Source organism: Ursus maritimus, unplaced genomic scaffold, assembly GCF_017311325.1.
Source record: "Ursus maritimus isolate PB19 unplaced genomic scaffold, ASM1731132v1 scaffold_5, whole genome shotgun sequence".
Taxonomy (NCBI): domain Eukaryota; kingdom Metazoa; phylum Chordata; class Mammalia; order Carnivora; family Ursidae; genus Ursus; species Ursus maritimus.
Window position 1 is genome coordinate 60168020 of NW_024426663.1, and position 139384 is coordinate 60307403.

A 139384-nucleotide genomic window follows, 5' to 3' on the forward strand; every position below is an offset into this window, starting at 1 on the left:
TTCTGTCTCTCCTCAAATGCGTACCCCCTCATATTTGCACCCGTCAGTGGATCTTGCCTGGAATAGTTTTTACTGTGGTGTTTGCCTAATGGTGACTTTTTGATTTCCTTCTTTTCTTTCACATCCGTAATTTGAAATTCTGCTATAAACAAAAGTTGCCTTTGTCCCTCTTTAATGTATCTAATTAAGTAGTTGTTTGTATCAGTATGACCTCGCGACCGCAGTTTTTCGGATCTAGACCCTGAAGTGGAACGGTCAGCTCTTGTGGTGATTCCCTTTTGAATTCCTTGAGGAATTGCCGCAGTGGCTCTATCGCACGTTCATGCTAACAGGGCACAAGGGTTTTGGTTTCTCCACATCTTTGTCAACATATTTTCTGGGATTTTTTACAAGCCATCCTACCAGTCGGTGAGGTGGTGTCTTGTTGCGGTTTTGCTTTGTGTTTTCCTAAAGATTACGGATGCTGAACATCTTTTCGTCCGCTTTTTGGTCATTAGGGTATTGTATGGGTCTTTATGGCAGCTCCTTCTGTCGGTACCGCTTTCTGTCTTAGCTGATTTGCACTGCTGTTAAAAGAAGTACCAGAGACTGGTATTTTTATTTATTTTTTTATTTTATTTTATTTATTTTTATTTTTATTTTTTTTTAAAGATTTTTATTTATTTATTCGACAGAGATAGAGACAGCCAGCGAGAGAGGGAACACAAGCAGGGGGAGTGGGAAAGGAAGAAGCAGGCTCATAGCGGAGGAGCCTGATGTGGGGCTCGATCCCATAACGCCGGGATCACGCCCTGAGCCGAAGGCAGACGCTTAACTGCTGTGCCACCCAGGCGCCCCTGGTATTTTTAATATCAGCGAGTGGCTTAAACAACAATTTGTTTCTAAAGGGAGGGAAGTCCATGATTAAGGCATTGACGGGTTCAGTGTGTGCTGAGGGCCGGTTTCCTGATTCACAGATAATCATCTTCTTGCCGTGTCTTTACATGATGGAAGGAGCAAGAGAAGCACTCTGGGGTCTCTTTTTTTTTTTTTTTTTTTTTAAAGATTTAATTTACTTATTCGACAGACATAGAGACAGCCAGCGAGAGAGGGAACACAAGCAGGGGGAGTGGGAGAGGAAGAAGCAGGCTCACAGCAGAGGAGCCTGATGTGGGGCTGGAGCCTGATGTGGGGCTCGATCCCAGATCGCCGGGATCACGCCCTGAGCCGAAGGCAGACGCTCAAGCGCTGTGCCACCCAGGCGCCCCTCTGGGGTCTCTTTTATAAGGGCACTAATCCCACTCAGGAGGACGCCATCCTCATGACCTAATTACCTCCCAGAGGCCCCATGTCGAATCACCGAACTGGTGATTAGATTTCAACACGTGAACTTTGGGGGACACAAACATGCAGTCTGTAGTTGGAAGGTTAAGTTATTGAGATATTGTTTTCTTTTTTCTTTTTAAAGGTAGGCATTTATATCTATGCATTTTCCTCTAAGCATTGCTTCCACTGCATTTCTTAAGTTTTGGGTGTTGTATTCTCATTTTCATTCGTCTCAAAATCTCTTATTTCCATTGTAATTTCTTTTTTGACCCATTACTTACTTAGAAGCTGGTTGGTTTTTTAAAAAATTTCCACAGATATGTGCCTTTCCCAAATGTCTGTCTGTTGTCGATTTCTAATATCACTCCATTGTTGGAAAACATCCTTTTTATTATTTCGATCTTTCAAAATTTATTGAGGCTTGTTTTATGGCATAAAATAGGTCTTTGTTGGGTAATGTTCCATGTCCACTTGAGAAGAGTGTGGAATGTTCTAGAAATGTCTGTTAAGTCTAGTTGGTTTACAGTGTTGTTCAGCTCTTTTACTGCCTTGTTGATCTTCTATTTTATCCATTATGAAAAGTGAGGTATTGAAGTCTCTATTACTGTCAAAATTTTTCTTTTTCATTCTTTCAGTTTTTGCTTCATATATTTTGCATTCATGTATCTGTTGTTAGATGCATGCATGTTTATAATTGTTATGTCTTCCTTATGGATTGACCTTCTCATCATTATAGAATGCCATTCTCTATCTTTGGTAACAGTTTTTATCTTAAAATCTATTTTGTCTGATAGAGTACAACATCCAGATCTTTTGGGTACCATTTGGAAAGTATTTCTTTTTCCATTATTTTATTTTCAACCTGTGTCTTTGAATCTAAAGTGTGTCTGATAAATCACTGACCTCTACCTCTGAAACCAGTAATACATTATATGTTAATTAATTGAATTTATTTATTTTATTTATTTTTTAAAGATTTTTATTTATTTATTTGACAGAGACCCAGCGAGAGAGGGAACACAAGCAGGGGGAGTGGGAGAGGAAGAAGCAGGCTCCTAACGGAGGAGCCTGACGTGGGGCTTGATCCCAGAACGCTGGGATCACGCCCTGAGCCGAAGGCAGACACTTAACGACTGCAACACCCTGGTGCCCCAATTAATTGAATTTAAATAAAAAAATTAAGTGTGTCTTTTGTAGACAATATATAGTAGGGTCATGTCTTTTTTTTTTTTTTAATCTGTTCTTCTAAACTGCTTTCTAATTGGAGCATTTAGTCTGTTTACACTTAGTGCAATTACAGATAATATAGGATATACATCTGCCATTTTCCTATTTGTTTTCTGTCAGTCTCAATTTATTTCTTCATGTGGATTTTAGTTTCCTTTCATTTCAACCTAAAGGGTTCTTTTAGTATTATAGGGCAAGTCTGCTTGATACAAATTATCTCAGTTTTTGTTGATCTGGGAATGCCTTAGTTCCTATTATTTTTGAAGAATAGTCTTTATTGGATATTGAACTCTTGGTTGCAGTCTTTTTCAGCACTTTTAGTTTATTATCCCACTGCCTCTGGCTCCACTGTTTCTAAGGAGAAGTCAGCTATTCATTTTATTGAGGCCATTTTGCTGATTTCTCTTGCCATTTCCAAGATTTTCTTTGTCTTTGATTTTTGACACTTTGTGATGCAAATGTCTTTGGGTTCCTTCCTTCCTTCCTTCCTTCCTTCCTTCCTTCCTTCCTTCCTTCCTTCCTTCCTCCCGCTCAATCTCACAACCCTGAGATCATGACCTGAGCCGAAATCAAGAGTCAGACACTTAACCAACTGAGCCACCCAGGTGTCCCCCTTTGAGTTTTTTAAATATTGAGATATATAATTGACATATGATGTATATTTAGTTTCAGGTGTATGACATATTCATATTTGTATATATTGCAAAATGATCACCATGATTAATCTGGTTAACGTCACTATACATAATTTTTCTTCTTGTGATGAGAAATTTTAAGATCTACTCAGCATCTTTCAAATATGTAACATATTATTATTAACTATAGCTACCATACTATACCTTACATCCCCATGACTTATTTATTTTACAACTGGAGGTTTCTACCCTTTTAAAAAAGATTTTATAATTTTTTTAATTTAATTTTTTTTAAAGTAGGATCTACGCCCAGTGTGGAGCCCAACGCAGGGCTTGAACTCACAACCCTGGGATCAAGACCTGAGTTGAGATCAAGAGGCAGACATTTGGGGTGCCTGGGGGGCTCAGTCAGACTCCTGATTTCGGTTAGCATCTTGAGTTCAAGATCCCAGGGCTCCAGGATCATGACCAGGGCTGAAAGCAGATGCTTAACTGACTGAGGCAGCCAGGCGCCCTCTGTAAACCCCTTTAAATACTTTTTTAGATATAACTGATTTTGCTCTTTTTGCCTTTTAACCTTCATACCAGCCTTTATAAGGGATTGTTGTTCTAAGGGCGCCTGGCTGGCTCAGTCAGTGGAGTGTGTGACTCTTGATTCTTAGGGTTGTGAGTTCAGGCCCCATATTGGGCATGGATCCTACTTAAAGAAAAAATAAAATAAAATAAAATAAAATAAAATAAAATAAAATAAAATAAAATAAAAATAAAAATGCTATTTATAAGTGATTGTTGTACTATCTTTACTGTACATTTGCTTTTACTCATGAAATGTTTCCTTTCTTAGTTTTCTTCTAATTATGGCCTTTTCTTTTCCTTTTAAAGAAGCCTCTTTAACATTTCTCATAGGCCACTTTAGTGGTAATAAATTCCTTTAACTTCTCTTTGGGAACCTCTTTCTCTCTCTTTCAATTCCAAATGATAACTTTGTAAAGTACAGTATTCTTTTTTTTTTTTTTTAATATTTATTTATTTGACAGAGACAGCCAGCGAGAGAGGGAACACAAGCAGGGGGAGTGGGAGAGGAAGAAGCAGGCTCCCAGTGGAGGAGCCCGATGTGGGGCTCGGTCCCAGAACGCCGGGACCACACCCTGAGCCGAAGGCAGACGCTTAGCGACTGAGCCACCCAGGCGCCCCTAAGGTACAGTATTCTTAGTTGTGGGGTTTTTTCCCCCAGCACCTTAAATATATCATGCCATTCCTTCTAGTCTGCAAAGTTTCTGCTAAAAAATCAGCTGATAGCCTTGTGGGGTTTTGCTTGTACATTACTAGTTGCTTCTCTCTTGCTGCTTTTAAAGTTCTCTCTTTATTATCTTTGACATTTTAATTATCAGATGTCATGATGTGGACTTGCGTGGGTTCATTTTGTTTGGAAGTCTCTGAGCTTCCTGAATCTGGATGTCTGTTTTCTTCCCCAGGTTAGGAAAGTTTTCAGATGCTTTTTCTTCAGATAAGTTTTCTGCCCTTTTCTCTCTTCTCCTTCTGGAACCCCTATAATGCAAATGTTTGTTCACTTGATTATCCAAGAGATCCCTTAACCTATCCTCGTTTAAAAACTTTTTTTTTTTTCTTTTTGCTGTTCACCTTGACTACTTTCCATTACCCTGTCTTCCAGATTGCTGGTTCATTCTTCTGCATCCTCTAATATACTGTTGATTCTCTCTAGTGTAATTTTCATTTTGGTTATTGTATTCTTCAACTTTGATTTTCCCCCTCTTTGTTGAAGTTCTAAGTTTATTTACTCCTCACCGCAGTCTGGTGAGCATCTAATGACCATTACTTTGAACTCTTTATCAGGTAGATTCCCATTTCATTTAGTTCTTTTCCTGAGATATTGTCTTTTTCTTTCATTTGGAGCATGTTTGTCTGTCTTCTGATTTGCTTGACTTTTTGTGTTTGTTTCTGTCAGTCCTGGGGAACAGCTGCTTCTCTTATACTTGAAGGAACGGTCTTTTGTACGGTCATCCCCTGTATAGACTGTGTAAGCCTGCTAAGTTTGGCTGGCTGGCTGGAGCTGTGGCTGGCATGGGCTGGGGGTCCCAGGGCACTTCATGGTCCTGAGGGTCTCCACATAGAGGGTATCCTAACAGGACAGCTGAAGCTGAGGTGGGTTTAAGCTGGGGGGTTTCCCTGGGCTCTCCATGCAGAGAGCACCCTGACAGGAGAGCTGAAGCCAACGTGGGTGCAAGCCAGGGTGTCCCGGCGGGGTGGCTGGAGCCGAGGTGGGTGCAGGCTGGGTGGTTGTCTACACGGGGGCTGCCATAGGAGGTCATCTGTAGCCAAAGCAGCGTGGGCTTGGAGTGTTTCTGGGTGCCCTGCAGCTGTGTCACCTTGGCATGATGGCTGGAACTGTAGTGAGTGCTCACCAGGGGTGTCCTGGGGTGTGTCCACACTGGGGCCTCCTTGGTGGGACAGTTTGGGCTGGTGTGGAATAAAGCCCCAGGGCTCAATGAGGAAGTAGACTGGGAACGGTGCCCAGGTGGGTGCAAGGGGGACATAAACCTTGGTGCTTGCCAGGCCCTCTGAGCCAGAGAGTTCCAGCAGCTCCCCTACCATTTGGCAGAGTTCTGGGGCTTGATCTTTTATATTCTAGTTGCTCTTTTAAGCCAAGGTGTTTTTTTGTGTTTTTTTTCTGGACCCCAGGGCAGCTGAATCAGCTCCTGGTCTCTCAATACGGTCCTCCCCCTGCCGCTCCCAGGGTCAGGGGTCAGTTTTGTTCAGTATACATCTGTCTTGTCATTCTCTGGTCTCTCTAACGTGCAGAAGCTGTTCACTCAGCCCTGTTCTTCAGCGGGGGTCGCTCTACAAGTAGGTGTGCATTGCGAGTGTCTGCGGAGGCGGTGACTTCAGGGTCTTCCCGCGTCATCATCTAGGACCCGAAGCTCCTTTCCTGGACTAATCTTGTAAAGCCGTAGTCTTTTTATGTGTGTCACTGAATTCGCAGCTTAGTGCTAAGTCAGCACTAAGTTGGACAGAGATTTCATTTCATGTCTTGAACTAAGTTTCCAAGCGTCTGTTGAAGGGCTGTGTCCGGGCGTGTGTCTGTGTGACGGAATCTGCGCTGTCGTGGCCTCCGCGCTTGGGCAGAGGCAACGGAAGGCTGGGCCTCAGCCCTCACCGGCGGCGCGCAGTTCAAGGTCAGAGCCCAGGGTCTTCCCAGGGCCTTCCTGAGTGTGCACAAACATGCGACACACACATGAACTTCTAGATTCCCAGGAATCTGTGGTAGCTTCTCAAAGCCACCACAGACGTCTTCGCTAATTTTTTTTTTAGGCTTTTTGGTTACCTTGCTGCCGGCTGCAATCAGTAACGCTGCCCCAGGCCCGGCGCTTCTGGCCGCTGATTGCCTCCAGCAGCGATGGCTGTGTGCGGAGTGAGCTGCAATCCGGTCAAATAAAGAGCAGCCGTGAGCGCGGAGATTCTCAGCCGCGAGCCAGCTCCCGGAGCAGCGGGTCTCTGCGGCCGAGGCCTGTGCGGAGCTCCCGTCCGTTCCCGTCCCTCCGGTCACGCTCGCAGGTATGTGGTTGTGGGGCTTCTGGTTTTCAAAGCTACCACCGAGACCGGGAGTGGGGCAAAGCCACTGGCTTTTCAGAGGTTGTTTACCTGGAATAAACACTCCTTGGCTTATTGCAAGTCTTTAATTTCCAAAGTTCTGGAAAAGTTTACCAGCTTTTGCCATTGTTCTCATTGCCTTTACGGAGGAGCTGATTTTTGTCGGTCTCGACTATTCCCTACCTCCTCGCCCACCTCTTATTCCCTTCCTTCACTTCCCTAGAGGAAGTAGAAATTCTTTATATACTAAAGCTGTAAATTTACAGACACTTTGGATTCAATCCAGTACTTCCGTGTTCTTGGAACAGCCTTTCCCCTTTCCTGATAGACGTAATTCTCTAACAGTGAGAAACTCGGTCCTTACTATTTACAGCATACGTAGGTTTTTGATTTTCGTGCGTAAAGTGGTTTCAGAATTGCTAACCCACACCCGTGCGAGGAACGCATGGAGCTGGTTGCCGCGTGCAGATGACTGACAGCTGCGTCGGGAACGGAGGGCTGGCGGCAGGACCCCCCAGTCAGGGTAGGTAGGTGGCTCCTCACGTCACTCAGGTCGGAGATGGTGACTTGGGCCAGAGCAGTGGCGGTTTAGAAGGCAGGACACGGTCAGACGCTGGATGCATTTTGAAAGTTGAACCCATAGTACTGAACTGCTGGGCTGGATGTGGGACAGGAGATGAACAGAATATGAAGGGCGGTGCCAGTTTTTGCCTGAGCCGTTGAAAGAATGGAGTTGCCATTAACCGAAAGCGCCTGGGAGGTGCTGGTTCTGGGGGAAAGAGTGATGATGGTCATTTCAAGTTTCAGATGTCTGTTAGATATTCAAGAGCAACTACATGTCCAGCAGGCAGCTGATTCTGAGTCAGGAGCGTAGACAAGATCTGGGCTGGAGACACATCTGAGCAGTCAGCATCCAGGGGCCTGGGGAAAGCGCCGTCAGCGCCCGCCTCTGTCACAAGAGCTTCCGGCGTGCTCCTGCCCACTGTTGTCTGCTGCTGCTGTGTCTTTGTCAAAAGGCTTTTCTCTCTTAGTTTTTGTTTTTTAACTGTGAAAGGCAGCTCTGCGGGAGGTGCACATGGCATGTCGGTGGCTGACCTGCCCGAATGGCCCTTGGTGACTCTCGAGGGGGGTGTGAAATACCGCAGCCCCCTTGGCCCTTGTGTGGGGCGTCTGTGAGGCACGTACCCTGCCGCATCGCGCGGTGCTCCTGCGGGATGAACGACTCTCGCCGACTGTGGTAACTGGTTAAGAACACACTCTACATTGGCTGTTTTCTCTTCATAAAATTCCCCTCGTCTCCTGTGGCCTTTCCCGGGAATCATTTCAGGTTCTATGGGGAGAACTCAAACTAAGCTAAGTTTAAAGCTGTGCGAGGGGATGACCTCTCCGAACAAGTGAGTCCGGGGAAGCCAAGAGACGCAGACTGAGGCCCGCAGGCCGCCGCTCAGTAGGTCAGGGGACTTGCACCGCAGGGACAAGCGGGTTGTCTGTTAGCAGCGCGGGGGGTTGGCGGGAGCCTGGGGACAGACCCTGGGCGAGAGGCCGAGCGTGCGTGCGGGACAGCGAGACAACGATGGGCCTTGGAATCTAAGCTATAAAAGGAGAGAAAAAGGTGTGAGGGAAGCGAGCAACTGAAATCTTGCTGGACTCTAGGAGTTGCTAGGGTTGGAGTCGGCCAGAGTGGCTGTGAACGGAGCAGGGGTCTGCAGCGTGCGGCGCTCAACGCTGAGAGGGTGGACAGGTGCAATGTTTGTTACTGAAAGGACTGGTCTCTGGAGTGAGGCTCTGGAGTGTCTTTTCGCGGCAGGAAAGAAAAGGTGCTGAGAGGCCAGGGGTTATGTTACGTCATCATGTGAATGCTGAGATCACGGTGATTATGGAATTAGTGTTGGGGAATGACCGCAAACTGGGAGCTGAACTTGTCAGGGAATAAGGGGGAGTGAGCAGGCTGGAGGCTAAAGAGAACAGAAACAGGAGAGTAAAGATAGGTTTTTCTGGAACAGCCACCCGGTACTTCCTTATGTGCCGGCAGTTCTAAGCAGTTTATAGTCATTTAATCCTCATTAAGGACCCTCACTAGAGGAGCTGTTTTACCTACGATAAAGATACGGAAACGGAAGTGAAAGGGAGGAAGTGACTTGCCCAGGGTCCCAGAGCCAGTGAGTGGTGGTGCTGGGATTTAGTTTATGACCTCGCCTCCTATTCATCTCCACACTGATGCCTGTTCATCCCACGTGTGAAGGAAGGGTGCTGAATGAAGAGTGATCTAGAAGCAGCAATGAAAAGAAGGGCACCTGCCCCACTTCCGCAGCACAGATAGAAAGGGAATGGGAAAGGAGCCGCTGAGGCTCCGCCCTCAGGGAATGCGAAGCTGAAATGCGAAACCTCTTAATTTGTAAATGTTTCATTGTACTTGTATTGCCCTTGTCTTTCCATGTTGTAATGACTAGAGCTTTCAGAAACATGTTGCTAGAAGATACCATGTTTTTATTTAATGGGAAATGCTTCCTCTTTTGCTATTAAGATGACTTTAATTTTGATGACAAGGAATGTTAAAATATTTTGGGGGCGCCTGGGTGGCTGAGTTGGTTAAACCTCAGACTCTTGATTTCTGCTCACGTTATGGTCTCAGGGTTGTGAGATCAAACCCCGCATCAGGCTCTGTGCTCGGCGGGGTCTGCTTGAGATTCTCTCCTTCTCCCTCTGCCCTCCCACCACTTGCATGCTCTAAAGAAATAAAATCTTAAGAGATCCTGTGCAAAATTTTTTGTTTTGCTAAAGCTAGGAGATACTGCATTTTATCGAAAAATGGTGTTTGTGGTGTCTTATCAATTAGAATTTTTTCCTCTTTGAATTTATTATTGTGATGTTTGTGAACAGATTTATCACATTTTGAAATATTCTTGCATTCTTGAGAGTGGTTATTATGTATGTTTAATGTATGGCTGGAATTGAAGTGCTTCTAGTTAATTTGCAAATTCCTGGATCTTTACTCTGAGACAGGTGTTTTTTCTCATGGTACCTTTGTGGAGATCATGCTAGTCTGGTAAACAGGGTAACTGTAGTTTTTCAAAGCAAATGCGGATGGCTGAACCGTGTCAGTCAGGCCAGGAAGCAGATGGCTGGAGCTGTGGCTGTGCTGCTTAGCCCTTTAAGGACTGGGTGAGGGTCTGGGCCAGGCTTTCTCAACCAGGGTTCTTCATGTGAAGAAGAGAACACAGAAAAAGATTCAAGGGACTCTTTTTTAAGTTCTCCCCCAGGTAGCTGCCTTTGAACAATGAACCCCGGGAGTTGGGGCACCCACCCCTCAGTGCAGTCAAAAACCCGTGTATAACTTCTGACTACCCGAACACTTAACTACTATCGTACTGCTGACTGGAAGCCTAACTGATGATATCGGCAGTTGATAAAACACATATTCTCTATATTCTATGTATTATGTAATGCATTCTTAGCATTAAGTAAGCTAGAGAAAAGAAAATACGAAGAAAATCATAAGGAAAAGGAAATCCATTTACAGTAGCGTACTTCATCGAGGGGGAGAAAACCCCATGTCTATGTGGACCTGCGCAGCTGAAACCCACTGCAGTTGTTCAGGGGTCAACTGGAAGATCGCGTCAGATGCACAGAAATGGATTACGTACACTGGACACGGCAGGAGTTTCCTGCCGCTGCCGTAACTGTAGTAAATTAGCCCCCACTAGCAGCTTCACACAAACCGATTCTCTTACACAGTTGGGGAGGTCAGAACCCCGAAATCAGGGCTCCTGAGTCAGCTCGGCGGGTTCCTTTTGGAGGCTCTGAGGGGAGAGCACTTCTTTGCTTTTTTCAGCCTCTCCCGGTTGCCCGTATTGCTTGGCTTATAGCCCTTCCTTCTCCTTCGGAGCCCGGCCCCGCAGCGTCGGCCCGGCAGCAGGCGAGCTCTGCGCTAACCAGGCTCTTCGTGCTCACGAGCAGGGCCCGCCGGGGCGATCCCGGCTCACGACCCGCACCTGCCATCGCGTCTGCCGAGGCCGCTTTGCCCCATGAGGGAACATTCACAGGCTCTAGGGACTAGGGCTTTGCTATCTTTGGAGGCGAGCTTAGGCCCTCACGGCTTCTTTCCACACCGTGGCTGAGAATGCCTGCCTGCGCCGGGTCTCAGTAGTTACAGACGGCACAAGACTGGTTGTGCCGCATGACTGAGTCAGAAACCTAGAACTCCACGGTCTCATTCAAAAGTGTGTGACTTGGCAGCACTCTGTAATGCTTGGGAAGAGCTTCCCGGTGTCAGCTGGCAATCCCAGGAACAAGGTGGGACTGGACTTTGGTTAGAAATGACACCTGGAATGAGTGAGTCCTCCTCTGCCAGGTCTGGTTGGACCCCACCGGGAGGAGGCTGGCACTTGGTGGGTCTTGCCTTCCACGCCGGTGTGCACACTGGATGAACAGTCAGGACTGACGGTGAAACAGAGGTGATACACAGGACAGATGCAGAGAGGGACAGACTTCATGACGGCAGATCATGCCCCAAGCCAAGGGTGGCCTGCTCTTGCTCAGAGCTTTCCAAAGGTGGATGTGCACAGTGGAGAACTTTGGCTGTCCGGGCAGAGCCCCAAGTTTGGATGGCTCCCCGGCAGGGATATGTGGGGAGGGAAGATGGTAGGTCCTGAATTACAGGATGATTATTTACGGTTCTTTCAAACCCTGATGCCCCATGTGGCTACTGTGAATTTTACTTGGGGAAACTGAGTCCCAGTGAGGGATGTCACTTCTGGATTTATAAAGTTAGAATGAAATATTAAAACCTCTTCATTTCTGATCATCTTCAGATATGAATGCTCACTAATAACTAACTCAAGACAGTGAGAACCTACTTCTGAAAAGTGGAAGCTGAGTGAAGGAACCTCAGGTACCGGGAAACATTCATTTTGGCTGGGAAGGGAAGCAGGGGAGTGGAGCAGCTGCGTTGCTACTGAGCCCCCAGGCCTGTCAGAGGCTGCCTACGGGGGGGCTGAAGTTCAGGAAACCAGTCCAAATTTCATGTGAAATGACTTTAATGACGGTAGAACCTCTCAGATGTTCAAAATCCTAGACACAAAGCTCCTCTGAGAAGACAGCTTCAGTTGATATCAGAAATAAGCAGTTGCCTCAGGACTTGTGTTTCCAAGGCAAAATCTTGACTATTTTTAATGAACATAAGAACCCAGGGAGCTAACACTACATTTCACAATCTCTGAGCACTGATCAATGTTCTTCTTAATCCTGTAGAATTTCTCCACATATTCAGAACGGCCTAAGAGCTCCACAAAATCTTCATCGTGCGTGATGACCAGAAGCTGGAAGTTACGCTGCTGTGAGCGACTCTTGATTATCCTGAAACAGTGTATTTAGAATGTTTTATTACTAGAGAGCACAGATAATCCTTTCCTTTATATAAAAAGCCACTGAGAACTTTGTCAGACACATGACACAATGTGATGAGCGGGGCCTCTGCCAGCCCTGGAGGAACCTGGAGAGGGGTCGGGGGGGATCTAGGCCTTCAAACCCGCCAAGTAGGAGTCCTGTCTCCTCTCCAGACAGTACAGGTGCCTGAAGTGATTCTTCACCGAGGTCTGGTAAGAATACATGATGTCGGTTCTTACAGAACACCAAGTTCTTCTTACTAAAACAGGTAGAAATGTTTTACTTAATTTTCCTTAATATCTGTGCTGTTCAATTTTAGGAGTCTGACTTATTCCTTTGGGGTTTTTGTGACCTGTTACTAATTCTCTCTGGGAGAAAAAAAGACCAACTACAGGCAAGGGAAATTACATTTGCAAGCCCCGCTGTCTTCTCAGGAGCTGGGGCTACTTAGAATTCTGCCACCGCCAGTCACTAGATGCATCATTAGTATGACACACAGGAGGCCTGAGTGGGTGTACTGGGAACATTTTTGCTCATTATCTATATGCTGAGGTGACTAGCTAGGAGACTGAAATCAGACTATTTCTTTTAATCATTTATTTATCCCTGCTTGCAGCTGGATGCACTTAGGTTTCAAAAGTAGTAGCCCTTACGTGCTGGCCACACAAGACTACTGAGAGATGGCTGAGGAAGGGGTCCCCTCCCTGCTATCCTCTGCCAGAAAGACTATCTGGAGCCAGAGTACCCAAAACAGCTTCTCTAGCTTGGAAAAAGTGCCTTTCCTCTGCCAGCACAGTCTTTCAGCAACGGGTGCCTGTCCCTGGAGCCTGGACCAAGGGCATGTGAATGTGGCGAAGGTGTGTGCAATTTTACTTTCTACTTAATCACTATTACACGTTGTGAGTAAGAGCCGTCATTCCTCACAGTGCTGGGGAGATGGGCCAAAACCCACTGTTAGCACCTACAACTGTCTGAGCAGGGCGCGCTGAGTCCTCTACGTGACATGTGGGCGCCGCTGGGGGTTTACAGAAAAACCAAACCAAGCCAGGAAACCCTTCGGTTTCCCTATGAACACACGCGGGGAGATGCAGGATGTGTCTGGGACTGCGGTGCGGCACCTGGTTCTTTCTCAAGCAGCTGAACAATTACTATCAAAGGTAAAGCCTAAGTCTGCCACCAACCAGCTTCCCCAAGGAAGACACGTGTAGAGAGGGTTTTCACTAGTTTTTAAAGTGAGATAAGGAGTTCTATCGTAACCTGCCCCCAAACTGCAGATACTTACTCAACGAGAGCGTGTGCAAGAGACTCGATGTTTTCTCGGTCAAGATTCGTGGTTGGCTCATCCAAGGCAAGGATGCCACAGTTCAAGCAGAACGTCTCGGCCAAGGCCAGGCGAATGATGAGGGAGGCTAGGACCTGGAACAACGCACAGACCTTTTCCTCATTCACTGTAAGGGAAGCAGGCAGAGCGGCCTAATGTCTGTGTCGGGGAAAGGAAGCAATGTCGTGGGCTCACTGGCCTTAGGTAAATCGTTGCTCCTTTATCTGGGAGAGCCTGGCACTCTCACCAGACTCTTAAACTCTTCCAGAAGGTGAGCCATCAGGTACAGTATCTCCGCCTGTCATTGGCAGTGCAATGAAATGCTAGAAGCAATGGTGATCTCACTATCCCCAAAAATACACACAAATCTTGTCAGCTGTACTGAAACTTGAAGGCACAGGTTTGAATAGGAAATGCATTACCGTTTATCTCTAACTAGTAATTGGAGTAATAGTCTAACAGTGTGAAAAATTCAAGGCCTGGCTATTTTCCTAATAATGAGATAAGAAAATGTGGACACATGACATCTTCCAGAGTTCCATACACTCTTTTTCTGAGAAAAAGTCTCTGACACTTTGAGGCACTTTCTTGGTTCATAGAAACCCAATACTAAAACCCTCAGCTGCAGCTGAAGCCATCTGAAGGCAGAAGGGACACAGAATTAAGAGTGACAGAGCAGTCTAGGAAGTCTGAACTACTTGAGCGCAGCTGTCAATACCCTGTACCCCAAACCCTGTGAGCAAAGGAGCATCAGTGAGAGAGCAGTTGACAGCTTCTCTCGGACGCCGAGGGCAGGCTGGCCCTTTGGGGAAAACCCTTCCTTCCTGTAGCTGAACCCGACTGTGGCTGCCACCTCCCCCAGCACGTACTCAGAGTAGAGTCTACATGAAGTTCCTGGCCTGCCTCTATTAGTCTCTCTTCTTCCCCAACACCAAGGAAGCAATCATGCTAATTTTTATAATTTAGAGTATCTTTGAAAATTATTTTCTGAGCAAAGTAAATTTCCCAAAGTATTCTTAATCCAAAGGGACAGGTTTCAGACTCTATTTTCTTATTCATAATCACCACTGAAAATCACCAAAGCAAGTAGGAATACTGATTATAGATCACAAATTTGTCATTTTTGCAAACTAAGATTAAGATAATCTGTGTGTGCCTTAAATTGGTATCCACTGTCAGGGCTGACAACAAAATACACGCAGGACTGTCTTAGAGCAAAAACTGAAAACTATGAAATACCTCAGACAATGTGAGCAGCCATTTCAAGAATTTTAAGATTTTAAGAAAACTGGGTATCCAGAAATGTTATCAAATATAATCTGCTTCTAATCTGAAAGGAGGAAGCTCAAGAATCCAGACCGTTTTGGTTACAAACCTGCGCACGAAGGACCCCACCTTGTTCCCAAGGATGCAGGTCCAATTTTCCTGACTCTTGAAAGCTTTATTCTTCTTTCTGATTTGCTTTGTGCGCCCTATCCCACACAGCCCATGCTGCCAGAGCCTCATGTGGAGGTAAGTGGCCTGGCCCAGCAGCTGAGGGGCGTGGGGGGGTGTGTAGAGGGGAGAGGCAGCTGCGGGTGTCATGGCTTCTGGTCTAGCGGACCCTTCTTTTAACATTTTTAAGCAATCTCTACACCCAAAATGGGGCTCAAACAACCCCAAGATCAAAGGTGCATGGTCTACCAACTGAGCCAGCCAGATGCCACTAGCAGACCTTTCTTTTAGAGGATCTATAGGCCCAAAGGCTAGGCTGAGGGGGGAGAGGGGCAGGAACTCAGTCCTGTGATGGGACTGCTTTCTCAATGAGAGTTTTATATTTTAATGCCTCATCTGGCTCAACCTCGGATCTGGTTTGGGAATCCTGCATATCATGGTTTCTAACGTCCCTCCCCCACCTTTCATTGCTCTGAAATCTGGATGTACTCTTGCAATTACAGTCGCGTACTTTTTTCTTTCTTGCTGGCACATAAAATAGTGTTATGTCTTATAACTGATGACACACTTTATTCCCATAAGGAATGTTACGAAACAATGATTGTTAGCTGCCTGTTCTGCATAAGGCCTATCACGTGAGAACGTTCCAGACCATCTCCTAAAAGACCATCTAATGGTGCAGGAAATGCTGGTTAGAACTGGAAGAGTGGAACGGGATAGCTGAGTCTGATCAACTCTATGTGGCAACAGAGAGTGCTGTGAGGAGCTTCTCACTATTCCCGGGCAGCCGTGGGGGCTTTCACGGCACCGACAGTAGTTTCTCCCTGTCAATTCTCTGTGCACAGGGGGCTCCCGAGGCTCTCGCGATACCTGCCTTTTGTCCAGCACTGCATCGCCCTCGCATGTCCAAGGCTGTGTCTCCCTTTAGCATCACCACGCGGTAGTTATAATTCCGCCTTTTATCAGAGGCTGATACATTTTCATCGGCATCAGACCGAATTTCTATGTATTCAATATCTGACACAAAAAGAAGATGATTTCAGAGGAACCTACACTCTGTAGCCTTTTGTCACTTGCAAATATTAAGTAAGCCTATGAAGCAACGTGTGAAGCTGACATTACCATTCAAACCGGCTGAGAACGTTCGGGAGGCAAAGCCAACCCAGATGCCCCAACCCTCAGTCGCAGCTCTGCCTTTCTTAGTTCCCCTATTAAAAGTTTCCTCCTGCTGGTTTTCTTCTTATCGCCTTTCAGCTTATCCCTATCTCCATTTCAACAGAATCTATTAGGTCATCAGTTAAATATAATATGCACATAGCCAAATATGTAAGTCCTGTTAGGCTCTGGAATAGAAAACTTTGCATTTTTTTTCTAGCTACAAGATGTTGTCAAGATAAGAATTCTTAGAAAAATCTCAAAGAGATGTTCAGAAAGGGGTCCAAGCGATAATGCTGGCGTGATGAGAGATCCTATGTGGCAAGAGCTAGGGGGACGGGGCTTTGGAAAAAGCATTCACGCACGGCCAACCATGTCAATTACCTTGTCCACGATAGGTACTTCGCCAAAGGTCACGAATAATTTTGTTGATTTCTTCCATTTTCATACTGTGAAATTTCATGATTGCTCTGGAAAAAGAAGCCACTGGTACTTAAAAGGAAAAATAATGTAATGGTAACAATTATATGTAATAGTATATTTTAAAAGTATATGAAATATACAATGTATATCATAATAAAAATAACATCTTAACAATCTCATGAAATTTTGGGTATTTCCAGTGATAAAAGCATCATGCAATAAGAGCTAGAAACAGTACCCGGAACTACAATACTGTTGTGGGGCTATTAATGAATGCAGCCAGGAATGCACCCAGGGCCCCTGAGTCCTGACCCTGCTCCAGTGTCACTGTGACAGGACAGATACCTCCTCAAAGAAGTATTTAAATGCTGTGAAAATCTCAGAAAGTTTGGACAACTTTTTCTCAGGCTTACTGGAAGGACTGTAGCCACTGAGGCCTACCATGGACAGGAGGACCTGCTGAATAATGGATGGCAGTGAGTTAAAGACGGGAGGGGCGGTGCACAGGGTCCCCTGGTCTATGGGGACATAAGCGCAACTCTGAACTTCGGCCTTTTCACTCCTATTACTAGTAAGGTTTACCAAAAGTCAGCCACTTCAGGCACTTTAATTCCTCAGATGTGTGAGCTTTTCACCAACCAGAAGGTACGGTTGAGAGAACAATTTAGAAGCTTCAGCTGAGATGAACCTCAAAACTTGTATTTCCCTTCCTAGTTGAGCTCTAAGAAATCCTAACTCCAAATATATGCATTAATTTCCATTTGGTCTGTGAGCCTCCCTACTCCCGCTCCACAACACACTTAAAAAACTAGTACTTTCTAAATAATAAAAAGAACGAAAGAAACGTTTGTCAAAACAAAAGTAGCCTGTTAAAAACTGACTTCACTCTTACTATAGTCACCTTTCATCAAAAAGCCCTTAAGTTCTTTGGAAATGGGTTTATGAACTAATAAATGTTATATCAGTGATAAAAAGGCAAACATCACTGCCATGACCATACAGAGGATGTGAGGCGGCCCTACTTCCATTTGCAAGCCTCTTATCTGATATATACAAAAAAGAAACTGAACGTAATGCTACTGGCTCTGCAGAATCATTTCATGATCTTCTGGTTCACCAGCAAGAGAGAAAGAAATGACTCAACATAAATACATTTTTTAAATATCAGATGAAGGATTTTGAAGTAATAAGACTGGAAAAAACCATATTGTGCTTGCTGGTGAGACTCCCGCAAGCCTCCATTTTCTAGTTCACACGTCTATCCCGGCCTGACATTTTACACTCCTTCAAAAGGACTGAGACAAATAAACAACAAAACCCCTCGAGAATGCTCTTGGGACCAATCAAGTAATCCATAGCTCTTCACACATTACAAGCCTGATTTTTCAAATATTTTTTTTTTTAAAGGTCATCTTTCCATTCAACTTAAAGATCTTTCATAACGAACCTAAATAATATACCCACGGTGGAGAACAAATTCCATGTGCCCAAGGTGCACACACAGAGCCCCTGCCATGGGTTCCTCTTACAACAGAGGTGGTGCGTCCTCATCTGAGAGAGAGAGTACTGCAAGTAGCTCTTGTCCTGAGGGAGTCCTGAGGGAGATCTGGACTCCCAAAGGGGTGTGTCACACCGAGCTGATGCCTACTGCTGTTGGCCAGACCATAAGCTCATCTTTGTATCATCTCTCTCCAGTATGGAGTTTACCACCCCACCTGCAACAACAGGGGATGATTAAGATAACCAAACTACATCCACTCGAGGAATAATAGTGACATTAGTTGTTACTACTAATGACCATTTACCTGCTGTAAAGTATAATTACTGTAAGCAATTATGTCATTTAATCCTTAAAATACTGGGAGTTAGCTTTAGTTATCCCCATTTTACCATTAAGAGAACTGATACTTTAACAGAATTTTCTGAAAGAGAAACTGATCCCATTTATAATAGCACCAAAACCAATAACATACTTAGATCTAACCAAGGAGGTCAGATATCTCTACTCTGAAAACTAAGACACTGATGAAAGAAATCAAAGACACATATAAATGAAAAAGTATCCCATGTTCATCGACTGGAAGAATTAATATTGTTAAAATACCAAAAGCCATCTACAGATTCAGTGCAATCCCTGTTAAGATCCCACTGGCATTTTTTACAGAATTAGAGAAAACATTCCTAAAATTTATAGGGAACCACAAAATACCCTGAATAGCCAAAGAAATCCCAAGAAAGAAGACCAAAAAGCAGGAGGCATCACACTTTGATTTCAAGGTACAGTCTTGAAAACGTTATGGCACTGGCATAAAAACAGACAAATTGATCGGGAGAACAGAATCTAGACCCAGAAACAAACCCAAATATAAGCAGTCCAACTAAAATTTGCCAAGGGAGCCAATACTCAATGGAGAAAAGGCCATCTTTTCCAATAAATGATGCTGGGATAAATGGATATTCACATGTAAAAGAATGAAACTGGATCCGTATGTTACAGCACTCATAAAAATCAACTCGAAATGGATTAAAGACTTACATATAAGACCTAAAACCATGAAACTCCTGGAAGAAAACATGGGAAATAAGTTCTTTGACATGATTTTTTTGGAAATCATACCTGAAGCAAAAGTAACAACAAACAAAAATAGGGGCGCCTGGGTGGCTCAGTTAAGTGACATCTTGATTTCAGCTCAGATCATGATCTCAGGGTCATAGGCTAGAGCCACACACTGGGCGCTCAGCAGGGAGTCTGCTTGTTATTCTCTCTCTTGCTCTCCCTCTACCCATCTCCCTGTCCTGTTCTCTTTCTCAAATAAATCTTTATTTAAAAAAAAAACAAGTGGGACTACATCAAACTGAAAAGCTTCTGCACGGCAAAAGAAATCATAAATAAAATGAAGACAGTCTACAGAATGGTCAAAAATATTTGCAAACCATGTATCTAATAGAGGGGGATAATACCGAAAATATACAAAAAACTCAGGGGTGCCTGGCTGGCTCAGTCTATGTCTGCCTTCAGCTCAGGTCTTGATCCCAGGGTCCTGGGATAGAGACCCAGGTCAGGCTCCCTGTTCAGAAGTTGGCTACTTTTCACTTTCCCTCTACCCCTCCCCTCTGCTCATGTTCACTTGCTCTCGCTCTCTCAAATAAAGTTTTAAACACACACACACACACACACACACACACACACACACACACACAGAGAACTTCTTTAATTCAATAGCAAAAAAAAGGTGACTCTCGAACAACACAGAGGTTAGGAGTGCCAAGTCGCCAAAATTCATGTGTAACTTTGCCCTAAAACCTAACTACTAATAGCCTATTGTTGACTGGAAGAAGCCTTACCCATAACATAAACAGTCCATTAACATATATTCTATATGTTATACGTATTACATACTAGAGTCTTACAATAAAGTAAGCTAGAGGAAAGAGAATGTTAGGAAAATTACAAGAGAAAATACATTTATGGTACTGGTCTTATTTACTGAAAAAGATACGCACATAAGTGGACCCACACAGTACAAACCCATGTTATTCAAGGGTCACCTGTAATCCAATTAAAAAATGGGCATAGGACCTGAACTGACATTTTCCCAAAGAAGATACATAGATGGCCAATTAAGTACATAAAAAGGCGTGTCACTAGTCATTAGGGAAATAGATATTAAAACCACAATGAGATAACACTTCATACTTGATAGGATAGCCATCATCAGGGGCGCCTGGGTGGCTCTGTCATTAGGTGTCTCCTTTGGCTCAGGTCATGGGTCCCGGGATCGAGGCCCACGTTGGGCTCCCTGCTCGGCAGGGAGCCTGCTTCTCCCTCTCCCACTCCCCCTGCTTCTGTTCCCTGTCAGATAAATAAAATCTTAGAAAAAAAAAGAATAGGGGCACCTGGGTGGCACAGCGGTTAAGCGTCTGCCTTCGGCTCAGGGCGTGATCCCGGCGTTATGGGATCGAGCCCCACATCAGGCTCTTCCGCTATGAGCCTGCTTCTTCCTCTCCCACTCCCCCTGCTTGTGTTCCCTCTCTCGCTGGCTGTCTCTATCTCTGTCGAATAAATAAATAAAATCTTTAAAAAATAATAAAAAAAAAAAAAGAATAGCCATCATCAAAAAGACAAGAGATAATAAAAGTTGGCATGGATATGGAGAAAAGGGAACGCTTGTGCACTGTTAGCGGGACTGTAAACAAGTACAGCCATTATGGACAGCATTACGAAGGTTCCTAAAAAAAAAAATTAAAAATAGAACTACCATATGATCTAGCAATTTCCACTTCTGGGAATATATCCAAAGGAGATGAAAACACTATGACAAAGAGGTATCTGCACCCCCATGTTCATAGCAGCATGAACAATAGCCATGACATGAAACAACCTAAGTGTCCATGGGCAGATAAAGATGTGAATACATTCAATGGATTATCATTCAGCCATTAAAAAAATGAGGAAATCCTACTATTTAGAACAATATGGAAGGACTCTGAAGGCATTACACTACGTGAAATAAGTCAGAGAAAGACAACATTGCATGATCTCACATATACGGGGATTTTAACAAAACAAAAACACCAAACTCACAGAAAAAAGGGATCAGATTTGCGGTCACCAGAGGTGGAGGATGGGAGGAAAGCGAATTGGGAGGAAGGTGGTCAGAGGCACAAATTTCCAGTTATAAGTATGTACTAGGGATGTAACGCACAGCATGATGACTACAGCTAACACTGCCACATGATACACAGGGAAGTTGTTAAGGGAATACATCCTAACAGTTGTCATCACAAGGAGAAATTTCTTTTCCTTTTCTATTTATTGTACCTATATGAGAAAATGGGTGTTAGCCGAGCCCACTGTGCTAATCATTTTGCACTATATGTAAACCAAGCCATCATGCTGTACATCGTAATACAGTGACAGATATCAGTTATTTCTCAGTGACAGTGAAAAGAACAGGTCTCATGAAATTACCAGCCTGGTCACAATTAGAGAAAAGTGGTTAGGATGTTAACAGCTCTTGATTATAATTCAAATTAAAAAGGCAGTCAAAATGCCATTTTGAAAGACACCAGGCTCAGATAGTTTTATGAGTAAATGTTAGCTCTAAAGTATATAAACTATTACACAGCAAGGAGAGATATGAGGGAAAAAAAAAGGAAAAGAGTACAGGCCTAATTATTTTGCTTATGAATACAGATACAAATATTCTAAATAATATCAAATTTAGTGGTAAAGCATTAAAAAGACCAAGTAATATCATGGTATCAGTAGTATCATGACAAGTAGCATTTATCCCAAGGAAGCAAGACTAGTACAACAGGAAAGATAATTAAAGATAACTCACTGCATTAACAGATTAAAGAAGAAAAAGATTACCTCAGTAATTGTCTAAGTATTTGATATAAACACTGAGTTTTGATAAAATATTCAGAAAGTGAAAAACAGAAGAAATTTTTTTAATTTGACAAAATGACTATCAGATATCCACAGCAAGCATCAAATTTAATGTTAAAATAGAAAGGAATACTTCCGAAAAACAAGAGAAAGATGCCTCTTCTCATGGCTACTCTACAATAACGTCCTAGAGTTTCCTAACAATTCAGTAAGACACGAAAAATGAAGAATAAATGAAAGAAAAACAACTTGTCATTGTTTCTAAAGACAGATATAGTTATGCACTTAGTAAATCAAAGAAATCAACTGAAGAACTATTAAGACTAATAAGGTAGTCAGAAATAAACAAAGAATTATTAGTATTATTATGTAGTAAGCAAAATCCAATAGGAAACCTAATAGAAAAGAGGATCCTATTCAGAGTGGTAATAAAAATTATGAAATACCTAGGAAGAAATCTAACAAAATGGTCATGGATCTAGAGGGAAAAGCTATAAAAGCTATAAAACCTTACTAAAGAACAATCCTTATAAAAAAAAAAAAAAGAACTGATTGGGTAGGAGGAACTTACTATTGAGTGCAAAATGGGAGATTTAATATTGCAAAGAAGTCCATTCCCCCCCAAGTAATCCATTAAATTAAATACAATCCAAATAGAACTCCCAGTAAGAGTTAAAAAAAAAAAAAAAGACATCCACAAGGTGACTCTGAAGTTAGTATCTAAGACATAAGGTAAAAGAATAAATCAAAGTACTGGGACAGGAATCAAGATGAAATAAACCCCCCCAAAATAGAGAACTTTTAGCTTATAACTGATATTTACCATCAATGGGAAAAGTTTCAATAGTGTTAGAAAGAAGGGAAAATTACATCTCTATTCTTATTTTACTTTTTTAAAGATTCATTTATATTCGAGAGCTCTCGAGAGCACACGTGTATACACACACACACAAGCATGCACAATCAGGGGGAGGGGCAGAGGGAGAGAAACTCAAGCAGACTCCAGGCTGAGCATGGAGCCCCACACGGGGCTTGATCTCATGACCCTGAGATTATGACCTGAGCTGAAATCAAGAGTCAGACGCTCAACTGACCGAGCCACCCAGGTGCCCCATACATCACCATCTTTATTAAACCTCAAAATCCAATGAATTAAAGGATTAAAAGTTAAATAAAACTCAGAATTATTAATAATTATAAATAAATAATAAATAAATAAATAAATAGAACTATCAGTTTTATAATCTTAGGACTGGAAAGCTTTTCTAAAGGAGAAGCCGTAAATAAGACTTAAATATTTGCCTACCTAAAAATTAAAAGTCACAAAAAATATCATGAAGTTAAAGGTCAAAGGACAAACTGGGAATACTACTTGCAATGTATGAGAAAAGGACTACCACCAAAAATCTATTAAAAAAAAAAAAGTGGTACAACTCACTAAGAAAACAATAACCTAACAGAAAAACTGGTAAAGAGATACGAACAATTCTCAGAGAAGAAATACAAATAGCCAACATATGAAATGACGTTTAACCTCACTAGCAAACAAGGAAATGTAAATTCAAGTGAGAACAGTTTTTGTGCAATGGATTGGCAAAAATTAAAAAGGTTGATAATATGAAATGCAGTCATGGAGAAGTGGGTACTTTCGCACACTACTGGTGGAAACACAAATTTTATGTTTTGGGAAGGCATTTTGGCACTAACAAGTTAAAAATGTACATACCCTCTGTCCCAGTAACTCTGTTTCTAAGAAGCTATCTTTCTGGTCTACCTGCCCAAGTACGCAAAGACTTATGTTGTAGCATTATCTATAGTATCAAACATTTAAAAATTTCCTAATATGTCCACCGGTGGTTAAATCAAGCAGGTAACATCCATTTCATAGAATATTACGCAGCCATTAAAAATAATGACGTACTTACATATATACAAAAGTTCTTCATCACATATTCAGGGACAAAACAGAAAAATACCTACAGTGTGATACTATTTACATAAAACAAAGACCTATTCGTGTGTACATAACATGCAAAAAGCACTGTGAGGGAAATGACAATGTCATCATTGTAATAATATTTAAGTGCTCAATAAATTCTAGTCATTGTCATGGAAATGAACCCAAGTCTAATATGAACTGTGTTCTGTTAGTTTACATAGTAATGGACAACAGGGAAGCATAACTATCTGTAATACAACGCTAACTGGTACAAGCGGTACAAACATCATGGAGTAGAAAGGAAGGAGAAATGACATAATTTGGGAAGGGCTTCAACAAGGTAATATTCCACAGAGAAGAGCGAGCACAGGAAAATGTGAGGTGTCTTAAGGAAACAAAACGGTTCAGTTTGGTTAGAACATAGTGAATAGAGAGAGAAGAAATGGGAAAGACCAGACATGGAAAGTGTTTCTTAATATTACAAGTGAATAGAGACCACCACCTTTAGGAAAATTAACCTGGTAAAACTATTAATGGGTGGGAAGGGACAGTACAGTGCACAGCCCTCTGGGAGCTGACACAGGCCCAAAGATTAACTTCACAACACACCTTGTAGTCCCTGGACTTTACAGGTAATGAACATTAAAGAATAGCCTTGAAAATTCCTGGCGCGTAGTAAAGTATCACTGTGCTCAAAGACATGCATTTCACGGACTGGAAACTGTTGTGGGCAGTGGTCATCTGAGTAGTTGCACCAGCCCCACCATGTGCCTGGAGTGTATATGTCACTCAGTTTCATTTATCTTCACTCTTGTGAAGTAGTATGTTTTGTGAGAAGTGACTCCCAAAAGAAAGTGAAAAGGTCCAAGATCTAAGACAGTAGTGACTTATAAATTAGTCTTCTATTTAGATACTCTTCTGCATGTGAAAGATATCCTTAAAATCTCAGTAATAGGGACGCCTGGGTGGTTCAGCTGGTTAAGGGTCTGCCTTCAGCTCAGGTCATGATCCCAGGGTCCTGGGATCGAGGCCGGCATCGGGCTCCCTGCTCGGCGGGGAACCTGCTTCTCCCTCTGCCTGCCGCTCCCCCTGCTTGTGCTAACTCTCACTCTCTCCGACAAATAAATAAAATCTTAAAAAAATTTTTTTGGTAATAATCAGTTGCATTTTAAGAGGACAAATGATGGCTTTAGTGGTATTTATATTTTGATGCTCATCAAAGTCTTAAAATGTGATCCTCCCACACGATGAGGGCTTAACACATCATCCAAACCCATAGAACGTACGACACCAAGAGTGAACAAAATGTAAGCTACAGATCTGGGGTGATGTGCTGAGGGATGGTGACGGCGGGGGTGGGGAGGAGGCTATGGTTGTGGCACAAGAGATGGGGGGGGTCATGGCAAATCTGTACTTTCTACTTTGTTTTGCTATGGACCTAAAACGGCTCTAAAATAGTGTAATTTAAAAAAAAGAGAGAGATCTGTGCCAGCAGAGCACGTGGGCTGCCTCCATCCACGTCCCTCATCCTTTACATGCCAGGCTGACTGTACTGTCCTTCAGCAATGAGATAATTATCCATTTTGTTCTAAGTTATCCAGCCGCCACCCACACTCCCCCCGCCCCACTCTTGGACCTTTAATAAAAAGCTTCTGCAAGGCTGAGTTGCTGTCTTCCTAAATATACACGGGTTCCAGCTCGATGTCAAAAATGAAGCTTATCAGACCTCCCCAGGACAGTAGTTCAGAGTTTTTGCTGCTTCTCTGAGTCCATTTTTAAAATAATTTTGGGACCCAGCCATTAGCAGAGAACTGAACACCTGAAAAGGAGTCATTCCAGAGCAGGTTTCTAAAGGGTTGGAAAAACATCACCAAAATAGACCAAAACCTTACCTGTCAGCAAAAGACCTTTCCAGTTCTTACCTCTTTCATTATTTAAACCATAACAATCCTGAGAAAGAAAACCACCATTCTGCAAAATTTGAAGCGATGCTCAAATTCCGAAGAGCACACAGAATAGCAAGTGGAAGTGGATTTCCCCCTAGGTCTCAGCTATTTCACTGAATAAAACATTAAATAAAAGGGGCAAATACATGTGTCTTATTAATAAAAAAAAATTAGCTTAGAATTACGATAAAACTCCCAAGTTAGTAAAAATTTACCAAGTTGGAAAAAAGCAGTAAGAAAGATTATACTTGCACAAGACATTTTCCAACATTATTCTCAGTCTTGTAGTAAAAGTATACCAAATTTTGAGGTCTCTAAGTTGCTAAAACAAATGGGCTATGACGACTGCTATTCGAGACCACCCCGCATACTCTTCCCTACCGCTCTAGTACTTACACCGTGAAAACTTCCGGTCTCCCCAGATTTAGGTGGGCGGGAGCATTCTCCTACGAGGAGTGACTGAGTGTCACGTTCTACTGAGCATCATGTCCCAAACTAACGGGGACTTTCACTACTTAGCAAAACTCAAAATCTGTCATACCAAACTGAAGTTGTACATTTCAAAGAAAAATGACCTCTTTTTCTAGATGAAATCCTTAAACACTATTAAACTCATTTTCTAAAACCCTTAAATCTACTGAACTAATTTCCTTTCACCACGCTCTTAAATACCAGTTTTCAAATTCAGGCAGTGGTTCAACTACTGCTGAAAGACAAACAGTTGGTTAAAGAAATCTGCAGGGAGTGAGAAATGCCACCAGCTATGTTCTGGTCTTGTGACCTCCCTGCCCGATGCTAGTGAGGCTGCTCACGCGGCCCTGTATGGTACTCACAGTGAGGGCAAGAATGGTGGCTGTGAGGCGAGCCCTGGAGCAAGCCCTCATCCCTAAGCTCTCCTCCAGCACAAGGAGCCAGGCTCTGAAGACACAGAGCCGGCTGCAAGGGCTGCAAAACAATAAAAGTTACATGTTTTCACCGAGTTTCAGAAGTGTGACTTCACGTGCAACATTCTGTATTTGGGGGGAAACGATAGTGGAAAACTTGGGGCACAGGACAGAACACTGTACTCTAGTATATTCAAAAAATCATGGGCCGCCTGGGTGGCTCAACTGGTTAAGCATCTGCCTTCGGATCAGTCATGGTCCTGGGGTCCTGGGATCGAGCCCAGCATTGGTCATGTCCTTTCTCTCCCTTGCGCTCTCTCAAATAAAATCTTTTAAAAAAATCATTTAATTGATGCCTTCTTTTTAAAGGGGCAAGGGGTAATATATTCTAAATGGTGTAGTTTTCTTCCCTTCTCATCTAGTATGAGTATCTCGGACCACTGGCAAGCTTAAAATTGGTGATGTTTTTAGATGATTACTAATAACAGATGGTAATCGGCTTTTCTTGAAAATGCACTGCTAATTTCCTGTGTTACCCTAAATAGAAAGCTGAATGCAACAATTACACTGATTGCATGCTTCATTCTAAGAGGTGAAACAATGAGGGAAATTTTGGACCTTTCTTCTAGGTGAGAAGGCAAATTTAAGGCTCACAATATGAACCTTAAGGCGGCCACCGTTTGCCAGCACAAGCCCAACAAAGACTCAATTTTGGGGAAATCTGTACCACTTCTTTTCTTCTCATTTAGAAGAATCCATCTGATTACCAGATAACAGAACTCAGTAAACAGCCTGGCTTTGTTCCTTAGGCAAGCCTAAATTGCTGGAAAGCACCTCTGTACCTCCCCGCCCCCACAAGCTCCTCCTGACTGGCCCCATCAAGCCCCCTCACACACCCTCACTCTGCTCAGTGTGATGGCTCTGGCACTGAGGCACTTTCTCTACTGAAGTGCCCTTTGTTCGTTATTCAAGGCCAAGGTCAAATACAGACTGTGGAGTACCTACCATGGGCTCTCCTACTGGACCGTTAGCAGTTTGCAGTATGGATGGGGTATGGTATTTTTGTCTTCCCATAGCCCGGCAAGAAAACACTAACAGGGATTTTTGAATGAACATGTGCCTGAAAGAGGAAATCCCTTCTCTTCCTGCTGTCAAGGCGTCTTGGGGTGTGCAGGGATAGGGGGACGGCTCCTACGTGTAGTTTTCTATGTAGTTAACATATGAAACCCCAAGTCTGCAGGTCAATGTACTATGAGGAGGAGTTACCTTGTAGCAGAATACATACAAGTAAAATTTAAAAGAAGACCAACCTACCTACCTTGGCCCCAGTCCCCTCTGCCTAGCACCCCACTTTTCAGCTCCCCTTCACAGAACTTCTCGTAAGAATTCTCTCTACTCACTGTTTTCACTTCTTACCCCCCGCCCCGTTCTCTCCTCATCCAACTCCAAAGCCTCAGTTCAAACCATGCCACTGAGATTGCTCTTCAAACTCATTAACACCTCCATTTGTTAAATTCAAGGGCCACTCTGAGTCCTCATCTCATCTGACCTCTAAATAACACTAGATTCTTGAAATAGCTTTCTTCACTCAGTTCTCAAGGTATCACACCTTTTACATGTTTCTCCTTACTTCATCAGCTACTTCATCAGATTTGTAAATATCTTGAGTCTTGGGACCCTTCCCTTCTCTGTCTACAGTTGTGTCATGTAATCTCACTCTGTGACTTTAAATACTACATATATTCCCAAATTTATACCTTACTCCTCAATTCTAGATTATACATCCAACTGCTTGAAGTGCCTACAGGTGCCTTAAACTGTCTAAAACAAAACTCTAGCTTTTCCCTTCCCAAATCCTGCCATTTCAGGGAATGCCAATTTGCTCCCCCAACATCCTGTTGCTCAAGTAAAAATATGTAGGAGCAATCTCTGATTCTGTTGTTTCCTTTTCCTCCCCTACATTCAATTCAGAAGCAAGGCCAGTCACCTCCATATTCAAAACAAATCTTGAGTCCGTCCACTTCTCTTCATTTCCACTGCTACCTCCCTAGTCCAGTCCACCATCATTTCTTGGATTATGACAAGTCTCTTCACTGGTCTCCTTGTTTCTACTCTTGCCCCTCTATGATCCATTCTCCAAACAGGAGTCAGTGCAGTTTCTTCAAACTATCAATCAGATTATATTACTTCCTGCTTCAAACCCTCCAGGGACTTCCTATCATACAAAGAATAATATTGAACTGTTTCCTAAGGTTACAAGGGCACCGCATACTCTGGAACCATCTATCTCTGACCTCATTCCCCTGCTCACTATATTCTAGCCGTGCTTCCTTTCTTAGTCCTTGAACCCCTCCTGTTCAAACTGGTCTTAGGGTCTATGCATCGGCTGGTCTCTCCACCTGGAAGGCTTGCATCTCTCCTTTCTGTATGTTGCTCCCTGTCATCAATCAGGTCCCAGCTTAAATGCCACATGCTCAGAGAAGATCCTGCCTCAGAAAAGGCTTAAAACAGCCCCTCAATTACTCTCATCACCGAAGTTAACTTTGACCAGGTAATCCTGGACACTCTTCTTAATCTTTTTGATAAATACTTGACCTTTACAGGGTAGATGAAAGAATTCAATTAGATTATGGCTAACAAACAGGAGGTATTCAATCAATATTAATACCTCCTCTGTACAGCTCCCACCCTTGAAAAATTTAGTCTCAAATAATGTTTAAATAGAAACAGAAACCTATATTTTATCAGTAAAATTTCCTTAGTACTAGTAAGGAATAGAGAGCTTAAGAATTTATATTAGGGGCACCTGGATGGCACAGCGGTTAAGCGTCTGCCTTCGGCTCAGGGCGTGATCCCGGCGTTACGGGATCGAGCCCCACATCAGGCTCCTCTGCTATGAGCCTGCTTCTTCCTCTCCCACTCCCCCTGCTTGTGTTCCCTCTCTCGCTGGCTGTCTCTATCTCTGTCAAATAAATAAGTAAATAAATAAAATCTTTAAAAAAAAAAAAAAAGAATTTATATTAAAGAATGGAACATGACAAAGAAAGCTGGACTACATGGCCTCTGAGTTTCCCTTGTAACTTTGACTCTATAGTGACGACTATAATTGACCTAAAAAAAAAAAGAAAAAGAAAAAGAAAAAAGAAATAAGATTTCCATCTTATAGATAAGGAAACTGAACCCCAGGGCATTTAAACAATTTGTTAAATGTCAATAGTGAGAATTTCAATTCAAGTAATCTCCAGAGAAAATACTTTTAACCATGTATTACGGATTTTTGAGGCTTCAAAAAGGTAGAACTTATCAACTTTTACAAAAACATTTCCCACTTTGTAAGAACTCATTTTTATTTTTTCATGACAACCAATATAAATTATCCTACTCTATACAGTAAGTTTTTAATGACAGAATCTCTTTTGATTCTTGTCTCTTGAAATAAACTTGCCTTACTAGGACTGGGTCTCCTACTCCTTGCTGCTCAAAATATGTTTGCCAAGTTTATTGGGTACACAGCATCTATTGCAGAAGAACTAAAAAAAAAATAAAAAGCCTCCTAGAGGCATATATGAGATAGCTGGAAGGACTAAAAAGAATTATGAAAGGCAAAAAGGGGGGGGGGGAAAGACAGTATCTGTATGTATAGTCTACTGGGTAAGGATTCTTTAATAATGTCTCGCTAATGCTCTTGTTTCAAAACCTTATATTTCAACACTTTCAACTCCTCGGTCTAAGAACTAGGAGAGTTTTCAACCTTCACAAAGGTTAAAAAACAAGAGCTTCTCACTTGGTGCACACACAGATTTCCATGAGCCAGGAAGCTCTGTAATGTTAACTTATTCACTATGAACTAGGACAGAAGAAGTGTCCGTGGAATAACCCCGTAAGAGTAATTTTGGAACTCTAACTTATTCCAAAATCTTGGTAGTATTAATTTTACAAAATTAATTACAAAAATCGTAGTAGTATTGATTTTTAAAAAATGACTAACATAATGGGCTCATTCAGTTTTCACAGTAAATGGAACAAACTTGTCTTAAAATATTATGAGCTTCCCCAAACTTGTATATTCCAAAGTTATGGCTAGGTGATTCTGGGGCCACCTTTATTTTCATCATTGACTAAAATAATCCTCATAGTAAAAGCAGGGTCCCTCCTGCCCTCCTGAGCCCTGTGGTCTGAATGCCACTGCCGAGGCTGGTCTGCTGAGTATGCACCTCCTGACTGGAAGAAAACTTAAAAGTAAGAACCTGCCTATCTAGTTCTCTTAGCACCGAGGAGGAGATTTTCCTTTTCAGAAAACAACAAACGAAACCTAAGGTAACTGGTAATTCTGACACAAATGCCTAGAAACATGATAGAGATTTTTAACAAAAAGTATTTTAGATTCATAGTTGAGTTAATAAGAAATAAAGGAAAATCCCTGTGTGATGGGAAAGAAGGACTGAAAACCAGCATGATCAGGGTGTGATCTGATACTGCAGCTAAATTTGCTTATTATTTTTGTGAACTTAGGGTTGGGTACTATCAACCACGACAGAACACGAGGCACAGGGCCCACGAGAGGCACGGAGTTAGAACTGACTCCCAACATAAGGGGGAGACTCCTGAAGAGCCGTATCATCAACCTTCAATGAGAAAATGGAAAAGTAGTTAAGATGACTATTCAAAGTCCTGGGCAAATGGCTCACATGGATGGGTTTAAGGTTCAGTGTTTTATTACCAATGTAGCTCAGGAACTCCCAAACGGAAAAATTAAAAACTAGACCCAGGGCACTGGAGCTCCGAGCAGATCAAAACCAAAATAGCTACGTGGAAGGACACTCACACAGAAAGGTTACAAGGGAGTCTCACAGAAAACCAAAAAGCATCACAAAAGATAAAGTCAGAATTAAGCATTGCATAAAACAAAAAATAATTCAGCAGGGGTTAGAACTAGCACAAACAATAGCAAGAAACGGACTCCTATGAAATACAAAAATGATAACGTAAGAGCATAAAATATGAATATTTAAAATGAGTACAGACATGTGAGAAATTAAAATACTAAGGACAAAATATGAAAAAACAATTTATGAAAAAACAAAACTAAAATAGAACTTACAGAAATGAGAAGTTTTTAAAAAAGGCAACTGTTAATAGGCAGGATGAACAGCTGCTAAAGACCTAGAAAATATTTATGAGGAAGCTGACTAGTTTATTACCAGTACATGCATTCCTATGGAGGAAGGAATGAGAAGGTTTATTTATGTCTAATGAGAAATGAAGGAAAGAGAATAAAGAGAATTGAGGAAAGGATAATATCTAAAGAGATAATACATGAGAATTTTCCAAAAGTGATGAAAGCTATCAATCCTCAGATCAATAAATAGTACTTACACAGAAGAACTGAAAACAGACCTAACTCTAGACGCACCCACAAAAACTGCAGAATAATAAGGACAAAGAAAAATCTTAGGAGAACCAGAGAACAAAGGCATAGTATTACCTCCAAAGGGATACTTAGAATGATTTCTCGACAACAGTAGAGGCCAGGAAAAAAATGGAATGTTTTCAAAGGGCTAAAAGGAAAAAACAAAACCAAACAAAATAAACCCTCTCAATCTAGAATTCTATGCCTAGCTAAACTATCAAAATTGAGAGCAAAGACTCTTCTATGACTGAAAGAGAATTCACTACTAATAATCCTACACTAAAAAAACTAGTAAGGGTTTTACCTTGGGGGGGAGAAAAAAGGGAAACAAAACCTAAAGAAACAAAGAGTAGGATTTTTAAAAAATTGGTAAACACAAGGGTTTATCCAAATAAGCACTGAGGATGAAAGCACTGCAGTAGTAATTATTACTAATTCGAGATGATATAAGAACACCGCGAAACAAAATACTAGACAACAGAAACACAGCAGACAACCTCAGCTGTACTCAGGAAGAAGATCCAACAATTCACAGTAGAGCCATGGTTTTTAAACTTCGATGTGCATTAGAATCACCAAGAAGTTTTGTTAAAACACTGCCTGCTGGGCCTTGTCCCCCAATATTTCTGATCCAACAGTCTAGTAGAATGGAGGCTGAGAATTTGCATTTCTAACAAGTTACAAGGTGATGCGGGTAATGTTACTCCAGGACCACTTTGAGAACACATTTGATTTTAAGTCAAATATACATATTAAATATTTAGGGGGCGTGCACTTGAGTGGCTCAGTTGGTTAAGTGGCCGACTCTTGATTTCAGCTCAGGTCATGGTCTCAGGGCTGTGAAACTAAGCCCCGCGTCTGGCTCTGCGCCTGGTGTGGAGCCTGCTTGAGATTCTCTCTCTCTCCCTCTCCCCACTCCTCCTTTCTCTCTTTCTCAACAACAAAAGTAAATACCCAAATAATTAAAGAAGACTATATCATTTATAACCCAAATAAGGGGAAAAGGAGGAATAAAAAACAATAAATCAATCCCACAGAAGGCAGATAAGTTGGAAAAAAAGGGGACAGAACTAAATAAAACTCTATTATCAATTAAAATGAATTTAGTTAAATGTGGCAGCACATGAAAATGATCACTAAAATGATCAGACTGAATAAAAAAAACAAAATTCTGCTCTTTGTTGAATATATCAGAAAGAGTGACCAGTGACACAGAACAGAAAACCCGAAACCAACCTGCGCACACAGGGAATTCTGATACATAATGGGAATGACGCCGTAGATCGTTAAGAAAAGGATTAGCTACTCGATAGAGTCAGGATGGCTGGTTATCAAGGGAAAAATGAAACTGGATTCCCACCTCACAATGTATATAAAATTCAATTTAGGATTAAATACTTAAATGTAAAAAGCAAAACCAAAACTTTTTTAGAAGAAAAAACAGCAGTAGGAAAGGATTTCTTAAGAAACAAAAAGAGCTAGTTAGGCAAAATTTGTAAATTCAACTACCTTAAAATCAAATCTGTTCATTAAAAGACACTGTAAGAAAGTGGAAAGATAAACATAAAATGCTTGAGAAGATATTTATAACACATGTAACTAAAAAAGAATTAAGATGCAGAAGAGATAAAGAACACAGGCAGATCAGTACTACCACCAGTAAGACATTAAAAATGGGTGAAAGACACAAACGCTTCAAAGAGGAAAAACAAGATTAAATATGAAAAGATGTTTAGCATCATTAGAAATCAGGGGACGGCCAATGAAGGCCACAGTGGTTTACCACTGTACACCCACCAGATTCACAAAAATTAAGAAACTGACAAAATCAGTGTCAGAGGATGCATCAGAGAAAACCCTCACATTTTCCTAGCAGTACAGATTAGTAAAACTACCTTGGAAGACAATTTAACATTATTTTGTGAAATTGAGTGCAAAAAGTTTTACTTGTACATATACCCTAGAGAATCTCTTACACCTTTGCTCCAGAAAACCTCACAAGAATGTTCCTAGCAGCAAAGGTTATATTAGTAAAGACCATATACCATACAGTGTGGTATATTCCCAGGACAGAATTCTGTACATCAGTGAAATGAATGAACTATAGCTCTAAACAACACGAGCATATAAAAACAAAACAAAAAAGGCAATTCCTACAAGAATATACAGAATACTGTTTTTAAGAGCTCAAAAAATAAAACCTTACATATGTACGATACACACGCACATGTGTGTGTGTGTGTGTGTGTGTGTGTGTGTATATATATATATATATTTTTTTTTTTAAAGCACAGAAAGCAAAAATCTAGGTCAGTGGTTGTAGGAGTGGCTGTAGGGGTGACAGAGGCTGAGAGGAGGAGGAGGAGCATCTACGTGGATCCCAGTTAGTGACAATGGAAGAGTTCTTGGAACGGCTCTGTAGGATGGTATCAGGAATACTCCTTAATATGCTGTAAAACTTAACTTCATAACTTAAGCATGCATGTGTGTGTATACACACACATACATATTTTCCCATTCTTTGATATATATTAACTGTATTTAAAAAATAAAAAAAAAATTTTTAAAAAGGAAAATATGACTAAAATAAGCTAGCTGATACTGACTGCAGTGGGAACCAAATCCCCAGTCCAATACTCACTGATCAAGGGTCTTATAATAAATGTCCAGATCCTTGTTCACAAGCTCTGTTGTTCTCATCACAATCATCATTTCTCTGTACTTTTCCTCTGCATCCCGAAACTGAGGTTCTCGAAGTTCTCTCTTAAAATGAATAATTTCTTCCTCATAACCGTTCTGTCGCCCTATTGCCAAGCTGTGATTTCTTTTTATATTGTCTATTTTTTCTTCCAACTTCTGATGTTCACTATAAAAGGTAAACATGACAATTAAGGACCATTTTTAGTTTTTAGCAGCCTGAAGTGGAAAAGCCAGATCTCTCTAGATATATAATAAATCCCTCCTTGCTTTTGATTTAAGGCTTTAATACTAAAGAAAAATTTCTTGCTGCCTAAATCTCTGAAGCATCCAGGTTTCTGAACAGCTGATTTCTGCATGAACAGGAGCTCTCAGGACACATGAACACTGAACAAGGTCCTCACTTTTAGACACGAACCTAAAAAAAGTACTCTTGGCGATTAAATTACAAATTCACAAAATCCTGATTGTGAACTGAGAATGCACAATTACCAATGCTGAGAAGTTACTGGGTATTAGGTATCATCATTCTGTTCACAATACATCAAAGACAAAATACAACTTTATCTCAAACTATGAGTTTCTGTGGTAATACTTAGTAAAGGTTTGTACTCTATGAAAACAAAATTTCACTTGCACAAGTATAAGCATAATAATGACCAAAAAAAGTAAAATACACAAACTTTTCTAGTAACTAGGGAGATAATATAGATTTGTGTGCTTTAAAAATCTTATTCATTTAACAGTTAATTAAGTACTCTCTTATTAAGCACTGCTCCGCAGTGTATGGACATCCTTACAGAACTGGCCTGGTGATCTGTTTTGTTGACATTTCTGTTGCATTCTAGTTGAAGACAGATTTGAAAAAGAGCAGTTGTACTTAGTCTGAATGAATACAAAAATCACTGTTATGTACCAAACATAAAAGAAATTTTTAAAATATATGGTTTTGGTCTTCAGTAGCAAAGAGTAAGTTGTTTGAATTTTAAGTGTCTTTTAAAAGCTTCACTCTCTCAACTTCTCACTGAGAGCACCAACATTACAATGTTGAAGAGCTGGGGCTTGGGAGCTAGGATATCTAGGTCACATTCCAGGCTTTTTGTCCTAACTTCCTTTGGATTTTTTCCTGGATCTCAATGTCCTAATGCTTTAGAAATGAGACTGAAGATGAAGAGCTCTTTCAGTTATAAAGTCTGATTTCTTCAATATATGAAAGCGATTTTAAACAGCTAAACCAAGAGTACTTACAATATAACGTAAGATTAAACCATTTATTAGGTTTTATAAAGTAAATTAAAATTTTATTACAATATCCTTTAGAAAAACTTAAGTATTCTCTGATTCAGATTTAAAGTCAAGTCAAGAAAACAAATGAAAAACCTATAAGGGATGGCTGAATGAATGGCCTCTATTTAGCTAAGGTGGTTCAAAAATCTATTTGGCTAGTACAGGCTTTTTATACCAGTCTAGTGCCTTGGCATCGACCAGTTCCTTAGAGAACTCCTAAGGCACACAAGGCAAGAACAAAATCATTTCTGCTGTAGCAGAAAGGTAGCAACTAAAGTAAGTATCAATAAAACCAGATGAAAGCAGCAGCAGACTAATCTTAAAAAAAAAAAAAAAAGGCAGCTCTGGCTAGCATGCAGTTACAACTGCGACCATCTAGAATGAGTCTCCAATGACAAATCACTTTGGCAGTAAGTCCACTGGCAGTATTAGAGACTGTACAAGACTGTACAGTATAGAGACTGTACAAGTCCCAGGCATGGTCCACAGGCAATACGTGCTCTTTACGTTTGATACCATGATCTCGTGAAACAGGACAACAGAAATCTGGGACTTTGCATATTTAATCCTGCCCATCAGTGCAGGACTACAATTCTATAGCACTTCTTCAGTAATTCAATTTGTAAAGCCATGACATATGGTTATATAAAAACTCTGTCCACTATCCTGTAAGTCTCAAGGGACATTTATGCTAAAATTCTTTTTAAAAAATATGTATTGAATATTCTTCACATTTCAATAAAAAGACCTTTATTTAAACTAAAGACTCCTTTTAAAAACATACTTCTTCATTTGTAAAACCTGCATTTGACCCATTTCCTTCAAATGCTGTTTTCTTTCTTCTTCAACTTCTTTTAGTTCCTCATTTCTTTTTCTTAAAGTAAGGTTATCCTGTAGCCATCTCTCTTGTATCTAAATAATATTAAATTGGTTAACAAAAACAATCATGTTACCAACATGTGACACATAATACACAGTTGCTGACAGGTAGTACTAATTCTGCCCTCACCTAGAATCAGGTTCAACTCAAAAGGGGGAGAAGCCAGGGTGAGGGGATCTTGGGTGACAGCCCATAAATACACAGAACAGATAATTAAATGATGGAATAAAAGAATATACTAAATATTTTAATACTATATACCTATACCGCATTGGATCATCTCGCATGGGAACCCCACAATAAAGCCTACTGATGTAAAAGATCACAAGAGAGCAATATACTATCAAAGTCTCACCTCACTTATTTTTCCAGGTTGTATTTATCTCCTAACATGTGTGAAGGCTGAGATACTGTTAGGAATGTCCGATAAGATCTTTACCTTCAAGCTGACAAGTTGACAAATGATAGTCATAAGGCAGTCAGAAGTTTCATAATGATAGTACATATTGACATACCTGATGAGACTTTCCCTGGGCACTGAACTGAAATGAAAATATAAGAAGCTGACTGGTTCTGAGTAGTTCTGTCCTTAAAAAGAGACCCAATCATGCAGCAGCAGCGACACCAACACAATTACTTCAGTAACCTTCCTGGTGATTATGAACTATGCTGTCAAGAGCCAAACAGGAAACAGTTTATAAGTTGACTCTTTGGAATGTAGGAAAAAAAAATCCCCTGCAGAAATAGATTTGGCTCATAAAAGCCTAAACAAAGAAAACATCCTAAGTTCAGAGTCCAGACTTCTCAAACAGGAAGCTAGGACCCTCCTGTGGTAACCCTCCCAACTGAAATAAACCCAGTGTTGTAGGAAGTGGAAGAGAGGGGCAAATCTTTGGCAGAATCTTGTTGCCAACAGTAATGGCACAGGAATTACTAAGGAATAAGGATTTGGGAGGAGGGCCAGAAGAAGGGAAGCCAAGGACTTCTGTCACATGCTTAACCTTGCCCATCTATGAATCACTATTTTGAGGTGGGTTGTTTTTTTTTTAAACTTACATTAAGGTCACCTTCAGTTTTCCTGCAAATAGTAATACAAATACACACACAGCTATTAAGGGCATTATTATAAGCCGTTAAAAGTAACTAAAATGATATGGTTGTAAATGTCGTTTTGTTGCCAGGCAACCTAACGTACCACCGCAGCTACCGTGACTCTCAAACGTTCTTCCCTAGGAGCCTACACTTGGACTTCTTCCTTACTAGGAACAGAAAACTAGGCATTTCTTTCTTTCTTTCTCTTTCTTTCTTGCTTTTTTTTTTTAAGGTCAGCTTCTAGTTGCTCTTAACGATCAGTTGAAAGACAGTATACAGCACAGTAAACAGTACAAGTTTTTAAGTTAGATACACTTAGGCTCAAATCTCAGCATTATAGCCTTTAGATCTGATGGCTTTGGGCAAATTAGCTTAAATTCTGAGCCTCGGTTTACAAGTAACACAGTGATAAAAAATACCACCTGTCATATAATGCTGATGTGAACTAAATGAGTGAGCATGTATGTAAAGTCATCAGCACAGTGCCTAGCTCAGTAATTGATAGTGAAATGCTTTTTGGGTCAAACCTGTCCTTGTACTTTAAGCAGTGAAAATCCCAATTATAGTCTACAAAATATAAAGTATCAGAGAAAGAAGAAAGCCAAATGCAGCTAAAATACAACAGAAGTTTTTCTGTATACAATGCCAGCAACCTGGCAATGTTAGGTCAAGTTCTGCTTCTGTTACTACTTCTGTGACCTCAGGCAAGGCAGGTCACCTCCAGTTCCTTTCATCTAAAAAACGAGGGAGGCAGATTATTCAACTTCCAAATTTTGTATTTTGTGGACTAAATTTAGTAGAGTTAAGCATGTAATAAGATACGGTTAGGCTCAAAATATTAACCCCAATCATTTAGCTGAGATGATAGTTGATGTATGCAGTAGGGTACCTAAAGCAAACCTAAAAACTAGCTGCATGCTAGGTAACTGTGATGGAGTAACACACTGAATTGATTGCAGCCCAAGCTCTACCAAGTCTGGCTGGGAAAAATGCCATTAATTAGCGAGGATAGCCTGAAAGTTCTACAATGCTCTGGCTCAGTGACTGATACACCAGAACCCCTGGGGAACTTCAACAAGGCATAGTTGCTTCTGCCCATGCCCCAGAGATTTTGACTTACCGGCCTGTAATGGAGACACAGACATGTATATTTTTAATAACCCAGGTGTTTTTTAAAAAATTGAGATGTAATTCATATACCATAAAGTTCACCATTTTAAAGTGTGTAATTCAGAGGTTAGTATATTCACAGGTTGTGCAACCATCCCCACTAATTCCAGAACATTTATCACCCCCAAAAGAAACCAAGTACACATTAGTGGACAATCTATTCCCTTTCTTTCTCCTTCCCCTAACCCCTGGCAACACTAATTTGCTTTTTGTCCCTTTGGATATTCACATTTCATATAAATAGAATCATACAATATGCAGTCTTTTGTGATTGGATTCTTTCATCACATAGCATAATGTTTTCAAGGTTTATCCATGTTGTAGCATATATCACTAGTTCATTCCTTTTCATGGCTGTATAATATTCCCTTTTACAATGTGATGGTTATTGTTACGTGTCAACTCGGCTTGGCCACAGCTGTCGAAACATTTGGCTGAACATTATTCTGAGTGTGTCTTGGAGGGTATTTCTGAATAAAATTAACATCTGAATTGGGAGACCAAAACAGGCTGCCATCCCTAATGTGGGTGAGCCTCATCCTATCAACTGATGACAACCTGAATAGAACAAAAACCAATTAAGAGGTAACCGCTCCTGCCTAAATGTATGAGCTGGAACAGTGGTCTTTTCTTGCCTTTGGACTTGAACTGAAACCTCAGGTCTCCTAGATCTCAGACCTTGAAACTCAGACTAGAACTATACCATCAGCTCCCGAGTCTCTACCCTGCCAACTACAGATCTTGGGAATGCTCAGCCTCCACAATCATGTGAGCCAATTCCTTATAATAAACTTCTTTATATAAATCTGTGTATGTGTATATATCCTGTTGGGTTCTGTTGCTCTGGAGAACCCTAATACATATGGATATACCACACTGATCCATTCATCAGTTGATGACCATTTGGGTTGTTTCCATACTTTAACTAATGTGAATAATGCTGCTACGAATACTCTTGTACAAGTTTTTATGTGAACACGTTTGAAATTTTCTTGGTTGTATACCTAGGAGTGGTAAACCCTAGTGATTCTGATGGGTGCCTCTAGCTAACCTCTGCTCCCTAAAACACTCCATCATTTATTTTAGGCTTCAGTCACACAACCTGCTAAAGAACCTTATTAAAGGAAGATAATAAAAAAAGATGCTGAAACACACTGTGGGGGGGTAGGGAAGGAAAGAAAGAAGAAAAAAAAAAAGCCCCAAGAGGTTTGTTAAAGACATAGTGTTATTAATCTACACCATGTCCTCCTTTCCATGAATGGCCACAGGAAACATTTTTCTCTGGCAACTGGTTTCCTTTCAGCTCTGAGACAAGGTAAATCTTAACTAATTGTGACATTCTATCCTCATGTGACGACTAGAATCTTTAGCAAGCGTATCACATTTCATGGGCTACATTTTATATACTTACCACTCTCCTGGTTTTACCTTCTTGTCCTTATTTCCACATTGTCTCATTTTCCCACTAAATTAAAATGTTATTTGGCATTGCTCTATGTATATAACTTATTCAATAATTTCTAGAACAAGGCAGATTACAAAAGTGAACTAATACAGTCAGATCCACTAATTTTAGACCATCAACTTGAAAAGGGTCACAGGTGGGTAAATCTTAATGATCTCTGTATATGTTTATACATGGAGGGACATTAATGATTATAGACTGATTTTAAATAGGTAACCCACATATAAGTGAAGAATAAAGTATCTCGTTATACAGGTCATCATAAATTTATAGTTACTCAGATTTATTAGATGGCAGTTATTTTTTTTTTTAAGATTATATTTTTGGGGGGCATCTGGCTGGCTCAGTCGGTGGAACAGGTGATTCTTGATCTTGGGATTATGAGTTTGAGCCAAAAAGAAAAACTTGGGGTGCCTGGGTGGCACAGTTAAGCATCTGACTCATGATTTCGGCTCAGGTCGAGCGTGACCTCAGGGTCGTAAGATTGAGCCCTGCAGTGGGCTCTGTGCTCACTGTGGAGTCTGCCTGAGATCCTCTCTTCCTCTGCCCCTTCTACTCATGTGCTCACTCGCTCTCTCTCTCAAATAAATAAACCTTAAAAAAATAAAAAAATAAATGAAAATCTTTTTAAAAAAAGATTTTTTATTTTTAAGTCATCTCTACACCCATCATGGGGCTTGAACTCACCACCCGAGCTCAAGACCTACACACTCCACCAACTGAGCCAGCGAGGCGCCCTAGATGGCAGGAATTTACTTCTAATATTCATATATTTGAAACATCTGGCACAGGGGCCCTACAGACAGCTGATATGGCTAATCTTCAAACAGATTTGAAACCAGCATTTATAACGCAATGATTAAAGCGTTCATACAGCAAATTTTGTTAATAACAGCATATTGGAGAAATGGTGTAAAGACATTAACTATCATGCTTACAAAAAGGAATGCTGAAGATAATTTCTCAAAGTGATTTTAATTATAGTGACCTGAGGCATTTCCTTAATAGGGAATATTATTTCCTTAATAGGGAATATTCCATTTCCTTAATAGGGAAAATGATATAGGAATCAACTGAAAAATGACTGAAAATATATAGATATTTTACTTACAACTTTTAGGATTATTATACCTCCATCCTTGTTTTGTGTGAATTTATCTTACATAAAGAAAAGAAAGTGAGAAAAAACAGAGATATATGTAGGATATTCACTGCCACCATTTGCGGTAAGAAAAAAGTGATCAACTTGTGGCACACCCACAAAATGGAGAATTTCATGATCATTAAAAAGAACACGATGGGGGTGCCTCAGTCGGTTAAGTATCTGCCTTCGGCTCAGGTCATGATCCCAGAGTCCTGGGATCGAGCCCTGGAGTAGGCTCCCTGCTCAGCAGAGAGCCTGCTTCTCCCTCTCCCTCTGCTGTTCCCCCTGCTTGTGCTCTGTCAAATAAATAAATAAAATCTTAAAAAAAAAAAAAGTCATGAACTCTTAATAAGTATACAAAATTATCACAGATATATTATTGATCTATCTACCTGTTGATATGAGTAAGAAACTTCTTTAAGAACAAACTGTTAATAGTAATGACATCTAGGAGCGAGCTGAGAATAGGCAGAAGGGAAGGGAGAATTTTAATTTATAAACTTTTTATGTTTAAATATTTATATTTAAAATTAGCTTTGGGGTGCCTGGGTGGCTCAGTCAGTTAAGTGTCTGACTCCTAGTTTTGCCTCAGGTCATGATCTCAGGCACATGAGCTCAAACCCTGCACTGGGCTCCATGCTGGACATGGAGACTGCTTGAGATTCTCTCTCCCCCTCCTCTCTGGTCCTCCTCCACCCTGCTCACACTCTCTCTGAAGTAAATAAATAAAACCTTTTCTGTTTATACTTTCACCAAATGGGTCTTTTATTAAAAATAAAATTGGAAAGAAGGAAGAAAAGATTATGTTATCAGAATTGCTTTTCTCTACTGTGTGCATTTCTACTCAATGGATCTATTGAAAACAAAAGTAGAAATTAAACATAAACAGAAGAATATTACTGGTGTAAGTGATATCATAAGCCACTAGCAAAAAAGACCTACCTTCTGTGTATCAATATCTTGTCTCATGATTCCCATTTCTGTATTTATATTTTCTTTCTGTTTCTCACATTCACTTAGTTGAGCCATTACTTTATTAAGCTCAGTTTCTTTTTGCTACAAAAAAGAAAATTCTTTAAGCGCAAGAAATAAAAACATAAAATAAATAATTTTAAGTTTTAAATTACCTTCTTATAGTCATCTTTTCCATCTTGAATATAATTCTCAATGTCTTTCATATAACCATGAATATTTTTAACCTTTTCTTTGATATCATTGATCTGTGGAAAAATATTTATTTTAGTTTTTAATTCTAATGTTTATACACTGGTTGGGACCAGGGCATTTAAGATTTATTGCCAAGGAAATACATATTAAGGTAACAAAAACTTAATAGGCAAGCACAATGAACAGTGGTTTGGAAGCTGGAGTCTTGGTTCTACTTTCCATCACCACCAAATTTTATCATCTAGGACAGTTCTCTTTATCATCTATGGGACTGGATTAAATAGTCTCTCTTCTCAACTTCTGTTTTAGATCACGAAGCAAAATGATTTTAATGTTTATTCTAACAAGAATTTTTAATGTCGATTACTTCACCAATCTGAAAATACTATTTACCTTATCATGTTTTTAATTTCATGCGAAATACTAGTGTCCAACATGGTTCTCTGAACATTAATATATGTATTTGAAAATAAAAATATAAATGAAATCTTACTTTATCCTGGGCTATTTTGTTGCTTTTATTTTTCTTGTTGATTAATTCTTCTTTTTCCTGCTGGAACTTTTCCAATGTTGTTTCCAAGGGGCTTAACTGCTCTTTAGCATCCTAAAAATACAAATATAAGACAAAAATTGTCTTATATTCCAGTATCTTATTTCAGGTGTCAGACTTTATAGTCGTAATAAAAGCACTTTCTGCGTGGCAGGTTTTAAAAATCAACTCATCTGCTTTTTCCAACAACCCTATGAGGACCGCTACCATTATTTTCATCCCATATTTCAGATCAGTAAACAGGCACACAAATGATTTGTCTGTGGTCACAACAGCCAGTAAATGTAGGATCTAGTATCCAAATCCTGCCCAACTCCAGAGTCTTTCTCTTAACCATTATACTATACTGTTTCACCACTAACCTGATTCCTAATCCAGGCCATGTGCCCCGAAATTATATGAGCATGTGGCTTCAGGTGTAAGTTTTTATGAGTTTGTAGGGGCACACGTCAGCTCTGTGTGACCAAAAAGACCAAAGGCCTCTCTTTTACAGATGGGGATATGACTATACAGGACACTTTTGTCCTTAAGCTTAGTTTGCTAAGGGCTAAGTAGATACTTTATGGTAATAAGAACATATTGGTACATTGATGTTGTTGTGTCCTCACCTATTTTGGAAGGAAAGGACTTTGAAGTGACAAACTATTTTACTAATCAGGAGTCTACATTGTTCAGCCTTATAACATCTCTATAGCGTAATTACACGATTACCACTGCAGAAAATAATGATACTCAAGCTAAGATAATGAATATCTAATGAACCCATAAAGTAGAAACAATTCCTTAGTATTACTTCAGTGTAGGTATATTTTTGTATTTTATCATATCGAGAAGAGGTATGATGTGGTAGGAAGCCAAATGTAATAAACACTGAAAAGCTACCTGAAAATAAACCCTGCCTCCTACTAGCTGCATGACCTTGGCTAAGACATGAAGCATCTCTAAGTCTCCATCTCTTTTTTATAAAAAAGGGATTTAGTCACATACCGCAACAGGGTTACTGAGACACTGAACTGTTTTAATGTCAAAGGGCTTTATAAAGAGTAAAAAAATTATACAAATGTAAGATATTACTATTTTGTAACATACTCTAAGCCTCTGATAATTTGTAATTCAAAAATACTTCTGAAACATTTACAGTAATTAATGACAGATTCAGTAATGTATTTAGTGCTCAGTGAATGTTTATAATTATGAAAAGCTAAATAAGATTGTTATTTCTAAAACTGGTCAAAAATTTGATTTGGGGGGCGCCTGGGTGGCACAGTGGTTAAGCGTCTGCCTTCGGCTCAGGGCGTGATCCTGGCGTTGTGGGATCGAGCCCCACATCAGGCTCCTCTGCTGGGAGCCTGCTTCTTCCTCTCCCACTCCCCCTGCTTGTGTTCCCTCTCTCGCTGGCTGTCTCTATCTCTGTCGAATAAATAAAATCTTTAAAAAAAAAAAATTTGGATTTGGTCTTAGATGTGATTAATCTAGATGAGGGATGCCAAATGGTTTCCATTCCATGTAGTAACTCAACGCCTGCTCACTACAGTGGGAAGGATTCTGAGACTACACCTGCAATCAAACAGAAAAAGTGCTCTGAGAGGTAGTGTCTGCCATGGATACAGGATCTGTAGGTAAGACAAATATCCCATACAAGCAGGATTCCTTCTACGTAGTTAACTAAGCCGCCTGACCATCCCCAATAACAGGAAGTTCACTAATTAACCAGACAGCCAACTCCTCCTTATTATAGTCAAAATCTTCCCAGACACCTTTACCTATTAGTACAAGTTTTGTCAACACAGGAGCCACAGAAGGGATTATACTATTTTTTATTTAATCCTCACAATAACCATAGCTTTAGGCACTGCACCAATAAAAGAGCATTTCACATATCTGAACTAATTTAAAAAAGATACGTGGGGCACCTGGCTGGCTTAGTCAGTAGACCATGAGACACTTGATCTCCGGATTGTGAGTTTAAGCCCATGTTGGGCATGGAACCAATTTAAAAAAAAAAAAAAAAAAAAAAAAAAAAAAAAAGATAAAAAACAGTTTTTATGAATCTTCTTACCTTTATCTCTCTGAATAAGGACTGAACTTCAGTGGATAATTCCACAGTCTGCTCCTCTAGTTGCTGACGACGTTGTAAATTAGTAGATATCTGAAGTTTCTCTGATTTAAGTTCATTTGTTGTACTTTTTAGGTGTTGAATCTGTTCCTGCTGGTCCTGTATAAGCTTGCGATTCAATTCCATCTTACTGGAAACTACACGAAAACATTCACACAGTGGCTAAAGTACGGATACAGAAAATACTACGAAGAGCTAGCTTCCATTTTTATAGCTCTACGGAATTCGCGAAGGCTCAGCTTCCATGGGTCCCACCCACTGCAAGAAACATGCTACAGAACCCCTCCTGGTCACCCATGAGTGAGGGTCACAGGGTAGGGATGATTAAGAAGAGCTCATCAGATATCCATTATTCAAAATCTCCCATCGTTCCAACTCTGCTGTGCAAAAGCAAGGAAACAAGTGAGACTTTGAGAAAAAAGAGTGAATATACTGTGAACTGGAAGAAAGACAGTTCCTTCTCCACATAACAGATATAAAAATTATGATAAAAAGCTTATGCTGGGATATAAAGTCTTTGTGGGTACATGAAGAAAGACTATATTACCTGTATCTAATTTGTGTTGTTTCTCTTGTTTTTCCTGGTTTACTTGTTGAACAGTTCTATCCAAGTCTAGTCCTTGCAGCTTAGCTGCTTGCTGTGCAATTTTTCTTTCAACATCTTTGAGTTCCATCTTAAGAATAAAACAAAGTTATTTCCTTTAACAAGCTTACTACGTTATCTTTAAAAATTGCTATTATTTTAAAATCTGAATTTGTAACTGATTTCAGATTCAATTTTAACAAAGTTTAATAGGATAAAATGAATTTTAATAATTTAAATATATAAAAAGGAAACCAACTAAAAATGAAAGCAAACAGGACATTTCTTCATTCTCATATTTATGAATAAAGAATCCAAACCCAGGAATGTGAACTAGGCAGTACTCTCCTCAGACTATCTGCAATTCAGGACAGGGAACTCTCAACTCAGCCTATACATACCTGAATACTATCTGTTTGCTCTTACCACTCTCATATTTCACATTCAAACCACCATGAAACAAGTTTTATTTGGCCTTCAACTACGATAAACTGACCTGGAACCTCTCCATAATTGTAACATCTGTCAGGCAGACTTTAGCACTTTCTTCTTCAGGCATTATGGTGCCCAAGAGCGTTTCCTGTTCCTCTATGTCATTCTTTAAGCGCTGTATGTCTCTATTGACATTCTGCAGTTTGTTTCTTAATTCTGGTATTTCCTTCTCCTTCAAATCAATTATGCTTTGCCTAAACAGAGAACACAATTAAAAATATGCTCTCTAATGTTTTCTTATCCTGAAAAGGAGGTTATGTATTTTTGGAAAGAGTATCATAAGAAGTAACTGTATCCTCCTCAGGGCTATTTCATCCGTGGGTACACGATGTCATTATATCTTGTAACTGGAGATGTTAATTTTATTCACTTGGTTAACATGATGTCAGCCAGCTTTATCCACTATGAAGTTACTATTCTTGTCTTTGTAATTAATAACGATCTTAGGAGAAATATATTGGGACTATGTCAGTATCTTGCTTCTCCTCAAACTTTCGCCCACTGATTTCAGTATGCAATGGTAGATCCTGCTCACACCACTTACAATAGTCTCCCTGCTGCCATGCTGATCCACCGGGGATATATTCCAAGCCATCCAGTGGATGCCTAAAATCATGGAGAGTACCAAACATTTATGTAATGTTTTTTTCCTACAGACATATCTGCGATAGCTCATTAATTATTAGTATTGCTAATCTCTGCACCTAATTTAACAATTGTAACATACTGTAATAAAAGTTATGTGAATATGGTCTCTCTCAAAATGTCTTATTGTACAGGGGCACCTGAGTGGCTTAGTTGGTGCAGTGTCCAACTGGTGATTCTGGCTCAGGTCATGATCTCATAGGTCATGGGATCGAACCCCGAGTCAGGATCTGTACCAGTGGGGAGTCTGCTTAAGATTCTCTTCCTCTGCCCCTCCCCCCACTCAAGTGTGCGCTCTCAAATAAATAAAATTTGAAAAAATATCTTATTGTACTGTACCCTCACTCCCTCTTACGGTGATGTTATATGATAAAATGCCTATGTGATGATATGAAGTGAGGAGAATGATGTAGGCCTTGTCACTTCAAGTTGGGCTACTGTTAACATGATGACAGGTCAGGAGGATCATCTGTTAACTGGACCACAGTTAACCCTAGGCAACAGAAACAGTGGAGAGGGAAAACACAGGTAAGAGGGACTACTTTATTACTGTGATGTTAGCCAAACTGAGAGACTGTCTATAAATTAACTGACTATACTGATCAAAAGTGTCAAGACCATGAAAGACAAAGACTAAAGAACTGTTGAGACTGCAGGAGCCTAAGGAGAAATAACAACTAGATGCCATGTGGGATCCAGGTTGGGTCTTGAAACAGACAAACAACATTAATGGAAAGACTGCTGAAATTCTAAAATGCTTTGTAGTTAACAGTGACACAAATATGTTAATTTCTTGATCTGGTAACTAATTTACGGTTACATAAATTGTGAACATCACGAAAAGCAGGGTGAAGGGTACAGGTGAATTCTCTGTACTATTTTTGTCATTTTTCTGTAAGTCTAAAATTATTTCAAAATAGAAAGTTAAAACAAACGATGGAAAGGAAGGAAGGAGACTACTTAGCCAAAAGCTACATGGGTTTATAGCACAAAAGCTGCTAACCAGTTTATTGCTGCTACTATTGGGAATGGATTACTACGCCTGTGGCAGGTACTGGCTTCCTATTTTTATAGACACCTCCGAAACAATAAAACTTGTATTTAATCTTAAAAAAAAAAAAAAAGGGGCGCCTGGGTAGCGCAGTCGTTAAGCGTCTGGCTTCGGCTCAGGGCATGATCCCGGCGTTCGGGGATTGAGTCCCACATCAGGCTCCTCCGCTGGGAGCCTGCTTCTTCCTCTCTCACTCCCCTGCTGTGTTCCCTCTCTCGCTGGCTGGCTGTCACATAAATAAATAAAATCTTAAAAAAAAAAAATAAAGCTATCAACCTTATTTCTGAAAAATTCCAAATTCTTAATTATAGCTTAGTACAACATATTAATTTCTAAAGGAGTCTTATAATAAACTAAAGGAAAAACCAGAAACTCAAGGTTAGCTCTTGCATACCGCTACTACTTACTGATTTTTTAGAAGTTCACGCTATGATCAAGAAATGCCAACCTGAACTGATCTGTGGCAACAGAACACCTAGTTCGGTACGCCACTGAGATGAAAAAATTTCCTGAGTAAATATGAAGGTATGCAGATTATGAACAGTTCCATATCCACATCACTTCCTGAATCTTGTGGTCACAGCCCAGAAGTTTGTCTTAAAGTATGTTCCCAGTGCCTAAAAAGTGGCATAGCTAGGGCAGCCTAATGTTGGTCAAACATTCACTTGAATGGGGACATCTTTGTGGAGAACTACCGGTATCCATTCAATTTTAACCTTATTTTTACATTTTCCTATGCACACTTTAAAAAAAAACTCTTATCGATGTGGTCCAGGGTTTTGGTGCCTTCTTTTCTGATGATTATTACATAAGATGCTAAATGCCAAAGTATTATAAGAAAGAGTAAAGATGTTTCCCAAAAGAATGGGTTATTGAGATCTATTATGATTCTATTTTGTTTTGTAAAATTTTCAAACCCAGTTCATCTATTTTTGTGATAGCACTCCTTTTTCAAGGGGATTTTACGTAAAAGAAGCCAATAGAGATATGGTTGGTTGAAAAATCTGTCAAAGAAATGGAGGAAAATACTGAGTTTTTACTGAACTGAAATGTTATAAATAAATAAACCTGACTCAGTACTAAGCAAAATGATAAACAGGTATATTTTCATCTGGGATTGCATTCACAATGGTGGTCTTACATTAAGTGTTAATGAACTTTGGCCTTTAAATGAAAATTTTTTCCTCAGAGAGGATAAGCAAGACGTGACTCCTCACTAGTTCTTTGAGCTCACCTTCAACCACTTTTCCCTTTGGCCTCAGGTCAAACATGCCTCAGGGGTTTTGTACTGCCTGGAACGCTCTTCTCCTGGACAAATGCATGGCTAGCTCCCTTACTTCTCTCAGGTCGACACTCAAATGCCACCTTCAGTAGCAATTCCCATCTCACCAATCCTCAGTTAATTCTGTACTTCCTTATCCTGCTCTATTTCTTTTCCTAGGCACTGATTTACCTGTCAGACTACGTATTTATTTTTCCATCTTCAGGTTACCTCAGTTTGTGTGTGGTGACCAGAATGGCATACAAGGTGCCACTCCAGATACTGGGGTACTATATGGATTAAAGTTAGCTACAAATACGGTGACACTACTCCCAATGAGAGGTGGAGTCTGTGTCCTCTCATTGAATCTTGGCAAGCTCTGTGACTCCTCTGACCAACAGACAGCAGCAGCAGCAGTTTAACAGTGCCAGTTTCTGGGCCTATACCTTCGGATACTAGCAGCTTCTATTGCCTGTCTCTTGGACTACTTGCTCTTAGGATCCTTCATTTGGTAATCCAACCACTATGCTATCAAAATCCCAAGACACACACGCAGGCCATGCTAAGACACTGTGTTTGACAGCCCCGGCTGAGCTCCCAGCTAATAGTGTCACTGCAAATCATTTCAGTGAGCCATCCTGAGCACTGAGCCTAGTAGAGTCTTGAGATGATGCAGCGAACATCTAACTGCAACTGCATAATCAGTTTCCAAATGGTACTCACTCTTGTGGTTGAAGGCGTCAGTTCCTTGTCAAGCGGGGCCCTTCACAGGTGACTCACATGGCAGCTGGCTTCACCCATATCCTGAAGAAAAGGATAGCAGGCAGCCGTAGTGCCTTACATAACCTAATCTTGGAAGGAATATGCTATCACTTCTGTCATAATGTATCAGTTTCACAGACCAATCCTGGAACATGGGAGAAGACTCTACGGGAGCCATGAATACCAGGAGGCAGGGATCATTGAGGATCATCTTGGAGGCTGCCTATCACAAAGCCTATTTTTGTAGATTCTTCTTAGTTCTTTTCCTGAAATTCTTCTCCAGTTTTCTGGGACAACATATCCTCCTGGCTTTTCTGCTTCCAGAGCTGTTCTCAATCTTACCCATTCAATATATTAACATAAGATTAATTTCTCAAAACATATTTTCCATTAAATTACCCTATCACCTATCAGTGAGAGTTGTAACTAGGCCTGAACATAACATAGCCCTATCTTCTCAACTTATGGGAATCAATCTCCCCAAATGGTTCCTCCAAATTTAGGTCACTCTTCTACTGCAGCACAGGTCAGGGCTCCCCTTTTCTTTACACAAAGTGCTCTCATTTCTCTCTACACTTGCCTTAACTGAGTCAAACCAACTTCCTTATGCTTCACATTCCCCTCCTATTATGTTCTCAAAATCTTATTCTCATTCTCTAGTCCACTGGCTTCTCTTAATATATGTCTTAACCAATTAAGAATTTTATTAAGCCTAGGTTCAATATTCGCAAATCAATCAGCGTGATACATCATATCAACAAGAAAAGACTCAGGAACCATATGATCCTCTCAATCGATGCCAAAAAAGCATTTGACAAAATACAGCATCCTTTCCTGATTAAAACCCTTCAGAGTGTAGGAATAGAAGGTACATTTCTCAATCTCATAAAAGCCATCTATGAAAAGCCTACTGCAAATATTATTCTCAATGGGGAAAAGCTGGAAGCCTTTCCCTTAAGATCAGGAACTCGACAAGGATGCCCACTCTCGCCACTACTATTCAACATAGTACTAGAAGTCCTTGCAACAGCAATCAGACGACAAAAAGGGATCAAAGGTATTCAAATCGGCAAAGAAGAAGTCAAAATGTCTCTCTTCGCAGATGACATGATACTCTATATGGAAAACCCAAAAGAAGCCACTCCCAAACTATTAGAAGTTATAGAGCAATTCAGTAACGTGGCGGGATACAAAATCAATGCTCAGAAATCAGTTGCATTTCTATACACGAATAACGAGACCGAAGAAAGAGAAATTAGGGAATCCATCCCATTTACAATAGCACCAAAAACCATACGTTACCTTGGAATTAACTTAACCAGAGACGTAAAGGACCTATATTCTAGAAACTATAAATCACTCTTGAAAGACATTGAGGAAGACATAAAAAGATGGAAAGATATTCCATGCTCATGGACCGGAAGAATTAACATAGTTAAAATGTCCATGCTACCCAGAGCAATCTACACTTTCAATGCTATCCCGATCAAAATACCGAGGACATTTTTCAAAGAACTGGAACAAATAGTCCTTAAATTTGTATGGAAACAGAAAAGGCCCCGAATCTCCAAGGAACTGTTGAAAAGGAAAGACAAAGCTGGGGGCATCACAATGCCGGATTTCGAGCTGTACTACAAAGCTGTGATCACAAAGACAGCATGGTACTGGCACAAAAACAGACACACAGACCAATGGAACAAAATAGAGAGCCCAGAAATGGACCCTCAGCTCTTTGGGCAACCAATATTTGATAAAGCAGGAAACATCCGGTGGGAAAAAGACAGTCTCTTCAATAAATGGTGCTGGGAAATTGGACAGCTACATGCAAAAGAATGAAACTTGACCACTCTCTCACACCATACACAAAATAAACTCCAAATGGATGAAAGACCTCGATGTGAGACAGGAATCCATCAAAATCCTAGAGGAGAACATAGGCAGCAACCACTACGACATCGGAAAGCAACCTTTTTCAGACACATCCCCAAAGGCAAGAGAAACAAAAGATAAAATGAATTTATGGGACTCATCAAGATTAAAAGTTTCTGCACAGCCAAGGAAACAGTCAGAAAACTAAGAGGCAGTCTCCACTGAATGGGGAGAATATATTTGCAAATGACACTACAGATAAAGGACTGGTATCCAAGATCTACAAAGAACTTCTCAAACTCAATACACAAGAAACAAATAAACAAATCAAAAAATGGGCAGAAGATATGAACAGACACTTTTCCAATAAAGACATACAAATGGCTAACAGACACATGAAAAATGTTCAAAATCATTAGCCATCAAGGAAATTCAAATCAAAACCACCACTGAGATACCACCATACGCCAGTTAGAATGGCAAAAATAGACAAGGAAACAAACAATTGTTGGAGAGGATGTGGAGAAAGGGGATCCCTCCTACACCTGTTGGTGGGAATGCAAGTTGGTACAGCCACTCTGGAAAACAAGGGAGGTCCCTTAAACAGTTAAAAATTGAGCTACCCTATGATCCAGCCATTGCACTACTGGGTGTTTACCCCAAAGATACAGACGTAGCGAAGAGAAGGGCCATATGCACCCCAATGTTCATAGCAGCAATGTCCACAATAGCTAAATCGTGGAAGGAGCCAAGATGCCCTTCAACAGATGACTGGATTAAGAAGTTGTAGTCCATATATACAATGGAATATTACTCAGCTATCAGAAAAGCAATAAGTCATCACTTAGCCCTGCGTTTTCTCATTTCTGCAGCTTTCCTTGTATCAGAACCCAAGGATTTCCTCTTCTCTGCTTATCTAAATCCCACTTCTCAGGGGGGGTAATCAGAAGGGGGAATGAAGCATGAGAGACTATGGACTCTGAGAAACAAACTGAGGGCCTCAGAGGGGAGGGGGGTGGGGGAATGGGATAGACTGGTGATGGGTAGTAAGGAGGGCACGTATTGCATGGTGCACTGGGTGTTATACACAACTAATGAATCATCGAGCCTTACATCGGAAACCGGGGATGTACTGTATGGTGACTAACATAATATAATAAAAAATCATTAAAAAAAAAAAAAGAATTTTATTAAGCCTAGCTTTCTAAATATTCAATTCTGAGAGCTTGTGTCCTTACTTAGACCATCAGCTCTTTGAAGATTATGTCACACCAGTCTTTGGGACCAGCTTTACACTCTAGGTTGTGGGAGACCGCAAGGCATCATCACATACTTTCTGACTTGATTTTATTTATAAACAGGCCATCATTTGAATTTCTTGAATAAGTGAGGAAAAAATAACAGAAATCATGATGATTCATTCTTTTTGAAAGCAGAAAAGACATAAAAATATATTTTAAAATTTGTCTGTTGGGGGAAGTTTTCAGTGCCTTTTTTTTTTTTTTTAAGATTTTTAAAAATTTATTTGACACAGAGAAAGACAGCACAAACGGGGGAGTGGCAGGCAGAGGGAGAGAGAGAAACAGGCTCCCCACCAAGCAGGAAGCCTGATGTGGAGCTCAATCCTAAGACCCTGGGATCATGACCTGAGCCGAAAGCAGATGCTCAACTGACTGAGCCACCCGGGCACCCCACAGTACTTTCTTTTGCTGAATTTAGAAATTTTATCTATCAGAATTTCTGCCCTCAAACCAAGTCTAAGGAATTAAATTAATACACACATGTGGGTGCACGCCACACACAAACAGAAAATTGTAAAGATAACTGCCTTGTGACTAGTTTAAGAAGTTTGTTCACTTTTAAATAATTAAAAAAAATTTTTTTAAAAGATTTTTTAATTTATTTATTCGACAGAGAGAGAGACAGCCAGCAAGAGAGGGAACACAAGTAGGGGGAGAGGGAAAAGAAGAAGCAGGCTCCTAGCAGAGGAGCCTGATGTGGGGCTCGATCCCGTAACGCCGGGATCACACCCTGAGCTGAAGGCAGATGCTTAACCGCTGTGCCACCCAGGCGCCCCTAAAAATATTTTTATTTGAGAGAGAGAGCATGAAAACGAGCAGGGGAAAGCGGCAGAAGAAGGAGAAGCAGATTCCCCGCTGAGCAGGGAGCCCGACACAGGATTCGATCCCAGGACCCTGAGATCAGGACCTGAGCCAAAGGCAGACACCTATCTGACTGAGCCACCCAGGCACCCCAATAATTGCTTTTTCTTATAAATAACCCGAGATGCGCACACTGGCTCCGAATCTTGACTTGAACTTTTATTCATTCAACCCATTACTGGACATGTACCGTATGCCAGGGACTGGATGAGCACCTTTTATATTGTTGCTGTTCATGTACAGTAATGGTAAATCCCTATTCTCACCTCACAGGGACAAGTCCCAGCATTTCGTCACGCCGCTTTTCTTTTTTCTTTAGTTCTGATTCTGTTGATTTCAGTTTATCTGGAGCAAGCCGCAGCTTAGACTGCAAATCACTGATGACTTCCTGTAATTCAGCTTCTGTCTGAAAAACCCTCTGACAGACAGGGCAACATGACTGGTTTTCATCTGTTAGCTGAGTAATGAATTGGGAGTAAACTGCTGTGGCTCCAGCCAGCATGGCTATTTTAAGAAAATAAATATATTACCAGTGAGAAGAGTATAAAATATAGTTTTGTCATTATGGTTCTATCCTTTTCCATATATATAGGATTATTCTTCATTTATAAACATATTATGAAAGAAATAAAAATCCTCTGATATTTACATATTCTTTGAAAGGGCACAATACATTCAGATTTGTATAAATCACTTTTGGGTAACACACAAAAAGTATAACAAAATTTTGGACCATATTGCGTACCAGAAATTGTTCTAAGAGTTTTATACCTATAATCTCATTTATTCTTCTTTAACACCCTAAACGGTAGGTAATTATTTCCTCAGATCAACCTGAAGTAAAGGAATCATTTGATAATTTGCCCAAAGTCACAAAGCCATTAAGTTGTAGAATTGGGACTAAAACTTAAGCCCTTTGGCTCCAGAGCCAAGTTTTTAAATCTCCCATCCTTAATAGCTGCTGGTGAGTGAAAATTCAAGTGTCAAAGCACCTTGATAATATAAAGAAAGTAACTTACCTCGCTGTTTTGAGGATTTTTCAATTTCTTCTTTAAGCCTGTCGAAGTCATTTTCAAAATCCTGGCTACCACAAACATCAAACAGCTTGTCTTCATAACTGGACAACTGCTCTTCTTTCCTTTTTAGTTCATTATTTATATGATTTTTATTTTGCTCAGCTGAAGCTAGTTCTTTGCTAAAATAAGAACAAACATGGATTACAATTTTACAACATGAGAAATGAGTTTGAAAAGTTTGAGTAGGCAGATACAAAACAAATTCTGCCAATAAATATAACAAAGGTTTGCTGTGACTAAATACTTTAGAAGTCAAGGCAACAGTCCACCTCCGCCTGAACTCCACCCTGGACACTGATCACTTTCGAAACCTGGTCATGGGCCTGTTCCCAGACAAATGTGTATAGGCAAAACTGTGTGATTTCTGGGGGTTCATGGTCTTAGAACTCAGGTTAGGAACCTCAGCAAGAATATACTTGCTGGACATACTGGAGAGAGAGAGAGAAGAGAAAAGAAAAGGAGAACATTCTCCTGATTCCCTTTGGACCCTTTCACAGTACCACTTCTCTTCACTCCTGTAAGAACTTCTCGTTTATCCCTTCCTTGTTGATGTCATCTACTTATGTCATCATCCATTCCCTCTCATTCATCAAAGACTTTGCTCACTAACACAATTCATCTCCACCCCAACTCTTAAATATCATCCTAGCCAACCTTCATACCAACCTAGATTAGGGTTTGCAGGTTATGATGCATTGGGCAAGTCATGTAATCAATATAATGGATCATATTCCTCATCTTAAAAATTAAATAATAAAATACATTGGAGTAGACTGAGCATACTTAGGACACATAATGTTTTGAGAAACTTGTTTCAGATAAATGTTTATGAGAACATTTGTGCTACATCTTGATACTTCCCATTTTGATTCACAGTAAAAATAAGGCAAAAAGAAATAACTAATATAGATGATGCTTTGACCACCCTAGCCACTGAGCCATGCTCATCAACATCACTATCTTAGCACCCAACCCTGCTGATCCCTTCCTTGAAGGTCTATTTACTCAAGGTGTCACGAACTACTCCTGTCTGACTCTCACCCCAGCCCCCTGAATTCTAGTTTCCTTCACTTGCTCCTCTTCCTTGGCTTACTAACAGTAAACACTGCTGTTTCCCAGGCATCTCACTCTGACCTTTTCTCTCCTCTTCGCATAACCCCTTTAAGGTGATACAGCCTATACTAATGACTCCAATTATTACTGACAAAGCAACAACTTCCAATCTCTTGAACTTCAAACTCCAATATTCTATTCCCTAAGACACGTTTCCATAAGAAACAAATTCAACATGGCTAAAGCCAAATCCACTATCTTCCTCAAATATCTGTACAGAATTTTTGACTCTCTTATGCAACCACCATTCAAAGTGACATTAGAAAAAAGTGATCACTTCTTTATTGTGGTAAAAAACACACATTATATAAAATTTACCATCTTAACCATTTTTTAAGTGTACAGTGCAGCAGTGTTAACTATATACACATTGTCATGCTACACAGCTCTAAAACTTTTACATCTTGTAAAACTGAAACTCTGAAACCATTGAACAATGATTCCCCTTCCCCCCCTCCCCCGCTTCCTGGCAACCATCATTCTACTTTCTGTTTTCAAGAGCTTGACTACTTTGGGTATCTCATGTAAGTGGAATCACGCAGTATTTGCCCTTTTGTAACTAGCTTATTTCACTTAGCAATAATATCCTCAAGGTTCATCCAAGTTGTAGCATGATAGGATTTCCACCCCTGCCTTGGGTGAACTTTACACTTAATGTGGGGCTTGAACTCACAGCCTGGAGAGCAAGAGTCATATGCTCAACCAACTGAGCCAGCCAGGCACCCCCAGGATTTCCTTCTTTTTAAAAGATGAGTAATATCATTATACACACACTGAATCTTTATCCATTCATCTGGCTACTGAGAATAATGCTGTAATGAACACGGATTTGCAAAAATCTCTTCAAGATCATGCTTTCAATGCTTTTGAATATACACTCAGAAATGGAATTGCTGGATAATTCTAGTTTTAATTTTTTTGAAGACCCTCCATTTTCTCTCTCAGCTGTGCCATTTCATATTCCCACTAACAATGAACAAAAAGGTTCCAATTTCTCAACATCCTCACCAATACTTGTTATTTTCTGGATTTTCTAGTAGTAGCTATCCTAAACTGGTGTGAAGTGATATATCATTGTGGTTTTCATCTGCATTTCCCTGATGATTTGAGCACTTTTTCATATGCTCACTGGAGATTTGTATATGGTCTCTGGAGAAATGACTGTTCAAGTTCTTTGCCCATTTTTAAGTCCAATTATTTGTTTTTGTGTTGTTAGTTACAGGAACTGTTTACATATTCTAGATAATAATCACTTATTAGATAAATGGTTTGAACCCATTCTGTCGGTTGCCTTTTCCTGGTTAATAGTTTCCCTTAAGTCTGATGGGATCCCATTTACCTTTTTTTCCTTTTGCTGCCTGTGCTTTGGGTGTCATAACTAAGAAAATATTTGTCAATTTCAATATAATGAAGCCTTCCCCCTAAATTTTCTTTTACAAGTTTTATAGTGTCAAGGTGTCACTTTTTATAAAGGAGAATTTTAATCCTCTAAGTTCTGCAAACTCTCAAGGAACAAAAGGCCCATACCAATGCCATCATTTTACTTGACTGATAAAATACAGCAGAATCAAAGTCAATTAACATAAGACATACCATTTTATAACAATAAATAATAAAACAATTCAAACAATGAAAAATAAAAGCATGAAATAAGAAATCTGTAGTACATCTCCAAATGTTACAACTTACTTCAATTTGGCAAGTCTGTCCCTGGTCTGATTAATTTCTTTTGATTTACTATGAAGCCAGTCTTCGAGCTGTTTTTTGTTGGGAAAATATCCTAACAATGAAGTTAATTCATCACTGTGTCTAGATTTTATTTTTCTGATTTGTTCATCTTTGTCGGCCTATAGAAAAAAAAATTTTTAAAATAAAGTCCAAGATCTCTACATTGTATCAAGAACAAAAAAAAAAATTCTAATTCACAACTCTGAAATCAAGAGTCACCTGCTTTATGGACTGAGCCAGCTAGGTGGCTCAGAACAAATATGAATTCTAGACTAAAATTCTAGGTTTAAAAGATAAAACAATGAAAATGAAAGAAGAAAATGCAAAATTTCTTAAAGTGTCACAGTGGGAATTGCCTTTCTGTGCCATAAGAGAAAAAAGTAACAAGACTGACAATATAAAAATTAAAACTTCTGTATGATACATGATAAAAATTAACAGCAATGGGCGTATGTATATATACTTCTGTATTGTTATTTTTTGTAATTAGAAAATAGTTTTTAAGCCCCAAAGTCTTGTTTTATACAGCGTTAAGCTCATTTAACTCCTAAAATATAATGCCAATACCACCTAAATACTTTGTAGTGCATCTACTACGAACATAAATTATTTTAAATCCCAGAAAGTATAATTAGAACAAAAAGAAAGGTCATACTTTGTCTTTGGTCAGCATCTCCATCTGGGTGCGTGTTGTTGTATGATGGTTTAACTGTTCCATCTCCTGGTCCAATTTACGCAGGGTCCTGTCTAGGTCTGCCTTCTCATTTTGAAGGCTTATTACTTCTGCTTTTAGAGCTTCTACATTGCTGTTCTTCTCAGCCTTGCTCAGCTCACGTTCCTTATTAATAATTCAAACAAACACACAAGTTTATATGTTTTGTGTTAAAATAATAACAAAATGTATTAGAAATCAACTATTCCTCAGAATGATCAAAATATTACTGTTTTTTTTTATCCAAGGAAAAAAAAGGTGTAAGAAGAAAGATTTTTAAGGATAATCTTATAAAGTTACCTTACCAGGTTATAATGGTAGAGAACTAGTAAACAAATCTGGGAAGGTCAAACAGGAGGGAAAACTGAGAATATAGTGTGAAAGTGAGAAAAATATACCTAAGTATACAGTTTAGTGACTCTTGTTATTTCAGTATTTATCAAGTACCCATGTAAACTCACTACACTGCCTGGCATGTAGAAACCATAAAATAGTGTTATGTGGTCTCTGACCACTGCTTTCCCATCACAAGGCAATATTGTAACAAACGGCTAAACTGACAAAAATGTATGCTAGATGATAAATTACACAGCAAACTGAAATGTTTACTTAAATTATCAAGATAGGTTCTGACAGGGAGATCTGCCAAGCTTTAGGATGCCTACTTTGGTGGCAGAGATGTGAAGAAAGGGGACAGATTAGAAACAAGGAAGAGTATTTGGAAATTCGTGAAAACAGATGGTCTAAGAAAATTTCTACCACACAAAAAATGATAACATGGCAAGAATCATATAAAATCTACAATGTGTGGAACCTAGAGTGAAAATACTTGTTTTTTTTAACCTAGGTAAGTGGTTCTTAACCAAGGTACTCATAACAATCACCTGGTTTTGTTTGGAACACACATTTCTATTCCCCACTCCAGAGATTTTGATTAGGAAGGTCTGAGGTAAGGTCTAATTTTTTTTTTTTTTTTTTTTTTTTGAGAAAGAAAGAGAGAGGGGAAAACATGAATGAGTGAAGTGAGGGTATAGGGAGAAGCAGACTCCCCTCTGAGTAGGGAGCCTGACACGGGGCTTGATCCCAGTACTCCGGGATCATGACCTGAGCTGAAGGCAGACGCTTAACTGACTGAGCCACCCAGATGCCCCCAAGCATAAGTCTTTTTCAAAAGCTTCCTAGGTGATTCTAACTTTCTTTTCTTTTTTTTTTTTTTTTTTAAAGATTTTATTTATTTATTTGACAGAGATAGAGACAGCCAGCGAGAGAGGGAGCACAAGTAGGGGCAGTGGGAGAGGAAGAAGCAGGCTCCCAGGGGAGGAGCCTGATGTGGGGCTCGATCCCATAACGCCGGGATCACGCCCTGAGCCGAAGGCAGACGCTTAACCGCTGCGCCACCCAGGCGCCCCGGTGATTCTAATTTTCAATCCACCCAGTTCCAGAATCAGAATTGATATGATTATAATATTCAGATGTTTTCGTTTTGTATGAGATTCATAGACAAGGTTGACGTTTTTATTGAAATGCCATAATACTAGGATTAGCAAGAGGTATTATAGTTTAGAATGTAAGATTCTAAACGTCTTACACCTTAAAATTATTAGATTACTCAAATAATATCTTACAGCTTTTGAGAGCTCCTGGTCCAGTTCAAGAATCCGGTCTGAAGATCCTTCCAACTGCTGTAATTCATACTTCACATTTCTCAGCTCATTCTGCTTCTTACTTTGGATTTCTGATTTTAGCTCAATTATTCTTCCCAGTCCAATTTTCTTATCTCTTATCTCATCTATCTGTTTTTGTTTCAGAGTCTCTTTTTCTGCAAAGTCATTCTACATATGAGAAGAATGAGCATTAATTTTTTTTCACTGAACAATTTAATAAAGTTTCTTCAATGCACACTAAGGAAAATAAAGGAAAGTACAAAAAAATGCAATGATCATCACCCAGAGATAATCATTATTAACTATGAGCAAACTTTTTATGATTACCTTTAAAAAGAAATTTTGGAAGACGAATACTGTATGATCTCACTTATATGTAGAATCTAAAAACAAAACAAACCCAACAAACAGACAAACTCACAGAAAAAGAGATCAGACTTGTGGTCACCAGAGGTGGACGGTGGGAGGAGGGAGAACTGAAGGAAGGTGGTCAAAATGTTCGAATTTCCAATTATAAGATAAGTACTACAGATATAACATACACCATGATGACTACTGCTAACACTGCTATATGATATATAAGGAAGTACACCCGAATAGAACTCATCACAAGGTAAATATATTTTCTTTTCCTTTATTGTACCTACACGAGGAAATGGGTATTAGCAGAACCTGTGTGGTAATCATTTCACAATATATGTAAATCAGTCCATCACGCCATATGCCTTAAATGCAGAGTGTATTTTCTTCATATTTTTATCCTTAAAAACTTTAGAAAAGTTGCTTCCATAAAGGTTTTTTCTATCTTGTAAAGTAGAATGCTATCCTAACTCTAATCCAAAAATTTGACAATATGAGGTCCACTCAAAGATTAAAACAATATAACAAGAGAATCGGATACAAACAAAAGAATATAGCAGTATTTACCATCAGTTGGCTGGCAATTTCTGCTTCCCTTTCTTGCCTCTCTCTCACAAGTTTGTGAAAATTTTTAATATGTCTTTCACTGAATGGTCCACGCTCAAAGCCATCCAATTCTAGCTGTGTTGCCAAAGACTGAATTAATGAATCTCTAGCTCGGATATGTTCTTGATGGCGATCTGCTTGTAGTTGCAGACGACCTTTAAAAAACACAACCGTAATAATTCAATTTTCAAGTGATTTTTTCAAAAAATTAAAAAAACTGTACATTCACATGCAGCTATTAAAAAAAACAAACCCATAGCAGAATCTCTCATAACCTTTGCCCAGTTCCCCTCATTGGTAACTGTGGTTTCGTGACATAGTAAGAAATAATATATTTGGTCTTTCTCCTTGGTTCCTGGCACAAAGCACCCAAAACTCTTAGAATTTCTGAGTGATACAGGAGAAAGGAGCATCTTTTGTTATTCATTCTAAGTCCTTTTCAGCCATACTTGAGTTTATCCTAATGAGGTGACTCTTAAGAGGATGGGACTCTTAAGAGGGAGGAACCAACTATGTGATTAGAGAGGAGGAACTTTCAGTACCCACCTCCTCAACTCTACAGAGCTGCAGACTGAGTTCAATCACCAATGGCTAATGATTTATTCAACCATGCCTATATAAATGGAACTTCCATAAGAACGATGAACAGCATTCAGAGAGCTTCTAGGTTGGCCAACACATCAAGGTACAGGTTTATGTGTTAGTGAGGCACACAGAAAGGGCGTGGAAGCTGAAGACCCCTTCCCCATACCTTGCACTATGCATCTCTTCCATCTGACTGTTCCTGAGTGGTCTCCTTTATGATAAACTGGTAAAAAGGTACCTAAGTTCTATGAATCAGTATAGCAAATTACTGAACCTCAGAAGAGGGTTTGTGGGAACTCCTGATTTACAGCCAGCCATCAAAAGTGTATGTGACAGACAACTTGGGACTTGCAACTGGAATGTGAACTGGGTAGGCAGTCTTGTGGGACTCCACGGGGAAAGCACTGACTCCAGACAATTAGTGTCAGAACTGAATTCTCTCTGCCAAGAACTGGAGAATTGGTTGGTGTGGAAAAGCCCACACATCTGCTGTCAGAACTGTTGTGAACAGAAAAACAGTGCTTTCTTTAGTAATATCTTGCAATACTATAGTATAATTTCAGTCAGGATACTGACACTGATACAATCCATCAGTTTTATTCAGATTTCCCCAGTGTTCCTTTTATCTATTTGTGTATATTAAGTTCTATATAATATAATCAACTGTGTTAGCTCATATCTCCACCATGACAGTGAACATAATGAACAGCTCAAATACCACAATAAGCTTTTGTAACCGTAAGTTTTTCTAACCGTAACTATACTTGTTATACTTTTTTTGCTCTTGTTGCTTCTATAACCCTAACCATACTGACCCTTCCTCCAGCTCCTCCTCCTACTCAGTAACCCTGGCAACCACTAATCTGTCCTCCACTTCTAAAATTTTGACATTTCAGAAGTGTTATATAAATGGAAGCATACTGTTATATTATCTTTTGAGATTGGCCTTTTTCACTCAGCATACTTTCCTAGAGATTCATCATTCATGCAGAAAATGCATATTATTATACTAGGAAAAAAGACCAAGTTAACATTTTGTCCTACCCTGCTCAACAAGCAGTTCTGATTTTTCCTGATTGAGAAGCCGTGATTCTTTATTTAACTTTTCCACTTCACGTTGACAGTCTACCAGTCTCCTTTCTTTCTCCCTTACTGTTCTCTGGTGATTGTGATATAAATCATTTAGTTGCTCATCAGTCCCTTGAAAAACCTGTGTAGAAAACCAAAATAAAGGGCTTTAATGAATAAATACCAGAAGTTACCACTCTGAGGTACAAAATATGAACCAAAGCTTATTCAATATCCTTCCTTTCAACATATACATGGAAATAACGCAAACATCAAGATTTGTATTTTTTTTGAAATATGAGTGGCAAAATGGATTCAGATGAGGTTCATTATAATAATCTCAAACTTTTGAAGAACAAAATTCTATCACCACAAACCTTTTCCATTTTCTGTTCCAGTTCACTATTATCTTTCTCCATTTGCTTCTTCCGGCTATCTAAGGCTTTAATTTCATTGTCGAGTCTCATTATTTTAGAGAGATTTTGTTCAATTTCTTTTAGACGATTCTGAAAATGTACATAAATTTCACAACAGTTTAAAATACTGCAAATGAATGAAAAGAAGATGTCCTGGGCTAGGTGCTTAGTGAAAGTGATCTCCCTCATTTAATGCTAATGTAATGCTATAAATTATAGCAGGCAGAGAGAAACAGGGGATCAGAGACATTAAATAATTTGCACAACTCCTTAAAGCTACTAAAAAAAAAAAAAAGCAATAATTAAACTCCACTTGTCTGATGTCAAAGCCCATGTCTTACCCTCAGCACCTCCCACAAAAGTTATTCATTCATTGGGTAGAGCCACATTATGTAAAGTATCACATTATAAAAACTTAATCTTTAACAGGCTAATTTATTTTTTAAAAACAGAACTACTGTGAGTCACAAGTGCATTCTTTTTTTTTTTTTTTTTAAAGATTTTATTTATTTATTTGACAGAGAGAGAGAGAGACAGCCAGCGAGAGAGGGAATACAAGCAGGGGCAATGGGAGAGGAAGAAGCAGGCTCCCAGGGGAGGAGCCCAATATGGGGATTGATCTCGCCCTGAGCTGAAGGCAGATGCTTAACAACTGACCCATCCAGGTGCCCCTCACGAGTGCATCCTGAGGCTGAAGGCAAAATTTACACGGAAAACTGTATTTTGATTCAAAGTCTGCTAAAGCACAGAGAACTCTGAACTTGAAGTGTGACAGATGATTTCACTGGCCGACCGCTAGGGACAGCTGGTTGCCTAATCTCCTAGGAATATGTGTAACCAGGCTGAGAGTGTTCTCTCCTAGGAGTGATGCCGAGGATTCTCTTCTAATGTTTGCCTCCACAATTCCAAGGCTGACCAATTCCTCTTCTGAGATATTTTTAGAACCTAATTTATTAAACTACCACACTATTAGAGTGCTTAGATACCAAATGTAAGCTTTCACTGCTACACGAAAACACACCCTTAACTTTAATGTCCTTTAATAAAATTATAGTAGTACCATTTCTTGTGATTTATATATAAAAAGTAGCACGTAGTCACCATAAAAACAGGAACTTTGTTCACTAATGAATCCCCCCCACATGAAACTGGTGTTCACTGTGTTAGCTAAATGGAAGAATGAATAACTTAACCAATAATAATTCATGGCTATCATTGATCGAATGCCTACCATATTGAAGACATTGTGCAAGATGCTGCTATACATTCACTCTAACCTTTATGAGACTACCTGCTAAGCAGGAGACTTGGAGGACTCAATGTGCATAAAGTCACATTCTCAATGATGAAAGGTGAGACCGGAGGCAGGGTGGTGTAATGGTTAACACTGCAGGCTCTGCGTGCTGGAACAAAGTAAACCTCAACCTTACCTTGCACCACAATAAGAAATTAACCTGAAATGAAGCATAGATTTAAATGTAAAAGTGCAAACTGTAAAACTTCAAGAAGAAAACATGGAAGAAAATCTGTGTGATTTGGGGTCAGGCAAAGATTTCCTAGTCAGGAAACCAAACAAACTGTACAGGAAAAAACCCGATAAACTGGATTTCATCAAAATTAAAAACTGCTGCCCTTGGAAATGCAGTTAATAAAATACAGTATTTGCAAAACACTTATATAAGGGCTTGCATCCACAATAAAAAGAAATCTCACAGCCAAATAATAAGACAAAATCCCATTCAAAATAAGCGAATAACTGAATAAAAACTTAGCCAAAGAAGATATGGCAAACACATAAAAAAACACTTACCATCCATAAACATTAGAAAAATGAAAATTAAAACTACAATAAAAAAAAACAAAAACACCTGGAGATACTACCATGCACCTACTACAATGGCTAAAATAAAAAAGACTAACAATACTAAGTAGTGACAGGATGCAGAGCAATTGCACTCTTAGGTGTTGTTGGCAGGACTACAAAATGGTACAGTCACTTTCAAAAGTAGTTTGGCCGCTCATAAGGTTAAACATACACTTACCACACAACCTAGCAACCCACCACTAGGAAGTTACCCAAGAGATTTGAAAAGATATCTCAAAAAGCCTGTACACCAAAGTTTATAGCAGTTTTATTCCTAATAGCTAGAAGCTGGAAAAAGCCTAACATCCATCAACTAGGGAATGAACAGACCATAATATATCCACACAATTTACCTTCAACAGTAAAAATAAATTAACTACTCATACATGCAACAACACAGGTAAGTTAAAAAGATTATGCTAAAAACCAGAAACAAAGTGTTACCTAATATATGATTTCAATTATATGACATTCTGGAAAAGGCAAAGCTATGACGTAACACATCAGTGGTTACCAAGAGCTGGGAGTAGAGGGAGCGGACTACAAACTTGAGAGAACTTTTTGGGGTAATGCAGATGTTTTATGCCTTAACTGTAGTGATGGTTATGCTACTGTATGCATTTGCCCAAACTCATCAGACTACATACTTTACAATGGGTAGATTTTACTATATGTAAATTACACTTCAATAAATCTGACTTAAAAAAAAAAGTATGGATGGGCTTGGGATTCTGAGAAGTCTGGACTAAAATCCTGGTTTCCACACCATACTTGCAATGTGAACACCTGAGCCTCAGTTTTCTTACCTATGAAACCTCACAGGGTTACTACGGGTCTTACATAATGCATTTTAAAGCACTCTTATGCGTCAGAGCCCTGGATATTAACACCTCAGCTATGGTACTACACTCAGAAACTTCTCGGCTACTATCACTGCCTCTTGCCAGTGTTAACTTTATCTGGGCTTGAATCTATGGTGAAACCTCTAGCAGCTTCATTCTGTAAGTCCAGCCAGTCCACCAGATCCTAAATATTCCCTCTCTGAAATCTGTTTTTTAAATTTAACTCCAGTGTACTTCACATATAGTGTTATGACATCTGTTCAGTCCCTGTAGCACAAAACCCAGGTTCTATTCCCGGAGCTCACTACCTAAGTAAAAGAAGCCAGGACAAATAGAAAGGCAACAAAAAATATAGCAGAGTATTTAAAGCTGAAGTGTTAGTGTGAAATGAGACAATGAAGAAGTTGGGTTATCAGGTAAACAAGAACCATGAACTTGTGGGTGGAAGAAATAAGTGTGCCAGAAGGTGTTTTCTGATTTAAAAAACAAGTATCTCAAGCAATTTCCACTGAAGACAAAACAGGGCCAAGGTCAGGATAGAATGTAGTGGGACGAGAATAAAGTAGTTTATGACATAATTCCTAAAGACAGAGGGAATCCATAAAAATGAGAAAGCACGAATGCAGTATTGAAATGAAGTGGTCTTCTAGATGGCTCCTGGGAAGGTGAACTGAATCAAACTTTGTTTGGTTCCATGAAGGGAAGAAACCTAACCTTTTATGTCAGAACTAAAACAAAACCAAACAAATCTTTGAAATCAACCACTTAATAAATATTTACTGAACCACCTGCTATAAATCAGGCACTGAGCTAGGCTATGAGGACACAGAGAATAAAATTAACCCCATGCAGAACTAGTCAAAACTAAACACAAATAAAAACACAATATATACATGTTAATTAACTAGAATTTGAATAAAAACTTAAAAAAAAAAAAGAAACAATACCTCACTATTTGCTACAGCCTTAGTTAGAATCCTTGCATCACTCAATAAATAGCAGTTATCTCTTTGCCATACCTTGACATTCTTCCTTTACAAATGTTCCATTTCAACTCTATGGATTTCCTTGATACTGTTCAAGAACAGCTTGCTTTTCCCTGTCTTTACATCTCTACCTACCCATTTATGGTCAACAAAATCATATCCCCAATTCATTCCAATGTAATCCTCTCTGGCCATCTCAGACACAAATTCTTTTTTTTATTCCTCAGAGCTCTTATGCCTCTTGTCTTTTTCTACCTAATGTGTGCCTGTCATCTTTCTCACCAGGCTGCCCTCAAAGATAAAACGTGTTCCAGTGTCTTGGGAACTACCACACATCTATACACAGTAATCATGATTACAGTCCTAAAATATATCATACTTTATCATTCTTTTGTCTATTGAACTAAATTCTAAACCCACTGGTTCTCTATAATCTGACTGCAATTCTCTCACTGATTTTACCCTGGTTTACTTAACCCAGACTCTTCCTGTATGTGTGAAAACAGACATACAAATGTGGATGTAAATACATTTTTATTGTATTTATACATAAAAAGAAAAACTGACAGGCTGTATCTGGAAGGTCAGAAATGAGGAGGTAGAAGAGTATCTCTTACTTTTCAACTCATATTTTTCTACAATTTTCACTGTGAGCACATATTACTTTTAAAAGAAAAAATTAAAATACGAACATAATATAATGCCTTCTACTCTGTCAGTTTGATTTTCCCCCATTCTTTAAGGCCCAGTTCAGCCATCCCTCTTCCCTTGAAGGTTTTGTGACAGATTTCTCTTCAAGACCATCCCCCCCTTTTTCACGGCTTTACTGAGATAGATTTCACATACCATATAATTCATCTGTTTAAAGTGTATATTCATAGAGTCATGCAACCATTACCATAACCTAATCTTAGTGTATTTCAACTTCCAAAGAGGAAACTATGCCAATTAGCAGTCACTGTTCATTCCTCTCCACCACCTACCTGACACAGTCATTACTCTATGTTCTGTCTCTATAGATTTGCCTGTTTCAGACATTTCAAATAAATGGAATCATATAATACGTGGTCTTTTGTAACTGGCTCCTTTCACTTAATGTGTTTTCAAGGTTCTTGCCTGTTGCAGCATGATCAGAACTTCATTCCTTTTTATGGCTGAATAATACTCCAACGTAAGGTTAAGCCACATTTTATTTAGCAGTTAACGGGCAACTGAGTTGTTTCCATTTTTTGGATATTATGAATAATGCTGCTATGAATGTCCCTATACAAGTTTTTTTGTAGATGTATTTTAAAATTTCTCTTAGGTGCAAGATTCTTTTTTTTTTTTTTTTTAAGATTTTATTTATTTATTTGACAGAGAGAGACAGCCAGTGAGAGAGGGAACACAAGCAGGGGGAGTGGGAGAGGAAGAAGCAGGCTCACAGCGGAGGAGCCTGATGTGGGGCTCAATCCCACAATGCCGGGATCACGCCCTGAGCCGGAGGCAGACGCTTAACCGCTGTGCCACCCAGGCGCCCCTAGGTGCAAGATTCTTAAGGAGTAAAATTGCTGGATCATATGTTTTTTTTAATAATAATTTTTTATTATGTTATCTTAGTCACCATACAGTACATCCTTAGTTTTTGATGTAGTGTTCCATGATTCATTATTTGCGTATAACACCCAGTGCTCCATGCAATATGTGCCCTCCTTACTACCCATCACCAGCCTATCCCAATCCCCCATCCCCCTCCCCTCTGAAGCCCTCAGTTTGTTTCCCAGAGTCCATAGTCTCTCATGGTTCATTCCCCCTTCTGTTTACCCCCCTTCAGCTGGATCATATGTTTAACTCTATGTTTAACATTTCAAGGAATTTCTGAACTGTTTTCCAATGCGGAACCATTTTATGTTTCTACCAGCATATATGAGGGTTCTAATTTCTCCCTATTCTTATTAACACTAATTATATGTCTTTTTGATTTACAGCCACTCTAGTGGGTGTGAAGTGGTATCTCACTGTGATTTTGATTTGTATGTTCCTGATGAATAATGATGTCAAACATTATTTTCATGTGTTTTTGGACACATATATACTTTTTTTAGAGAAATATCTATTTAGATCCTTTGCACATTTTCAAATTGTTATTTTTTTTTATTACTAAGTTATTAGAGTTCCAACTGAGGGTTGCTGGAGTGGAGGGGCTGGGAGGGACATTGGAGAGGGTCTGTGTTGTGGTGAGCGCTATGTATTGTGTAAGACTGATGAATCACAGACCTGTAACCCTGAAACAAATACATTGTATGTTAATAATAATTAAAAAAAAAAATCAGGGCACCTGGGTGGCTCAATCAGTTAAGTGTCTGCCTTCGGTCTCCCTCTGCTTCCTTCCCGCTCCTCATGCTGTCTCTCCCTCTCTCTCAAGTAAATAAATAAAATCTTTAAAAAAAAAAAAAACATTCACCATGATCAAGTAGTATTTATTTCTGGGTTGCAAGGGTGGTTCAATATTCACAAATCAATCAATCACTATAAGGCATCACATCACTAAGATAAAGGGTAAGAACCATATGATCATTTCAATAGACGCAGAAAAAGCATTTGACAAATACTATGTCCATTCATGATGAAAACCCTCAACGAAGTAGGTTTAGAGGAGACATACCTCAACATACTAAAGGCCATCTATGAAAAACGCACAGCTAACACCATCCTCAATGGGGAAAGACTGAGAACTGTTCCCCAAGGTCAGGAACAAAACTACTTTTATTCAACATAGTACAAGTCCTAGCCACAGCAATCAGAGAACTAAAAGAGACAAAAGACATTCAAATTGGTAAAGAAGAAGTAAAACTTTCACTATTTGCAGATGACATGATACTATGTATTATAAATATATAGTATAACATATACATACTATAGTTAACACACTATAGCATATGCACTATATATACGTATATATGTATACTATATTGTATACACATGTACTATATGTATACTATACATAGTATACATACTACATATACAGTACACATATACACACATAGATATATACATATATATATATATATATATCTGGAAAGACCACCGAAAAACTGCTAGAACTGATAAACAAATTCAGTAAAATCGAGGGAGACAAAACCAATTGTATTTCTATATACCGATAACAAGCAGCGGAAAAAGAAATTAAGAAAACAATCCCATTTACAATTGCGCCAAAAATAATAAGACACCTAGGAGTAAACCTAATGAAAGAGGTGAAAGACCTGTACTCTAAAAACCATAGAATACTGATGAAAAAAAATGAAAATGACACAAAGAAGTGGGAAGACATTCCATGCCCATGGAACACACACTGCTGAAATGTCTATACTACCCAAAGCAATCTACAGATTTAATGCATTCCCGATCAAAATACCAAAAGCATTTTTCACAGAACTAGAATAAACAATTCAAAAATTTGTATGGAACCACAATTTGTATGGAAGACCCCGAATAGCCACAGCAATCTTGAAAAAGAAAAGCAAAACTGGAGACATCGCAATTCAAGACTTCAACTTGTATTATAAAGCTGTAGTGATCAAAACAGTATGGTACTGCCACAAAAATAGACACATAGATCAATAGAACAGAAGAGAAAATCCAGAAATAAACCCACAATATGGTCAATTAATCTTCGACAAAGCAGGAAAGAATATCCAAGGGGAAGAAGACTGTTCAACAAATGTTGGGAAAACTGGTCAGCTTCATGTGAAAGAATTAAACTAGACCACTTTCTTAACACCATACACAAAAATAAAATGGATTAAAGACCTAAATGTGAGACTTTAAACCATAAAAATCCTAGAAGAGAGTACAGGCAGTAATTTCTCTGACATAGGCCATAGCAACTTTTTTCTACACAGGTCCCTTCAGGGAAGGGAAACAAAAGCAAAAATAAACTATTGGGATACATCAAATAAAAAGCTTCTGCACAATGAAAGGAGCCATCAAAACTAAAAGGTAACTTACGGAATGGGAGAAGATATTTACAAATGATATATCTGATAAAGGGTTAGTATTCAAAACACATAAAGAACTGATACAACTCAACACCCAAAAAACAAATAATCCAATTTAAAAACGGGCATAAGACACGAACAGACATTTCTCCAAAGAAAACATCGAGATGGCCAACAGATTTATGAAAAGATGCTCAACATCACTGATCATCAGGGAAATGCAAATCAAAACTACAATGAGATATCATCTCACACCTGTGGGAATGCATAAAATCACAGGATGCTGGGGAGGATGTGGAGAAAAAGTAACACTTGTGCACTACTGGTGGGAATGCAAACTGATGCAGTCACTCTGGAAAACAGTATGGAGGTTCCTCAAAAATTTAAAAATAGAACTATCTTATGACCCAGCAATTGTACTACTGGGTATTACCCAGAGAATACAAGAACATGAATTTGAAGGGATACATGCACCCCTATGTTTATAGCAGCATTATTTACAATGCTAAGATAGGGAAGCAGCCCAAGTGTCCATCAACTGATGAATGAATAAAGACGTGATACATACAGACAATGGACTATTACTCAGCCATAAAAAATGAAAACTGGCCATATGCAACAACATGGATAGAACTAGACAGTACAATGCTAAGTGAAATTAAGTCAGAGAAAGACTAATTTGATTTCACTCTTATGTGGAATCTAAGAAACAAAACAAAACAAATAAGCAAAGGCAAAAAAAAAAAAAAAAGGAGACAAGGAGACATAAACTAAGAAACACTTTTTTTTAAGATTTTATTTATTTATTTGACAAAGAGAGCGAGCGAGTAAGCACAAGCAGGGGGAGAGGGAGTGGGAGAAGCAGGCTCCCCACCGAGAAGGGAGCCCGATGCGGGGCTCAATCCCAGGACCCTGGGATCATGACCTGAGTAGAAGGCAGATGCTTAACTGACTGAGCCACCCAGGCACCCCAAGAAACAGACACTTAACTACTGAAAACAAACTGATGGTTACCAGAGGGGAAGTGGGTGGGAGGATAGGTGAAATAGATAATGGTAGGATTAAGGAATACCTTTGTCATGATGACCACCAAATGATTAAAATAAAAACTTCTTAAAATAAATAAGTAAATAAACAATCAATCAATTAAAAAAAATCTATACCAGTATTTAGAGATGAGTTTTAAGAGCCAAATCAGTTAACTTTCAAATAATTTTGTAAAAAATTCTTCTATTTGAAACCTAGATAATAGCCATTTTCAAGAATACTCTTACTTATTTAGACTAGGAACACTTTAAGAGCAAGGACATCACTGTAGTTCTTCTTGTACCTGTAGCCCCAGCACAGTATACCCCGTATATCCCTCGCACACAGGAAATACTTACTAAATGTTTAGGAAATAGACATTTTTATTTATAGTCTTTATGGCCTTTCTTATAAACCACAAGAATTTAGCAAACTACTCATCTGCAAATATATCAACATGTTATGCATCAATTCCAAATTTTGTGCAATGTCAAGAACATCCTGCAAATTATAAAAATTCCCTGGAAAGATGTGTCAATTAAAAAAAAAATCTCCTTAAGAATACAGAAATGTGTAAGGTCGGGTCATTGTTCAACAACTGAAGATCTACATCAGTAACTTAGTATGATGGTATGAATTTGTTTACTCTCAAATCCAAGCTCTTTGGGCAATTCTAAGACTAACCATCCAATACAGAACTAAGATATTAATCATAACATTATATAGTGTCTAATAATTTTTTCAAGAAATATATACAACATTCAAATTTATATAAAAATAAAGGGCTTTGGGGTGCTACCACGATAAAAGGTGATCTTCTTATACAAGAAATCAAATTACCTTCAATGGATCAAGTTCGTTCTCATAGGATTTGACAATTTCCTTTGATGATGTTAACTGGGCTTCCTTATTAGTAATCTGGTCACGTATCTCACAAGCTTTTTCCTTATTTTGCTTCAAATATTTTAGTTCCGTTTGACATTCTTTTACTTTCTGACCTTGTGTCTGACGTACCTGCCGAAGTGTTTCCAAGGCTTTAATGTACCTTTGGAGATATTAAGTAAAAATCAAACTTATGTCCAAGGGAATTACAGTAGATTCAAACAATGGAATATTACATAGTTGTTAAGATGATATTTACAAAGAGTTATTAGTAACTTAGAAAATGCTTATGATATAATGGTAAATGAAGAAGTTACATATAAATTATCAACCAGGTCAATAAAGATGTATAGAATGAAAACAGAAAGGAAATACACCCAGTGGTTGCTACTGGATGACAGGTAATAACTGATGACTTTTTACTTTCAACATATTTTTTTCTTTTAAAAAAGAAGCATCCAAATCGCAACCATGGCTCAATAACTGAAAGGATTACAAAGTCTCACTAAAGGTTACAGACCTTGTTGCTGAAAAAATCTCATCAAATTTTTGCTTCAGAGCCTTTCCTTCACTTAAAGGCCAATTCGACTCTTCTTGGTGACAAAAAATGACATTATTCAGCACAGACTTGGAAACCCCAAGAGAACTTATCATCTCTCGGTCAATTTCTGCACACTTAGAGCTGAGACTGACCTTCTCACCATGCCTAGAGAAAACAAAAACAGAATTTACGTAAAAACAAAAAACAATAAAAAAACCATCCATTGGTACCTACTCTAATTGCTTAATCATGCCTTTATGCTGTACTTGTTAAAAAAAAAAAAGGAGGAGGAGGAGGAAGGAGGAGGAGGAGGAAGGAGGAGGAGGAGGAAGGAGAAGGGAGAGGAGGAGGAGGAAGGAGTAGGAGGAAGGAGTAGGAGGAGGGAGGAGGAGGAGGAGGAGGAGGAGGAGGAGGAGGAAGGAGGAGGAGGAGGAGGAAGAAGGAGGAGGAGGAGGAAGAAGGAGGAGGAGGAGGAGGAAGAAGAAGAACAGACATTTCAGTTAAATCCACAGGACCTGGTAATGAAATGAGTATAGAGGGCAAGGAGGTGTCAAGATAGAGGTTATTGTGTCACTGGATGGACGGGAGTGCCATTCACTGCGATGAGGAGCACTGCAAGAGTATCAGGTTGTGGGAAGTTTTTCAGGAGTCAAGGGGAAAGACTCATGAGGTTGGTTTTGAACATGTTGAATCTGAGGTGTCTTCGAAAGAGCTGGAAGAACATGAGAAAGGCAGTTGTGTACGTGGGTCTAGAAACAAAGGTCTGGAGACCTAAATCTCTGAGTCACCTTTGAATACACAGTAATTTGAGTAATGGATATGGATGAGATTAACTAGGAAGAGAATACAGAGCAAAAATAGGAGAGGATCTAGGAGCCTGTCGAACTCCTACCTTTACTGGCTGGGTAGGATATGGCTGTGAAGAAGAGAAAGAACAGTGTCATGTTACGGAAGTCTACTGAAGATTTTCATGAAGTTATTAACAGCTACCATTTACTGAATTACAGTGCACAGAACAATGGCCCTTCAAAGATACTTCTAATCCCTGGAATTTGTGAATCTGTTGGGTTACACAGCAGAAAAATGATTATAGATGGAGTTAAGGTTGCTTATCATCTGGATCCTAAATAGAGGGATTACCCTGGATTATTTTGGTGGGCTAACACAATCACAAGGGTCCTTAGGCGGGGAAAGGGAGGCAGAAGAGGAGGTCAGAGTGATGTACTGTGGGAAAGACTCTGCCCACTACTGCTGCCTTTGAAGATGAAGGAGGGCCATGAGCCAAGGAATGTGGGTGGGGTATAAAAGACAGAATGGGCACGGAAACAGATCTTCCCCAGAGCCTCCAGAAAGGAACACAGCCCTGCCAACATCTTGATTTTAAGCCAGTGAGACCCGATTCAGACCCATAAACTACAGAACTATAAGATAATAAATGTGTACTGTTTTAAACCACTAAGTTTGTGGTTTGTTTTGCAGTCACAGAAAACTAATACGTAAGCTCTTACTACCTGTTCAGCATTTTATATGCATTAGCTCAATCCTTAAAACATCTAAGATATATATATATATATATATATAGTAATAAATACTGAATCCCTATTTTACAAATGAAAAAAAACCACACAGGCTTGCTATGAGATCTATTTTGTAAAGCAAAAGCATTATCCTAATTAACACAGAGGGTACCTGTGACCTTAGCTGGAGCCCTTTCAGTAGAGGAATGGGGATGGAGGAGGAGTGAGGAGGAAGAATAGTAAAGGAGATAGTATCAACAACTCTTCTTGAGAAGACTGGCTGGAAAGGGGAAGATGGAGACAGACAGTAACTGGCATGGACTGAAACCCAAGGGGTGCGGGAGAGACCGGAGTGTGTTTAAATTCCAAGGAAACAAACCTGCTTGAGGAGCCAGTAGCTAATATACTGCCTCTAGCACATAGTAGGTGCTAAACGTTATTAATTAAAGGAATTATTTCTTCATTAGTCGAACAAATAAATAAGCAAGTAAAAGGGAGGGGTAAGGGGACAGTTAAGTAATGTGCTCAACAAGGATAAAACCTTGAAGCCAGGACGGGCTAATTCCAAAATCCATACCCATTACAAGATGATACCTGCCTCTAATAAAGGTAACAGGGACAAATTATCTCTTTCCTATTTGTATGCTTCTCATCTCACCCACTCCTACACATGACACTAGCATTTTTCATCCATTCAATCTATATTTGAGTGATTGTGTATCTTCAATTGAGCAATAAATTACTCAAAGGAATGTAGCATTATCACTAAACCTTCAATGGGATTATTCTGTTTAAGTGATAAATAGATCAAACAACAAATGTTCATAGTGGATGAAGATATACACGTGTAGGGGCAGGGAGTACACGGGAACTCTACTTTCTGCTCAGTTTTGCTGAGAACCTAAATCTGCTCTAAAAAAATAAAGTCTGTTTAAAAAAATTAATGTCCCCCTAAAATAATGGGAAAAAACCCATTAGGTTCTTATGAACCTAAATGACTGAAAATGAATAGATATTCAAATATAAAATAAACACCTACTTTGTTCTAGTAATGACTCCTTCCAGGGTTTTAAATTCTGTCTTTTTGCTTTTCTGAGTACACACCATAGATCTCTGTACAGCTGTAAGTTCTCCATTGACATCACGAAACTGCAGGCGGATCTGGGCTCTAACATCTGTTTCTTGAGCAACCTTTGAAGGTGAATGGAGAAAATTATGCCACCTAAGTACCAGAGCATTAGTTCTAAAAGAAAAGACAAGCAATCTTACCAAAAATGAGAACAAAAAAGAAAAACTTAAAACATCCAAAATGAGTGACATTTTTACTTGCTATTCAATATATAGGAGGAAAAGAATACTCTTTAATTGACTTACTAAAATTATTTTCTACCCGTTATTCAGTATCATTAGGAGATCAGGTATGTAGATTTTTCAAATAAATAAATTTTACCTTCTTAAGTATCAAAAGTGTTTTCCAAAAGATTTTTTAAAACATACACATGCCCACAGAAAAGGAAAAATGCAGTATACAAAACTTTTCTCCCCGAACCACTTGAGATTAAGCTGCTGATTTGATGCCCCATCAAGATTTCCTACAAAACAGGGACACTGCCAAACGCAAAAATCAGGAAATTTAGAATCATGGTCCCCAGATTCAAGTTTTGCCAATTGTTCCAATATGTCCTTTACAACAAACGGATCTAGGTCAGAATTATATATTGCATTACACACTGTATATTGTTGTCATGCCTCTAGTTTCTTTCAGTCTGGGACTGTTCCTCAGATTTTCCTTGACTTTAATGATGGATAACTCTGAAAATTAGAAAACATTATTTTACAGACTATCTCCCAAAATTTGGGTTTGTCTAGTATTTCCTCATGAATCAGAATCAGATTATGCACCTTTGGCAGGAATATTACAGAAGTGATGTGTATTCCTTTCTTTGCATCTTGTCAAATGGGACATGATTTCAATTTATCCTCCTTCTGGGATAATGGTGGTATCTGCCACACTTCTCTACCATAAAGTTATTTCTTATACTTTGCTATTAATATATATTTGGGGGAGAGATACATCGAGACCATGTTAATATCTCATACTTCATCAAACCTTCTTCCACTAGTTTTAGTATCTATTAATGTTTCTTACCTGAATGAACCATCTCTATGATAGCTAACAAATAGTAATTTTCTAGTTCCATTGTTTTTCCTTCATTTATTTGTTAAGATTCTACTATAAGGAAGGGCTTTGTTTTTCCCCCATTATTTATTTTCATTTAAAAAATATCATTATAGACTCCTACATTCCTCACTTGAACTCCAATTCCCAACCAGGAGGCTACAGTTAGCTTCTGTGGATGCCTTCCTCCCTCAGCTTCACCAACTGGCTTTTGTACTGAATTAACTAGGGATGAAGGAAGGTGCTGAGTTTTTACCATGAATATTGAATTTATTTTGTTTTTAAAGATATGTTTTAGAGAGCAAGCACAGGCACAAGTGGGCAGAGGAGCAGAGGGAGAGAATCTTCAAGCAGACTCCCCACTGAATGGGGAGCCCACCGTGCGGCTAGATCTCATGACTCGTGACATCATGACCTGAGCAGAAACCGAGTCAAATGCTCAATGGACTGAGCCACCCAGGCACCTCATGAATTTAAATGTTTTTGCATTTACTGATGCTCATATGATTTTTCTCCTTTATTCTGTTAATGTGGCAAATTATACTGATTGGTTTTCAAATGTTAAACAATCCTTGCATTCCTGAGATAAACCCAACTTATTTTACTCATGGTGTATTATCTCTATCGGCATATTAATGAATTTGGTTGGTTACCATTTTCCTACGGATTTTTGCATTTTTGTTCATCAGACGTATCAACCTGTAGTTCTCCTGTAACGTCTTTCTCTAGTTTTGGTATCAGGGTAATGTTAGCCTCATAAAATGAGTTGGGACATACCTCCTCTGCCTCTCTTTTCTGCAAGAGTTTGTGTAGAACTGACATTATTTCTTCCTAAAATGTCTGGTAGAATTCAGGGATATCATCAGGACCTAAAGTTCTCATCATGAGGTTTTTAACTGTCAATTTCTTCAACAGGTATATTTTTTCTTGGGTGACCTTTAATGGCTGGTGTCCTCAACAGAATTTGTCAGTTTCATCTAAGTTGAATTTATTGGCATAAAGTTGCTAAGAATATTGTCTTGTTACCTATACAATGCCTGTAGGATATGCAGTGATGTTGCCTCTTTTACTCCGAATATTGATAATTTGTCTTCTTTTTCTTGATCATGTTGCTTAGAGGTTTATTAACTTTATTGACTTTTTTTTTTTTTTAAAGAACTAGCTTCTGGTTTCACTGGTTTTCTCTGTTGTCCTTATATTCTATTTCACTTATTTTTGCTCTTATCGTTATTTAATTTCTCCCCTTTGCCTATTTTGAGTTTAAATAGCTCGTCTTTTTCAAGCTTAAGATAGAAGCTCTCAGGTAATTACTTTTAGATATTTTTTCTAATGCTTGATTCTATAAATTTCTAAGCATTATTTAGCTACATCCCATAAATTCTTCTATTTTTATTTGACGTATTTTCTAATTTCCCTTGTGCTCTCTTAATCCATGGGTTATTTAGAAGTGTGCTACTTAATTTTCAAATATTAGAGATTTTCCAGTTAGTTTTGTTGCGATTTCTAGTTCACTTCTAGTGTAGTCAGAGAACACACTGTATGACTTCAATCCTTTAACTTACTTACACTTATTTATGGTCCAGAATATCTGTGAATGTTCCATGTGTGTTGAAAATAAAGTATAGTCAGTTGTTCATTGGTGGATCCTATAAATGTCAGGTTAATTTGGTTAACAGTATTAAAATTTTCCATATCCTTACTGATATTTTGCCTCCTTTTCTGGTTTTTCTACCAGGAAGGGTGTTGAGATCTACTATAGCTGTATATTTGTTTATTTCTCCTTTTGTTTCCATAGATTCTTGTATCTTCTATATTGAAGCTTCATACATTTAGAATTGTTGTATCCTCTTGGTGAACTGAACCCATAACTTTACGATCATAAAATTTGTCTTTTTACCCCACTAAAATTACTGATTCTGAACTATATGGTCTAATATAAATACAGCCACTTCAGTTTTGTTGTTTTGGTTCTTTAGATTATTTATTTATTTATTTGAGAGAGAGAGAAAGAGGGAGAGAATGCACAAGCAGGGGGAAGAGCAGAGGCAGAGGGAGAGGCAGACTTCCTGCTGAGCAGGGAGCCTGATGCAGGGCTCGATCATGACCTGAGCCGAAGGCAGATGCTTAACCAACTAAGCCACCCAGGTGCCTCTTGCCACTTCAGTTTTCTTATTAGTTGGCATATTTTAGTTTTTTCCATCTGTTTACTTTTAACCTATCTGTACTGTATTTAAAAACACTATTATTCCTTTTACTTTATTTGGGTCTTTTTTGTTTTAATCTTTCATTTTTCTCATGATGCTTATGTTTTCCTTTACATCTTTCTACACATTTATAAGATTTGTAATGTTTTAAGGCTGTCTGCTAATTCTATTATCTCTTTCATTTTGGATCTGATTCTATGACTGAATTTTCTCCTGGTTATGGGTTCCCTGCTTCTTTGCATGGCTGGACATTTTTTACTGTGAATTTTACATTGTTGAATAAAGAATTTTGTTTTACTCCTTTAATGAGTATTGAACTTTGTGCAAGCATGCAGTTGAGTTTTCAAAGTTTGATCCTTATGAGACTTTGTTTTTAAAGATTGTAAAGGGGGATCTAGAGCAACTTTTACTCTAAGACTAATTTAGTATCATTTCCCCTAACCTCGAGAAACTCCTTTTAACATTTCTTTAACATGGTACAAGCATGCTGATGAACAAATAACTGTCATTCCTAAAAAAAAAAAAAAAAAAAAAAAAAAAAAAAAAAAAAAAAAAAAAAAAAAAAAAAAAAAAAAAAATCTGAAAATGTACTCCATCACATCTTTATTTTTTGAAGGCTATTTCTGATGGATATAGAATTTTAAACTGAATTTTATTCTCCAGCACCTATCTCCTGGCTTGGATGACTTTTGATGACAAGTCAGTCATCACTGTTTTTCTCCTCTGCATAATGTTTTACTTTTTGCTCAGTCTGCTAAAATTTTCTTTTTATCTTTGGTTTTCAGCAGTTCAAATATAATCCACAACATAAATGTGTTTATGCTATTTGTGATGTGTTGAGTTTCTTGGGTCTCTTTTTGTTTTCTCTGTTAAGATTGTTCTCTACACATATGGCCATCTTTTCCTTTCAATTGTCGAACTTGTGTATCCTTGTCTGCTAATACCAATATCTGTTACCTCTAGATCTGTTTCTATGCACTTTTTTTCTTCCAGTTATGGATCACATTTGCTTCTTCATATAGCCACTATTTTTTAAAAATTTATATCTTAGACTCTTGGACACTGTAGATGCTACACTGAGAGTCTGGACTGTGTCAACTTCCTTTAAAAAGTGCTGAGTTTTGTTTTAGCAAGCAGTTAATTTATTGGAAACACACCCTGATTCTGTCAAAGCTTATTTTAGATTTGTTAGGATGGCCCTTCTGAGGTCTCAAAACAATGCTAGGGTTCCAGAAGGCCTCCCTACTCTGGCATATCAAAACTCAAATGTCACCTAGCAGTGTGTAACCTCTAGAATGTCCATTCAGCTCACAGTCCCACTCCGCTACACCACTAGCTGTTCTCTGCTAGTCCTCACTGAATCTTGTCCTGGACACACGTAGCTTAGTATCTAGCCAAAGATTCAACAGTCCCTTACATTGATTTCTGGTGCCCATCTCTGCAAAGCAACCCACTCCTGTATCTTTCCCACAATTTTCAGCCACCTCAGTAAACCCACACTTCTACCTCTGTTTCATCTACCTAGCAATACCACTATTCTCTGTTGGGTTCTAATTCCATGTGCAGAAAGCTAGAATGAATGTGTAGTCACATCACATATTTCTCTGTTCTCAAGATCACAGCCCTGCATCATCTGTTGTCCAATACCTAAAAACAGCTGCTTCAATTATTTGTTTCAGTTTTGTAGTTGTTTATCTTGGAAACCAAAGTTTACTACTTACTACTCTATCACCAAAACACAAGTCCTGAAACCTGCATTTTTTTTTTAGTCACAGACTGTCTTTTGTTGGCCTTTTAATAACTTTTTGGGATAGATCTAACTTTGATATTAATTCATCAAATCATTCAAAAATGATGAAGCAGAAATTTATTAAGCACTTAGAACTTCCATGTGTTGTTTTGGTTTGGAAACAAAGGAAAGTTTTTCCTTTGAAGTATGGAAGACAGGTTAAATAGAAGAGCAGAAAAGGTGTGTTAAACATCATCTTAAGAGATATACAAGACGCTCTGGGAACACAAAGTAGGGGCATCTACTCTACCTAGGAGAGTTCTGGGAAGGTTTTCTAGAGGAAGTGAATGTTTAAACTGAGAACTGCCAGATGGGCAGGAGTTAGCCAGATGAAAAGATCTGAGTCACTGAATAAAAGTAATTTCAGAAAGTATGGTGCAGAAAGTAAGGGAAAGGGGAGTAAAGACAGGACACGGCTCCAAAATTAAGAGCCTTCTGAAAGGGCTTTGGAGCTAAGGCAATGGAAAGTCACTGAGGGGATTAATCCAGGGTAAATGCATGTAGTAGATATGCATTTTAGATGAATCACTTTGCCTTCACGATAAACAAACTGCACTGAGGCAAGACAGGAGGTAGGGAGTAATCCAGGAGAAACAGGAAGACAGCCTGCATAACAGCTTCAGAACTGAGGAGGGAGTTGTTGCTGGACTGGCTGCTCACAAGATGCAGGATTTAAAATTAATATATAGAAATCCGCTGCATTTCTATACATTAACAAAGTAGAAAAAAGAAAAATTGAGAAAACAATCCCATTTACAATTGCACCAAAAGGAATAAAATGCCCAAGAATAAACTTAACCAAGGAGGAGAAAGACCTATACTCTAAAAACTGGAAGACGATGATGAAAGAAATTGAAGATGATACAAACAGAAAGATATGCCATGCTCATGGATTGGAAGAATACTGTTAAAATGTCCATACTACCCAAAGCAATGCAAAGATTCAACGCAATCCCTATTAAAATACCAACAGCATTTTTCACAGAACTAGAACACGTAGTCCTAAAATCTGTATGTAATCACACACAGAAGACCCTGAAAAGCCAAAGCAATCTCGGAAAGAACAACGAAGCTGGAGGTATCACAACCCCAAATTTCAAGAAATACTACAAAGCTGTAGTAATCAAACAGGATGGTACCGATACAAAGATAGACACACAGATCAAAAGAACAGAATAGAAAGCCCAGAAATAAACCAATGCTTATATGGTCAATTAATCCACAACAAAGGAGACAAGAATATACAATAGAGAAAAAACAGTTTCATCAATAAATGGTGCTAGGAAAACTGGACAGTTACATATGAAGCAATGAAACTGGAGCACTTACTTTAACCATACACAAAAATGAACTCAAAATGGATTAAAGTCCTAAATGTGAGACGTGAAACCATAAAACTCCCTAAAAGAAAACACAGTAATCTGGAGGACATCACCCCAGCAATATATTTATGAATATGTCTCTCCTCAGGTAAAAGAAAGAAAAGCAAAAATAAACTAATGGGATTATACCAAAATAAAAAGCTTTTGTACAGGCAAGTAAACTATCAAAAAAAACAAAAAGGCAACCTAATGAATGGAAGACAGTATTTACAAATGATATATCTGATAAGAGGTTAGTATCCAAAAAAAAACCCAAAAACCAAAAACAAAAACAAAACAAACAAACAAAAAAAACCAAAGAACACCTCATTCAACTCAACACCAAAAAACCAAATAATTGGATTAAAAATACCAGAGGAACGGAATAGACAGATATTTTCCCAAAGACACACAGATGGCCAAAAGACACATGAAAAAATGCTCGACATTACATCATCTGGGAAATGCAAATTAAAACCACAAAGAGACATTACTTCACTCCAGTCCGAATGGCTAATATCAAAAATGCAAGAAATAGTTACGTGTTGGTGAGGATATGGAGAAAAGCGAACCCTCATGCACTGCTGGTAGAAATGTAACTTGGCGCAACCATTGTGGAAAACAGTATGGAGGTTCCTTAAATACTAAAAACAGAAATATTACACATGAAATAAGTCAGAGAAAGACAAATACTGTACGATTTCACGTATACATGGAATCTAAAAAGCCAGTTAAAAAAAAGAACAAACAGAAGAAGACTCACAAGTATAGAGAACTGGTGGTTGCCGGAGGACAGGGGAGTAGGGGAAGGGGTGACATAGATCAAGAGGATTAAGAGGTACGAGCTTCCAAAATAAGTAAGTCACAGAGATGAAAAGTACAGCATAGAGAATAGCTCAAAAATACTGCAATAACAGGGACACCTGGGAGGCTCAGCCAGTTAAGCGTCTGCCTTCAGCTCAGGTCATGATCCCAGGGTCCTGGGATCAAGTCCCTCATCGGGCTCCCTGCTCAGCCGGAAGCCTGCTTCTCCCTCTGCCTGACGCTCCCCGTTTGTGCGTGCTCTCTGACAAATAAATAAAATCTTAAAAAAAAATAATTCTGCAATAACATTTTAGCATGACGACAGATGTTAACTAAAGTTATAGTGGTAAGCACTGTGCAATGTACAGAACTACTGAATTACTATGTTGTGCATCTGAAACTAATGTAACACTAAACAACTAAAACTGTAGAACTGAAACAAAAAAACAAAAAAAGGAGCTGCCTCTTAGGATATAGATGTCTCACTGAGGAAATGGCAAGATATTGATATTCACCTATGAAAGGAAAATAGTTGCTGAGGTTTTAATCCACTGTAGTTAAAGGAATTATGCATCTATGTCCTAGAAAATGAGTTAATTTGTTTAAACATTCCCTACCAGCAAGTCAAATAAACATTCATTCTCCATGGCATCTACCTTTCCAGGACTTACCTACCAGGCAGGTATCAAATTACTAAGTAGAATTTAACCAAAGGGTATCTTGTAGCATTGCAATCACGATATTGTTGGTGAGCATACTGAGGAAGAGTCTCTTCAAAAGGAGTAATTTAGGGGACACCTGGGTGGCTCAATCCATTAAAACATCTGCCTTCAGCTCAGGTCAGGATCCCAGGGTCCTGGGATCGAGTCCTGCTTCGGGCTCCCTGCTCAGTGGGGAGCCTGCTTCTCCCCTGGCTTGTGCTCATGCTCTCTCTCTCTCTCTCTCCCTCTCTCCCACTCTCCCCCTCTCTGACAAATAAATAAAATCTTGGGGGAAAAAAAAGGACTAATTTAGATTTTTTTAAGACAACAAAATAAATACTACACTTTAGAACAAAAGAATAAAAGAATAAAGAATAAAACAATAAAATAATTTCTAGCCAAAGAATAAAACAATAAAATAATTTAAGCCCTTCCCTTTCCACACAATCTAGTTGGAAAACCATCAGATAGGGTAGAGGAAGGTATGTATTCATGCCGGCTGAAGGTGGGGGGGCATGGCAACTCAGCCTAGAGCAGGATAACTGCGTAGGCTGAGAAAGGTGTCCACGTGAGCAGACAGCTTGCCACAGGGTTTCAATAGTCCAAGGGTGTCCAAGTTCAAACAGGATGAAAAGGGCATCTGTAAGTAGGGAAGAGCCAGCTCAAGGGGAAGAGGGTGTCCACACTGGGGGAAAACATAATGCGGGAATTTCAGAGGCTGACAATGTTAAGGAGGGAATCCACAAGAAGTAAAGTAGGCTGGGGTAACTGAGATTCCAGATGAAAGAGGCCATCCCTACAAGTGTCCACCTAGTAAACATTATCAGAGACTGAGAAGGGTGAGTAAGATACCCACTGAGGGTAGTGGGGAGGTGGTCTACCATGGGAAGTCAAAGCAGGATGGGAAACCATCCATGGGAGGGGACCAGCATGAGGAGTCAGAGCCCAAGCAGGGTGAAGAGGGCTTTCACATGGGGAAGGATCAGTCAAGTATGGGGTGTTGGGAGCCCTAATATAGTGATGGGAGATTCATTACAAACACAGGGATTGATCAAATAAGTAAATGCATTAAGAATATAATCAATTACTTGCTTCTCACTGTCTTCACTCTATTTACCAGGCAATGGATTAAATTCTACCTTCCAATTTACTCAGCCCTTGATGAAATCCAACTTTCCAACTTGCTCAGTGCTCACCATTGAGCCGCTGAACTAGACAGAAGAATCACAACCATGATGACTGGTCTTCTTACAAACTTTCACCCACAAACCTCAAGTGACCCAATGACACCATAATGTAACCCTCTAACACTTCTAATCAACTTACCTCTGAGCTAAAAACTACTTCACACATTTTCAAGCCTCTATAAACTCCTTCTCCCACACTCAGCCAACGATTTCACTTTTTTCCACTGAGAATATAGAAACAATCTAAAGACAACTGATTTATTCTCTCACCTCTAAATTTAATAATTATAAGCTGTGCCTGCCATCCTCTTACAAAAAACAGGGTATACTCCTATTAACTCCTTCAGTCAAGCAATGGATCCTATCTCTTCTTGCCTACTCCAGGATTTAACTCGGCAATTATCCCTCCTCCTGCATCAATTTTTTTCCTCTGTCCAGTGTCATTTCTATTAGTCTACAAATGCTCTATTCCATATAGATGCTTTATCCCATATTTATCCCACATGAGTTAAATCCTATAGTGCTTAAAAACACAAATACGGGAGCAATATGTGATAAACAGCTGCAGAAATGAGCAACTGGTTAATTTACAGTATCAACCAGAAGCCAATCAAAACTGATGAGATGCAGACAGCAGCGTTGAGATTTTGAGGGCTCAGGTCAACTGAAGAGATGTGAACGAGGTCAGAGAATTAATGGGAAGGACTGAGAAAGGGGGAAGGTAGGCAAATGGAACAATATGGAAATCAAAGTTCCTAAGAAGAGAGAAATAACTGAACACAGGTAAGAAAGACTGGTGAGGAGGAGCAGCCAAAAAACAGGTGTTAAGACAAGGTAAACAGGGGCGCCTGGGTGGCACAGCGGTTAAGCGTCTGCCTTCGGCTCAGGGCGTGATCCTGGCGTTATAGGATCGAGCCCCACATCAGGCTCTTCCACTATGAGCCTGCTTCTTCCTCTCCCACTCCCCCTGCTTGTGTTCCCTCTCTCGCTGGCTGTCTATCTCTGTCGAATAAATAAATAAAATCTTTAAAAAAAAAAAAAAAGAAAGAAAAAAAAAAAAGACAAGGTAAACAGTATTAGGTGCAGGGACAAAATAAAGCAAAGACAAGACAAGAGAAGCTGAATATGTAAGATGAACTGAAATGATGGGAAGAACAGAGCAGGGATGGGAAAATCGAGGGCATGTGGGCAACTCAGGTGAGGAGAATAACTCAAGAGAGAAGAGCTGATGAACAAAACTGTGGGTGGGAGTTCAGAACTGGGAAATGAGAACACCTGAAAGCGGGTAGTTAAGTGAGGAAAACTTAACGACCAAGGCCAGAAGAACCAGAGGACATGAGCACATAGCTGAGAAAAACATCTCTAGAAAGAAGCATTTGGAAAGGGGAATGGGTGACTGAGACTGTCAGAGATGCTAGAGCATCAATCAACATAGAAACATCCAGAAGAACAAAAATAAGACACAACAAAATCAGAATAATAGTCAACAAAACTCTCCTTGATCCCACAAACTTTTCAGCTACCTTCTTCTTTCCACTCAAAGCAAACTCACAAAAAACTCTGTTTCCCTTTCTTAACTCCCGTTTTCCCACATTACTGAAACTGGTTGTCAAGATGGCCAACGGCCTCCACATAGCCCGACATTCCTTACTTGAGCTATCAACATATTTGACCCAGCCAACACCTCCTTCGTGTTAACACTTCCTCTTCTTTTCTTCCAAGACCCCACTCTCTCAGTTTTCCCTACTTTACCCCTTATTCTTTTAGCATCTTTTGCAGGTGCCTCCTCCTTGTCCCTATTTCTACCTGCTAATGTGGCTCTAGGTTAAGAGATTTTCAATCTCGGGACACCTGGGTGGCTCAGTCAGTTAAGCATCTGCCTTCGGCTCAGGTCATGATCCTGGGGTCCTGGGGTCCTGGGATCGAGTTCCGCATCAGGATCCCTGCTCAGCGGGGAGCCTGCTTCTCCCTCTGCCTGCCACACCCCATGCTTGTGCTCTCTCGCTCTCTCAAATAAATAAATAAAATCTTAAAAAAAAAATCTTATATCTCTTCTCTATATTCGCACCTCATGTGATCCCATCAGGCTTTAAAACAAATTACAGATAACTAACTATATACATCAATGATTCCTAATTTTCTTTCTCTAGCTCGAAACTCTCCCCTGGACATACTATTTGCCTACTGGACATTTTGGTTATCTCACACCCCAAATTTACATGTTTAAACCAGAGCCACCCAAATTTCCTTTTCCAGAGTTTCCTCATTACGATAAACGGTGATACTACCTTATCTGGTTTTTCAAGTCAAAAAACTTGAGAGTTCTGTTTGATGCTTCTACTTCTCTCATACACCATTATCCAAATCATCAACTCATCTGTTGGTACTACCTTTAAAATGCATCCCAAATCCAAGCAGTTCTCAGCATTTCTACCATTACCACCTTAATCAAAACACCAATATATCTCACCCGGGTTATCATGAAATCACCTTTATTAGTCTTCACCCTTCTACCCTTACCACCTATAGTCTTCTCTCAGCTGCCAGACTGATTGCTTTAAAATACCATGCCCTTCTGCATTCTTTCTTTCAAAAGATTCCTATTTAAATGAGAACAGAACCCAAGGGCTTGCAGAACCTGGTCCTATCTCTCTGATTTAATTTTCTACCAGTCATCTCCTTGCCACTTTGCTGCTCCTTGTGATTTCTTCAACACATCAAACATGCGCCTACTTCAGGGACTTTGTACTTAGTACTAACACTAACTGGAATGTTACTCCCACAGACTGTGAACAACTCTTCTCTCTAGAATGAATGTTTAAAAGGTAACTCCGGTTGCCGTGTGGAAGACAGAACTTCAAGAATGAGGGCAGGAAAACCAGTTTGGAGACTATCAGAATAACTTAAAGGGAAGAGGAAGGTGGCTTAGACTGGGAGAGGAGCAGCAAAGATGGAATAAAGGGACAAATTCTAGACATATTTTAATGCAATGGATGAGCCTTACCCTGGGAGAACCACCTTCATGAAACTCTCCCCTATTTGCCTACTGGACATTTTGGATGTCCACCCCCTCCCAGACTCAGATGATTTATTTTACTGAACTTAGATTCAAGTTCAACTAAGCATTCTAACAGGTAACAAAACTGTGGATGGTGATATCATTTATTAAACCAGAGAGTATGGAGGTAGTACCAGATTGAGAATGTAAGAGGAACAGGGGAACAGGGAACCACGAGTTCCATTTTGAACATGTGAAAGAGATGCGCATTAAATATCCAAACAAAACAGCTAGACAGATACAGCTAGAGTTGAGGAAAAAAGGTTGGGTTAAATATATAAATCAAGAATAATATGCATATAAGCAGCACTTAAAGCCATGAGAATGAATGAGATCACCCAAGAAGAGTAAGGCAAAAACAGACTAAGGAGACTAAAATATGGCCAATGAAAAAGGAGGTATGAGATAATGATGCTATGGAAGCCAAGAGCAATGTCTTTTTAAAAAGAGAATAAGAAGCTATATCAAATCTTCTGAGAAATTACTGAGAATTAGAAAATGACCACTTTATCTGACACCATGAAGACTACTGACAGTCTTATAACAGCTATTTTAGTACGGGGGAAAAATCCAAACAGAGCAAGTTGGGGACAAAATGGGAAGCAATGAAGTGAAGACGATGAGTACATACAACTCTTGTGAACTGAGCTATAAGCCTGAACAGAGGTAGTAGCCAGAGGGTGATCTGGAGTAAAGGGAGAGTTTTTTGTCTGTAGACTACAGCTATCTGAACATGCTGATATGAATGATCCTATAAAGAGGGAGAAAGTGCTATACCGAAGCAAGAAGGTAACTGAAAAGCAAAACGCTTGCACTGACAAAAGGGATTGACTGGTTCCAGCCTCCAAGAAGAGCTGGTTGCCTTTGGATAAAACAGTAAACAATTTACCCTTACTACAAGAGAAAAGAGTACCGGTACAAATGAAGGGTAGTTGGGAAGATTTGAAGACTGGAAAATGAGGTACTTTTTACCTGATTCCTAATTTTTCAATAAATTACAAGGCAAGATCATCAACTGAGGAGAGTAGATTGCTGGTTTAAGGAAAGAGAAGGCGTGAAATAGTCATTGCAGAGAGGGCTCAGTCAATGTACTAGATGATTTTACCATCTCTAAGAGAAAAGTTTATAAATACTTTCACAATTACTAAGTTTATATTCTACAGTTTCTTCAGTTGACCCCCTATTGATGGTTCCAAGTGGCAACACTTTAAATGACCATCAGCAGGGGTCAACTGAATAAACTATAGAATATAAACGTGGTGGATTAGTAATTTGAGTAATTAATACCGATAAAATAAAACTGTGCATGTATCTATTAATGTATGTGTAGCATGTCACTAAAAAATTTGATTCACGCAATAGTATAAAATGCTATGGGTGTTTTGAAATATTTACGTTTTAGTGTATTTATATCCACACACAAATATGTTTTTATAAACACAGAAAAAAGCCCAGGAGAAATATATAACGAAATACTAAGAAGGACTGGCAAGTAACTGAAAGAGGCACATGAACCCACTCTATATATAAAACCAGAAAAAGCTGTAAGTCAAAACACATAGAAAAGAAACTTCTATGTCCTTTATACTCGGTAATGGTATAAACACTGTAATTCAAAGATTCATACACAAAGACTTAAATTATGGCACATTTTAATGAAAATTAAAAGCAATCTAAATACAAGAAAATTATGCAACTATTAAAAATGTTCATAATAGGTTACACGTTTTAAGTAGGAAATATTTCAGACATACAAAAAGTATAAAGAATAAAAGCAGCATCCATAGGCCAAACGCCTAGATTAAGAATTTAATTTATTCTTTAATGACACGGGACCTTATGATAATGTTAAGTGGGAAAAATCATCAGAATACAAAATTAGGGTATGACTTCAGCTATGTAAGACTGTATGTACAGGAGAATAAAATACATGAAAATGTCAACAGTGGTTGTCACAGGGTGATAAGACTGTGTGGACTTTCCTATCTCTTTATACTTTTAGATTGCCAAGTTTTCTACAATAAGCCTTATTACTTTTATAATTATAAAAATTTTACTTTGAAAATACTTAAGTTCAGGATGCCTGGGTGGCTCAGTTGGTTAAGCATCTGCCTCTGGCTCAGGTAATGATCTCCAGGCCCTGGAGCCTGGATCTTGAGCCCTGCATTGGGATTCCTGCTTAGCAAGGGAGTCTGCTTCTCTGCTCTCTCCCTCTGGCCCTCCCCACTGCTCATTCTCTCTCTCTCTCTCAATTAAATAAATAAAATATTAAACAAAACAAAATTTAAGTTCACTAGCACCATTACCTTGGGATCATGAACAAATGTATTTCCTTTGGTTCCAGGAGGAAAATCTCCAGTACAAATATATTTCAGACATTCAATGATGGTCTAAAAAAATAGAAAATTATATTATTTAGTAATAAGGGAACCAGAGAAGTTTTATTGTAAGATGTTAATTTGTTATAAAAATATTACCACAGAAACTATAAAAGATATAAAATAAAATCTGATACTATAAAACCTGTACTATAGATATAATTAGGTGTTAAAGGATAACTGCATGGAAAAACTAGTAATTAAAAAGGTATACTAAAACAAAAAATTATTATTTAAAAAAAATCCTCTATTTCCAATTAAAAGCTTTCAAACTAATTTAATAACAATGGCTAATGTAAAATACGGTTACCATAGTTGAGAACACTGTTTTGTATAAATGAGATCTGCTGAAGGTAAAACTTAAAATATTCTTACCGAAAAAAAAAAAGAGGTGATAGATGTGTTAATTAACTTGAAAGGAGGGATCCTTTCACAATGTAGTCACCAAATCACCCCGATATATCCTTTAAATATCGTACGATTTTATATATGAATCACACCCCGATAAAGCCAAAATTTTTTAAAGTAAAATATTAAAAAATGGCTAATAATTACATAGGACTTCTATGTGCCACGTATTTTACTAACCTTCCACCTTTAGGTACATTAACCACTTAACTTTCACATTAATATTAGGTTGTAAAAAACTCTTCTATCTCCATTTTATGAGAAAACTAAAGCACAATGCATTTGGCTCATCTTGCCCAGTCACATAAGTAATAAAAGGTGAAGCAAATTATATGTATTTGGACAGCTAGTGTTCATAAACACTATGGCAGTCTCCCTTCTAGTAGAACGCTTAATACAATTCTCGGTACACAACAGGCATTCAATAAATAATTTTTTTCACATAAGCAAAAGTAGACAAGCGTGTGGCATTCAATGCTCAACTCGAAAACTTTCTGTATCCTTTTGCTTTGTTTGGTCTTCTCCGTTATACAACGCCCTGCTTTTTCTCAAGTCACCCTTAAAGAGCAGACAGTCTCTTGGCTGTTCTCTTCCCGTAACTGCATACCACTTCTGGATCCAACTCAAATTTCTAAATATTCCCTGGGCCTTAAAAAGTCAAAGTAAGCTGTGCTCCAATTTTCTATTTTGACTAGGTAACAGTCCTAAACTCTTCCCAGAAGGCCCTGTGTTTATCACATTTTATAACTTTTTAAGTAATTCCTATAATGGGACAACTGCCAGGAAGTGAATGCTACGTTTTGGGAGCAAGGAGAGTGTTTAAAAAAAACAAGAGTGCAGATTAAAAGGCTTCGTACAAGAATGTAAACTTGCTGAATGCGTGCACGGAATTCTCAAGTAAACCTCGTCCACGCAACAACCCTGGATACCCTGACGAGGCTGGGACTGGTCCCCTCCTAAAGTGGCTGGGGCCTGCAGGCCACACCGCGCCACGCCCATGGGCCGGGGCCCCACCCGGAGCCCACGCACTTCCTGGCGCCCCAAAAGCTGAGCCATAGGAACGCCTCGCCTCTCGTCCTTATTCCGAGCTCCCCAGATATTTCATCCTCCAGATTCGCAAGACGTGGCGGCCCGTAAACTGAAGGGGGCTACTGAGAACTTACCGTCTTCCCCGCCCCATTAGGTCCAACCAAAATTGTAAGGGGGCTGAAAAAAGTGATAATTTGCTTATCTTTGTCCTCTATTCCAAAGCTCCGCACGCCCAAAATGCTCATCTTTTCGATCCGGGACATGTTTGCAAATGTTTCTTTTCTCAACACCAGGGGCCTAGAGCCACGGCCCACCAAGACTTAGCGGTGACGCCGGAGCAGGGCGAGCGCGGGAGGCTCCGAGTTGGGAGGCTCCAGGTAGGAGCGAAGGCTCTTGGCTGGAACTCTTCCTCCCACACCGGCTTCCTGCCCGCCGTACGAGCGAGAGCGGAGGTGGGGGCCAGGCCCGGGCTGCCGGCGGCAGACACGAAACGCACACCCAAGGACCCCGCAACACCGTACACTCACAGATTCCCGCCGCGGCCGCCCCGCGGGTCACGTGGGTCGCTACGGCCAGCGTGCATTTACGCCGCAGGCCAGGGGCATGCCGGGAAGTCGGAGGCTCGCGGTGCGTGCGCAGCTCTGGCTTCCGGGACCAGGTGAGACCAGGCGAGTCTTTTGCAGGTGGCCGCTCAACGAGCCTCCCTGCTGGGTGCGGGGCATTCTTAAGAGCCCTAACTCAGAGGATGGCAAACACCTGTGGCAAATAGTGGTTGTCAAAGTGTGATCCTGGGATGCCTGGAATGGAAGGGAGTGCGGTGTCGGCTGATGTCAAAACTATTTTCTAACAATATAAAGACGTCACTCCATTTTTCATTCTCTTTAGCTCTCTATTTACGCACATGACGTATGGTGACGCCATCGCAATGATGGCTAATAGAATGTGCTTGTATATTTCTTGTGCTTAAAAAAAATCTCAATTTTAATTTCCAATTGAGTAAATATTGATAGTTACAACTTACATCAAAGCTCTTTGGGGTCCACATTAATTTTTAAGAGTGTGGGTGTTTAAGATCAAAAGTTGGAACTGCTGTTGTAGACCAAAAGCCAAACGCTGTTTACAAAACTATAAAATGTTACGCAAATATGATGTGAAAGAAATCCATTCCTCTGAATACCACCACAAGAATAGACACCTTTAAAGTAAGAGATTCAAAAATAAGAGATTCAGTTATACAAGAAGAATAATGAGAGACATGCTGTACCATAGTGCCTATAGTTAACAATACTGTATGTGTACTTAAAAATCTGCTGAGAGGGTAGATCTTGTGATAATTGTTCTTATCACACACAAAAATAAGGAGGGTGGGTGCAAACTTTTGGAAGTAATGGTTATACAAATGGCATCAACTGTAGGGATGGTTTCACTGGTGGTGTATACTTAGCTCCAAAGTCATCAAGTTGTATATATTAAGTATGTGCCACTCTTTGTATGTTAAAAAAATTTAATGTTTGTATGATAAAAATGTGAAGTAAGGGGCACCTGGTTGACTCAGTCGTTAAGTGTCAGCCTTCAGGTCTGCGGAAAGCCTGCTTCTCCCTCCCCCACTCCCCCTACTTGTGTTCCCTTGCTCGCTGTCTCTCTCTGTCAAATAAATAAATAAAATCTTAAAACAAATTTTTTAAATGTTAAGTAAAATAAGAGAAACAAATACTCAAAAATGACTGAATATTGCTTTTTGGAACCCGACTTATGGAGGGCTATCACATGCAAGACCTATAGGAAAAATGACAGAAATTACAAAACAAGAGTGGAAGACATTAAGATCAAAACAAAAACTTTGGATTATTGATCTAGAAAAATGTAGGAAATGCCCTCCAATCACATAATCCCCAATCATTTATAGAACTTAATACATAAACTAAAAAATTCACGTCAAAGGATGCAAGTGGGGAAACCCAGTGAGTACTCTCTTGCTGTACCAAGGAAGAAACATGAAAGCATCAGTTATCATAATACATATTTTAAGTTACTAATGGAACACAACAGACTGAAATTATACAGAAATGATTTACATGACAAACTAAATGTAATTTTAAAATGAAAAAAGATTAGAACTCATTTTTTACATTTTTAAAAAATATTCTTTTTATTTATTTGAGAGAGCACGAGAGAGAGAGAGAGAGAGAATGAGAAAAGGAGAGCACGAGCAGGGAGGTGGGGAGAGGAGGAGGGAGAAGCAGACTCCCCGATGAGCAAGGAGCTCGATGCAGGACTCAATCCCAGCACCCTGGGATCATGACCTGAGCCAAAGGCAGATGCTTAACTGACTGAGCCACCCAGGTGCCTCTAGAGCCCATTTTTAAAGTAAGTTTATTTAAGCATTATTTACATACAGTAAAAGTCTCCCTTTTCTAGGGTACAGTTCCATGACTTTTGACAAATGTAAAGAGTTGTGTAACCACCAAGGCCATTTTTTTCCCCTACCACCACCATTTGCATTGCTTGGATACTTGGATATCAATAGGAAGAAAAAAGCAAATCTGTAGCTTATTTAACTTACCACTAGATAAGTTTCAGGTGGATGAAGACCTATATTTTTCTGGCAGCAATAAAAGTAGAGCCCCAAAATGTAATTACCCCCACTTTTAAAGGAGAATTTTACGACTCAAAGTAACATAAGAAATTAACAATGATTGAGACAAGCAGACTTTATATGTCTCCTCCTGTGATTTTTTTTTCAAGTATAGCTGACACACGATGTTACATTAGTTTCAGGTGTGTAACACAGTGATTCAACAAATTTATACTATATGCTATGCTTACCGCAAGTAAGCATATTACAATACAATTGACTGTATTCTTCTACCGTAATCTTACCATGAAGTACCCAGCATTATTTCCTATGCATTTGGTTTTTAAAAATTAACTTGAATCTAATCACACTTTTACACTTAGCCTCCAGTTCACAGGAATTAGGATTAGGTTAATAACACAAGGATGGAAAAGTTAAATCTGGAAGGTGTGATGTGTTATAAGACACTGGCCCAGGCTCTCAGATCAGTGTCATTAAAACAAGGACAGCTGTAGATTCTAAAAGACTTTTTAAAAAATATTTATTTATTCATTTTAGAGAGAGAGGGCGAGAGCACGGGTGGGGCAGAGGGAGAGGGAGATAAAGTATTATCAAGCCCCCCCCCCATGTGGGGCTTGATCTCACGACCCTGAGATCATGACTGAGCTGCCCCTAAAAGACATTATTTTTTAAAAAGATGCAACGCATGGTCCTGGGTTGGATCCTTGTCTACACATAAAGATGTGAAGGGAATTGGGGGGATACATAGGGAAATTTGAACGTAGTCCAGAAATTACATGCTAAAAAATTGTTATTGTTAATTTCATTATATTTGATGTGCCAGTATATTGCTATGTAAGAAAATGATTCTTTTTTTAAAAAAGATTTTATTTATTTATTTGACAGAGAGAGAGACAGCCAGCGAGAGAGGGAACACAAGCAGGGGGAGTGGGAGAGGAAGAAGCAGGCTCATAGCGGAGGAGCCTGATGTGGGGCTCAATCCCATAACGCCGGGATCACGCCCTGAGCCGAAAGCAGACGCTTAACCACTGTGCCACCCAAGCGCCCCGAAAATGATTCTTTTTTGAGACGCATATGAAGTGCTAATGATGGAGCATCATGCTTTTCTGTAATTTACTTTGAAATACTTCAGGAAAAACAGCAAACTGAAGAAAAAAGTTGACATAACAAAGTAGCCAGATTCCATGACAAAAAAATTCAACTTTGTAACAGTTTTATAGGAAACTATAAGACTAAGAGAACAACCCTAGGAAAGGGGTAGAAATGAATTGCAATAAAAATGATTAATCCCTAAAATAAAAAGAACGGAAAAAGCAAATCAGTCAAGTCTCTATTTCTCAGTTAACTATTACTGGAAAATGTTTTATTTTGCTTATATCAAGATTAATGAAATGAAAAATAAAACAACTATGAGATACTATTTTATACTTATTAGTGAATCTCTTTTTCCTTATATTACTTTCGGACACAAATTCTTTTCTGGTATCGATACTGATACATTACCATTCTTTGGATTACTGTTTGTCCAGTATATCTTTATATCCCTTGATTCTCAACCTTTTAGTGTCATTTTGCATGAAGTATGTCTCTTGAAAATAGCTGAGAGATGATTTTTGGTAGAATTTTACAGTATCTGCCTTTTAATAGATGAGTTTAATCTGTTTTTATTACTCTGATTCATGATAAATTTGGATGTATTTCTCATAACTCTTTCTGTGTTTTTTCTTTGCATTTTCTCCTTTCCCGGTTTCCAGATTGATTGAGCTTTTTTAATGCCCTTGTTTTATTCTACTGGCTTGGAAGTTGTACATTCTTTTCCTGTTCTCTTAGTGGTTCACGTGCCTATTTGAAATCTATAGTTAATATCTTTTTTTTTTTGAGTGATAGTAAAGTTTATTGAGGGACAGTACAAAGTTCCCGAAGAGGGAGGGGACCTGAGAGGGTTGCCATAAGGTTAATATCTTTAGGAAATTTCTAAACAGTACAAGAACAATAAAATGCACCAACGCTGATCACTGTATCTCCCGCATTATCATTGTTCAGTATTTTTGTTCCTCATTGTCTTGAAATCCCCTACCATAAGTTATTTTTAACCAGTAGTATTTATTTAGGTTTACCAACATATTTATCTACTTCTTTAATTACCGCGGCTTCTTGCATCACACTTTTCATGGGGGCTCATCTTGCTCATTACATCAGCAAAACTATTAAACCCTAGCGCTAAAGAACTTTCAAGGAAAGAAATCTATCCCACAGTGCTGACAGCAGGATTAAACAAAGCTATGTTTGTGAAAGTGCTTTGTAAGTTGTAAAACACTGAAAATGCAAGGGATTTATTTTTTGTCCATTTAATACTTTCAGAGGGGTGATCTGGGAAAATGTAACAACAGCTGTAAAAACAGTCACACAAGTTCCTTAGCGTAAGGAAATATTTTTAAAAATTATACAAAGAGCTTTCTAGTAGCATTGTTTATAGTTGTGGAAGACTAGAAACAATCCAAATGGAGAAGTGAACTGCAGATACCAATTTCATCTAATGGTAGGTAACCTTTCAAATAATAAGTAGATACATGAAAAGAGGTATTTATAAGCAAAAAAGATAAACACGAGTGGCACATATTCATTGATTACAACTCTGTGAAGCTATCTATGCGTTAGTAAGGATTGGAAGAGGTCATCAAAAAACTGAGTTGCTATGCCGAGGGGAGTAAGTTCTGTGTTTCTCTTCCTATAATGTTATTTAATCGATAAAAAGAATTATTTTAAAGAAATGCTTGGGGATTGAAAGCATCATGGTTAGAATAGGGAAAAGAAAGAAAGAAAGAAAGAAAGAAAGAAAGAAAGAAAGAAAGAAAGAAAGAAAGAAAAGAGATGTTATCATTTTACATTTAGTCACCACAAAAAAATTTGTGGCATCATGCCCAGTTGATTGATTAGAATCAGTTCATAGAAAAGTCATTTGACCCTAAATGACTACACACTTAGTAAAAACCACAGTTATCAGTTTTTTGAAAACATGTTGCCAATTTGGAAGCCACTAATAGAGATAAAGGTTTTTGGCAAAAGTTTGGATGTTACCCATGAACACAACTTTTCAATAGTATTCAAAATCCTTTTACATGATTACTAGTAATTCTTAACAATTCCAAGTACTGATTGCTAATTTTCTATTCTCCTAAAATAACGTGGGTTTCTAAAAATGCCGTAGTAGTTCACATTGACTTGCTGAGCCTTAAAGTTTTGCTTTACCTTTTTTTCTAGGGGTCTACCAAAGTTTTTTCTATTACTTCAGGGTCCCAGCCTCAGGGAATAGACTCCTTGAGTCTCCACAGTATTCACATTAATTTGTTCAACTAATACAACCACGTACCTGCTTATTCATTCAATTTTTTTTAAACAAACATTGAGTGCCTACAATAATAGCCTAGTCCTTGAGGACAAAAAGGTTAATTAAATAAAATCTGTCTACTCAAGAAGTTCACAGTCTAGTGAAAAGGTCCTGAGTGCATGACATTTATAGGATGCAATGTCTTTTTAATAATGAAAGTAAAAACAATCATTAATTTTTTCTCGACTTGTGATTTTTTTTTAAAGATTTTATTTATTTATTTATTTGAGAGAGAGAGTGAGAGAGAGGAGCACGATCAGGGGTGGGGGACTCAAGAGAGAGGGAGAGGGAGAAGCAGACTCCCCACGGAGCGTGGAGCCTAATGCGGGACTCTGAGGACCCTGAGATCATGACCCGAGCTGAAGGCAGACACTTAACCAACGGAGTCACCCAGCACCCTTGCAACATTATTTTTAATAAACTTTTATTTTAAATAGTTTTAGAGTTGCAGAAGTTGCAACAATGTTATAGAGAGTTCCTGTGTACCCTGCACCCAGTTTCCTATAGTACATTTGTCTCAACCAAGGAACCAACACTGGCACATTACTAGACTCCACCATTTTTTTTTTTTTTTGGTTTCTTGGTTTTTTTTTTTTTTTTAATTTCCTTAGTTTTATCTACTGTCCTATTTCCGTTCCTGGATTTCACCCACGATACCACATTACATTTAGTCACCATGCTTGGACTCCTCTGGGCTGTGATAGTTTCTCAGACTGCTTCTTTTTGATGACCTTGACAGTTTTAAGGAGTGTTGGCCGGGTATTTTCTCCCTCAATTTGGATATGTGTGATGTTTTTCTCATGGTTAGATAGAGGTTATCGGTTTTGGGGAGGAAGACCACAGAGATAAAATGCCATTCTCATTACATTATGTTAAGAGTTGTTGCTGTTAATGTAACTTATCACTGTTGATGTTGACCTTGGTCACCTGGTTGACGTTTGCCAGGTTTCTCCATTGCAAAGTTCCTCTTCTTATAATCGCCTTCCCATACTATATTCTTTATTTTTTAAAAAAGATTTTATGAATTTGTTTGAGAGAGAGACAGAGCATGAGCGGCGGGGGCAGAGAGAGAGGGACAAGTAGATTCCCCGCTGAGCAGGGAGCCCAATGTGGGGCTCGATCCCAGGATCGATGGTGACCTGAGCCCAAGGCAGATGCTTGAATGACTGAGTCACCCAGGCACCCCCCCCAATACTGTATTCTTTAAAATGAAGTCACTGTGTATCCCACACTTCAGGGGGATGATGCTTCACTTCCGTGAGGGTGGAATATCAACAAAAACTACTTGGCGTTCTCCTCCTGCACAGGAGATGAAAATAATTAACTTTCGTATGGAATTTTACATTAATAAAGGTCTTTCAAATACACTATTTTATAGTCTTCGCTATGACAGAGTTTGAAGTCAGTTTTGGGAGATCAGTCTCACAGAGGAAAAGTTAATGAATTATGAGAACATTTTAAGAAACATAATTTTGTACACCCACACTCATAGTAGCATTATTCACAAGAGCCAAAAGGTGGAAGCAACCCAAATGTCCATTGACAGGTGATTGAATAAACAAAATGTGGCGTATGGATGCAATGGAACATTGCTCTGCCTTAAAAAGGAAATTCTGTCAAATGCTACAATGTGGATGAATCTTGAAGATATCTTAAGTGAAATAAGTCAGTCAGAAAAAGACAAATGTCATATTATTCCACTTATATGAGTTACTTAGACTACTGACGTTCACAGAGACATTAAGTAGAAGTGTGATTGCCAGGGGCTGGGGAGAGGGGAAAGAGCTGTTGTTTAATGGACATAGAGTTTCAGTTTTGCAAGATGGATTGTACAGCACTGTGAGTGTACTTAACACTACTGAACTGTACACTCAAAAATGGTTAAGATGCCAAATTTTACATTATGTGTATTTTACCATAATAAAATACTTTTAGGAGAAATATTATTTTGAATAGAAGTTTTTTTTTTAAATAACTAGCCTTCCAACTTGACCCACAGTTATACTGTAAATCAGAAGCTGCACGATGGTACCCTATATCGTTTTTTTAAATATGAATCGCCAGTATTTAAAAATCAGGAGGTTATGCCTAATAATCAGGCTTTCTGACTTCTTTAAAAAACGGGATGATCTCGCTACAGAAGTCCAAGGGTGTCACATGACAACAATCAGCTGAAGCTGAGTAGTGCCTGCCACCTTTAGACAGGTCATTCCATGCTGCGGTTTCCTCAGGCCCACCACCTTTGTTGTGTTACACCTTGTACATTCCATTGATTTGCATGGCCAGCTAGCAACTTGGGTGGGAGGAAGCCTGCTTCCAGCTACAGGGAGAGCCAATCAGTATAACCCATACCTCTGACCACAGTTCAAGGGTGAACACGAGTCCTTTGTTACAAGGAAGCTGAATTCTAGGACTTTTGACTGAGCAATCAGAAAAGCACAATTTGCTATCTCCTGCTTCTCAGGAACAGGATACATACAGATCCAGGAGATGTGACAGCATCTCGGGACCACAGTGGGAAAGCTGCCTGACAAGGGAGCCAAGGAAGAATCACCAAGGCAAGCAAGATATAAAGGAGCCTCTACCCTGGACCATTGGGTTGTATGACCTAATAATTCCCTGTTGGGCTTCAAGGCGTTGGGGTTGGTTTTTGGTCATTTGCAACAGGAAGGAGCCTAACCTAGTTGCCGGTGAACTTGACCCTGCTACGTTTTGATGGTCTCTGCTCTAATCACCATCTTCACACAAGTGTTTTAAATTCCTTTTAAGACAGATCAGTCTGGTAACAACAGTGACAGAATTTAGTCAACTTGAAAAAGACTTTCCTAATATTCATACATTCTGGTATAAAATTTAGTGGTGTGCATTATACTTCTCCTTTTTACACACATCCTTTAAGAGGAAATTCAATTTTCTGATTTTAAGAAATGCAAATGTGAGGCAATGATGTATCAACCCAAAGATTTTCTTTGTAATAGAAAATGTTTTCAAAGGGGGGAAAATAGGGATTTTTATAATTATTAAAAGATAAAGGTAAAATTATTTTTTAAGATACAAGGCATTGGAAACATTTCGTATTACGATATGCCATTATTAGGCATCCTCTATCTGATTGTTAGAAATTATTCATTTCCTCAAAGATAGAGAATAAATTGGTTGGGGATGCAATCTTGTACTATGCACTTTCTTTGCCCAAGGCAAACACTGAGCATTTGAGAGCTATGAGAATGCTTCTGCATTTGAGTTTGCTAGCTCTTGGGGCTGCCTATGTTTCTGTCACTGCTGCAGAAAGTACCATGAATGGACTGGTGGCAGAGACCTTGACACTGCTCTCTGCTCATCGAACTCTGCTGATAGGAGATGGGGTAATTTTCTTTTTGATTCCTACAGTCTTTAAAAAGCATGGGTAATCACTGGCTAATTTTTAAAGATCTGTTATTAATAATGAAATTATGAGTGTTAGTAATATATAATGCATAACCATGTTACTAGGAAGCATTATATTAAAAGTTATGAATCTTACAATATGTTAAAATGAATGTATTTCCTTTCCTTTTCAGAACCTGATGATTCCTACTCCTGAACATAAAAATGTAAGTTAAGTTATGATTTGACAAAATGATTGCATGAATCAGTTTCGTATTCTAAGCTACAAAGCGTTAGTTAACATTGGAAAGATTTAGTTTTATCTATTTTGTTTTGTGTGTGTGGATGTGAATGTATGCGCTTATGAATATTAGGAATGGTGTTAGGAACGACTCTACAATATTAAGTAGAATCCATTAAGCAACTGGATCAGGCCCTTTTTTGATGTTGTCAGTTCTCCATCTCAAAGAGCCTCGTGTCAGGCATTCTTTCCAGAAAAATTCCACATTGGGTGAGAGGTGCCTCCTTGTCTCCATTCACCTCTATCTTTGGCTTTCCTTACTTTAAAGTCTTTCTGAAAGTACTAGCAACTTAGGGTTATATTTTTAGAATTATGGTCAGTAGACATTAAAATATACAGTGAAGTCTTATATTAGTAGTCATTTCCACATATTTAAATGATTTTAAGTCTAATGGAATTGTATACCTTTGGAGTATGTCATGGTTATATTAAAATGTTAAAGATATGATATCATTAGTCTAAATAGAATAAAATTACCAGCTAGAACTGTCAGAGGAAACTCTGGTTTGAGGTAAATCAGTAATGTAGTTGCATTATACTTCTTAAACAATTTACTTTTTGTTAAGCATTTAATTTATATCATTTGTCAAACTCCTCAGTAATTGTATAAATGTCATTTACTTATAGAAACTATAGCTCAGGGCACCTGGGTGGCTCAGTCAGTTAAGCAGCTGCCTTTGGCTCAGGACATGATCTCAGGATCCTGGGAGCAAGCCCCACATAGGGCTCCCTGCTCAGCAGGGAGTCTGCTTGTCCCTTTCCCTTGCCCCTCACCCCACTCATGCTCTCTCTCTCTCAAATAAATAAATAGAATCTTAAAAAAAAAAAAAAGGAAGAAATTATAGGTCAGTATGAGGTGGTTTCCTACCCGGAAAAGAAACAAGTGAAAAACACTTGGGAGAAGGGAACTTGTGTAAACTCCACAAAACAAAGTCTAACTTTTTGGACCAAATTTTTATAGCTTGTTTTGGTTATTTATATTTAAAAACTTTTTCCTCATGTAGCACCAACTGTGCATTGAAGAAGTCTTTCAGGGCATAGACATATTGAAGAACCGAACTGCACAAGGGGAGGCTGTGGATAAACTATTCCGGAACTTGTCTTTAATAAAACAACACATAGAGCACCAAAAAGTAAGCTAAAGACATTTGTTGGGAACTTAAGTCTACGTGTCTGGCTGTGCCTGTTTTGGCAAGAACTGACGGTTTTCCTCCAATACCTCTTGTCTGTTCTTTTCACAGAAAAAGTGTGCAGGAGAGAGATGGAGAGTAAAAAAGTTCCTAGACTACCTGCAAGTGTTTCTTGGTGTCATAAACACCGAGTGGACAACAGAAAGTTGAGACAAAACTGATTTATTGTAGTGAAAGATTTTGGAGGAGAAGAAGAATGTTTTCTTTTGCAATGAAAATGAGGGCCAACCAACGGTGGGGCCTTAATGATCCATAGACTTGAACTTCAGAGGCAAAGTAGATATTTCAGGCATTCTCCTACTTTACCACCTCACACAAGCAGAAGGCATAAAAATAAAATGTTTGAGACATATTTCAGATATCCGATCGTTGAAGTATTTTCCTCCAGTTTGCTCCAGGCAAAATAAATATGTACTTTAACCTTATTTAACACAACATTCTGTAAAATGTCTGTTAACTTAATATTTATTTATGAAATGATTAAGAATTTGATAAATTAATATTTATATCAGATTGGTCTATGTTCCAATAAAACAAAAATAAACAACTCTGATTCAGTTCGTTGCTGGCCTCTGTCCTACTTTTTTTTTTTTTTAAGATTTATTTACTTATTTGAGAGAGAGCATGAGCTGGCGAGGGGCAGGGGGAGAGACTATCCAAGCAGACTCCAGCAGAGCACGGAGCCTGACACAGGGCTCAATCTCACGATCCATGAGATCAGGACCTGAGCCGAAAACAAGAGTCCAATACTTAACTGACAGAGCCACCCAGGCGCCTCTGTCCTCCTCTTGAAGCGAGCACAGTCTGTGTGAAAACACGCTGAGATCGGAGGGAGAGTCTGCATCTGTGCTAGCTGAGCATTCCCATCTCCCTGGTGACAGACGTCGCAGGGTTGCTAGGAGAACCACAGGCGGAAGTGATCCAGCAGGCCTTAGCGGGGATGTGGGCAGCAGGAACACGGGCGGGGGCTGAGCATGGTTTCCTCACCACAGTGTACCAGACACAGGGAGGGTGCAGGTTAAATGGTAGGTGATGAAAGAATGAATGAATGAATGAGTGAATGAACCTACTTCCAGGACTGGCCAGAGAATTAACATGACTTTCAAGGATTTTCCTGGGAGGAGGAGAGTGTAAAAATCTGTAACTAGGTCTCTTCGTGGCCAGTGAGAAGAATTTGGCAGACCAATCCCACTGCCAGTTCAGGCAGGGAGGCAGAAACCCTCTTGGTGGAACCCAGAGCACTGTGAGAGAGTTCTTCCTCATCTCACAACAAAAGGGCGCGGAAAGTTGGTAGGCAGTTCTATTCAGATGATTGGGTTCTAGAGGGTCCCATCATCCTGTATTCCCAGGGATAGAGAAACAGCAGTCCAGTCTGCCTGCTTATGACAATCAGTACCATAACTGAAGGTTCTTCTGCTGGAGGAAACTTCTCAACAATCCAGAAAGTATGTTCTTTAAAATATATTTTAAAACTGAGATGGAACTGGAGAGAGATCCAATAAGAATACTCAACTATGCCACTGATTCCTTCATTCGTTTACTGATCACAGGGTCTACACTGCCTGCTGGGATACAGTTACAGGCGTGGGCTAGAGCGCCTTACTGATGGGTGCCACCACCCCAGGCATTATCTGCATGGATTGTGCGGGTCAAACTCAGCTGTGTGTGTGAAGCAACCCCCTCTTACTGTGTCTGAGCACAGGAGAGGGGCCAGAGCAGTCAGACTTAGAGCCTCAGGTCGGAGAACGCAAGTCCTTCCATGTAAGAAGACAAGGTTTCCTTCCAGCACAAACCCAGGCATGGTGATTAATGCTCTGCCATGGCCCAGACCCCCAACTGTGTGTCCACCAAGCCCTGAGAGTTGGAGCCGAGCCAATGAAGAGGAAGATGGGTCAGCACAGCACCATGCTGACTGCTCTAGAAACTGACAGGAAACAGGAAACTCGATTTGTGAAGAAACTGAATGTCAACTTAATTCAATTCAGCAAATATTTATTGAGCTCCCATCTGGTCCAGGACTGTTTTAGGGACTAGGATCCATTAGTGAATAAAGCAGACAACATTCCCTGCCCTTGTAGACTTATATTCTCTCTCAAAAAAAGGTTATTTTCCCACTTCTCTATGAAGGTCCAGGACAGTGCAGGTGGATTTAAGACTGGAATAGCCTATCTGAAACCCCACTCATGAACTCTTACAATCTGCCAGGGCTCAGAGAAGCTAAAAGCAATCCGCTCTGTATGCAATCAACCCAGATGGGACTCCTTAGATGTACCAAGGGTTTTAAAGGCAGAAACTATGATCCTCAAGCTGATTCTACTTTCCCTATAGAAGCAAAGCCATCCAGATGGCCCCTGGCAGGTCACATCCACGGGCCCCTCACCCAGGCCTGCTGACCATGTGGCTCCAGAGCCTAGGGCGTCAGGGGAGAGGGACGCGGCAGCCTCCAGGTTACAGGACTACCTTCCTAAGCCTTGCTTTTCCTCTCAAAGCTTACCCCAACAACAGAGTATCCACTCACTCTATCTTAGTGATGTCACTGTGACTGCCCAGTGAGAGAAGCCAGTGTGAGCTAATAGGCTGAGTTTCGGAGGGACACAGAGGACCCTTCCCAGAGAACATCTTGACGTAATGTGTCCAAATGAAGTCACCCTTGTCAGCCATCCTCACCCCCTTAAACCTGCCACTGCCTCTCCTCTTTGTCTTTCTTTCTCCTCTTCCTCTGAGGTTCTCTATTTTGGCTAATATAACCACAACTACTTCCCCATCACCTTTCTGGATGACTCCCTGACTTAATTTAACCCGTTGTGCCCTCCATCCACCATTCAGCCTCTGAAATGTCTCTCCTGTTTCACCTCTCTGTCCCCACTCCTCAGTGGAGGCCCTTGGCTCTCAGCTAGACTGAGCCAGCACCGCTCCCTACTTCAGGTTCTCCCCATGCCTGTGGAGTCAGGGCTGTTGATTAAGGACACTCATGTCCACATGTCACAAGGCATAAAAACCTCTGACAGACTTGATACATCTCTGTATATGTAGCCGTCGGGCTCACTGTCTCAGGGCTAGGTTCCTTCACAGGGCATAGCCCTGCCCCCTCCAAGCCCCGTCATATAGAAATACAGGCATCTCTCACTTAACAATGCAAGAAAACACTAACCAGGAGCCTCAATCCCACTATTTTTAGTGGAAAAATTTTAGTGCATTACATCTCAATCCAAAATCAACCAATTTTCCAGAACACAAACCACAGATGCCTGAATGTAAGCAACAAACTAACATATGAGATGGCAAAATATTTTTAAATTTATGTTTTTGTATTTAGTTATTTAATAAATGGTGGTAAAATATTTGAAACACTACTTGCTGACCATGAAACCACTAATATGGCTGCTTTGTCTATATAACACACTACATGTCTCCCTGGTTGACCTTCAGAGCCTTTCCAATGATCTCCTGTGAACCTTGATATGCTGCCGATTATATGTGGAAAGAAAGTAAAGACTTTCTCTGTTGAGCTCCCCATCACCACTTTGCTAAACAATGCATTGACTTTGGGGGACATAAGTATATTTTTCCTACATAAATTATGGTAGAAAAGCACTGTGTTGAAGGACATGTGGAAAACATTCGTAGGGAGTGCTAGTCTTATTCTTCCCAGAATACCCCCACGAATGTTCACACCTCTGTGCCTCTGCCCACACTGCCTCATACATCCGTCTTTTCCCAAGCAGGGAATGTGTAACTTTCCTGTCTTCATTCACCCCTCTCTCTGGGCTCTCACAGTCCAGCTCAAACGCTGCCTCCTCTCTCTTTCCCTGCCTAGCCCAGCAGGATTAGTTGCCCCTTCTCAGTGCCCTGCATGACTTTGAACATTCCTCTGTCAGAGCTCTTGTTTTTACTTTGCCACATTGTCGGGTCCATTGGCTACATCTCTGTGTATGTATCAGTCAGAATAGTCTAGGTGATGCTGCAGTAATAAATCATCCCTGAATCCCAGGGGCAGGACACAACAAGTTTGCTTCTAAATTACACTAGGTCTCCTGTGGGTGTGGCTCTGGGCAACGCTTCAGGGCAATTGTCCTCTGTGGGTTGGCTCAGCATTCCAGAATCCTTCCATCTTATGGTGACTCCATATCAACAACTGCTTTTGCAATTCCCTTGGCAGAGAACAAGGAGAACCACACATCAGTTCTTAAGTACTTCATATCACATTGGTTAGCGCAAGTCACACTGCCACGAGTAACTGCAAGAGGCAAGGAAAATACAATTCTGCCACGTGTCCAGAAAAAGAGAAAGGTCAGAAATAGTGGAGAGGGGTAATTGAGTGGCTCAGTCGGTTAAGGGTCCGACACTTGGTTTCAGCTCAGGTTACCATCTCAGGGTTGTAAGATCGAGCCCCAGGACTGGCTCTGCACTCAGCGGGGAGTCTGCTTGAAGATTCTCTCCCTTTGTCCATCCTCCTACTCACGCACATGATCTCTCTTTCAAATAAATAAATAAATAAATAATCTTTTTTGAAAGAAAGAAATACTGGAGAGTAGCACTAGTATTTAACACAGTGGACCCTCAATAAATGTTCACAATGTTCCAGTGTTACGCCAAGGGAGGGGAGCAAACCACCATTTACTGATCTCCTCAAATGGGTTAGGACTTTCCTAAACATTTTACGTCACTATCTCAATTAATTCTCATACAAACCAATGAAAGACAGTAGCATTCCTTCTTTATGATATGAAATCAAAGGTTCAGAGAGTTTAAGTTACTGGTCAATGTCACACAGCTACTAGGTGATACAGCTGAGATTCAAACCCACACTGAGACGTCATTATCACCCACAGTCCATTAGGGTTCATTCTTGGTGTTGTACCTTCTATGGGTTTTGACAAATGTATAATGACATGTATCTGCCGTTATGGTATCATACAGAAGAGTTTAATTGTCCTAAAAACCCTCTGCACTGCACTTTTCTCATCCCTCCCTCCTCTTTAACCCCTGGCAACCACTCATATTTTTACGTTTTTATAGTTTTGCCTTTTCCAAATATCATAGCATTGGAATCAAACAATGTACAGCCCTTTCAGATTGGCTTCTTACACTTGCTAATATCCATTTAAGTTTCTTCTAGGTCTTTTCATTGTTCGATTGCTCTTTTTTTTAAAAAAAAAAGATTTTATTTATTTATTTGACAGAGGGAGAGACCGCGAGAGAGGGCACACAAGCAGGGGGAACGGCAGAGGGAGAAGCAGGCTCCCACTGAGCAGGGCGCCCCGATGCGGAGCTTGATCCAGGACCCAGGGATCATGACCTGAGCCGAAGGCAGAAGCTCAACGATTGAGCCACTCAGGCGCCCCTGCTCATTTCTTTTTAATGCTGAAAAATATTCCATCATCTGTACGTACCACAATTTATTTATCGATTCACTTACTGAAGGATATCTTGGTTGTTTCCAGGTTTCGGCAGTTATAAATAAAGCTGCTATAAACATCTATGTGCAGATTTTTGTGTGGATATATTTTCAACTCTCTTGTGTAAATACCGAAGAGAGTGATTGTTGAATTGTCTGGTAAGAATATGTTTAGTTTGTATTAGAAACTGCCAAAGTGTCTTCCAAAGCGGCTGTACCACTTTGCATTCCCACCAGCAGTGAATGAGAGTTCCTATTTCGCCACATTCTTGCCAGCATTTGGCGTTGTCAGTGTTTTGGACTTTGGCCATTCTAACAGGTGCATAGTGATATCTCGCTTGTATTTACAATTCCACAATGAAACGTGATATTGAGCATCTTTTCATATGCTTATTATATATCTTCTTTGCCAGAGTGTCTGTTCACATCTTTTGCTCCCTTTTGCCCATTTTTAAATCAGCTAAAAACACTTCAGGAGGAATAAAAACTGAAGAATGTATTACAATAAAGTCTCACTAAAATAACTCTTAGTGGGAGAAAAACCATCTCAGAAGGAAGGTCTGAAATGCAAGAAGGAATTGTACAGTCATTGTCTTACACAAGATGATAGTATCTTCCTCCAGAAATGATGCATTTCTAGCAAGCAATTAGGGTAAGAACAGCTCATCTCAATTTAGTCTGAGATACAGCTGATTGAAAGCTGCGTTTTGGTTTTAAAAGACCGGTCTATTTCGGTTAGTTCTTAAACTATAACTCTTCAGGGGTCCCAGGGGAAAGCCTGGAAGTATTTATAGAAACCCCTCCTACTTCCTGGGCACTGAACTCCAATTTTTGTTCCTCCATATCCATGAAACTGTCTAAAACTCTGCTTTACCCACGGTCCCTCAGCCACAGCTTTTCTCTTGGCTTCTCTGAACCTCTATACCACTGCTTACTAATCGGTAAATGCCTCAAAGCAAAAAGCTATGCCAAATGTCAGGCCCACTTCTAAGCTTACCTTCTTTATAGTCTCTTAAGTTTTCATTGCTATGTCAGCTCTCTAATTGTTTTAAACAGATTTTTAAAACTATTTAACCATCTTTCCTAATTGCTTAGCTACAGGGCTAGTCTGTACAAGCTAGTCTGCCACGGCCTGGATTCAAAGTGTTTTTCTGGTCTTTGCAGAGGACAGAGGATAAATTGAATGGGAAAATAGACCTCTTGCATGTTTCAAGTCTTTCATGGTGGCAGTCAGTCAGGAATACAGTATTTCTCTTTGATTTTCTGTCTTAACAGGGTCCAGATAGTTTCAAGGCCTTCCACTTGTCCCTTACTTCATGGGTCAGAGAACCAATATGAAGGCTCTCCCAGGTGCTAAGAATGTTTATCTCAAGTATATGGTAAAGAACTAAAAAAATAATCTAAGGGTATAAAAAAGACTCATGCCAAAGCTCCATTTATCACTTGTCCTAAGCGATTTCCATTCTAGCCAGAATATGAATATCATGGAGGCATTTAGGTTTTCCAGGCATCAGTGTCAGCTCACACCTCATATGAATCAACCTTTGAAAAGTCTGAGTCTTCCCTGGAGCACCTGGGCGGCTCAGTAGGTTAAGCGTGTGACTCCTTGTTTCCGCTCAGGTCATGATGTCAGGGTCGTGAGATGAGCCCCGTGTTGGGCTCTGTGCTGGGTGTAGAGCCTGCTTGAGATTCTCTCTCTCCCTCTCCCTCTGTGCCTCCCCCCACTCTCTCACCCGCTTGTGCTTGCACTCTTCCTCTCTCTAAAAAAACCACAAAAACCAAAAACAGGGGCACCTGGGTGGCTCAGTTGGTTAAGTGTCTGCCTTCAGCTCATGTCATGATCCCAGGGTCCTGGGATTGAGCCCCGTGTTGGGCTTTCTGCTCAGAGGACAGTCTGCTTCTCCCTCTCCCTCTGCTGCTCCCCCTGCTTGTGCTGTCTCTCTCTCTTTCTGCCAAATAAATAAATTAATTAAATTAAAAATTTTAAATAAAAAAACACAAAAAAACCCAAGAATATAGATTTCTGAGACCCACCCTGGATCTGCGTCGGCTCTGTGCTCAGTGTGAAATCTGCTGGAGATTCTTTCCCTCCCCCTTTGTCCCTCCCACCCCTCACACATGCATGTGCATGCACTCTCTCTCTCTCTCAAATAAATAAGTAAACAAATAAAATATTTAAAAAAGAGAAAATCTGAGCATGTCCTTTACCAGTGCATGGTTATTCTGTTGAATGGTTCTTGGTCTCTTTGGTAAAGGATTGAAGAAAGAAAGCTTACTGCATGAAGTAGGATTTTAGGGCCCCTCCCATTTAATAAATGGATACTGGGATCTGGGAAATGGATGAAGGATGGGATTTTCCATTGTGGTGGTTCTTGCACACCTCAACCCATAAGCTCTTGATTGACTCTAACGACCTATACATTGATTAGCATGCTGATTGATTATCTACCTCTCTTGCCTCTTGAAATGCTTTACTGTATTAGCCACTACTATAAATCCAAGGGTCAAAGGGACTTTATATAGCCTGACTGCTCATTGCAGTAATTATGACCACTTCGTTTCCAATGGTTAAGTGCTTCCAACCTGGCCTCTGCCATTCTAGGGATTCCATCTTGCCCACTGATATTAGGGAGCCCATGTCAATGGCATCATCCCCCACCTTCAACACAGCTTATGGAGAACTTCTACTACCAAGCTTTGCAATGATGCCTGGTTCCCCTCACTAGTGCATGTGCTATGTTAGTGAAAGGTGTGTTCTCTGTGCCCTCCAGAGAACATAGTCAGATAGTGGGTACTCAGACCATATACAGTACATCTATCTAGTATTTCTACTCCTGAGCTATCTGCCCTCTTCTTCAACACCATGGAAAGGAAGTTCTGGCATCTCCATTTCATATTCTGTAGGCCATCACCAAGTCAGACTTCAAAGAGCCATTCCAGCAAACTGTTAGGATCAGCTCTGGGTGTTCTTGCCAAAACATGAAATCCTGCATCATAGTGAGAAACCCCCTCCCCATCAATGAATTCAACTCTATCTACTCAACTCTATATTCTTCTGGACTAACAGGATCCACTTGGCTGTGGATTCTGACAGTGCCTATCTGTAAGCTCCCGCGCACCTGAATGTCAGCTGGGAAGCTAATGCCTCCCAGCTTCAAGCACACTTCTACACTCCCGCTGGAACTGGGACCCTGCAAACCAATTTATCCTTTGCCAGCTGATTCTCTGTTAGGGTCTGTCAATAGGGGGCGCTAGACTGAAGGCTGGAGGAAGAAGGGACTTGCTCCTTCCTGTTTGCTTACTTTCCCTGTTTTTGCCTCCTATTCCTGTCTTTTATATTCCTAATCCTGATCTTAGTGTTACCTTGGCAGCAGGCGTTCATTCCAGCAGCAGCAATTGGTTACCTTTTGCAGTTTTGCCAACATTCTCTCAAACAACCCTAGTGCGTTTCATCCCCACTCCCAAGACCCCAGCACCGCTCAACCAGCACCTTCGCCCCAGAGATCTGGATCCCATTCCCTTCAGCCCATTTTCTGAGCTCAGAACACCACCAGCCGTAGAGTCGTGCCCCTTCCGCAGAGCTTTGACCTTCAGGTCCGGGAGTTCCTTCACTTAAGGCTGTACATTTTAATAATTCTAACCTCCTCCCTTTGACCTCCAGCCACAGGGGCGTTGGCTGCTTCCCACAAATCGCCACCTTCATAATACCTTATTGTTCCCTTTCTGTCTCTCCAGTTATCCAGTACCTGCTTAACGATTATTTATATTCAATTCGCTCTATTAAAGTAGCTGGCATGGCTCTGTCTTCTGATGGGGCCCTAACTGATACAAACTATTCTGAGCTTTAATTCTGATTACCGGCCTGCAGACAGTGGGGAGTGTGCAGAGGAGAATAAATGTCATCTTGGGAAGCACCTGCGTCAAGAGAAATAATTTTCCTGTCTCCAAGCAAGGAGGAGCTAGTCCACTTTGTCAAGGGGGAAAGGGCTGCTCCTGCCAGTTAAGGAGAACTCAGAAGAATTTGGGGTTCAAAGAGCCTCAGGTTTTCTCACCCACGTGTTCCTATCCCAGGTCTGATGGTCCCACACTCTTGCTATAAGGGCCACAACTTTGCCATAGAAGAATGCCAAAGGTGCACAACTATTCTCCTTTGAAGCTCTACAAAGACCTGCAAATAATCAGACCCTGAGCCTAATTCTCAGCTCAGTCTGCCCTGTGGCCACAGGAGATAAGGGTCTCCATTTTTTTTTAAGTTTTATTTATTTAAGTAATCTCTACACCCAATGTGGGGCTCGAACTCATGACCCCAAGATCGAGAGTTGCACGCCCTTGTAACTGAGCCAGCCAGACGCACCAGGAGTCTCTTTTAAAGTTGCCATGGAAGTCTGCTAGCGTTCAGAGCAGACCTTAAATTGGAATTAGATTGCTCTGAGCCTATCGCTCTTTTTTGGTAAGGTCTTGAGGGCTATCAGAAGAGTCATCATGCTCTGCAATTGCAGTTAATTACAATCCTTGCAATTAACATAGCTCCCATATATCTCACCCACTTCATCTTCCATTGCCTTGCTCTCCATCTGTTTTCATCCAAATTAACCAGCTAAAAGCTTTAAAAAACTCCAAAGCCACTGCATGCCAGAAGTTACTCTCAATCTGCTTAGCACCAGCAATAAATTCCTATTATTTTGGAGAGGTGAGCAATTTGACTTCAAAATTTCATTCCAAGTGTTTGTTACATCTGATACCAACTGTCCGTAGCCAGGGTATCCTCAGAAAGCAGAGCCTGAGGCAAGCATTGAAGCGCTGACACTTAATTTGGGAGTTATAAGCCTGTATTGGTTAGGTTGAGGGAAAAAGGAAGGTGAGGCAAGAAAGACGTGCAACAGTGTGGTGTGATACTTCAGCGTACTGGCCACAACTTCACACCAAGGTGTGAGCATGCATAGCACATCTCTCTGCAGGTACTTGCGCTTGTCCCAGGGAATTTCTGCAGAAGTGCTGGAAGAAGAAGGCAGAACAGCAGAGAGAAAGGCCAAAGGAGAAGGGAATTCATATGCCAGGCTCCCTTCTATCTGCCACATCCCATTGGTCAAATTCTCCTCTGTTGTATTATTGGGTCAGTGGCAGCCAAGTAGAAGCCAGCCTACATTCCACGCAGGGTGGCATTTCACCTGTGCCTGGAAGCCTAGGGGTGACTTGGTGTGAGTGGGGTGTTGATCGAGAGAGAAAGGAGGTGGGGGAACTCTGAGAAGGCACACAAACATGTGCCCATGCAAATATAAATGCCAAAAACTGATGCAAGAATACAAAGGGTTCTATAACCATTACAGTAACTGAATTAATCATTAAATCATTAAAAAGAATACACAAAGGCTAGACAGCTTTATGGGTGAGTCCTTCCAAACTTTCAAGTCATATGTAATTTGAAACATATATAAACTCATACAGAAAATAAACAAAACACAATAGTTCCCAGCTCATTTTGAGAAGCTAAAATATATTAGTAAAATTAGAGGGGGACATCATAAAAAAAGAAAGTTATGAAGCCATAGTCACTCATGAACATGCACATAAAAATTGTAAAGAAAATATTATCGATCCAAATCCAGAATGTATAAAAAGATACTATGTAACAACTAAGTTGAACTTATTCTAGGAATTCAAGATTCAAATCTATTAATGTAATTTATCATTTACCACATTAAACAATTGAAGAGATAAATTACATATCAATGCACAAAAAGCATTGCTGAAATTTAACATCCACTTATTAGTACTACCTTTAGTAAAGTTAAAAAAAATGGAACTTCTTTAATCTGAAAAGTTTACAGCAAATACTGCACTCAATGGTGATATGTTAAAAACATCCCTTTAAAAGTAGGAACAATGTGGGGGTGCCTGGGTGGCTCAGTTGGCTGAGTGTCGACTCGAGGTTGTGGTATCAAGCCCTGTGTCAGGCTCCACACTGGGCGTGGAGCCTGCTTAAGATTCTCTCTCTCCCTCTCCCTCTGCCCTTCTCTCCCATACATAAATAAATAAATAAATTAATTAATTAATTAATTTTAAAAAGCAGGAACCAATGCAAGAATGTGCCGGACCACTGTATGTGCACTGCACAATCCCAGGGAGCACATTTGACATCATAGACATTGTGGACTGGAATATGTATCAGGATAATTTCCTACCAGGTAGAAGTAAACGGTATTGAGGAAGAAGCCTCTTCTTCCAATTTACATAGAAGCTTTATATGGGCTACTGGTGGTGCTGGATAAGGTTAACTCCGTTTTGTTTAAAAACTGTGACTGCAGGTACTGGCCTTTGCAACAAAATTATAAATAGTACTAATAAATATGAGGATAGTAACAGAAGAAACAAAATTCACGTACAGACACAAATATCTGCATATATATATATACATATGCAGATGATACAAAATGACAAAAATAAAACCCAAAAGGATGTAGGGGTAGTAAATGACTATAAGTAATGAGAGTTTATCAAACTGCTTAATCAATATAGAAAATCAATCACATTGTTACACATCACTAACAAATAGAAATATAATCTTGAAGAAGATATCATTTATAACACTTAGAAAAATATAAGGTGCCAAAGAATAAGTCTAACAAAGTGTGAAAAACTTTACCGAAAGTTGATTCAAAGCTTTACTGAAATAGTTTTAAAAGGACCTTAACAAACACAGAGACCCACCATGACCATGGACACAAAAAGTCAATACCATAATTTGGAACCTGATCTATAAATTCAATATAAATCCTATCAAAACCCCAACAATTTTTTTCATGGTACTTACAAAGCTGATTCTAAAATGTACACGGAAGAATGAGCATCCAAGAATAACTAACACAATCCTGAAGAAGGAGATCAAAGGGGGAGCTCTTGCCCCATGAGATATCAAACTAATAATTAGGTCAGCAAGATCTTGACATACGGTAGGGTAGTGGTTTTTAACCAAGAGCGATTTTCCCCCCGGGAGAACATTTGGCAATTTTTGGTTGTCACAGCTGGAGAGAAAAAAGAGGCTACTGCCAGGATCTCATGGGCAGAGGCCAGGGACGATACTACACATCCTACTTTGCCCAGGACAGCCCCCACAGCAAAGAATTATGCCGTAAAAAATGTCAGTAGTGCCAAGGGTGAGAAATCACAGAGTAGAGAGACAGAGACCAATAACTAATAATTTTCTACAAGATGGGGTGGGGTGCCTGGGTGGCTCAGTTGCTTGGGTGTCCAGCCCTTGATTTCAGCTCAGGTCATGATCTCGGGGTCATGAGATGGAGCCCCTCATCAGGACCCACCTTTAGCGGGGAGTCTGCTCCTCTCTCTCTCTTCTGCTCCCTCTGCCCCTCCCCCTGCTCGTGTGTGCTCTCTCTCTCTCAAATAAATAAATAAATCTTAAAAAACAAGAAAAACAAAAAAAACAAGGGCGCCTGGCTGGCTCACTTGGTAGAGCGTGTGACTCTTGGTCTTGGGGTCGTGAGCTCAAAACCCCACACTGGCCGTGAAGCCTACGTTAAAAATAAATATATAAATAAGTGAATAAATAAATAAAATAAAATAAAAATATGACCTTGGGGTGAGCATATCTATCAGGAGACAGCTGGAATACTTCCAGTAAACTGGGTAATTTGAGAAAATTGTATTTAATAATGGGGCCATTGTAACAGTGAGAACAGGATATAGGGAAATCAGGAGGGAAAATGCAATCCTTTGGGGCTAATAACAGGAGCTTTAACAGGAGAGGGACAGTTGGTAAAACTCTAAGATACAGAGGGCTGTGGGGAAAGGGCCACCTGTAGGAGCTGGGACCTTCAATCAAGGACACAGCTAACCTGCAGCAGCCTTACAAGGAGAGAGCTGGGAGGACAAACACGTTGACTTCACTTAGCTCCCACCCTTAGTTTGCCTGTCGGGGCTCCTCATGGTCAAACCCAACGGGGAGCCCAGGAGCAAATAAGTCATTAATGTAATCCAGACAAGTCTGTCCCCCGGACACAGAAAAGGCCAAAGAAGTGGATCTAAAGGAGCAAACAAGAGCTCTTCAGAATGAATGGAAGGATTTCATAAATAAAACACTCAAAGCACAGATCATTAAGGAAAAGATATATACACTCAACATTCAACAAATTTACTGAGTAAAAGAAAAGACAAGTTATAAGCTTGTTATATATAAGGACACATATTTGTGTTACGTATAAATGACAAAGGATTCGTTTTCAGAATGAGTAACAAAGTCTTCTTGATAAGAAAAAGATAAGTCCTCAATAAGAAAAAGATAAATAACCCACCAGAAAAAAACAGGTAAATGACATGAGTAAGCATATTCTCAGAACAGGAAGCACAGATGGCCAATAAACATAAAGAGATGTCAACCTTGTTAGTAGTCAGGGAAATACAAAATTAAACCGCAATGAGATAGCATCTCACACCCACCAGACTGGCAAAAATTTTAAAAAGTCAAGATATTACAAGTATTGTCCAGGATGTGAAGTAAAAGGAATTCTTACACACTGTGTGTGGGACAGTAAAAACTGGTACTCTTGAAATGCAGAGCTAAGAACATTGAGACACGTGTACTCCATGACCCAGAATTTCAGTCTGGTATAAGGTCTAAAGAAATTCTTGCACATGGACATTAGGAGATTTAAGAAAGTATGTTCATAACACCTTTGGGTTTTCTTTTTACTTTTTCTAAAAAATATTTTATTTATTGATTTGAGAGAGAGAGGGAGAGAGTGTGCATGAGTTGGGGGGAGGGGCAGAGGGAGAAGCTGACTCGCCGCTAAACAGGACCCTGAGATCATGACTTGAGCCGAAGGCACATACTTAACCAACTGAGCCACCCAGGTGCTCCATGATTGGGTTTTCTTTAACAAAATTTTTAATTAAATTAAATTAAATTTTATTTTTAAGTAATCTCTACATCTAACATGGGACTTGAACTCATAACCCCAAGATCAAAAGTCAGATGCTCTACTGACTGAGCCAGCCAGGTGTCCCATCAATTATTTTATTTTATTTTATTTTATTTTATTTTATTTTATTTTATTTTATTTATTTAGAGAACGAGAGTGACAGAGCACAAGCCGGGGGGGGGGGGGCAACAGAGGGAGAAGGAGAAGCAGGTTCCTCACCAAGCAGGGAGCTCAATGCAGGGCTCGATCCCAGGACCCTGGGATCATGACCTGAGCCAAAGGCAGATGCCCAACAGACTGAGCCACCCAGGTGCCCCCAAGTTTTTTATTTTAAAATAGTTGTAGATTACAGAAAAATTGTGAAGAGAGTACAGAGTTCCATGTACTCCACATCCAATTTCCCCTACTATGAACATCTCACAATTGGATGGTACATTTGTCACATTAATAAACCAATATTGATACACTATTATTAAAGTCTATACCTTATTCAGTTTTCCTTAGTAATTACCTAACATCCTTTTAACTTCACTGTTTCTAATAGCTAAAACTGAAAAAAAAAAAATGAAATACCCACCAGTATAAAATAGATAAATTCTTGGGGTGCCTGGGTGGCGCAGTCGTTAAGCGTCTGCCTTCGGCTCAGGGCGTGATCCTGGCGTTGCGGGATCCAGGCCCACGTCGGGCTCCCCCGCTGGGAGCCTGCTTCTTCCTCTCCCATTCCCCTGCTGTGTTCCCTCTCTTGCTGGCTGTCTCTCTGTCACATAAATAAAAATAAAAAATCTTTTAAAAAAATAGATAAATTCTTGTTTGGTCATTCACTGGGTTGCAGTAAAGTAAATGAATGTACAGATATTTGGGTCAACATGGATGAGTCTGAAAACATTTTACTGAACTTGGGGCGCCTGGGTGGCACAGTCCTTAAACGTCTGCCTTTGGCTCAGGCCGTGATCCCAGCGTTCTGGGATTGAGCCCCACATTAGGCTCCTCTGCTGGGAGCCTGCTTCTTCCTCTCCCACTCCCCCTGCTTGTGTTCCCTCTCTTGCTGGCTGTCTCTCTATGTCAAATTAATAAATTTAAAAAAATCTTTAAAAAAAAAAAGAAAACATTTTACTGAACAGAAAAAGCAAGTCTTAAATATATCCAACAAGATTCCATTTATAAAAAGGTCAAAAATGGGGTGCCTGAGTGGCTTGGTGGGTTAAGCGTCCAAGTCTTGGTTTTGGCTCAAGTCCTGACCTCAGGGCCCTGATCTTAGGGTTGTGAGACTGAACCCCATGTCCGGCTCCATGCTGAATGCAGAGTCTGCTTGAGACTCTCTCTTCCTCCCCCTTTGCCCCTCCCCCTACTCTTTCTCCCTCAAATAAATAAAAAAAAAATCTTTTTTTTTAAAAAAGGTAAAAAATGGGCAAAATAAAATCATATATAATTTAGGGATATTTACATATGTGATAAAACCATGAAGAATAGCAAGAAATAATTAAGCACAAAAATCAAGACAGTGGCTACCTCTGGTGAGGAGGGAGTGGGATATTATGGGAGAGTCACCTTCTCAGGGATGGGGTGGAGGACACACGGATTTTAAAATTTTTGTTAAGTTTTAAACTGTACATTTTTTGTATGTATGATGTTTCATAACAACAATTTTAAAAGCTCTTATCCCCCTGTTCTTTTTGCCCCCATAAAACATATTTCCCACACGGTCCTCATCCTCCAGAATTCTGGCTAGAGGGAAAAGGTGATGTGTTCGCATCAGAGCAAACAGGAACCCCAGTCCTCCATGCGCAAACCAAAGAAATGTGATTATGTCTCTTCTCACCCTTTCAAACCCACCACACACCATGGTGCTTCCTGTTTCTCAGAAGCTGAAAAGGTGCTGACATAACGTAACGAGTGGAAAAGAAGCCGTTTGCACAGATTCACCCAGAAGCCTGGTATCACCCCAGTGGACGGACGGGACTCTCGGATATGGTCAGGAGCAAGGCCAAACCCAGGGCCCACGTCGGGGAATGACCCCAAGTTTGAAGATTCACAGAACAGGTGACCCTCCCTCGCTGTAAGAGTGAGCAAGGCCACCACCATCTGCCCCGAAAGATGCCTTCTGCCACAGCAAGGGGCAGCTTCTTGGCGGGCCCCTTTGCCCAGGCACTGCTGCGCTCTGGGCACCGGCCTCCTGCTAGTGCCTGGGCAAGTCCCCCACCGCTGGCATGGTCACGTTCCTCCACATCCATCCCCCACTTGTATGTTCGCCTGGTGTTTATCCACTCACCCGGCCAACACGGAGTACCTACAATGTGCCAGGCGCTGTTCTAAGCATTGGCAACACTGCACGGGGCAGGACGCAGTCCTATTCCAGCAGCATGACACCAGGAGAGGGGTCAGACAACAAACAAGCAAAACAACTATAGATTACGGTAAGTGCTATCTGGGAAAGAACAGACAAAGGTCGAGATAAAATAATCCAAGGTCAAAGCGTAAGCACAAAAGTCAGGCTGCCTGAGTTCAAATTCTGCTACTGCCTACACTTTGGGAGAATTAAACTCACTTTGGAAGTGATCACCAAACCCACCAAATAGAGTTGATGGAACATTTATTCTTTCAAAAATCATTTCCTGACCACCTCTAGGGGCCAGGCACTAAGGATGAGTAGTGAAGTTGACAGGCAAGCTCTTGCCCTCAAGGTGTTTATACCATAGTGGAGAAGGAATCATGGAAGCAAAGACCATTTCAGATCATGATGAGGGCTAGGGACCGGTGTGATAGAGGGAGATTGGGCAGGGGCTGGGGAGCAACCTTACATGTCAGGGAAGGCGTGAGAAGGTGACATTTGAGAGCTAACTGATAAAAAGAAGCCATATATGTGAAAGTCTGGGGGGAAGAGACAGCTAAACAGAAGGGCAAATTTCCGAAGTGGGAATGAACTTGGTGCGATTGAGGAACAGTAGGAAGACGGACGGCTGGAACACATGGGTTGCGTGGCAGAAGATGAGGCTAGGGAGGGAAGGGATGGCCCATGCAGCCCACAGAGAGGACTCTGTGTTTCTCCTAGTAATGGGAAGTCGCTGACAGTTTAAAACAGAGGAGGGTCATTATATGACTTCTGTTCTTAAAAGAACTCTTGCCTCTGTGTGGAAAGAGATGAGGTGTTCATGTTTAATCAGGGAAATAAGTTAGGAGGCTATTGGTCTGGGGGTTGGTTGCTTGAACTTGGGTCTGTGTGAGAAAAGGGGTGGTGTGGGATGAGTGGGAGGAGGCAGGACCCTGTCACGCAGGGGTTGTAGTGGACCCCTGATCTGTCTTCTCTCACCGCTGCAGCTCCCTCTATTCCCTTAGGATCCATACCCAAGCTCCACTTTCTGCAGGAAAAGCCCTCTTAGAATTCTGTTCTCTCTGCAGGTGGTAGAGGCTCCCCGGACCTGGGCTCCTCGATTCCTTTCCCCACACCTTCCGCATCATGGCAGAAGCCCTCTTTTGTAACGCAGATGTAAGCTGGGCTCTCCCAGGCTCCTGAGACCTGAACGGGCAGGCTCAAACTCATCTTTGCCCGCGTGCAGGTCCAAAGCCTTTGCCGAGGTGGCTGCCCATCCCCAAAGGCTTGGGTTTGCATGACCACTGCTGGTCCCTGCTCCTGCTGTGTGATTCATCCTGACATTCTACCAGCCAACACGCCAACAGAATGCGGCTCTTTCCGTGGAGTTCTGGCCACACAACAAAGCTGACCAGCTGCACAGATCTCTCTGCGGCAGAAGCAATCTCAAATTAAGCACTCGTGCTCCCGTCCTTTGAAGTTCTGTGGCCACCCCACTGTGGGGGATTTTCCTCTTCACTCCGCTTTGCATTCCCCTTATCTCCAACCTTGTACCATCTTGTCAGCTCCTCCTTCCTCCTCACCCAATTCCAGTTTATTTCTGTGTTCGTATAGTGCAATTTCTGGAGCCGTTTTGCCACCGCAGTTCATTGTTCACTGAGGGACCCACGATCTCAGCTCTCCATCCCCCTCTACTGGCTGTTCCGGGTATTTCCCCAAGGATTAGTACCAACGCAGAATTCTGGAACTGGCTGCAAGGCTGCCACTGAAGCCTTTGTACACACAGTGGCTCTTTGAGTTTAAGGTGCTTAAAACATATCAGAAAAGCAGATGCAGCCTGGCTGAAGGAAGTCAAGCTCTGTTTACTGTCCCCTGGCTGAGGCACACGGTTTCCTGGGGCTTTGACATGCCCCAACACCGCCCTCTGGTGGTGACAGAAGTTAAAAACTGACTGCCAGACCTCAAAGGCACCATCACCAGGCTTCCCAAACTCATCCGCCCAGCAGCCCATCCGCCAGGTGAAAACAGAGCCAAGTCTTTGGACTGAGTTCTGTCTTCTGCAAATGAGCCGTTGATTTTTGGGTGTCTACCCAGTTAACTCTCGCTAGTGGCCTGAGTTCAGTCAAGGAGAGAGTTCAGGTGGGACCCTGAGCATGGAAGGTGTGAAGGATCTAGACAGCACCCACCCTTGGTCTCAAGTCCTTCTCTTGACCACTCACCGCCTCACAGCTTCTTCCTCCCCACGCTAAACATTTTCCCAGTGGGAAGCAAGAAGAAACCCAGGGAACGAGGGTGACTCTGGTCAATGTTTAGGGACCGAACGCATGACAGAATTTGAATTGTGCCAAAATGTCATCTTTTATCTCCTCATCTCTCAGGCCTGTATCAGCATTAGCTCTGGGGGAAAGGGGACCTCTTACTCATCCCTCAGATCCTAGCATGGCGCTGGCAATCCATAAATATCAGATGGAGGAAAAAATGAGTGTAATGAGTGTGGCTCGTTCTCTCCTTCCTGCCTTTTCACCCTGCCCCCAGACCGCAGCAGGCTATGGCTCTGAAAACAGTTTCCCGATCAACTAGCTCCTCTATTCTCCCACTTCCAGCCCCCAGGTGACAATTTTCCCGTTCCCCTCTGGCCTTGGTCCCAAATATCTGCTCTTGTTGTCGAAGCACTGGTCTAGGAGTCAGGAGTCCCAGCTCGGCCGTCAGTGAGCTCTTTGAGTCTCTCATGGCCCCATCTGTGAACTGAAATGGGGCTCTCTCTTGGCCGTAGGAAGTAAGTGGGATGGGCGGGCACCCCGCCTTACTTAGGATTGCAGTGTCCCGACCCAGAGATGCAGTTCTCTCTCATTCTCTTTTCAGCACGAAAAGTGTTACATGCATGATGTAATACGTATCTATATATATGGTATAAGACAAAATCCTCCCAGAAGTATCCTCTATCAGTTGGGGATAGGATGTTATTTTATAGCCTTGATGTCATTCAGTCCTCATACCAACCTTGCCAGGTGGGCACTTTTATTATCTGTGTTTCATCGATGCTCAGAACAGGAGGATTAGAGAGGCCAAGGAGCTTGCTCAAGGTCACAGGGTTTGTGAACAGTAGGCTGGGATACACCATGAGGACAAAAGATTCAGTGCTGGGAGAGCCCTGGGAAAAGAGCAGAAAGTCTCTTCAAACGCTCAGCCCTACCCTGAGTTGGCTGCGTGCTTCCCGTCATGCAGGCTGTGCCTACAAAAGTTAAACAGTGGTGACTGTAACCAGCCATAGGAGGATTTCTCAGTTGGGTGAAGGGAGTTCCGGCCTTCGATCCCATGGCTACCATTCATGTAACTTTGGGTTACAAAACTGTCAATTTCTTTGTCACTGGATGCTACGCTCCTCGAGGGCAGCCAATGTATTTTATTTTACAGCTTTGCTGAGATATAATTAACATAGGAGAAACTGGACCCAAGGTGTACAATTTATTAAGTTTGGAATATGTATGCACCGATGAAACCATCACCATGATCAAGATAGTGAACAGATCGATCAGCCCTCCCCACCTCCCCACCCTTAGGCAATCACGGATTGGTTTTCTGTCACTATGGATTAGTTTGCATTTTCTAGAATTGTATAAAAATGGGATGATACCCAGCCTGGTTTCTTTGACTCAGTAGAATTATTTTGAGATTTATCCGTTGTCATGTATCAATACTTTATTCATTCCTTGTGTGACCTATTTTATTTTTAAATTAATATACAGTGAAAATAACAACTTTGGTGAACAGTTCTATGATTTTAATACACATATAGGTTTGTGTAACCACCACCACAATCAGGATACAGAATAAAAACTCTCTGGGGCTATCCCTCGGTAGTTGTAACTCTCTCCACCCCGGGCCCTGGGAGCTACTGATCTAATCTCCACCAACAGAGTTTTGTCTTTTAGCGAGTGTCGTATTAATGGAATCAGGCAGTAGGTAGCCTTTTGAGACTGGCTGCTTTTACTTAGCATAATGACTTAGAAATTCACTCAAATTGTGTTGTGTTCCTTCCTTTTTTTTTCCTGAGTAGTTTTCATTGCAGGGACGTATGAGTCTATTTATTCATTCACTCATTGAATATTTGAGTTGCTTCCAGTATTTGACAATTATCAATAGAGCTGCTATAAATATTTGTTTACATACATCTTCATTTCTCTAGGATAAATACCTAGGAGTAGGGTTGCTGTATCCTACAGTTAGTGAATGTTTGACTATAAGAAACTGCCAAATTGTTTTCCGAAGTGATATATCATTTGTGTGTCTATCTGCTGTGTATGAGAATCGCAGTTGCTTCTTCTCCCCACCACCACTTGGTTTTGTCAATATTTTCTATTTTAACCATCCTATTAGACATGGAGTGTTATCTCATCATAGTTTTCATTTGCACTTACCTAATGGCTAATGCTGTCAAAATATTTGCATTTGGTGTAATCATTGATATATTATGGCTTAAGTCTACCATTTCACTTTTTGTTTTCTGTTTATTCTCTTGTTTCTCATTTCTTTGTTTTCTATTTTCGGCCTTCTGAGTTCTTTATATATTTAGATATGTCCTTGATCCACTACAGGATTTTAAAAAAATATTTTATTTATTTATTTGAGAGAGAGCACAAGCAGGGGGAGGGGCATAGGAAGAGGGAGAAGCAGACTCCCACGGCTGAGCGGGGAGCCCGCTCCATCCCAGGACCCCGAGATCATGACCTGAGCCGAAGGCAGAACTTAACCGACGGAGCCACCCAGGCGTCCGTATCCAATACAGGATTTACAAATACTTTGAAGTCTATTGCTTGACTACCCATTTACTTGATGATGTCTTCTGAAAAGCAGTGTTACATTTTGAAGCCTAGTTTGCTAACTTTTCATTTATGGATTGTGCTTTTGGGGTCCTAACTAAGAAATATTTGCTTAATCCAAGAATATCCAAAGATATTCTTCTATGTTTGCTTTTAAACATTTTACAGCTTTAACTCTTATTTAGGTCTTTTATCCATTTTGAGTTAATTTGTGTGTGTGATGTGAGGCAAGCATATAAATTCTTCATTTTACATAAGGATATTCAATTGTCCCAGCACCATTTGTAGAAAATACAACTGAATTGCCTTGGTACCGTGATTGAAAATGAATTGACTTGGGGGGGGGCACATGCGTGGTGCAGTCAGTTAGGCAGCCAACTCTTGGTTTCGGCTCAGGTCCTGATCTCAGGGTCATGAGATCAGTCCCCGCATCAGGCTCCATGCTGAGACTCTCAGACATGCTTGAGACTCTCTCCCTCTCCCTCTGCTCCTCTACCCCCACCCCCACTCCCTCTCTTTCTCTCAAATAAATAAATCAATCTTTTTTTAAAAAAAGGAAATGAATTGACTATACATATAAGGGTTTACTGTGGTACTCTCAATTCTGATATGTATGTGTGTGTGGCAGGACCCCACTGTTTTGATTACTGGAGGAGTAGAGTAAGTTTCTATTTTTATTTTATTACTTTAAATTTTTTATTGAGTTCTATTTGAAATATAACATTGTGTAAGTTTAAGGTGTATATATAAGTTTGATACATTTATATTGCAATATGATTGTCATAACAGCATTAGTTAGCACTTCCATCTATGAATGTTTGTAATACAATTTTGGTATCCACGACCACTGTACCGTGTAACAGATCTCCAATAAGTCTCCAGACTTATTTATGTACTAGCTGCCAATTCATAACTTAACACCTCTCCCATTTCCCTACCCTCCAACCCCTGGTCACTCAACGCTTTGACAATTTCAGATTTTTGGATTCCACATGTAAGAGATATCATACAGTGTTTTTGTCTTTCTCTGACTTACTTAGCATAATGTCCTCAAGGTTCACCCATGTGGTTGCAAATGGGAGAATTTCCTTTTTCCTCATGGCTGAATAGGACTCCAGTGTATAAATACACTACATCTTCTTTATCCATTCAACTGTTAACAGACACTTAGGTTGTTTCTGTATCCTGGCTACTGTGAATCATGCTGCAATGAACGTGGGAGTGCAGATATCTTTTTGATATCCTGTGTTTATTCCCTTTCGATATATATGCAGAAGTGGGATTGCTGGATCACATGGTAGATCTATTTTTAATTTTTTGAGGAACCTCCATACTGTTCTCAACAGTAGCCGAGCCCGTTTAAAATCCCACCAACAATGCACAAGGGTTCCCTTTCCTCTATGTCCTCCCCAGCACGTGTTCTCTTGTCTTCTTGACGATCACCATTTTGACAGGTGTGCGGTGATACCGCATCATGAACCCGATTTGCATTTCCCAGACGATTAGTGACGTTGAACTCCTTTTCATGTTGGCCACTTAAATGTCATCTTTGCAAAAATGTCTATTTGGTTCCTCTGCTGTTTTTTAATTGGATTTTTACTTATTATCGAATTCTATGAGTTCTTTAATAAATTTTGGATATTAACCCCTTATCCAATATGTAGTATGCAAAAATTTTCTCCCATTCTGTAGGATGCCTTGTCATTTTGTTGACTGTTTCTCTTGCCGTGCAGAAGATTTAAGTTTGCTGGAGTCCCATTTGTTGGTTTTTTCCTTTTGTTTGTTTTTGGTGTCGTAGCCAAAGAAACACTGCCAAGACCAATGTTGAGGAGGTTGTTTCCTATGCTTTCTTCTAGTTTTATGGCCTCATGTCTTACGTTTGAGTCTTTGATTCATGTCGAGTTATTTTTTGTGACTGGTTTAAGATAGGAATCCAGTTTCATTTTTCTGCATGTGGTTATCCAGTGTCTCATTACCATTTGTTGAAGAGATTATCCCTTCCCCACTGGATGTTCCTGGCTCCCTTACCAAATAATAGTTGACTATAGATGTAGATGTTAAATTCTGGGCTTTCTGTTCTGTTCTGTTGACGTATGGGTCTATTTTTATGCCAGTACCATACTGTTTCCATTACTGTAGACTTGCAGTATAGTTTGAAATCAGGAAATGTGATGCCTCATTTTTGGGAATTTTGTTCTTCTTTCTCATGATTGCTTTGTCTACTTGAGATCTTTTGTGGGTCCTTATAAATTTCAGGATTTTTTTTTCTACTTTTATGGAAATGCTATTGGCATTTTGATGGGGATTGTACTGAATCTATAGACGACTTTGGGTAGCATGGACATTTTAACAACATTCAGTATTCCAATCCATGAACACGGGATGTCCTTTGTGTTTTCTTCAGCAAAGTCTTGTGGCTTTTATTACACAAATCTTTTTTTAAAAGATTTTATTTATTTGACAGAGAAAGAGAGAGAGCACACACAAGCAGGGGGAGCGGGAGAGGGAGAAGCAGGCTCCCCACTGAGCAGGGAGTCTGATGTGATGTGGGGCTCGATCCCAGGACCCTGGGATCACAACCTGAGCCGAAGGCAGACACTTAACCAACTAAGCCACCCAGGCACCCCTATTATACAGATCTTTCACTTCCTTTGTTAACTTATTTCTAACTATTCTATTGTTTTTGTTGCTATTTATTTCTTTTTCAAACGTTTCAGTATATAGAAAAGCAAACTGACTTCTGTGTATTGATTATGAATTATATCCTGCAACTTTACTGAATTCATGGATTAGATCCAACAGTTTTTCTGTCAAGTCTTGTTGGAGTTTTCAATATATAGAATCATATCATCAACAAATAGTAACAATTTTATGTCTTTCTTTCCTATTTAGGTCCCTTTTATTTCTTTGTCTTGCCTCATTATTCTAGCTAGGACTTCCAGTACTATTTTTAACAAGAGTGGTGACAGTGATCTTATTCTTGATCTTGGAGCAAAAGCTTTCCATTTTTCCTGTTGAGTATCATGTTCTTGTCATATATGGCCTTATTATGTTTAGGTGTGTTCCCTCTATGTACCCAATCTATTGAGAGTGTTCATCATGAAAGTATGTTGCATTTTGTCAAACACCTTTTCTGCATCTATTGATCTGACATGACTTTGATCTTTCATTCTATAAATGTGGTGTATCACATTTATCAGTGTGTCTATGTTGGGTCATCCTTGCATCTTAGGGACAAAACACACTTGGTCAAGGTATATAGTCCTTTAAATGAATTCTTTTTTTTTTTTTTAAGATTATTTATTTATTTATTTGACAGAGATAGAGACAGCCAGCGAGAGAGGGAACACAAGCAGGGGGAGTGGGAGAGGAAGAAGCAGGCTCACAGCGGAGGAGCCTGATGTGGGGCTCGATCCCACAACGCCGGGATCCCGCCCTGAGCCGAAGGCAGACGCCCAACCACTGTGCCACCCAGGCGCCCCCCTTTAAATGAATTCTTGAATTCAGTTTGATAATATTTTGTGGAGAATTTTTACATCTATTTTCATTAGGTCTACAGTGTCCTTTCTTGCAGTGTCCTTACCTGGGTTTGGTATCAGGGTAATGCTGGCCTCATAGGATGAGTTTGGGAGTGTTCCCTCCTCTTTAATTTTCTGGAAAAGTTTGAGGATTGGCATTAATTTTTCCTTAAGTGTTTGGTAGAATTTGCCCATGAAGCCATCTGGTCCTGGCGCTTTCTGTGTTGGAAGGTTTGTTTTTGATTACTGATTCAACCTCCTTACTCACTATCGGTTTGTTCAGACGTGCTATTTCTTCCTGATTCAGCCTTGATAGGTTGTATGATTCCAGGAAATTATCCATTTCTTCTCAGTTATCTAATTTGTTGGCGTATAATTGTTCAAAGTAGTCTCTTATGATGCCCTGTATTTCTGTGGTGTCAGTTACTATTTCTCCTCTTTCCTTTCTGATTTCACATATTTAAGTCTTCTCTATTTTTTTCTCAGTCTTCTAGGGGTTTGTCACTTGTGTTGATCTTTTCATAAAACCAGCTCTGTGTTTTGTTGATCATTGTTGTTGTTCTTCTGGTCTCTATTTCATTTATTTCCACTCTGACCTTTATTATTTCCTTTCTTCTACTAACTGTGGGCTTATTTTGCTTTTCTTTTTCTAGTTCCTTGAGGTGTGAAGGTGGTTTTTAAATTTCTATCTTTTTAATCTTTGTGATCTTTCTAATTTCTTATTATGTGCATTTATGGCTCTCCACTTCCTTCTCAGAACTGCTTTTACAATGGGGTACCTGGGTGGATCAGTCGGTTGAGCGTCGACTCTTGGTTTCAGCTCGGATCATGGTCTCAGGGTCATGAGATCAGCCCTGCATGGGGATCTGCGCTCAGCCAGGAATCTGCCTGGGATTCTCTCCCTCTCCCTCTGCCTCTCCCCACCTCTCTAAAACAAATAAATAAATCTTAAAAAAAAAAAAAAACTGCTTTCAAGCATGCCATAGGTTTTGGTAAGTTGTGTTTCTATTTTCATTTGCTTTGGGATATTCTTGGACTTCCCTTTGGATTGCTTCTTCGACCCACTGGTTATTCGAGAGTGGGTTATTTAGCTTTCACATAATTGTGTAGATTTTCCAGCTTTCCTCCTATTGTTGATTTCTAGTGTCATATCATTGTGGTCAGAAAACATCCCTGGTATGATTTCAATCTTCTTAAATTTGCTAAGACTTGTCTTGTGTCCTTTCGTATCATCTGTCCTTGAGGATGTTCCGTGTACTTGAGAGGACAGGTCAAAACAACCACAATTCCTTGAGAATAAGGCCCATTCTGCTCCCTCTTGTACTAAGAACCTATACTGGGAAACCACGCTGTTGTCTTCAAGGCTCTTGCCAAACTGGAAAGAGGGGAATGAGGCTTGGGTAAGTTAAAACACCACAGAGTTCTACCAAGATGCAGCTAGGTTTCTTTTTCCTTGATTAAACATTTCCCTGGTGTTGCTGTAAACTTTCAATCACTTTCTAGAGCTCTAATAAAGCTGATTCTGACAGTTTTTGCCACTGTATTCCCTGCTTCTGGGTAGGGATGGGCTTTTGGAATCCCAAATGTCACCGTTTTTGCTGGCAGTACTCCTAGACCATTTACATTTTACATAATTGTTGTTGTGATTGAATTTATGTCTAGTATTTTATCATTTGTTTCTCTGTTTGCCCTCCCTCCGTTTCCTCTTTCCTGCATGTTTGGGTTATTTGAACATTTTTTTTAGTATTCCATTTAAATGCATCTATTGTGTTTATAATTATTCTTTTTTAAGTGATTGCTCTACGGATTATAATATACTTATTTACCTTTTCAGGTCTGCTTAGAATAAACATGTTATCATTTTAAGTGGAATGTAAAACCTTACCACCCTACAGGGTCCTTTATTCTCCCTTCTTTACGTTGTAGTTTCATTATTATATACACATACGTTGAAAATACCATTAGAAAATGTTATAATTTTTTTCAACCATAAAACATAAAGAACCCAAGAGCATGTCAAATAATAAATAAGAGAATGTTAAATTAACCCAGATTTTACCATTTCTGTTGATCTTCCTTCATTCCTGATATTTCAAGTTAACTTCTGGTATCATGTCCCTTCTGTCTGAAGAACTTCTTTTACCAATTATTTTAGAGCAGGTCAACTGTCAAGGAATTCTCTTTGTCTTCCTTCATCTGAGAATGTCTTTATTTCACCTTCACTCCTCGAGGATATTTTTATTGGCTATAGAACTGTGGGTCTATGGGTTTTTTTTTTTCCTTCCTCCAGCACCTTAAAGATGTGATTCCACTTCTCTCTGGTCTCCACAATGAGACTTCCTTCTCTCCTTCTGTGATAAATCAGAAGTAATTTAAATGTATTACCTATACTGGATTATTTGTTTTTTGGGTATTGAGTTTCATAAGTTCTTTATAGATTTTGGATACTAACCCTTTATCAGATATGTCATCTGCAAATATCTTTTCCTATTCCGTAGGCCGCCTTTTACTTTTGTTGATTGTTTCCTTCGCTGCACAGAAGCTTTTTATCTTGATGAAGTCCCAATAGTTCATTTTTGCTATTATTTCCCTTGCCTCCGGCAATGTGTCTAGAAAGAAATTGCTAAAGCCGAGTTCAGAGAGGTTGCTGCCTGTGTTCTCCTCTAGGATTTGGATGGTTTCCTATCTCATATTTAGGTCTTTCACCCATTTTGAATTTTTTTTTTTTAAAGATTTTATTTAAATATTTGACAGAGAGACAGCCAGCGAGAGGGGGAACAAACACAGCAGGGGAACGGGAGAGGAAGAAGCAGGCTCCCAGCGGAGGAGCCCGATGTGGGACTCAATCCCGGAACTCCAGGATCATGCCCTGAGCTGAAGGCAGATGCTTAACGACTGTGCTACCCAGGCGCCCCTTGAATTTATTTTTGTTCATGGTGTAAGAAAATGGCCCAGTTTCATTCTTCTGCATGTTGCTGTCCACTTTTCCCAGCACCATTTGTTGAAGAGACTGTCTTTTTTCCATTGGATTATCTTTCCTGCTTTGTTGAAGATTAGTTAACTATATAGTTGTGGGTCGATTTTGGGGTTTTCTATTCTGTTCCATTGATCTATGTGTCTGTTTTTGTGCCAATACCATACTGTCTTGATGATTATAGCTCTGTCATGTAGCTTAAAGTCTGGAATCGTGATGCCTCCAGCTTTTCTTCTCTTTTTCAGGATTGCTTTTGCTATTTGGGGTCTTTTGTGGTTCCATACAAATTTTAGGATTGTTTGTCCTAGCTCTATGAAAAATGCTGGCAGTATTTTGATAGGGATTGCCTTGAATGTGTAGATTGCCTTGGGTAGTATAGACATTTTAACAATGTTTGTTCTTCCAATCCATGAGCATGGAATGTTTTCCCTTTTCTTTGTGTCCTCTTCAATTTCCTTCATAAGTGTTCTATAGTTTTCAGAGTACAGATCTTTTACCTCTTTGGTTAGGTTGATTCCTAGCCGTTTTACAGTTTTTGGTGCAATTGTAAATGGGATCAATTCCTTGATTTCTTTTTCTGCTGCTTCATTATTGATGTATAGAAATGCAACAGATTTCTGTACGTTGATTTTATATCCTGCAACTTTGCTGAATTCGTGTATTAGTTCTAGCAATTTTTTGGTGGGCTCTTTCAGGTTTTCCATGTAAAGTATCATGTTATCTGTAAATAGTGAAATGGAGCTAGAGGCTATTATGCTAAGCGAAATAAGTCAGTCAGAGAAAGACAAATACCATACGATTTCACTCATATATGGAATTTAAGAAACAAAACAGATGAACATATGGGAAGGGGGAAAAGAAAAAGAAGGAGAGAGGGAAACAAGCCATAAGTAACTCTTAGCAATACAGAACAAACTGAGGATTGATGGAGAGAGATGGGTGGGGGGATGGGCTAGATGGGTGATGGGTGTTAAGGAGGGCACTTGTTATGATGAGCACTGGGTGTTGTATGTAAGAGATGAATCTGAATTCTACTCCCAAAACCAATATTGCACTGTATGCTAACTAACCAGAATTTAAATAAAAATTTGAAGGAAAATAAATGTACTACCCTATAAATACTGTGTCTCTTTTTCTGCAATATAGATTATTTGCCTATTATATTACCTACAATACATTTTATATTGCATATATATTATTATATATAATTATACACCATTTTTCTTCTTGTGATGATGCGAGATAATAAAACGCCTATGTGATAAGATAAGTGAGGTGAATGATGTAGGCACTGTCATGTAGCTTTAGGCTACCACTGACCTTTGGACGATATATCAGAAGCAGGACCTTCTGCTTCTGGACCACACTAGACCGCAGGTACCTGAAAACACAGAAAGCAAAACTGCAGATAAGAGGTGACTACAACCTTCTATATGTAAGCCCATTTTTGGATATATGTTCAATATATAAATTGCAAATATTTTCTCCCATTCTGTCGCCACCACATTCCATTCATCTCTGTTTGGCTTCCCCTCCAAACTCTGCCTGGTTCTGTCCCTGTTCTTTCCATTGATACCACCACTACCCTGGTTCATCTCTCCTGGATCAACCCCCCACTCTGGCCTGCCCCATGGTCTTGCTTCCACTTGTAGAAAGACTTAGACTGGACAGTCAAGTCTGCAAACAGCAGCCAGTGAGCATTTAAAAACTCACGTTGGATCATTTCCTCCCCATGTACCACATCCTTCAAAGGCCCTCCGTTGCTTTTGCATTAAGCCCAAGCCCCTGACAGGGGGCCCAAGATGCCCACATCACCTGACCCCTGTTGATCTTACTGTTCCCATTCTCTATCATTGTCCTCCTTACCCATCATGCTGCAGCCACCGTGATCTTTTCCTTCAAAACACTGAGTTTGTGCTTGTCCCAAGGCCTTCACATTAGCTCCTCCTTCTGCCTCGAGGGTTCTTTGCCCTCTTCTGCACATCACTGCCCCTTCGATCATTTACAAAATTAAAATGTCTCTGCATTAGGGGTGCCTGGGTGGTGCAGTTGGTTAAGCGTCTCACTCTTGATTTCGGTCAGGTCGTGATCTCATGGTCATGGGATCGAGCCCCTCTCACTCCTCTGTCCACTGGACCTCTCACCCTGCACTCTAACCCGGTCCCTATGTCCTGAGGCCCCCATCTGGAGCTCAGGAGGGAGGGAGTCCAGAGGAGCCTGAATCAGAGGAGCCATGCAGCTGCTCACGGGCTCTCTCTGATTTTGTTCTGTTGACGCATCACCACCTTCCTTCCAGCCTGGATTGGACATTTGAAGCAGGAACTCTGTCAGGGGATGACCCTTCCTCTTTTTAGACAGCCCAGGGCACTGTCCCCTCACAGGCCTATCCTGGGGCCCTCAGTCCCAGGACAAATCTTCTGTGGGGCCCAGGGGGTTTGTTCTGGGGGGCGGCCAGGGCCCACCGAGGGAGACATGTGCTCAGTATGGGATGTGCGCCGTCCTGGGCCATGATGCCAGGGTGGGGTGGGAGGGTGGATACACGACAGGGTCCTTGCTCTCTGGCCTCCCTCAGTATTCATCTTAGAAAATGCCATCTCTGTCTTTGCTTGGGTCTGCTCTCTGGCACCTGCTCAAAGGCAACTGACCAGGAAGCGGGTGCTTTGTTTACCAGGTGGCACCTGTCTATCTGCCTTAGCCAAAGTCCATCCTCAATTCCTGACCCCGCCCTTTAAACGTGCATTGACCCTTCACCCTTTTTTCTTCCCTGGACCCCCTCCACCCTCTTTTCCAAAGGCAGGGGGAGGGGGAGTCTCTCTGTTAACCAGCAGGGGGCACTGCTGCCACAGGGTCAGAGCTTCTAGGGGCGGGGGCTAGGGGAGTGGAACCACTAATCCCCAGGGAACACAGGTGGCCCTCAGGGTGGACTCTGGTCATGCCGGACAGAGAAGGATGATGGTTTCATAGACACGCCCCATCCAGCAGTGGAGGCACCCTTATCCAGCCTTCCCTGTGTGCTGCGCCCCCACACCCAGTGTCCAAAGGGCAGGGCCCAGGAGTCTTGATGTACTGTTTCAGGTTCTAGCTATGGGCATTCCTGGGGCAGGTTGTGACCTTTTTCACCTCCTGCCCTACTCTCTTTAGCTCAACACCTTCAGCTCCCCAAACTCATAATCTAGACAAAGCCAAGGCCCAGAGTCTGGCCTTGGCCCCAGATGCAGGCGGGCAAACTGTGTTAGCAAAGTGGGGTCCTCTTTATACTTTTCCCAGAATGGGGAATTATGGAGGGCATCAGAAGGGTCCTGCTTTGGGGCGCCTGGTTGGCTCAGTTGGTTAAGGTCATGATCCCAGAGTCCTGGGATGGAGCCCCCTTGTCAGGATCCCTGCTCAGCAGGGAGTCTGCTTCTCCCTCTGCCTCTGCCCCTCCCTCTGCTCATGCTCTCTCTCTCTCTCTCAAATACATAAATAAATAAAATCTTGAAAAAAAAAAAGAAAAAAAAGAAGGGTTCTGCTTCAACGTGTTCCACATCCTGGCCATCCCCAAATCCTGTCCTCTGATCCTGCTTTCAAGTAGGCCCACTTCTGTCAATCGCATGTGGCTATAGACCTAAACCCCCCGGAATAACTGAGCTGCCTCTTGTCCACTGCCCTGCCTCCAGTCCACAGCCGGCTCCCAGACTAGAGTGAAGCAAGTAGGTGCCTAGGGTGCCAAACGTCAGGAGGCACTCACGCTCACCGTCATGCAAATATAGAGTTGGCCCCTGAGAGTGACTGCTTCCCTACGTTTTGTTTGCCACACGAGTCCGAGTCCCCCCTGGTGTGCCCATGCTTCATCCTTCAGGGCAGCCACGGGAAGTATTCTAAAGCATAGATCCCAGCTACCCTCACAGGACCTGTCCTAGAATTTACTTCAACAAACATCTGCTGACAGACCCTGGTTCTCTGGAAGGAGAGGAACCACAGGTCCTGCCCTGAGGAGTGCCTGTCTGCCAAGATAAAGTGTGGACTATTGAGTACGACCTTTGAGCTTCTTTGCAGTGTGGCCCCCCTTGGCTGGTCCCAGCCTCAGTGCCTGGGGCAGCCACACAAAGCCGTACTGCAAGCAGGATCTGGCCTGCACTTCTGGGCTTCCAAGCTTTTCCTTGGGCTGCTCCAGCATCCTGGAATGCCCTCTCCCATGGCTGGCCTATTAAACTGTGACTCATCCTTCAAGGCCCTCATGAATGCCACCTCCTCAGAGTAGCCATCTGTGGACCCTGCTGAGACCAACTGCTCCTGTCTCAATACCCCAGCATCTCTGCCCCTTTGTCTAATACTCCAGGTATTACACACCTCTGTCATTCTGCCATCAGCAGTGCACTTACTAAGTGCCTGCTGTTTGTGAGGAGTGTGCTGGGTGCTGGGGAGTTTGCTCTGTTAACATTTGCATCCTCTGCCCTAGGAGAACACCCAGGGGACCACGGCCGCTCGCTTCTAAGTCCCCGCAAGGCCAGAACAGGCACAGGGCTGAGCATTCCATGACGTCCAGATGCCCCTAAGTCTTCAGTCTTCTGGAGTTACTACTCCACTACAAGCAAAGTGCTACATGTGCCCTCCAGCCCCTGTGGAAAGCCGTCCCCAACATTCATGAGGGTTCTCCAGGAAGGAAGAATGGCTTTTGTCTCCTGGGGTACCCAGAACTCCTCCCAGTACAGGCTGGTCCATTTTGCCCCCCAGTATGGATCCAGTCCTCTCAAATACTACCAGAGCAACATTTCATGTTGGATATCTGACACAGTGATATTCGTTGTGATTTGTCATGGGCCAAACTGGACAGCAGACAGCCATGCTTTCTCCCGGACCAGGGGAGGCTCTCTGCTGACTCTTCACTCCTCCTATCAGTCAGCTGGTTGGTCAGTCAACACATGCTTTCCTGAGGGCACATTCATTCAGAGAAAGCACGGGAACCTCTCACACATGACTGAGGTCCTACCTAAATTGAGCTCCTTTGTGGACCTACCTTATTTTAAAGATTTTACTTATTTATTTTAGAGATGGTGGGGGGAGGGCGTGTGCGCACAAGAGGGGTGAGGAGCAGAGGTTGAGGCACAGGCAGATTCCACGGGAAGCACACAGAGCCCGACGGCAGGGCTCAATGCCATGACGTGAGCTGAAATGAAGAATGGGACACTAAACCGACTGAGTTACCCAGGTGCCCTGTGGACCTACCTTCTAGGAGAGGAAAGAGCACCCACCTGCTGTTAGCAGCCCCTTCCTCTTGTTCTGTGTCTGGATGGCTTGTCACCGTACTCCCAGTCTCTCTGCAGGGCTTAGAGGGCACACAGGTGAACAGGGCGATGGCAAAGGGAGCAGAGGTCTCCTTGGAGGAATAGAACCAGACAAAAATGACCACAGTGCTACTCAGGAAAGCTACATCCCTCCATCCTTCCTCCCTTTGGGCCATTCAAGACTTTCTGTAGAAATTGTCTTGTTGCCAAGATCACCTCAGGGAAAGTGTGAACACTGCTCAGACAATCTGAATGCATCGTCCATCCATTCATTGCCCATCCTTGCCACACTGGTTCACAGGGCACCTGCTGTGCTCAGCGAAGGCCAGATCCTGGGGCTACTGCAGTGAACAAGAGCGAGCACCCACCAGGCCACCCACCTTGCCTCATCCCTTGTTTTCCTTATATGAATATGCCTATAACTCAGCACTTGCTGTGTCCAAACTACAAAGACACATTTCTGTTATCTTCTAGCTTGAGGTATACCTACTGTTTCTGAAATGTGACCTCAAATGGAGCCCAACACACTCTGAAAACCAGGTCCTCTCCTATGTCAAATTTATTGGCAAGGATGAGGGTTTGGCTCCCTGCCTCAAAGATACTATTTGAACTATGCAGAGTCCAGCCTTGGGAAACAGGAGAGACAATAACCTATCGGTCTGGGGCTTCACTCAACTGCTATCATGGTTGCCGGTCCCCTTAGGGGCACCCCCTCTCTGTCCTGAGCCTTATTCCTAGGGCAGCCCCTGGAGTTGGGATTCCCAGGATGAGTCACCAGGTCACCAGGGGCTGTGCTCAGAGCACAAGCTCTATTCTTGCAGCATTTGGAGTTTCCCTGGCTCTCTCCCAGGCCAGCCACCCTGATCCTTAGCCTGGGCCAGAAGAAGTGAATGATGGCGTGGACAAGGGATGCTAGAGGGTCTATCTGCCTGTCCCTCCACTGGCTGACTGGTTACTTCCAAGTGGCCCCCTGCCGCCTGCTCCACCCCCAGCTCTTTTGGACTGAGAGAGCTCCACTTGTTTGTCTTCCCAAGAGTCATGGTCTTCTGGCTATCTGAAAGGAGACCCCTGTCACAAACCTGGGGTCTCAAAAGCAAGAATTTAGGTGATCTTGCCCACCCAGACTCTAGGCATTGCTTTGGTCTGAAGAGGCCAGGGAGGGTCCAGGACTCTGTCTCACCATTCCAAACTCCCACCCTTTGTGGCTCAGATCCAGGCCCAACCCACAATCATCCCTGGCCTGAGTTGCAAGCCCTGGGGAGGGAAGGAAGTGGCCGACCCCCACAGCCAGCATTCCTCTGCGATGACTATAGTCTGCTTACTGCTCAACCACCCCATCTGGAGGGCAGTTCTCAGGGAGCTACAGGGGACTCCCCCCCGACAAAGAGGCTTAGGCCTCTCCTACAGAGTGGGGGTCTTCCCTTAGCTGGGGACATCAGCACCTGACTGGGGTAGGGAACCAGGAGAGCGGGGCCCAGAGGTCTCCTGGAAGCAGGTCAGAAGGCCACAAAGCCCACTGTAGATGCCTCTCACTCTATTTCTTCACTCGTTCAATAAACACGGACACCCTCCTTGCAGTTAACCCTGTTCTAGGCCCTACTGGGGCAGGGCTGCACCCTCCAGGGGTCCAAGTCATATGGGAGGAATCTTCCAATAAATAAATTAAGTACACAGAGGGGAAAATTTCAGCAATGATAAGACCTATGAAGACAATAAAATGAGATGTGTCATACAATGAGTGTCCAAGCAGGGAGCTCCGCCCTTTGAGGGGCCTCCGGTTTCCTCCCACCTGCCCATGCACAGCCCCCTCACACACTCCCACACCGCCCCTTCTGGGTGGAGGCTGGGGCAGGTGCATTCAGGTGGGGCTTTTCCGGGCCTGGTTTTCCCCAGCTCCTCTTGGAACTTCCAGAGGGCCACTGGCCCCGACACTGGACGGCCGCCCGTCCCCCGCTGCCGCGCGAACCTCAGCGCTCCCGGCGCGGTTCCCGGAAACTCCTCGGTTTCCCTATGTCCGCCGCGTTTGCAAGAAACCGAAACCCAAGCCCCGCCCCTCCGGCTCGGCCCCGCAGTACCCTCCGTAGGGGCTGGGGCCGGCGCGGGTGGGCCGATCCCGACCCGGCGGCCAGGTCGGCCCCTCCCCCACCTGCGGAAGCGGGCTGGCGGCGGCGGCCCAGGGGCTCAGCACACCCACGCCTCCCACGGGATAGCTTCGAGTCCAGCCCGAGTCGCTGGGGTGCAGCGGACTGCGGAGTGCCCCAGCGGGGGGACGCAACGCGACCTTCCCCTGAGGCAGTCTAGAGGTGGGCGCCATTTCTGTGCGCCTACTGTGTGCCCGCCACCCAGGGGGGCGAGAAGGAAGGGCAGGGGCATTTTCAAAGAGCTCTGTACCCCGAGTGTTGCTAGCTTCATCACTCAGAAGGGGGGGCGGTGGTAATCGCCACAGAACAGTTCAGCAGCTTGCCCGAGCTCACACAGCCTGGAGCTGCGGAGCTGGCTGAAAACGCTTAGCCCGCAGCGGGAGTCTGGGAGGCGGGTGGAGAAGGAAGTGCCCTGGGCTGCGGGCAGGTGAGCTGCCTGGCACGGGCAGGGCAGCCAGCTGGGGAGGGGGAGGGGCGGTCCCCGGCAGCTACCAGGGCGGCACGGCTGGGAGGCTTTGCTTTTCTCCGCCCTCCCTCCCTTTCCAGGAAGCCGGCCGCTTACCCGGACTCACCCCCAGCCGGGGCCGAGCAGGAATGTGGAAGTTCGCCTGAAAGGCTTGTGCCCCCCTCCCCTCCACACACAGACACACACACACACACAC

General features: G+C 40.6%; 2 protein-coding genes across 4 annotated transcripts; one reads left to right on the plus strand and one right to left on the minus strand.

Moving 5' to 3' along the window:
• Positions 1 to 11794: 11794 nt before the first annotated feature.
• Positions 11795 to 118291, minus strand: RAD50 (RAD50 double strand break repair protein). Of its 3 annotated transcripts, none has more exons than XM_040622471.1 (25): positions 118275 to 118291; positions 91017 to 91100; positions 76532 to 76618; positions 73890 to 74075; positions 73328 to 73532; positions 63751 to 63879; positions 63350 to 63515; positions 61682 to 61875; positions 60716 to 60922; positions 59034 to 59216; positions 58340 to 58497; positions 55481 to 55656; positions 54728 to 54965; positions 46716 to 46905; positions 46184 to 46310; positions 45580 to 45773; positions 43464 to 43574; positions 42931 to 43023; positions 42746 to 42859; positions 36837 to 36964; positions 34710 to 34934; positions 16456 to 16541; positions 15791 to 15933; positions 13444 to 13577; positions 11795 to 12131 (listed from the first exon to the last, which is right to left on the minus strand). In XM_040622471.1, exons 2-25 carry the CDS (start codon positions 91025 to 91027, stop codon positions 11945 to 11947), a joined length of 3672 nt encoding a protein of 1223 aa, XP_040478405.1. In that variant the 5' UTR covers positions 91028 to 91100; positions 118275 to 118291; the 3' UTR covers positions 11795 to 11944. The 3 variants fall into 3 exon arrangements, with proteins under 3 accessions (XP_040478405.1, XP_008689857.1, XP_040478404.1); XM_008691635.2 differs by lacking the exon at positions 118275 to 118291 and adding an exon at positions 92660 to 93087 and having other exon boundaries at positions 76467 to 76618; XM_040622470.1 differs by lacking the exon at positions 118275 to 118291 and adding an exon at positions 92660 to 92725.
• On the plus strand, positions 101630 to 107777 carry IL5 (interleukin 5). The gene is made up of 4 exons (XM_008691637.2): positions 101630 to 101874; positions 102070 to 102102; positions 103181 to 103309; positions 103418 to 107777. Exons 1-4 carry the CDS (start codon positions 101731 to 101733, stop codon positions 103514 to 103516), a joined length of 405 nt encoding a protein of 134 aa, XP_008689859.1. The 5' UTR covers positions 101630 to 101730; the 3' UTR covers positions 103517 to 107777.
• Positions 118292 to 139384: the final 21093 nt, after the last annotated feature.

Bases quoted from the DNA above. Each gene is read 5' to 3' on its own strand.
- RAD50 (XM_008691635.2), bottom strand. From the start codon at position 92,788: ATGTCCCGGATCGAAAAGATGAGCATTTTGGGCGTGCGGAGCTTTGGA. The intron at 55,657-58,339 runs GTAAGTTGTAAC...TTCTTATTTTAG, and splicing joins GACAGACTTGCCAAATTGAA to CAAAGAACTAGCTTCAGCTG. The intron at 46,311-46,715 runs GTCAGTTTATCG...TTTATTCTTAAG, and splicing joins CAATTATGGAGAGGTTCCAG to ATGGAACTCAAAGATGTTGA.
- IL5 (XM_008691637.2), top strand. From the start codon at position 101,731: ATGAGAATGCTTCTGCATTTGAGTTTGCTAGCTCTTGGGGCTGCCTAT. The intron at 101,875-102,069 runs GTAATTTTCTTT...TTTCCTTTTCAG, and splicing joins CTCTGCTGATAGGAGATGGG to AACCTGATGATTCCTACTCC. The intron at 102,103-103,180 runs GTAAGTTAAGTT...TTCCTCATGTAG, and splicing joins CTACTCCTGAACATAAAAAT to CACCAACTGTGCATTGAAGA.